The 128,362-nt window shown below is 35.6% G+C and overlaps 3 protein-coding genes across 4 annotated transcripts; 2 read left to right on the plus strand and 1 right to left on the minus strand.

Moving 5' to 3' along the window:
- Positions 1-1,457: 1,457 nt before the first annotated feature.
- IFT74 (intraflagellar transport 74) lies at positions 1,458-74,188 on the minus strand. Its single transcript, XM_065879092.1, has 19 exons — positions 74,069-74,188; positions 70,780-70,915; positions 68,549-68,597; positions 66,912-67,010; positions 66,685-66,745; positions 64,260-64,319; positions 62,943-63,004; positions 45,812-45,950; positions 44,368-44,430; positions 39,150-39,293; positions 37,777-37,817; positions 35,029-35,108; positions 18,659-18,712; positions 17,240-17,337; positions 16,614-16,740; positions 7,520-7,683; positions 6,484-6,609; positions 2,932-2,992; positions 1,458-1,576 (listed from the first exon to the last, which is right to left on the minus strand). The coding sequence occupies exons 1-19, from the start codon at positions 74,186-74,188 to the stop codon at positions 1,458-1,460; spliced, it is 1,803 nt and encodes a 600-aa protein (XP_065735164.1).
- Positions 54,162-57,693, plus strand: LRRC19 (leucine rich repeat containing 19). Its single transcript, XM_065879659.1, has 4 exons — positions 54,162-54,242; positions 55,478-55,991; positions 56,653-56,841; positions 57,365-57,693. Exons 1-4 carry the CDS (start codon positions 54,162-54,164, stop codon positions 57,691-57,693), a joined length of 1,113 nt encoding a protein of 370 aa, XP_065735731.1.
- A 7,331-nt stretch (positions 74,189-81,519) lies between the features above and the next one.
- PLAA (phospholipase A2 activating protein) lies at positions 81,520-118,620 on the plus strand. 2 transcript variants are annotated; one of them, XM_065878869.1, is made up of 14 exons: positions 81,520-81,758; positions 88,282-88,475; positions 97,059-97,159; positions 97,247-97,367; positions 99,599-99,766; positions 100,456-100,591; positions 102,668-102,837; positions 106,424-106,581; positions 107,268-107,487; positions 109,564-109,635; positions 112,491-112,559; positions 115,052-115,153; positions 116,683-116,847; positions 117,881-118,620. In XM_065878869.1, the coding sequence occupies exons 1-14, from the start codon at positions 81,610-81,612 to the stop codon at positions 118,444-118,446; spliced, it is 2,391 nt and encodes a 796-aa protein (XP_065734941.1). In that variant the 5' UTR covers positions 81,520-81,609; the 3' UTR covers positions 118,447-118,620. The 2 variants fall into 2 exon arrangements, with proteins under 2 accessions (XP_065734941.1, XP_065734942.1); XM_065878870.1 differs by lacking the exon at positions 109,564-109,635 and having other exon boundaries at positions 81,610-81,758; positions 117,881-118,446.
- Positions 118,621-128,362: the final 9,742 nt, after the last annotated feature.

Genomic DNA, 128,362 nt, shown 5'->3' on the forward strand with positions numbered 1-128,362 from the left:
AAAATTTTGAGAACATATCAGGAAGTCCAACAAAGATGAAAAGACCCACAATCCCACTACTCAGAAAAAAAGACCCTAATATTAATAGTATATACTCTTCTTGAACTTATTGCACATTATCACATTAAGGGTTCTGAGCAGTCAAGAAGAAAGAAAACAATTTACCTTTGTTTCAAATAATGTTTCCCAAATTCCTTTGACTATGAATCCTTTGGTGGTATAACACCTATTAAAAATCTGAGGAGCTCAGGATCTGAAGAGCACACTTTATGAATGCCACCTAAATGAACTTATCACTGTGCAAGATCTACAGCCATACTAGTAATTCAGAATGAATCAAACTCAACAATGTTCACCCCTCTACCTAAATTCACACAGAACTAAAGTTGAATAATTTAATGATAAATATTTACTTCAAGAAAGCAACATGCATGGGTATTTTTTCGTATATAAATTGTATCTCAATAAAGCCTTTTAAAAAAGAAACTAATACGCTTGTGTTTCATGAATACTGAGAAGAAGAATAACTTGATGAACATGATATCAGAGCAAAGGAAGGATAGTTTTAAGGAATATTTTATGCTGGTGCATATGCAAGGTGACTCATTCCTGCCCAAAAGAGAGGATACATCTTTAGTTACCATAATGTCTCCCAGATTCCTATAACACAATTCTACTCCTTCCACCTTCTCCTTTCAAATGTTCTAGCAATGCTTATAAATTAATCTACTTAAGTCCTCCTATAATACTGAAGAGTGAATGTATACTCCAGGGTGGAAATGAACAGCAGTAGCCATAGTCCAGAAGAGCCGGCAATAAGTACATTTCTTTTAAATTTCATGTTTTTCCTAGCAAATATTTACATGTGAGAAAGTATTTTAAAAATGCAAAGATTAAAAGTCTTAATTCAAGATCTTTAGGAATAACTGATATATAAAATAAAAATATATATGTGAGTTTATATATCTTAAAACACATCAAATATACCCTATTTGAGAAGTAAAGCTCAAAACTAAATATCTCCCTTCTCTTCTCACTTTTTCTAGAAGCAAAAATTGGCAAGGTTGATAAGTGCTAAATCAGAATCATACTCCATACACCCCTCCTAGGCTTGACATATGAAAAGACGATCTCATGTGCTGCCATAGATGTACTATACCAACTAAATGAGTAACAATGGCCACTTTTAGTTTGTTTTTCTCCTGGTTCTTTGAGACATTTTATCACCCACACAAAACAAATACAAGTATAAAAGGAGACGATACTTTTTTATAAGTAAACTATTTATTAAACTATTATACTATTTAAAATTTCACACTTCAAAGAGGCCACAAAAATTGTAACATTCAAAAATTTTAGGTAAAACTCTTCAAGGGTAAGCTATTATTTTTCAGCCGGCATGTATGAAGTTTAGCAGCAAAAGGATATTTCTATAGAGACTTGTAGTTGGTTCAGACTCAGTTTCTGCTCATGCTATGTAGAGCATCCATGATGGTTTTATTATACTCTGCAATCTGCTTGGTCACATTCTTCATAATTGGCCGGTAATCACTCTCTTGACTCTTGGTTGCTATGACTAATTACATGAGTTAAGGGGAAACAGTATCAAAACAAATATTAATCTAATTTTGTGACTCAGAAAGGACCCAAACTGTACTCGTATTTTTCTTATTGAAAACTGAAGATGGCACAAAAAAGCGCAATTAGAATAGTTATTAAAAAAAACAGATTAAGCATCAATTGAAACCTAAAAGGCCAGGCAAAACTTGTTTCAAAAAAGTTCACCTATGGTTTAAAATCTTTTTTAGAGTTAACATTTTATTCATCTCAATCTTAATCTGGTCATAGAACAACTCAATGTTTAGAAGAACTATGTCCTTTAGAGTACTACACAGGATTTCAGGCAAGTCTCTAGACTTCACTCTGTTTCAAAATCACCTACTTTATGTTGCACAAAACCAGAATTCTGGACTCTATCATACTGTGAATGGGAATCTTCTGCTTTTAAAATAAGTTGCACAACCACTGGGAATAAAGTCCTTAGAGCATCTCATCTGGAGGTAAGCTGGGGTCCATGCTGCCCTGAGCTGATGTTCAGTAGTGTCCTAGAGGAGAACCTATGCAACCAGTGAGTCAGGATCTAGTTCTCTAAGCAGAGATGTCCGTAAATAGGTCAAAAGGGGACTAGGAAACAACCTTTGGGGAAATGTTTCTTACAACTCCACAATACTTGTCCTCAGCAGCTGCTTCCTTCTATGTCCATACAAAAAGACAAGCAAGAAGACTGAATATAAGAACTATCTTGACAGAAATAAGATGGGACATAAAGTACTGTCTTGGTAGATGAAGCTGAATTGGCTGAAACACAGATGAGCTTGAAGGTCTCAAATTTCTCATGACACTACTTGGTTTTATCTCTCCCTTTGCTGCCCAGATATCCAAGGTACAGCATTATAAATAACAACAATTGACTATACATACATGCATACATACATATACATATATATGGTTATATGTAATTCTCCCAACAAACTCTATGAGAAGGGAAGTATGAACTGTATTTGAGATGATAAAATTGAGGTTTAAACAATTAAGTAAACTGTCCCAAAGTCCATAACCTATAAGTAGTAGAGTCAATATTTAAAATTAGATCTCCTTACTCTAAAACCTGTACACTTAATCACTATGCTACACTATGGCTTTGTACAGTCTGCTTTCTATTAGTTTGGTGTACACACACACACACACACACACACACACACACAATCATAGAATGGAAACTAAGTCTTATTCATTTATTTCCCACACAGTTTAGCCAGTGTTTTGTACATATTAGGTATTTGATGTTGAACTGAATTTCATTTCAGTCTTTAAAGAAATTCCTAAAAAAAACCACTCAGTCAAGCTCATTCGCAGTTTTTTAAAGGATACATTCTTTCATCACAAAATTATTTTGCTCATGGTGTTGCCACTTCCTCTCCAAATTTGTAAGCTAAAAACACAAAAGAAAAATGTTAACCAGTGCCCATATTCAAAACAATTATACACCCCTTTGAGATGATAAGAAAAAAAACACCCCCAATTTTAAATCTTTTCAACTCCCTGCATTTTATTGAGATAAAGCCATGATAGACAAAAAAGAAATTAAAAAAAATTAAATAACAGTAATACAATAATAAATACAATGCTGAACTTGACAACAGGTTTACTCTGTTTACTTTAATTGGAAATTATTTATTATACCAATGAACATACCAACTGAAAGACAATTTATGATTTTTCCCTTTCCTAAAAGAACTTAAAACAGAAGAATGGGACATGATAGGAATCTCTCCTTGAAACCTGAAGGTCTAATGCCACAAAAGTACTATACATTCTAATACTGCAAAGGTTCAGCTATATAGGAGAAACTTCCTTATTTCCAGGGCTAAATTTCCTGTCTAATTCCACAGGCTGTGATAAGAGCCGAGCTGCAGTGTGAAGATTATAAGAGGGCTGGTAAAAAGCTGGCACTGTTACAATAATTTCTGCATCAACAGGAAGCTAATGTGGATATTATATTGATGGTTGCTTCCTCCAAAGACAATTTTACTGTTATAGAATTAAATTGTTTTTCTGATTTAATTAACCTTGTAACTCTGGGTTATGGTCTTTCTTTTTTAAGATGCACATAGTTTTTTTCCTAAACAAAGGACAGTCTGAAAAATGAAACATTAAAATAATGTTCTGCCTGGACATTTCCAAGAAGTAATAATCATTTTTAAAAATCTGATAATTGAAACAGCATTATTAATATTTCTTTCTAATCTCATGTTAAAATTATTTTCAGGGCATAAGTTCAGTCTTAATGTAGCATCCATCCCATTGTTTCCTCCAAAGAGATAAATCTAGATATTAGGATGAATCATAACTAATTAATTATATGAACTGTATGTGCTGTGACTTAATGCTACTAAATCAGATCTAGCTTCCCCTGATAGAACCTTGAAGTTAAGATGGACTTAAGGAAGCAGTCAGCATTTTTTGACAATAAATCTCTAATAACCTTTTGCAAAGTCAAGTACCAAATTTTTCCTCTTTGTTTCATACAAAGGGGTGGCCTTATAATGCAGCAGACCCCTTAAGTGCTACATGAATAATGATATAAAAGCAACACTGTGTCAGATGGTCAAATTCCTTCTATATTATACATCTATTTCAGTTACTTGCCTTTAAAGCTCCAAGGATGTTATGAAGCACACATCTGTCTTTTTCTCCCTACAACTTATTTTACAAGTCTGTTATGAGTTCTTTATATGTTTTGGATATTAACCCCTTATGAGACATATAACTTGCAAATATTTACTCCCATCCTGCTTTTTCATTTTGTTGTTTCATTTGCTGTGTAGAAACTTTTTAGTTTGATGTGGACCCACTTATTTATTTCTGCCTCTGTCGTTTGTGCTTTTCGCGTTATAATAAAAAACTTGTTGCCAAGACTAATGTTAAGGAGCTTTTCCCCTATGATTTCTAGGAGTTTTACTGTTTGTTCCAATATAAATGTGTTTAAATGATTTCAAATCAATAACCACTCAAAAAAAAAAAAGGTCTATTGTATAAATTACCGATCTCAAAAGCCAGTTTTTGAGTAAATAACTGCAAAAGATAGGGCGACCAGGATGTGATTCAAACAGCTGAGATTCACAAAAGGCAACAAATAATACAGAGAAGCATTGTAAGTTGTGGTTTATGTTACAAATTCCTGTACGTGGGGTTACAAATAAGATTAGTACTTAATGTGGGAATAAATGAGGTAGCCACTGACTGGCTCTAAGAAATTGTGTTTGTCAAATGTTTTCCTCTTTAAATCATCCATTCAGTGGAAGAGGAGGGCCAAAAATCCATATGAAATATCAGTATTTTTTCCTATGAGCCATAAGACAATGGCCTCATAAACTTTTTCTTATGTTTCTTCTCCAGTATCCATTCCCACTCTAAACAGACTAGGATAATTTTGCTATTCACAAGTCTATATCCAGGCCTGTATATTACAAAGTAGAGACAGAGTAACTGACGAATAAATTTGAAATATGTAAATTAGTGACTTCTAAGTTTTTAGTAGTTGTGGCAAACTCTGATGAGAGTCCACCCCTTTCAAGAAGAATATAAGGTTTGTCTTTTTTTTAAATGGTACATCCACACAATGAAATAGCTGATGCCATAAAAATATCATCAAAAAAAGCGCTTGAAAACACTTAAGAAAACAATTGCTTAAAGAGCATATGCATAGAATGATTTCATTATTTGTAAAAAAACAATATAATTAAGGGTGTATAACTGCAAAGGAAAAAAAATTTACAAGGATATTATACCAAAATGTTAATGATGGTTGTCTATCATCATCATCATATTACTACACGAAGGAAGAAAAAATTCAATGCATTTAGCATTAATAAATCATAGTTGCAAATTGCTAATGTAGATAATTAGATGTGAGAATGACCAACCTTTATCAGACCACAATTACTGATTTTATCTATGACACGCATGCTTCATTTAATCCTCCAACAAATACTTATTGAACACCTATTATGTGCCAACCACTAGCACAGTGCTGGGAAGAAAGTGAGGGAAAGAGACATCATTTCTGCCCTTAGAAAGAGCTCTCAATATAGAAGACCTTAGACCTTGATCAGGTAATTATCAACAGGATGAGTGATATGAAAAGGGGGCTTGTCTATGCATCCTATGTAATAATCAGAGATGTAAATAAAGAAATTCAAGAACATTACTGCTCTTTATAGCATTATTTGAATAGTTTGAAAACAAGAAATAACCTAAATGTCCAACAATTTGGAATTGACTCAGTAAATTATGCTATATCCATATAGTCAAATATTATATAGAATCATATTTTTACAAAATCTACTGACAAGGGAAAGTATTTATGATGTATAGTTAATAATGAAATACAAGTTTCCAAAGAATAGGTACAATATGGTACCATTTCTATAAATATACAGAAATAAATGTGTACATATGTACATGTATAAACTAAGTGTACACATGACATAGAAATATAGACTAGAAATATCTGTCTTCATATACACAGAATCATCTCCTGGGTGGTGGGATATTAGTCATTACGGCTCATTTTTGTTATCTGCAGCATTTATGTATTAGCAAAGTTTCTGCATTAAAAACACTTTACTTTTGAAATTTTTAAAAGCCATTACTATAATGGCTGTGCCCAGAACAGTGCCTAGCATAGAGTTGGCCTTCGATATAAGTTTACCTAAGTCAGGAAAGCAGGAGTAAATTCATTCTGAGTGGAGACTATACAGAATCTAGTTATCTTCAAAGCCAGAAAATCTGGAAGGTAAATAAAGCAGTTGAAAAAAAAAAAAGGAATGGATTGCTTTGGGAGTGAAAATATAGATCAAGAGAACAGGCCAGATAGCCTAAAAACAGAAATGAATTTCAGTCTTTTATTTTTCTTTTTACCTGAGAATGTGTCTCGTTTTCTTGCAGTTGTGTTTTTAGTGTCTCATATTCTGTGTTTAGTTTCTGAATTAGTTTTTTAAAGGCATTTCTGCGGGTTAATAATACTGTCCTCTCCTGATGCAATTTCTAGATAGATCCAAACAGAAGTAAATAACAGGCTTTAGCAGATACCTAGTAAACCAATATAAACAGCATTTGACTTAAACAATTTCAATAATATTCTGATAAAATTCTACCAAGGCTATAATTACTCTAAAACCTATTCGTAAAAATATCCTTTTAATTATAATAAGCTAAATTAATATTAACTATATTAATAATAACATATTAGGGCTGTCATATGTGTTTGTACTCCACCAGATTTACTTTATTTTTAAAATTTTTTGTAAATTTATTTATTTATTTATTTTTGGCTGCATTGGGTCTTCCTTGTTGCGCGCGGGCTTTCTCTAGTTGCAGAGAGCGGGGGCTACTCTTTGTTGCAGTGCACGGGCTTCTCATTGCGGTGGCTTCTCTTGTTGCAGAGCACGGGCTCTAGGCGCGCGGGCTTCAGTAGTGGTGGCTTGCGGGCTCCAGAGCACAGGTTCAGTAGTTGTGGCGCACGGGCTTAGCTGCTCTGCGGCATGTGGGATCTTCACTGATCAGGGCTCAAACCTGTGTCCCCTGTATTGGCAGGCGGATTCTTAACCACTGCACCACCAGGGAAGCCCCAGATTTACTTTAAATTAATGTAAATGGCAATGAAAAGCCACTGAGAAGTCTTAAGTACAGAAATATCGTAATCAAATTTGCATTTAACAAAGTTTATATTTGAAGTGCACTTACTTGCTTTTCAATGTTTGTCTTTTATTTTGAAACTTAAATCACTCTAAATTCCTTCTATATATGTAAACTTCTTTATTTTTTCTTAGATTATATATCAAATAGTCAATTGAAAATAATAAATTTTATAAATTTTAAAAAATACATATATTATTAAATTTAATCAAGAAAAAACCAACTTGAATTACAATTTCATAGAACTGTTACCATTTACCTTTTTCTTTTCTTCACCTGATGATTTTAAAGCTGGCAAATCATTATATGTTTCCAGATCAGTTATCATTTGCTTAATTTTGCTTTTTAGAGACTGTTGTTCCTCAGTCATTTTACTTTCCAGTAGCTCCATTTTTTGTAGATCCAACTGTAGACGCTGACTATCTGAAACGCAGGAAGATTCAAGGCCATAATTAGTCGAAATTTTATTCCTTACACAAAAGGAAATGCAATCATTAAAACTCATGCATTTTTTACAAGAGTATCTGCACAAGAAACATGCATTCACTGCAACTAGTGAGACAATACAAAGATACATTTTTTAAAAAATTACCCCCCAGGTAACCAACATAAACCGATGTATATTAATCACATTTGTCTCCATTCTCATACAAACATGTAAGAACACACATAGTTCTTTTTCTTACTTAATAATATATGAGATAAAGATTCATCATTTTAAATATGTGCATGACATATACACACAGTTATGTGGAGAAAAAAGCAAGTTATGAAACGTTATGAGCAAAATTTTATAAGTACATATATAGCCAGTTCTCATTATTTGTGGTAGTTATATTCCGAAAAGTCATTGTAAACACTGAGTTAGCAAATACTGAACTCCTATGGGAAATACAGGATTAGGTTTCTGTGAGTCTCTGGTCACGATACTTTTATCAACTTTGATGATACTTTTATCATCAAACTAATACATAACCTTGTTTTATGTATGTTTCTCTTTAAATATGTTATTTAATATATATTATTGATTTGTTAACATTGAACTCAAGGCCAACTTATGCCTCAGTGAAGCTTATCTAACTGACATATTTTCTCTGTAAGGCACATCACAGCCTTGCACTTAGGAACACTAGCCACCACCTCAGCACTATACTTGGGAGCCATTTTAAATAGCAAAAGCACTAGCAAAAACACACAAAAGTGTGGTTAAAAAAAAAAGTGACATTAAATAATACACCATGAAAAGGATACTTGTTTATAGTATGAGAACTAATGCAGGAAGGCATAGTGCTGCCTTAATCAACCTCCACTGGGAACTCGAGCATTCAAATTTTTCAAATTTGAATTCCAATTTTTCACCTCTGCGTGTGTTCACAAATGACCATGAAAGTGCTGCAAATATGAATTTGGGGTTACAAATTAATTTCAGTGAGAGAGCAAGTATACAAATACAAACTCCATAAATAATGAAAATTGCCCGTGTGTGTATGTGTGTGCGCGATTCTTTCTTTCAAAAGTATTGAGCATCTACTATGTGCCAGGTGCTGAGGATATAATGGAAATCAACAGAGACATCATTGTTTTCACTCGAGGAGCTATATTCTAGAGGTTAAATTAGGAAATTAAATAAGCACTTACAGTAAACTGGATAACTACTATGAAAAGAGTAATACAGGGTACCACAGAACATGTGGCATTGGTCAAAAGAATTCTCTGAAGACATGCCTTTTAACTAAGGCATTAAGGATTAGGAATCAACCACACAAAGGAAAAAGTGAGTGTTCCAGAGAAAATAATCAACATGTGCAAAAATATCTAGAGGTAAGAAAGCACGAGGTAAAGTCTAAAAGTCTAGAGGTAAGAAAGCATGGTACCTTTGCGCAAATAAGAGAAGTATGACTAGAACCCAAGGTTCAAAGTGGATGGTGGTATGAGAGAAAACTGAAAAATTGAAGGATTTCAGTTCATGAAGGGCTTAAGTCAAGACAGGGAGTTGGGACTTTATGCTAAGGGCTATGGCAAGTCATCAATGAGTTTCAAATCAGAGAGTAACATAATTAAATTTTAGAAAGTTCTCTCTAGTTGCCATGTGGACAATTAATCAAAATAGCATAACTATGTGCAGGAAGACCAGTTAAGTGTTGATTCAGTGATCTAGGCAAGAAATCTTAGACTGGTGGGGATTTTTTTTTCATTAAACAATTTTAGGGACTTCCCTGGCAGTCCGGTGGTTAAGACTTCACCTTCCAGTGCAGGGGGTGCGGGTTAGATCCCTGGTAATGGAGCTAAGATCCCACATGCATCACGGCCAAAAAACCAAAACATAAAACAGAAGCAATATTGTAACAAATTCAATAAAGACTTTAAAAATGGTCCACATCAAAAAAAATCTTTAAAAAAACCCAGTATTTATTAAATAAATGCTTTCTATGTGCCAGGCAAGTAGAAAGGCATGGGGAATATAGCAACGAACAAAGAACTTATATTCCAGTGGAAAAAGACTATATATATAAAATATACAGTTATGTCAGATAAAAATAAATGAAGAAACAGTGCAGGAGAGATCTGGAGGGACTCAAAACAGATTAGGCATTTGGGATTAACAAAACAGGCAATCGACCGGATACAGTAGTTGAGTGAGAGAAAATGCGGAATCCCGTTTCCAACTTGAATAAATGAGTGTATGGGAGGGTAGGCAGAGGGACGTATAAATTTTTGTCTGTTGGAGGGATTTATGATACACTGAAGTCGATTTAGGATTTGTTGAGTTTGAGATACCTCAGAAACATCCAAACAGAGATAAGTAAAGATGTCCATATATGGAAATATGGGTCTAAAATCCAGAGGGAAAAATGTGAGCTCTGAAGATACAGATTCTGAAACCACCAGCATAGAGATGGCGCCTGAAGCAATGGGAGTTGTTCAAATCATCAACAGAAAAGGATTCATGACTGCACCTATAAGAATACCAAATTTTTAAAGAATAAATTAACATGAAGGATCCATATAGAATAAGAAATGACCAAAGAAATAAGAGAAAAATCAGAAGTCATGGGGAAAAGATATTTCAAGAATAAAGAAGTGGTTTGTAGTACAGAATATTACTTAGAGATTAAAAGAAAAAGATGGCAAAATATGTGTTGAATTTACTGACCAGGAGAACCTGGATGTATCTTCTGAGAACAGATTTCACAGAAAGAAATGGAATCAAGAGTGAGAGGAAGGGTTTAAGAAATTTGACTGTGAAACCTTTGAAAGAGAGGGATAATAGCTGGGCAGAGAATACTCGGAAAAGGCTTTTTATTTTTTTCCAAGATGTGATAAAATACGGAAAAACGACTAAAAAGATACCAAAATTTTAACAGTAATAAACTTTTGATAGTGGGATTGTATTTTTAGTTTTTATTTATGCTTGCTTATATCTCCTAAATCCTCTATAATGAATATGAATTCCATTTATAATCAGAAAACAGTATTTTTAAAAATATTCCATTCTGGTAGGATTATATAATACCTACCTTCTCTATTTCAGAGACTTCTTAACTTTGTGATGCTGGCTTTAAAGGTCTCTTTTTTAAAGAGAAAGAAAGGTTTAAGAGGAAACCAACATTACTAAGAACCTGGAATGTGCCTGGCTTTATATATTATCTGATTTACTTTTCGTAATAGCCCTGGGCGAGGGTAAATTTTATTATATGAGGAAACTAAAGCTTAGAAAAGTAATTACTGCCCAAGGTCAACAGCCAGTCAAGCTTTGGTGCTGAGTGATATTGTTATCACCTTTATGAAAGGTTCATATTTTACAATAGCAAATGTTACTTTATGATCCAAAGATGCCTCAATGAGCAACAGTGAGTTGTGGGAAGAGGAACAGTAACACTTGGTCAATTTTGCTACTTCAGGCTTCTCTCCCCAGGCCCCATCCTTTGTTCTGCTTTCCTTATAGATACCAAAATAAAATCTGATTTCAGCTAACTCAAAAACAGATACTAAAATGGAATTGAAATATATATCCTGTATATTTAGATGAAGAAATCTGGATTCAAACGTGCCTTGGCCAGTTTCTTCTCTTCTGTGTTCCCAGGGATAGGCATGGGAATAACCCAATACATCCTGTAGCTACTTATTTGTAGAGGCATACAGTGATGCACTGTTATCTTACAACGTTTTACCTTCACTTTTCCTCTAGTTTAAAGTAGGAATATGAATACCCTCAAAAAAATAGTGGTATTTCAGAGTGTCAAAAGCCAAATATGAACATCTTCCTTAAATTACTTAGATTTAGGGGTAGAAGATTTTTATATTAAAGTAACGTATTTCAGAGTAAAATACAAAATTCACAATGATTTTTATGATAAAATTTAATCTCATAGTGGGATATATTGTACCCTGTGTATACATAGTATTTTTCTCTGGCTCCTTTTATTGTTTTCTCTTTATTGCTGCATTTCAGCAGTCTGATGATGATGTGCTTAGGTAAGGAATTTTTACATTAACCCTGTTTGGGGTTCAAAGAGCTTCTTAGATCTGTACAATTAAGTTTTTCATCAAATTTTCAGAAAATTTTCAGCCATTATTTCAACTATCTTTTCTCCCCCATTCCCTGTCCCTCCTCTCCTTCTGGGACTCCAATTACATGCAAATTAGACTGCTTGAAACTGTCCCACAGGTCATTTAGGCTCTGTTCATTCTTTTTTCTTCTTCAGATTAGATAATTTCTATTTATTTATCTTTAAGTTCACTGATTCTTTTTTTCTGCTGTGTTCAATCTTCTATTCAGGTCAGTGAATTTTTCATTTTAGTTATATTTTCAACTCTAGAATTTTCACCTGGTTCTTTTTTGTAATTTCCATTTCTTTGTGGGATTCTCCAATCTGTTCATTTTTTATGGTTTTATTTTCCCTCAAGCCCTTAAATATGTTTATAAACTTTTAAAGTCCTTTTTCTTTTCATTTCAACGTCTGGATTATCTCAGGTTCAGTGTGTAGTGACTGCCTTTCCCCTTGACTCACATTTTCTTCTTTCTTCATTTTTACTAAATGTAAATTTAGTAAATTTACTAAATATAAATTTAGTAAATTTACTAAATGTAAATTTTTATGGTATAATGGACATTTTAAATGACATGTTGTAGAGACTTTCCATTCTGCTCCTTTGAAAAGTGCTGATATATATTATAAATAAGCAATTAACTTTGCTAAACTAAATAAATCTCTAAACTTTTCTCCTTTGGAGTGGGTAGCATCTTAAACCTCTGTACTCAGTTCTTTCAACTTCTAGCTGCTGCTTTTTCCTAGGTCCCATAAAGCCTACTCAATGCATACACATTTCAGTAGTCAGATTAGGATTTGGTTAGAGTTTATACATAGAATTTTGGCACTCCTTCTTACCAGGATGTGTCTCTTATACAGGGCAGGCAATGAGTAAGTTGGTTTCTTCATGTAAGATTTAGCAAAATTTACTTGGACTTAATAAATTTAAGTTTTATTACCTATAAAGATTCTCTAATGGAAAAATCAATACAAAACTGCTAATTATTAAACCTTCCTCTTCTACCTATGAAATCAGAAAGATTAAAATATACCTGGAAGGTGACATTGTAATAAAAATGTCATGTTCAAGAATCGAGCAACTCTCTACTTATGAATATAACAAAAATCACATAGAGTATAAAATACCAAATAGTAAAAAAAAAAAAAAGCTTCAAAAGACACTGATTTAAGAAAGGAGGTTGTTACCAACCAAATTTGTCCTAAGTTAGTATAATTAAATGTGAACATTTCCTTCTGTCTCTTTAAAGAGTCTTAAGACTCAACCACATTGACTCTATGTTATTTTAAAAGATATATCAATATATGGACTGAAATGTTGAGAGGGTTTTGTTTTATTGGATTAATATTTCTACTAGGGGTGGAAATAGTTAAGTTGAGAATCAAAGTGCTGAATCAAAGTCACTGAAGCTTATGGTGTTTCAATGCTCTAAATAGGAAATGTACTTACTTTGTATATTTTGGCTGTTTGGTGAAAAGTTATATAAATCTAACTACAAGTTTAATTTAAAGATATATTAGGGAAATACATTTTTAAACTATATATACTGCTTTTTCTAGAGAAAAGGAGAAAATGGTTGGTTGGTACAGGGTAAAGTTTATCTTCCTTTAACCGCAGGACCCCATGAAAAGCTAAAAGCTTCTCCAAGAGAAGAGACAGGAAGAGGATGCAGACTAGTTCCTTCTGATATGCTATGAAGTTGCAAAGTTTACCAAGTAGTGTGTACATAGTAGCAAAATCTCAGAAGGAACCACTTTGACCTGGGGAAATGTTCCTGAAATATTCTGCCATCAGCGCATTTGTTTATTCCCTGGAGTTTCCTTTCCAAAAATATAAATAAAAACTATTGCTGACAGGTTCCTTGTCTCTTTACTCATGCAGTTTATCAGTGTATCTTAACCTTCTTTTTTTTCATTACTGTCCCCCTAAGGAGCCTTTTGTAGACTATTGTTTTCCCAGTCACCTCCCATGAATTTTTTATATTACAGATGTATATCTGTTTATGTACAGTGACCTTTTGGAGGGCCACTTTATAGTTAGTATCTAAAATTTTTTTTACCCTCCCCCCAAGAAGTAATTTTGCCCCCTTGGGAGTGATATTGCTCCATTAAGAAGCACAGAGTACACTAAGAAAATCAGGTGAGTTCCAATTTTAACTTCAAGGGTCAAATGGAGGCAGTTCACAAAAGGGGAATGTAAAATTCATTATCTCTGAAAGATGAACCAGAATATTATAAACCTCTTATGGTGATTTCCAGATAGAAAAAGTTTCTTGTTGGGGGTGGTATTAAGAGAGGAAAAACAATTTATATGCTTGGCTTAAATTAACACTTAAAAATAACTGACTAAATGAAATTAATTGTAGGGGGTCAGATAATTCAAACTTTAAAAGGGAAACTTTCAGTAAAATCCTTATCATAGTAACAAACCAGATTTTTATCTCCATTGAAGCCAGTTCTCATTCTTTTTTAATTCTACATCTCTGGAGAAGACTAGGTTTTTAAAAGAAATGTAAACACAAAGTATAAAAGTATGAAAGGAATACAAAGTCCTGATTATTGAATTCATTTCCTGGTATTGATATTTACCCTTTTAAAAAATGTATGTTTCTCGACAGCCATTATACAAAGGTAGCTTAAAGGAGGCAAAAACTTGTTGAATTAATATTGACCTTAGAAAATGAAAAATTTTAAACTATGGTCTAAAACACAAAACAGAAGTTTCTTAGATGAAATAATTAAACATAAAATTCTTCAGCTTATAGAAAAAAGAAAATAAAGATGTAAAAACACTCATAGTTGTATACATCCAAAATAATTGAAAATGGGATCTTGAAGAGATATTTGCACACTTATGTTCACTGCAGCAGGATTTCACAATAGCCTAGAGGTGGAAATAACCTAAATGTCCACCAACAAATGAACGAATAATGAAAATGTGGTGTGTACATACTACAGAATATTATTCAGCCTTAAAAATAAATCCTGTCACGTGTCACAACACAGATGAACCTTGAGGACATTATGATATGAACTAAACTGGTCACAAAAAAGCAAATATTGCCTGATCCCACTTATATGAGGTATCTAAAATAGTCAAACTTTTAGAAATACAAAGTAGAGTGTGGTTAGCAGGAGCTCAAGAGGAGGAAATGGGGAGCTGCTGGTTCAATGGTATAAGTTTCAATTTTGCAAGATGAATATGTTCTAGAGATCTGTTGCATTAACAATGTGTAGATAGTTAACACTACTATACTGTACACTTACAGATAGTTAGGATGGTAAATTTCGTGTGTTTTTTATCGCAATTAAAAAAATACTCATAGTTAAACCAACAGTAGGTATAAATCAAATTTAGAATGCTCCACTTACGTGGAATATAATTCAGATATACAAATAAAACTATGACAAACAAACTTTAAGCAAATCTGGGCAGGTAAAATAAATGTACAGAATGACAATTTTCCACCTATATCATCAATTTAAATTCAACTGCATATTAATAGCGTTCAATATGCATTTATGGATTCACAATCCTTTATATAAAACTCCTAGGCAGTTGTGTTTTAGAATGTAGAATTCTTTGAATTTTAGAAAAGTAATATAGTGTATATACTGATTATTATACAACTCCCATGACAGGGTCTGAGGCAGCACCCGACATCAAGTAGATCAATATACTCCTGCAGCAAAAAGTATGAACAGTCACACTAGGTAGGATAATTAAAAAGCCTCATGTCAGTTCAGGTCAGGTTAGGTTTGCTGTAAAGAGCTTTTTTAGATTTGGGGATTCCAGATAAAGGGATATTACGGAAACTATTCCATTTTGGGAATCTTTGAACATTTTTAAGTTAGCAAATAGCGTCTTCCTTCTCCATGATCTCACAAACTGCCAGAGTAATTTCCAGTAGATAAATATACATAGCTAATTCAAAGTCACCATACACCATCATAGTTAGAATCCACCACTTCAAAAAACCAAAGACACTATACAAATTTTGACTTGACTTTATCCTAGGCTCTTTAAGCTCAATTATATTTGTTTCTAATCCCTACCTGCACTATCCAAATGGCAGCCACTAGCCACATATGACTTTTGAGCACTGGAATGTGTCCAGTCCAAATTGAGATGGGCTGTAACTGTAAAATCTCATTGATCATTTTATATTGACTACATGTTGAAATGATAATATTTTGAATACACTGGGTTAAATATAATATATTATTAAAATTCACCTGTCTCTTTTTATTTTTTTAATGTGGCTACTAGGCAATTCAAAATATATATGTGGCTGGCATTACATTTCTTTTGGACAATGCTACTCTAGTCTCATGTTAGTCATAATGGCTGAAACTATAATTAAAACATTACCACCTCTAGGATACCTCTCTCCTAACTACCCAAGACCACAGTGGATATGAGCCCTGTGCACGTCCATTGCTCCTTATCCTTCTATCTTAACACTGTTTCATTACACTTCAATTGTTTGTCATTCCACCAGATTGCAAGTTTCTTGAGGAAACAGACTGGATTTTTTTTTTTTAATCCCTGTATACTCAAGTTACAGCAAAGGCATAAAGCAAATAATAAATGTTAAATGAGTGAGAATATCCCAATGAATTATTATTAAGTTGATATGAAAAGTCACAAAAAATTCTGAGCCTATGAATGACTGCAGCAATAGGCAGTCATAAATTATATCCTCAGTCTCTCAAAAAAAATCAAAGAGAATAACATTAGATTTTAAAAGTTCCAGTTTGTTACAGAAAAAAAGGATATTAAAATCTAGGTTGTTTCCTCACCTGAAGTCAGATTCCTAGCCGTACTTTGTGATTTCTGCATTTCAGTAGATTTAAAATTGAGATCATCCTGCATCATCTTCAGCTCTTGATTGGTGATAGAGGATATCTGTTTCATACGATTTATATTCTGTATTTGCAGAGACATAAAAGTGGAAAAAATTCCACTGATTTAACTTTCCAATAAAACTCTTGAAAATGCTGCTAAAGGACTGGATGTTTTGAAGGGGTATTCTTTTTTGAAATACATCATTCATTATATATATATTTTATAAAAGAATACAGTGAGATTCAAAGTGGTTTTCTCAATAAGGAGAGGTTAAATTAAAATTCAGAATTGTTTCTTTTACATTTGCTTTATTTTACTGTAGCAAAAATTCAACTATTCTATTTTAGGAACTGACTGGATTTTTAAAACACTTAGAATATTGAAAAGAGACCATGCATTTTTCCTCCTATGGTACCACACAATAGTAGCTGCTCAATAAATGTTTTTTGAGGAATCAAGATACTAATTAGGTATCCTGTACTCTTACATAATAGTGAACCACTGCAGTTTTTGAGTTGTATTTAGAAAGGTAATCACAGTAAAAATAATGAAGACACTAAGACAGGTACATGGTACTTACTCGACTACAGTGCTCTAAGAGTGCAACAATGTTGACTTCTATCTGTGCCTTCCTTTCCAGTTCCTGGTTCTTAGTTTCCTCAAAAGTCTCAATAAAGGCTGCCAATTGAAAAATATGATGAGATGCTACTGTTGATATAGCTAAACACTACATAAGCTCTGACTTGTAGGTGTGAAAAGTACTTTTTAGAAATTCAAGGCAAATTTTAAACTATCACTGTTTAATTTTTTATTAACCCAAGGGTAATTAAACTACTCAATAAGAACATTTCTACATACTTTCAGGCTTTTAAAGTTTGCTATGACCTTAATATAAATAAACTAAAAATTTATAAATTCAGGCTCAGAAGTAACAGTTGATAAAATGGAGATGAGAATAAATCCTATGTTTTTACACTAGGATCTCACTGATACACCTACAATTAACATCTATAATTAGCCACTAACTTTACTTTGGAAAATATTACTAACTACCTTTTTTACCTGCAAACTGAGTATTTTATAATGCCAAATTAGTCTCAACTAAGTAAGTTTAGTAATTTATTGTTACAAATAAATATTCTAAGAAATCCTCCCTTTTCTTCTCTAACATAGAACTAGTACATAATTTGCTCTTACTTACATTCTTAAAATATTTCTATGGATCTTCCAAAAATTAACTTAAAATAATTTTACTATTAGCATGAAACAACAAATTAATTCTGAGATAATTTTTGGTACTTGCTGAGATTTAAAAGAAATCTTGGGATATCGTTAAGTCAGAGTTGGTAATTACTGCTTTATAACATGTTTCTATGAAGGTAACAATTGGCCTCAGACCTATAAAAATGTCAGATTTTTAAAAAATAATAATTTAAAAAGGAAACCAGTAATCGTTAATATAGTCAATTTTGATAAACTTATGAATGTACAACATAAGTTTAAGTGAAGATCTATTTACAAAGTCAAATTCAGATTTTTAAAAAAAGTGAATAAGGAGGTACAATAGAAGGCTACTAAAGCTTCAGTTAGTAATAGAACCAAGAAACAAAATCAGAGGTGAGGGCTAATAAATAATGAGATAAGTACTATGAAAAGCTTAAAAAAAGGTGAAAGATATTAAAGGTGAAGCATGTGAAAGAGAACATTCAACAATCAATGAGTGGTCTATAGACTATACAGACTATAAATGTACATATTAGCTTTAGAATCTATCCCTAACATACAGTCATACACATACATACACATGTACAAAATCTTTCTAGAATTCTCTACCCATCTAAACTATGCTAGATATTTAGTAATACTTCAAGGCAAATGCTTTGAATGTCCACACTTCTGCACTATTATTAGTCATTATATCTTCTCAAAATGAGATCTCTGATTCAGTATAAATGAACAACTGAGAATATATTTTCACATCTATAAGATTATCACTTACTGTCCATATTTTCCTCCCTTTTTTTTAGCTCCTTGTACTTCTGATTCATTTCACCTATAAGAGATAAAAAATTTAACATTAGTTTCAAGAACTTAAGATATAGTACTCTAAATCAGAAATATCTCTTAGGTTCTCTATATGCCATTAGTCATTAAATATTCAGTATTTTCAATTAGGTGAAATTCATTTACATTGACTTACACGGTCTTTCAAAACAGCTATATATATATGCATGTTTGACTATTTGGAAAGAACAATCCCCTGACTGGAAAGGACTGAAAGACTCTCCAATGGTTCTCTATTTCACTTCCAACTTGGAGCTATTCAACCTACACATGCACACACTGGTGACGGGAAACATAAGCTCCCATGAAATTTCATTTCATCTCTGAATAGCTCATAACAGCAAACAAGATGGCAGGGTTACTTCCCTCAGAGAGCTTAAAGTCTAGAGATTTAACAATTAAAATGTACTAAGTGCTATCATATGAAAGTAAAGGGTGCTACAGCAGCACACAGTAAGGACAATTAATCTAGTTCAGGAATCCAGGAAATTTTCCTCTAAAGAATAATATTTAAGCTGCATTATAAGGAATGGATGAATAGGAGTTACTTGGTCAAAATATAGAAGGAGTTGAAAGTCAAAGCATTATAAGTACAGAAATATGAAAGTGAGGATGAATATGGTAGCACAGAAAACCGAAAGAGTTCTGAGGCAGAGAATGTGAAGTGAAAAAGTGGCACAAAGATGAGGCAGGTTATGAGAGACCTTATAAGACACATGTTATAAAAGTCTGGATTCTCTCCTAAGGGCAAAGATTACTGAAGAATTTTAAGCAGAGGAATAAAATTATCAACTTGCATTTCTGATCTGGAAAATAAAAGAGAAGTAAGAGTGGAGGCAATAAGACCAGTCAGGAGGTTTTCAAAGTAATCCAAATGAAAGAGGAAGACTGCCTGGTGGCAATTAGGATGTAAGGTAGAGGATTTTCATTTGAGACATTTAAGAGCCAGAGTGAGGTGAGGATTTTGGTGAGGGTCAGAGAGGGAGAAGTCAAGTATGACTCCCAGGTTTCTGGCTTGGGTAATCGAGGACATTGTGGTACTGAAAAATAAATTAAAAAAAAGAAAATTGAGGAAGAAACTGCCATGTTGCACTTAATATATGTAAAAGACATGATTAAAAGGGCAAAAATCCATGGCCCGTACAGATGGATGAAATTGGACACTTTAGCTGCATAAAGGGACCATTAGTAGAGGTGGATCATGATTATTTTAGAAAAACAGGATTTTCAGTGTAACAGAAATTGAGATTTGGAGGCCCAGGGCTATTTTCCTGAACTAGTGAGATGGCTGCAGTCCTGTGCTCCCAGGGCCCCAGGTAGAGAAAGCAGAATAAATTTGTGCTTGATCCAATCTGTACAGTTTCTTCATTAAAGTCAGTTAGATCTTAGCATTCTAGAGAAACAAAGGAAGCTTACTAAGACAATGCCCAGCAAAGATGGAGAGAATAAGAGATTCCTAAGGGTGTTCCTGGTAAGAAGCTGGCATTTAGAAGGACTTTAGGAAGAAGAGTTCTAAGAAAATGGGGGAGCCAATAGTTAGAGTCCAGAGGCTAAAACCCATTGGTCAGCCTGTGTTCTATATATCCTCCTATAAGCTCTACGGTTTTGCCAAGTACCGGCTAGAGCAGCAATAACATTAGGGAGTGGAGGTAGATAGTCAGAATACAGCCCCTAATTACATGGAGGCTATGGACTTCCACTTGTATACTTGCTTGGGTGGGAAGTGAGTTACAAGTACACAAAGGTGATGGCAAAGTCAGAGAACCAGGTCAGCAGACAGCTTTTCTGCTTTCTGGTCTGAAAACATTTTTCCCAAATTCACTGAGGACAATCCCTATACAGAGAAAACCTTGTCAAGGTCCCCACCACCAGTACTCATAGTAAAAAGCTGAACGCTACTGTACAAGGATAGTAAATACCCAGAGGTCATGAATTCCCAGCCAGTGAACACTCAGAACAAATGGGAAACATTTGGTTCACTCTAAGACTTTGGATGCATTAACAACCTTACTGATCAGTTCAGATGATCAACAATGGTCTCAGAGCATACTGATGCAGCATGATTAGTTGTAAGGGGAAGGGGAGAGATCTTTTTGTTTCACTAATAACAAAGTTTGTATATGATTAAGTTTTTTTGAAAAATACATTATAGACAGATTAAGATTAGCCCTATAATGATGTTACCATTCAGTAATTTATGGCAATAGTTTTTTGGATGGGAAGCAAAGGGAAAGAATATGAGCTTGCAGCATACATGATCTGGAATATCCTCACAGGAGGCTTACATGCTCGTAAATATTATATAACATATGTGAAGTATCAGAAAAGCTAGTATCTGCTGAATCTGCCATGGCCTAGGTTTCTAAAAAAGTCCTAGTTCCTTGTGTGGCTGTCTGAGAAGTTGTCCTCTTGGGAGATTGACCAGGCATTAAGGGATTAAGAAGAAGGCCTGCATCCTAGGCTTTACAGGCATTTAACTACCATCTTATCTTTCCTCTTCTAAACTTAAGAGAATTTCCTACACATGCTGTTTCCAGCTCCTCATCTTGCTATTAGACCTTACGACACTGCAATGAGGCTTCTCCTCCTGACATTCCAATGAAATTGTTCACAGTAAGATTATATGACTCCTTAATTATCAAATCCAAGGGGCAGTTTCAAGTTATCTTACTCTGTAATATTTGACACTATTGATACAACCCCTCTTCTTCCAATTTTTTTTCCGCTTATGTTTTTTGTTGCCTGGGGGTTGGGTTTTTCTGGTTTTTCTTACTCTCAGATCATTCCTTCTTTGTCTTCTCTTCGTAACTTTCCCTTTCTTCATTTAAATTCTGGATTCTGCTCTTCATTGACTTCTAATGCTACATTATATCCAAGGAAATCCCACTCATTCTTGTGGTTTAAAAACTCTTAAATTTGACCTTTTTCCTAATTTTCAGATTGTTTTATCCAATTGTTTACTACATATATTCATGTGGGCACGTTTCATGACATCCTAATACACAGCCTATCCATAATTAAATGCATCAGTCTTCCCCCTCAAAGTCTGTACCTCTCTGTATTGCCTATTATGTTTGAAAGCCCTTCACCATACACTTACCATCCAAGTCAGAAACCTGGGAGATTCCTCCCTCCTTCTCCCCTCAAATCCATGCTCCAAGTTGCCATTAGATTGAGCTGGAAGACATATCTGGTCAATGTCTCCCAGCTATACAGCTGGCCAGCTGGATTAGTTAGGACAGAGCTCCCATATATCTTAGCAAATTCCCAAGCTTCATAAAACCTCCTCCCATATCACTGTTGCTAAAAAGAGAAGAGATCAGGGCCCTAGTGAACTCCTCTATTTTGTGATTTCTCAGTTGGTGGATTAATATGAGCTTCTCATGAGAGGCAATGTACAGATGTGGGCAGTCCTAAAGTAGGGTAAAATATAGGGCTTGTTACCAAATCTATCCTTAGATTTAATATTATAGGAGAGGACAAGATCATAGACAGGGGAAGCTGATCAGTTATCATACTGGAGGTGCAAAGCAGGCCATAAAAAGGGTCTAATCATTTTAGAAAGATCAACAATGAAGAGACCAAAGGAAAGGGAAAAGGACACGTTCATAAAATGAGGGTTATTTTAGAGCTATCCTCAAACTCTGAGTATTTGATGTGATCATAGTTCTACATAATTTATTTCTTCCAAGTTTAGTGAGTACCTATTATGTGCCAGATACTATAATAGGTGCTGGGGATATCAAAATGAACAAGACAGTTGCCACTCTATCCTAGAAGGGTGTACAATCTGTTAGGTGAACAAAAGCAAAAAGTTACAATGCAACATAAGTACTGCAACTAGGCTATATATGAAGTACTATGATAACTAGATGGGTGAAAAGAGTTCAGGAGGCTTTTACATAGAAAGTATCACATCAGCAAGGCACTTTAACAGGTAACGGAGGAATTATAGAGATGAATAAGATATTTTCCTTCAAGAAATTTATGCTCTAGTAAGACAAGTACCCAAAAATTTCCACTATAAATTCAGGCCTCTTTCCCCTTACAAGAGGGAAAGAAGAAATGAGTACGGACTGTTACAAAAGACTTGGGATATTGTAGAAAGGACACTATTGCTTTTTGATACTCTCAGCTATAGCCAGCCAGTGGAGTAAGGGAACTAGGCTCTTCTTCCAGCACTAAAGGGCTGAGTACCACCATAAGCACCTTTCTCCTCACTTGTCAGTAAGGTCATCTGACTCTTTTACCTCTCTATCATAAAATGTTCTCTTGAATCAAGGCTTAACAGAGCAATCTTGGCTTTTATACTCTGAGAAGCAGTTCTGACCCTGGAGAAGGGTCCAATCACCATTTTCCAGAACAGGTAGCTACCCTAATCTTCTCATGATCAGTGTACAACAAGGCACAAGCTAGTGACTCCTCTGGCTGCAAGGCTCCCAAGTCAGCAGACCTACTGATTTTAGAGGTGAAAAAGTAGCAGATAGCAAATAAAATTAGAGAGGAGGGGCAAAAATAAACACCAAGGTACTTTTGCTGGAAGGTAGGATTCTTTCCTTTCTAGCACTTGGGGTCCTTCTGAGGCAAGCTAAATATCCCGGTACCTTCGAGCGTTCAGTACCTTCAAGTGTTCCTTATGTGGCATAGTTTCAGTCTTGTTATCATTCTGTTCATTCTACTCTTACTCCAGTTCTTCTTCATTCCTTTTAAAGTATGATGCCAAGAAACAGGATTCCAAGCAGACTATCACTTCTCATAGTCCATATATTCATCTTTTGTTAATGCAATCTAGGATTCCAGCTGTTCTGGAGGCTGTATCACATGAATTCACATTGAGCAGCTATCTAAACCCCCTCTAACATTTTCACATATTTTAGTAAGATACAGCACTTTCTCCTCCCCCATTCCTGCTTCAATTTTAATTAGTTTTGGAGTCCTACTAAACTTCATCTTTTTACATTCAGTCTCTCTCTCACCTACTTTTTGCACATCACTATAGCAGTAAGTGATAAACTAATATATCAAATATTGCTAAACTGGTATGCTAAAATGAGTACATATAAGTTTAATGTTTTAAACTAACTTTTAGCTTCAAGCTTCACCCAATTTATCAATTTTCATTCAACAAAATGTTTTAAATTTTGGCAGGAAAGTTTCTTTACAGCTATGCAGACAAGGTCTGATTATTCTATCTACGAGAGGCATTTAAAATATATACAATAAAAATTCTCTAAATATGTAAAAGTTAAATTATTGCCTAAAGCCTCACCATTTCTAAAGAAAATAAAAAGGACTATGAAGAAGTTTGTTTCAACAGAGTAATGTCCATAAAATCAGATGGTATAATGAGTAATCCTTGGCCTGTACACTAAACACAATGTAAGTTCTTAATTATTTCCTAAAGCAGTGGTTATCAAACTTTAGCATGCATCGGAATCATCAGGAGGGTTTGTTGAAACACAGTTTGCTAAGCCCTATTCCCAAGGTTTCATGTTTAGTAGGTCTGGGGTAGAGTCCAAGAAGTTTTATTTCTAACAAGTTTCAGATGGTGCTGAAGTGCCTGGTCTGAAGATAATACCACCATACAAATAAATAGTTTAACCAATCCCCAAATTGAACAATAAACAATGATTCATTCTTCTTCATTGTATGTATATTGAGAAGCTACAAAACAGCAATGTAAAGATGCCATTTGAAACTCAGATACCAGCTGATAAACTAAATATATTATCTTGTACATCCTGGGGAAAATACTTTCCAAATATGTTTTGGGAAAATCTCCAGGAAAGTTATTAAAGTTTCAGTTTATAAATTAATAGCATTACATATGGTCACCTTATCTTTGATAAAGGAGGCAAGAATATACAATGGAGAAAAGAAAGCCTCTTCAATAAGTGGTACTGGGCAAACTGGACAGTTATATGTAAAAGAATAAAATTAAGAACACTCCTTAACACCATACACAAAAATAAACTCAAAATGGATTAAAGACCTAAATATAAGGCCAGACACTATAAAACTCTTAGAGGAAAACATAGGCAGAACACTCTATGATATAGATCACAGCAAGATCCTTTCTGACTCACCTCCTAGAGAAATGGAAATAAAAACAAAAATATTTGCAAATGAAGCAACCGACAAAGGATTAAGCTCCAAAATTTAAGCAGCTTATGCAGCTCAATATCAAAAAAACAAACAACCCAATCCAAAAATGGGCAGAAGACCTAAATAGACATTTCTCCAAAGAAGATATACAGAATGCCAACAAACACATGAAAGAATGCTCAACATCATTAATCATTAGAGAAATGCAAATCAAAACTACAATGAGATATCATCTCACACCTGTCAGAATGGCCATCATCAAAAAATCTACAAACAATAAATGCTGGAGAGGGTGTGGAGAAAAGGGAACCCTCATACACTATTGGTGGGAATGTAAATTGATACAGCCACTATGGAGAACAGTATGGAGGTTCCTTAAAAAACTAAAAATAGAACTACCATATGACCCAGCAATCCCACTACTGGGCACATATACCCCGAGAAAACCATAATTCAAAAAGAGTCATGTACCAAAATGTTCATTGCAGCTCTATTTACAATAGCCAGGACATGGAAGCAACCTAAGTGTCCATCGACAGATGAATGGATGAAGAAGATGTGGCACATATATACAATGGAATATTACTCAGCCATAAAAAGAAACAAAATTGAGTTATTTGTAGTGAGGTGGATGGACCTAGAGTCTGTCATACAGAGTGAAGTAAGTCAGAAAGAGAAAAACAAATACCGTATGCTAATACATATATGGAATCTAAAAAATAAATAAATAAATCGTCACAAAGAACCTAGGGGCAAGATGGGAATAAAGATGCAGACCTACTAGAGAATGGACTTGAGGACACGGGGAGGGGGAAGGGTAAGCTGGGACAAAGTGAGAGAGTGGTAGTGTATGTATGGACATATATACACTACCAAATGTAAAATAGATAGCTAGTGGGAAGCAGTTGCATAACACAGGGAGATCAGCTCGATGCTTTGCGACCAGCTAGAAGGGTGAGATAGGGAGGGTGGGAGGGAGGGAGACGCAAGAGGGAAGAGATATGGGGATAAATGTATATGTATGAGTGATTCACTTTGTTATAAAGCAGAAACTAACACACCATTGTAAAGCAATTATACTCCAATAAAAATGTTAAAAAAAAGATTTCTAATCAGAAACAATATAAGTGAGAAGACAGTGGATCAACATCTCTAAAGTACTGAAAGATAAAATCTGTCAACCTTGACTATACCCAGCAAAAATATCCTTTGAAAATGAAGGCAAATAGGCATTCTCAGACATACAAAAGCTGAAAGCATTCATCACCAGCAGACCATAACTACAAGAAATGTTTAAAGTCCTTCAAGCAGAAAGAGAAAGATCTCAGATGGAAATCTGGAATCTACATTAAGGACTGAAGAACAGCAGAAATGGTAACTACATGGGTAAATAGTAAGATTTTGCTCCTTATTAGTAATCTTTTAAAAATATAATTGACTGTCAAAAATAATAGCTATGCAAAATGGATATCTCAGAAATAACTAAATTTCCTTGTCAATTGCATTATTATGAACTTTCATCAAATCTTTAACCGTGGTCATTTTTAAGTCTTTTGTCATTTACAGACAGTTCTGGGTGTACTCTGATGCTTTTGCAAAAATGTTCCTATAAAAGGGTTTCATCTTCAAGGAATTCATGGAAAAGACTCTGAGAAGTGCAGGTTTCTGGTAACTGACTGTACTGCTGAACTGAATGAATAAGCATTTTCAGAACCCTAATGGAAAACTGATGAATTCATAAAAGTGCTAACAAAAGATCAAGATGAAAAAAAAATTAATTACATGGGACTGATTGAACTGATGAGAATGATTATAATTTTCTGACTTTCTGTTTGAATTAAAAAAAAAATCCCACAAGGACTCAGAGGCAAAAAATATACAAACCAATTTTCACTGCAAAGTAAAGGAGCTGTTACAGTGGAGGATTACTGGACTGAATGTCAATATTATGACATAGTATGAGTGTGTTTTGTGTTCGGTAATTGCAATCATTGTTGCTTTTGTTGTGGTCATCCATATACAATGCTTGCTGTCAGTTTATTTATCTCTTGTAAAAATAAAATACAGTGTATGTGTGTGAAAAAAATAGCTATGTAGTTATTACCTTATAAAATATGTAAAAGGAAAATGTGTGATGACAATACCACAAAGACCAGGAAGGGAGAAGTAGAAGCATGTCATTGCTAAGGTTCTTATACTATACATAATGAGGTATAATATAACATGAAGGTAGACTGTGGTAAGTTAAAGATATACACAATATCCTAAAGCAACCACTAAAATAACAAAACAAAGAATTATAACTGAAAGACCAATAAAGAAGATAAAATGGAATCATTAAAAATAATTAATCCAAGTCAGACAAAGAAGAATGAATAAATAAACTGTGGTTTATCTTCACAGTGGAATACTACTCAGCAATGAACAGGAGCTAACTGGTGACATGTGAAAATATATGGATAAATCTTAAAATAATTATGCTGAGTGAAGGACCAGAGAAAAATGTGTACATAGTTATGATTCTGTTTATATAAAATTCTAGAAAATGTAAATTAATCAACAGTGACAGAAACAAGATCATTGGTTACTTGAGGATGGGAGAGTGAAGCAGGTAGGAGTGGGAGGGAGAGGCTGCAAAAGGGTATTAGGAGATTTGGGGGATCGCTGGGTATGTTTACTCTCTTGATTGTGGTAATGGTTTCACAGGTGGATGCATATGTCAAAACTTATCAAATTATGTACTTTAAATATGTTTACTGTATTGTATGTCAATTAAACCTTTGTAAAGCTGTTCTAAAAAAACTAAAAAAAATTAATAGCATTGATAATAACAGCTAATAACATTTATGTGCAATTTTTAAATTGCATGCTATTCTGAGTCATACACACACACACACACACATACACACACGCTCCATTCATCTAACCTTCACAGTAACCCTAAAAGGAAGGTAGGTACTGTTATTATCTCCACTTTAAAGATGAGGAAACTAAGGTACAGCAAGGTCAAGTAGCACGTCTGAGATCAGCCAGTAAAACAGCACAGCTCAGATTTGAATCCTGGCATTCGGGTTGCAGAACCCGTGCCCTAAAACAAAACTATTCTGTCTTTATAAATTCTATTTTACCTGACATAATCAGAGAATAAAAACTTCTAACCTGGGCCTTGGAACTATGAGTAGGAAGAAGTATCCTACAGACAAACCAAAGAAAAGGGTTGTATTTTATGTTTTTACTACTCTTGAAAGCAGCATATAAATTATAGAGTAAATTGCAATTAATTCATTTGAAGTTTAGGACAGTAATCCAATGATACTGTAGCATTTTATGCATACTTCTATTATGATACATATTTATCACATTGTAGCTGTTAGATATTTAGATGTCTGTGATATGCTGTATTGATAAGCACATGATATTCCGTTTTACCAATCTTTGGGAAGATACTGTACTCTAAAATTGAAGGAATAATTTGTAGTGAGCAATAATGCCCAAAAATCCTTCCTGGGGAGAAATGTGACTGTACTTTGTAAACTGTGTTCCTTAAGCCTTGTCTGAGCATGCAGATGTCCAGAAAATTAGCTCCACCTCGTGGATCATGGTAGTACTACAAATTCAGGCCTTTGAGAACAGTGAAGTGTCAGAGAAGTAATTAGCACTTGTGAGGAAGCACTTTCACATACTGCTGCTGGATGTATAAACTGGTACAACCATTTCTGGAAAGAAATTTTCAAAAATAATCAAAATTGTATACATAAGTAACTTTCTATTCAAAATTTCACTTCTAGGAATTTAGCCTATAGAAATATACAAATTAACAAACATATACTTATCAAGGTTATTTACTGCAGCATTGTTCTTGGTAGTGAAAAATTAGAAACAACCTAATGTCAATGTGGATACAGCTAATACTATTTAACAAGAATATCAACATGACTACAGCTAATAGTTTTTGTAAGTACTTAAATATGTGCCAGGGACCATTCTTAGTCTGACATTGGCTACTATGCTATACTTCTTAGAATGAAGTATATACATCCTCATATGGAAGAATGTTCATTATATACAGTTAAATGAAAAGACTCAAGCTCAGAAGAACTGTATCACTCAATTAAATGCATATACATTAAATATATATATATATATGCCGTGTATAGAAAAAAGTCTAAAAGGCTACACATATCAAACTGTAAATAATGATTACCTCTGCAGAATGGGATGCGTATGAGGAGAAAGGAGATGATTTTTACTTTATACACGTTTGTATTGCTTGAATTTACCACATTAAGTACACACCAGGTTGTACATAAAAAGTACACAATTAAAATAAGTTAATTGGAGTCTTTAAAATAACTTTAACTACGTTAAGGAAAATTTTTAAAAAGTAGGAAGGGGTAACCTCCTAGATGCTGACTGATAATTTGCACAGTTAATGACAATACATGAGAATGGTCATTTGAGGCAACACACACATACACATACACACACACACACACACACACCCATAAAATGAAGTGCATTCAAGGTGATTAAAACGCTTCAGAAATTCTGGGTAAGTTTATAACTGGTAATTTTTTGACAAAGATGGTAGGTTGAACATGCACATCTAACCCTAACCTGCCCCACCCCCCAAACTCCACTAAAATTATAGTAAAAAGAATTTTTAAAGGTCAAACTCCCAGCAATGAGGAAAATAGGAGATGAAACAATAGTAATAAAATTTTGGAAGCTGGAAGTAGATGGACAAATGGTAACTAATTTAGCAGACCTGAGAAAGTCTAAACCTAAGCTGTACTGGGTAAAGCTGAGAATTAACCAGATTTCAAAACGCTCAGGAGTTCTGCATAGACAATCACTTATTTTGTATTCCTACACCATGAAAGGTTTTGTCGTGTCTTAAAATAGTAACACTGCTCTTTTTAGAATTTAACAGAATATAGTGAAGAGTACAGTAGAGGCCTGAGTTAAGTGGACCAATAAACACCATTTACTTTGAGGGACCTTCAATATGAAATATACAAAAATTAATTTGTGGTGAGAATAAATTTTCTTAGTCAACAATTACCTTATCAAAAACTAATTACTCAACTATATGTTAGAAGTAAATCTTTAGGTAAAACAATAATAAAAATAATATAGGCTACTATTATCTTGTTGCCTTCACCTAGAGCTACAACGCCTTTTCCATTACTTTCCCTTTCTCATACAGAAGGAGCATTTTAAAAAGCAACAATTAAGTAAATATTTAATGGTTGGCACTTCAGCTTGAGAAAGGAGAAATCAGGATGGATTCCAGGAGAAATCAAGCTTTTCTGAAAAGTAGCATGGCATCTGCCAATAGTGCTCTGCTTTAATAATGATGCAGATTGTAGCCGAGTTCTGACCATATAACAACTTTCAATAGAGCTATTTCTCACTGCTTCTAGTTAGCAAAAATAGTAACAATTCCTTTCCTGCTAAAATATAGGATAGCACACATATTTAAACCTAAGTATTTTTAGAACCCATATAACAAAGTTACCTGATCCAGCAATAAAGTAAAACGACTGTAGGGGTGAAGTCTAACAAATACTTAACATAATAGGATTAAATCCTCTAGCAGTTTAAAAAAGTGATGACATCTTATTATAACGAAAATTCTCTGTTACGAGATTATTTCACCATTAAAAATTACTTACAAAGACTAAATAAAGATTTGAGAGCAAAGAAGCCCGTCTAGAATTGGTCAAAAGTGTAAGCGTATTATGAGGATTTTTTCTGCATTATCCAGATTGTCACAGAAACTGATAACTCAGCATCTAGGAATAATGAAGATTTTTGTAGAATAGCCAAAAAACTGTTAATTGATTTTATTTAGTTAACTTTGAGACAATGTAACTTTTAGCAAATTATAACTTTAAGGACTTAAAAAGTGCAAAAATATGATGAACTTGAAGAAGCTGTTGGATTACAGGACCACCATTAATATCTAGCAGAGAACATAACTGTACCTAAACCAGTATCAAAGGATGCCTTTAAATTTAGAATGAATTATGCAAACCTTTTAAAAGTTTATTTGAAAACTGAAGGGTTGGAGCAAGTACTAACAAAGTCAGACATGTACAAACACATTTACAGTTTAAGTGTTATGTTAACCAGAACCCCTACAAGGCAAAAGGTGGCCTAGCTGGGTTACACACAGGTGCCATAAATGGAAGAAACCAGGTAACATCTAAGAAATTAATAAAATGGGCCAGAAGGAATAAAGCTGGGGGTAGAGATAAGTATGGACCAGAAAGTCAAAATGACTTGATAATCCTCCACATCTTAAGGAGCAGATTATCCACAATCTTGAGTCAAGGGACTGCTGAGAATGCAGATGTAGATAAGAATCCACCTCTTTACTGGAAATCATAAATCGAAGGTAGGGATCCTCTAAAAAGTAATAAAACTGTTGCTAACTAATCCAGCTCTCTCTGTAGATAAGAGTGCATTTGTATATCTTAAGAACTAGAGGGCCCAAAGAAGTGACTAGAGGCCAACTCTCACCTTTAATTCATTCTACAAATCTTTCCCTTCTAAAATACAGGACTGGGAATTCCCTGGCTGTCCAGCTGTTAGGACTCCATGCTCTCACTGCTGAGGGCCTGGGTTCAGTCCCTGGATGGGGAACTAAAAATCCCACAAGCTGCATGGTGCAGCCAAAAAAAAATAATTATTTAAAAATATATAAATAAAATACAGGACTGTTTAATTCATTCCACAAAGACTTATTGAATGTTTATTTTTCCAGGCATTGTGTTGATGAAAGAGGTTACCAAAGTGAACAAGACACAGTCCCTATCCCGGAGGATGTATAGCTTAAGGGAAAAGACAAACACCTAAGTAGAAAGTGGTAAAGTAATGTGGTCAATACATTTATGCCGTGTGTTCTGATAACGGAGGGGATCACTCACTTAGCCCAGCCCAGAAATAGGTCAGGGAGAGAAATTACGGTTACTATGTTGGATATGAAAGGATACCTGAGCTAGATCTTAAAAAATGAGAAGTTAGTAAAGTAAGTAACAGAGAAAAGAACATTCAAGAAAAGGGAACAAATAATAGGAGCAAAGGATTGAGCATGAAACAATCCTTTGATGTATGATAAGAGGGTGAGGTATGAGGTACCACTGGTAGATTATTATTATTATTCTTAGAATGTAAGGATAGAGATGCTGAGGGGTAGGAGAGGAGACTGACAATGTACAGGTCAGATTATGGAGGGACTAGAATGCCACACAAAGATTCTTAAACTTTATCTTGTAGGTCATGGGGAACCACTGTTAAGTGGAGAATGATACAGAATCACATTTCACATAAGTCACTCTGGCAACACTGTGGTGGATGAATCTGAGAGGGAGCAAGATTGGAGGTCGGGGACCAGTTAGTAGACTACTGAAATAGTTCAGGAAAGAAATAATGAGGTCCTGAACTAACAAGTGACCTTCTAATAAAAACCCCAATAATCCAGGATGATCAAAGTGTAGTAGAAGAACAAAAAACTAATGCATTGATATATATGTGAACATACAATACATAATATTTATATATCACATATATTTTTATATGTACATATATATATGCTTTTTTGCTACTATTACATTACATTATAGATTGTGCCTTTCTACATTAATCAAAAAGGACAGGTAATTCCGTGGTGGTCCAGTGGTTAGGGCTCCTCACTTCCACTGCAGGAGGAACCGATTCGATCCCTGGTTGGGGAACTGAGAGCCCGCAAGCTGTGGTGCGGCCAGGAAAAAAAAAAAAAAAAAGGACAAAGAATTTACGAAAACAAAAAGGAAAAGGGAAGCTACAATTCAAAGCATTCTATTTATCGTAGAACTAGCAATTAATAATAAATTGTTTAAAGACACAGACCTACTAGAGAATGGACTTGAGGATATGGGGAGACGGAAGGGTAAGCTGTGACAAAGCGAGAGAGAGGCATGGACATATATACACTACCAAACGTGAAATAGATAGCTAGTGGGAAGCAGCTGCATAGCACAGGGAGATCAGCTTGGTGCTTTGTGACCACCTAGGGGGGTGGGATAGGGAGGGTGGGAGGGAGGGAGACGCAAGAGGGAAGAGATATGGCAACATATGTATATGTATTACTGATTCACTTTGTTATAAAGCAGAAACTAACACACCATTGTAAAGCAATTATACTCCAATAAAGATGTAAAAATGAAATAAAATAAAATAGTTACCCCCAAATGAGTTATTTTACTGGAAAAATAAATAGAATTCTGCTAGAAATTTAAATTTAGAAGGAGGAATATTATTTAAAATGTATCCCATAAAGCATCTGAAATCAAGAACATTATCAGATTTCTCAGAATAATTTATTAACAAAGAAAATCTATATACTAGATCTACATAAATTAAAAGCAATAATATAATTTAATAAAGAAAACAACATGACCTTAGTAACAATTTATTGTGAACCTACCTTGCCATGTGTACCATTTACTATTCATAAATCTTAGTGAGGTAGGACCACTATATTCACTTTGCAGATGAGAAAATGAAAGCTCAGATAAGTTTACTTACCTAATAACCAGGACTTAAAGTTTGTCTGATTTTAGATGTCTGGTTTACATGTAGCCACATGTAAATAAGACTGTAAGCATTTCACAAGAATATTTTTATTTCACAAATACAGCACTTCATATCAGAAAGCCAAGATTAGGTTTGGGCAATAGAGCTAACACTGGGGTCAAAGAGAACTTGGTTTATATCTAGACTTTACCCCTTACTAGCTGTGAGAATCTGAGTTAACTTCTCTGAGTTTCAACAAGCATAAAAGAGGTTAGAAGCCTTCAAAGTGTTCCTGCAAAGATCACAAAGTAACCAGTCCAGGTAAGTAATCAATTAATAGTAGCTAATGCTATTATTCATAAATCAATAAAATGTATAAATAAAACTAATACACTGCATTAAAATTGAAATAAAAAATTAATTTAGGAAAAGAACACCCTTTTCCCCTGCTATGAATGTTTCTTTAGCTGTAATAGGCATATTATTTACAATAGAATACCTAACTCATAAGAATATATAGTCAACTCTTGATAATCCAATAGCATATTAACTGGTTTGCAGTTAATCTGTGATTAAAGTGCCATAGTAACCCAGCTTTTCCTCCCTTGTTAGAGACAAGTTGGTTAGGAACCTGTGATGCCCAAACTCTTCCCTCAACCACACATACACTGTAGCTCCCAAATCCCCACCACAGCATTTCCACCCCAAGTGCTCTGGTCCCTGCCTTGGCACTTCAAATCCCACTGCTCGGGAAAGCTGAGAGAGGACTGGAATAATCAGTACTTGCCACCACATTAGTGGGTCCCCTAGCGAATAATTCTTCCTACATTTTTTGTGATATTTGTGACGTGATCCTCACTCCCCTGTAACTCTACCACTTACGCCAGTTAATAGCTGACAATATTGAAGAAGTATAACTTAGAAATCTGTGAGCAACTTTAAACCATTTTACTTGATTAAAAAAAAAAAATTTCTTGGGCTTCCCTGGTGGCGCAGTGGTTGAGAGTCCGCCTGCCTATGCAGGGGACACGGGTTCGTGCCCCGGTCCGGGAGGATCCCACATGCCACAGAGCAGCTGGGCCCGTGAGCCGTGGCCGCTGAGCCTGCGCATCCGGAGCCTGTGCTCAGCAACGGGAGAGGCTGCAACAGTGAGAGGCCCGTGTACCGCAAAAAAAAAAAAAAAAAAAAAAATTTCTTGCTGTATAGCACAGGGAATTCTACTTCACTTCACTGTACAGTAGAAACTAACACAACATTGTAAAACAACTATATCCCAATTAACAAAAAAATTTGTTTGCAAAACAAAATAAATTCTTGCCATTATATAACCATTTTAAGTTATATGTTTTTAGTTGGCTTAAATAGTTCAATACTAACTATAATATTTAGTTACTATTAAAATTCAATACTAACTATAATATTTAAAATATTACTTAAATGATTCAATACTAACTATAATATTTAGTTACTACTACTAAATATTTTAATAGTTTAGTATTTTAATAGTTAAACTTAGTGATATCACAAAGAATTAAATAATAAACCCCAGGTAAACAGTCCCTGAGGCCCAAGTTAACACTGTATAAATACTGCTATGTATCTATATATTATACTTCATAAAAATATTTCAAAAATTACCTTGGTGTTCTTCTAAATCCATGTCAAGTTGTCTAATTTCTTCATTAAGCTGATTTATTTTTTCTTTTATATCTGTTAACCTGTTGAAAATATTATTTAATGAATTTATGGCAGACAATTTAGATATTCAGTAAAAACATTTGGTGATGATGTTATGAAATCTTACATCTTTTTGAATCTGCAGAAACAATATCAATAAATAATATGCTTTATTCTGAGGACAATACTATAAATTTGAGAGAAAAATCTTTTTTCATGATTCGCATTTAGAGTACAAGTGTGTTCTGAGAATGCTGGCTTGCCTGACTTCAACAGTAGACCCTTCCCCCACAGCCATCTTTTGAGCTTTACTTGTGATATTAAGAAAATAAAAAATCTTTAGCAACCTTCTTTTTGTAGGTTTATATAAACTAAACTAAGTTAGCAAGTTTGTCTTAAAAGTTAGAAAATAAGAGAAAATTTACCATTGAGAGAAGATTATATGGGTTAAAATTTTAACAAAAGCAGTTGTACTTATTACAAAGCTATAGTAATCAAGACAGTATGATACTGGGATAGACAATGGAATAGTATTGTGAGCCTAGGAATAAGACCCTGTATCTATATACAATTGATTTTTGACAAAGGTGCCAAAACAATTAAACAGAGAAAGAACATTAAATAATATTTCTTGAAAGAATATTTCAACAAATGGTGCTGGGATAACTGGATATACACAAGCAAAAGAATAAAACTGGACTCCTACCTCATACCATACACAAAAGTTAACTAAAAGTGGGTCATAGATCTAAACATAAGAACTAAACTATAAAACACTTAAATAAAAAAAACATAAGCATAAATCTTCAAGAAATTGAACTAGGCATTGGTTTCTTACATATGACACCAAAAGCACAGACGACAAAAGAAAAAAATAAACCAGATATAATCAAAATTTAAAACTACTGGGACTTCCCTGGTGGCACAGTGGTTAAGAATCTGCCTGCTAATGCAGAGGATACAGGTTCGACCCCTGGTCTGGGAAGATCCCACATGCCCCAGAACAAATAAGCCTATGCACCACAACTACTGAGCATGCACTCTAGAGCCTGTGAGCCACAACTACTGAAGCCTGCACACCTAGAGCCCATGCTCCGCAACAAGAGAAGTCACTGCAATGAGGAGCCCGGGCACCGCAACAAAGAGTAGCCCCCACTCGCTGCAACTACAGAAAGCCCGTGCACAGCAATGAAGACTTAATGCAGCCAAAAATAAATAAATAAAATAAATAACTTTATTAAAAAAATAAAGTCTTAAAAAAAAATTTTTAACTTTTGTGCTTCAAAGGACACCATAAAGAAAGTGAAAAGAAAACCCAAATAATGGAAGAAAAATTTTGCAAATCATTTATCTGATAAGAGACTTTATTTAGAATATATAAAGAGCTCTTACAATTCAACAATAATAAATAACCCAATTTAAAAATGGGCAAAAGCACAGGGAGAAAGCTTTGCGATGACCTACAGGGGTGGGATAGGGAGGATGGGAGAGAGGCTCAAGAGGGAAGGGATATGGGGACACATGTATGCATATGGCTGATATGGCTGATTCGCTTTGTTGTACAACAGAAACTAACACAGTATTGTGAAGCAATTATACTCCAATAATGATCTATAAAAAATAAATAAATAAATAAATTTTTAAAATGGGCAGAGAATGTGAATAGACATTTCTCCAAAGAATATATATATATGACCAATAAGTACAGGAAAAAAAGTGTAACATCATTCATTAATCATCAGGAAAATGCAAATCAATGATACCACTTCACACCTACTATGATGGCTACACAGTAATCAAAAATGACAGATAATAACAAGTGTTGGTGAGGTCATGGAGAAACTGGAACACTTATACACTGCTGGTGAAAATGTAAAATGGTGCAGCTGCATTGGAAAATAGTCTGGCACCTCCTCAAAAAGTTAAATATAGAGTTACCGTATGAACCAGCACTCCTAGGTAAATTCCACTCCTAGGTAAATACCCAAGAGAAGTGAAAATATATGTCCACACACAAAAACATGTACACGATTGTTCATACCAGCATGATCCATCACAGCCAAAAAATAGAAACAATCCAAATGTCCATCAATTAATGAATGGATAAATAAATATGGTATAGCCACACAAATGGGATATTATTTGGCAATAAAAAGAAATGAAATACTGATACATGCTACAACACAGATGAACCCTGAAAACATTATGCTAAGTGTAAGAATCCAGCCACATAGGACCATATGTTGTATGCTTTCATTTATATGAAATGTCCAGAACAGGCCAATCTACACAGACATAAGGTACAGTGGTTGCTTAGGGCTGGGAACGGGGGATGAGGGGTATGATGGTTAAGGGGTATGGGTTTCTATTGGGGTGACTGAACTGTTCTGAAATTGACTGAGGTGGTGGTTGCACAACTCTGTGAATATAATAAAAAACTCTGAATTGTACACTTTAAATATGTGAATTGTACGGTATGTATTATATCACAATAAAGCTGTTTTTAAAAAGCAATTATACTATGTAATGGCTCTTAACTAAACATTCAAAGAATTATTTAAAGCTATAAATAAAACTGAAAGCTGCATCAATATTGTCAGTGTGAATCACAGAAAAAATGACTGCAACAATATGCACCTCTTACACATTTAGAATGCAATTTAAAGGATGAGAAATGAATGTAAAATGTCCTAGTGTAAAAGTACTTACTGTCGCTCCATGCTGGCTATTTCCTGATTATCTTCTTTAACCTATAAAGGCATGAAGAGAAAACAGAATTTAAAGAATTACTCATTGTTAGGCTATCTTAAAGAGATTTCCCTTCTAGGGTGTGTACTAAAATATCACATCTAGTCGCTTTAAACTTATTTCTTGAAATTCAGCCTTTGAAGTTAAAAGGAACATCATTAGGGAACTATTCACAGATTTTTCTTTCCTTCTCAAAGGAAGAGTGGTGACTGATAAATATCCATACCTATCCACGTGGCACCAAGAAGTTAACACATCTTCAGGCCTGGATCAACTTACATAAATATCTAAGACTTTTGAGCCTGTCTCCCCCGCCCTGCTCCCCCTGCTCCCCACCCCCAACCCACGCACACGGTAGGGCTGCCAGATTTAGCAATCCCCGTTACATTTGAATTTCAGAAAAACAATGAATAACTTTTGTGGTATGTATTTGGAATATACTTATTGTCCTTACGTGTATATTTATTCTAAAAGATTATTCACTGCTTATCTGAAATTCAAATTTAACTAGTCATTCTGTATTCTATCTAGAAATTCTATACCAAGATCACACTCTTCGTCCCCTGCCTTCAATGATCTCTTTCCAAGGAACTTCAGAGATTCTAGATTTTGATACCTTTCTAGAATGATTCTAACACTTAAATAGCTCCTGAGTTGATCCCTAAGGTTCCTACAAACCCACTGGATTCAATCTAAGACCACAAAGGAGTCCCATTTGTAGGTTCCTGACTAGAGGTGCTCCCAAATATATAGGCTCCTAAGGGCTGTATATTTAGGGTGTCTCAGGATAAACAATAGGCTAAACTAAAGCGAGCCTTGGGACAGTAAGAAAGCTACTGAACACATGTGACATAACATGGTGACATACTGTGATTTCACAGGACATTTTAATTCCATTCACTTCATGGTGGCACTGATAGAAATAACCACACAAAGTCGTCAGCCTTGGGGCACTTCATTTTCTAAATATGAGGCCCAAAACAAATAATGGAATACATCTTCAATAAGATTAATTATTTACTGACCAATAAGAAGAGTTTCAAGTTTTTCTTATAAGGATCCAAAACATGAAAAAATGACCAAAATATGCATGAAGACCATATAAAATTAGGATTTAAGCAAAAAAAAACAAAAAAACCAGTTTATTTGAGAAATGACTTTTACCTAGATCTTCTTAGTCAAGCAGTTCATATTAATTTAGATGGAGTTCACTTTTCACTGTTTTTTAAGAAAAACGTATTAGTTTTCTGTTCAATTCATATGCCTTAAATAAAACAGACTGATACATTTACCAAATCCTGACATATTAAAATACATATGTTTGTTTTTCCTACCTGCTTAAGTAATCTCTCTCTCTCTTCCATTGGGGATCCCATGCTTTTGTCTTCCGCAATCATTTGATCTCGATGGGACTCCAACTCATAAAGTTTTTCATGCAACAATACAGCCTCCTGTTTTACCTGGGAGTGTGCTATTTCCTGAAGAGAATTAAAATAATTTTAGTATTTTATCAAAAACTATTCAAATAGTTTTCAGTTTATAAGACTAAGGACAAATTTAAACTACCAGCATCTTTAAATAGAGATATCAAGAACCTAGAGTACTCAATAATGCTACAAAGTACGTTTCTAAACACTGAAGAATAAAAATAAATCCCTATATACTTTCATAAGCAATTTTCAGTCTAAGGTTCACAAGAAGGTGGTAGCTTTAGTTTATTTTCTAAATATAAGACCTAAACAAAGATAAAGACATCTCTACCAATGGGAAGATAATAAAGAAAATGTAACGATGTATGTATAACTTTAACCACAAAACCCAATCCAAAATCCAAGGAACTGATCTCTAGAGGGAAGATATTTTCCCCTGAATAGATCATATATATGCTTTCCTACAAGTTTATGGGTTGAACTATATCCCCCCAAAATGTATGCTGAAGTCCTAATCTCCAGCACCTGTGAACATGACCTAATTTGAAATGGAGTCTGTGCAGATTTAATCAAGTTAAGATTATCTTGAGGTCATTAAAGTGGACCTTAATCCAGTATTAACTGCTCTTTATTAGAAGAGAGGAGATAAAAAACAGAGACACCCGAGGAGAATGCCATTTGATGATACAGGTAAAGAATGGAGTGACGTAGCTACAAGTCAAGGAACAAATGCCAAGGATTGACAGCCAGCACCAGAAGCTAGGAAGAGGCAAGGAAGGATTCTACCTAGTGTCCCAGAAGAAGCAAGTCTTTGATTTTACACTTTTAGCCTCCAGGACTACAAGAAATTTCTGTTGTTTTATGTCACCCAGTTTGTGATACTTTATTACAGCAGCACTAGGAAACTAATAGACATGAGTAGTAAAATTATCATGTATTCACCACTGTTCTACTGTTCACAAAGAGAAAATAAGGGATGTGATAATTTTAAAAGATAACCAAAAGAGCTAGTGTTGGTGGTAGTGGTGATGATGATGATGAAAATGACATTTGAAGCTGTTATTTATTGAGCACGTATTCTGTGCCAGGCACTATACTTCATATTTTTTATATACTATCTCTAACACTCAAAGCAACTCTGTAAGATAGTACTATCATCTCTGTTTTACAGATGAGAAAACTGATGATCTGATATCTAAATAATTTTTCTAAGTTAACAAAAATAACATTTAATCATGAAAAACAAAAGTTAATGATATCTGAAACCAGGCTCACAGTATGAACAATATTTTTAACAGGGGAGACCTCCTCCCTTTTGAAAGCAAAAGAGAAGGAATCTTAAAAAAAGGAAAAAGTGAACAAGAGGAAATGTTTGAAAGTCCATAGGCAAAGGGCTATATACACAGCTTAAGTAATGTATTAGCTTCAGGTGAAAAGGCATGATAATAAAATACCGATAGAAAAAATGCAGACATTTTGATGTATCCCTTTTCATAGTACCTCCCCCGTCCCTTTTGCTTAACCACCTATAGACATGTTCATCATTGCATCTTGATAAAACCACTCCTGAAGACTCAAGCTCATGTTGATCTTTCACCTGATTTTTTTCACACTCCTATGCTGAATCAGCAATACTTAGCACAGTAGGGAGCATACAGCAGATATGCAATAAACACTACTTGATTGATATTTGACAAAATGTTATCTTGAAGAACAAATCTTCCCCCCCCCCCACCAAAAAGACCCACAAAGGAATCCAGCTAAAGTTAAACAGAATTAGGATCTACATTTTCATTTGAGAATACTGTAAATTTTTTAAAATTCATGTAATTTTAGGCATACATGTACTAATGCCAAAGTAGAGTGGCATCAATAGAAACACTAACTCCAAGGTTATACCCTACACCTCTTCCTGTGGAAACTAAATCTGCCAATGAAATAAGACCTAACTCTCTCCCACACACCCTAAAAAAAGATAGTGAGGAATTCTGAAAGCTGGCTGTATTAATACTATATAAATGCAGTCCTTATTCCTTGAAGCATATTTTTATTACCATAGAGATCAAAGAAAATAAAAATTCTGTGTACCCACATGCAGACATATGGATATAGAAAATCATCTTAATATTTTTAAGCAAACTAGTTTTTTCAATAGCAAATTTCCAAAAGAATGATTACAAAATACTCATGGTTTATTTCTTTTGCAAGCTAGGTGAAAGCAGTCATGTCAATTTACAATTGTTACTAATCCTATCATTGTTATAGCTACCTGAGTACATAGGAAATCAAGAAAGGCAGGCAAGATTTGATGTACAGACAGTGGGAAGGTAGTTTGCAGAAAAAGAATACATTGGCCAACAAATATATAAAGAGATACTCAACTTTTTGTATAAATAAATGAAAATTAAAACAAGATACTAATTTTAAACTATTAAACTAGTAAAAATGGAAAAGATGGATGGATAATGCAGCTGTTAATGAGTACGGGGGAAATAGGCACTCTCATACATTGAGATTAGGAGTAGAAAATGGAACTTTTTTGGAAGGCAATTTGGCAATGTTACACGTTTTAGAAGTTTGTACCTTCTGACCCAATGCAAAAAATTTATCTTAAGATACACTCTTAGTAACTTTGCATAAAATGTGTTTTCACTACAGCATTGTTTTATAATCTCAAAAAACTATCAATATAAACAACCTAGTCATCTACAAGGCTGTGCTATATATAGTCATACAATGTAATACAATGCAGTAATTTCAAAAAATGAGAAAGATATCTTAAGAGCTGACATGAATAGACATTCAAGAGAGAATGTTACGTTAAAAAAAAAAACCCTGCAGACAGCATATCCAGTGTACATCGCACTTAAGGCTTTTCTCAACAGTAAAATGAAGGTAGGATTATAGGATTGCTATGAAGATAAAATGACAATGCTGGTGACATATGTAAAGAGCTCAAAAAAAGCACATAGTAATCATGCAATAAATGTGAGAGCAGTTCTGTCTGGAAAGAGGGAAAAGAAATAGGCATTTTTACTTTCATCATATTCAATTTTTTAATAAAAAACATGTTTTGTGAATTAAAAAACGCTTTAAATAAACAAATAATAAAACAAATGCAAGCTTTTACATCTTTAAAGTAATGAACTGACTTCTCCGTCTTCACTTGTCTTTAGTCTCTTGCTTGTATGTTTTCTTTTTTTAACATCTTTATTGGAGTATAATTGCTTTACAATGTTGCGTTAGTTTCTGCTATATAGCAAAGTGAATAAGCTATATGTATATATATATATCCCCATATCCCCTCCCTCTTGCATCTCCCTCCCACTCTCCCTATCCCACCCGTCTAGGTGGTCGCAAAGCACCGAGCTGATCTCCCTGTGCTATGTGGCTGCTTCCCACTAGCTATCTATTTTACATTTGGTAGTGTATGTATGTCAGTGTTACTCTCTCACTTCGTCCCAGCTTACCCTTCCCCCTCCTTGTGTCCTCAAGTCCATTCTCTAGTCTGCGTCTTTATTCCTGTCCTGCCCCTAGGTTCATCAGAACCTTTTTTTTTTTTTTTTTTTTTTAGATTCCATATATATGTGTTAGTGTACGGTATTTGTTTTTCTCTTTCTGACTTACTTCACTCTGTATGACAGGCTCTAGGTCCATCCACCTCACTACAAATAACTCAATTTCATTTCTTTTTATGGCTGAGCAATATTCTATTGTATATATGTGCCACATCTTCTTTATCCATTTGTCTGTCAATGGACACTTAGGTTGCTTCCATGACCTGGCTATTGTAAATAGTGCTACAACGAATATTGTGGTACATGTCTCTTTTTGAATTATGGTTTTCTCAGGGTATATGCCCAGTGGTGGGATTGCTGGGTCATATGGTAGTTCTATTTTTTGCTTTTTAAGGAACCTCCATACTGTTCTCCATAGTGGCTGTATCAATTTACATTCCCACCAACAGTGCAAGAGGGTGTCTTTTTCTCCACACCCTCTCGAGCCTTTACTGTTTGTATGTTTTTTGATGATGGCCATTCTGACTGGTGTGAGGTGATACCTCATTGCAGTTTTCATTTGCATTTCTCTAATGATTAGTGATGTTGAGCATCCTTTCATGTGTTTGTCGGCAATCTGTATATCTTCTTTGGAGAAATGTCTATTTAGGTCTTCTGCCCATTTTGAGCTGCATGAGCTGCTTGTATAGTTTGGAGATTAATCCTTTGTCAGTTGCTTCGTTTGCAAATATTTTCTCCCATTCTGAGGGTTGTCTTTTCTTCTTGTTTATGGTTTCCTTTGCTGTGCAAAAGCTTTTAAGTTGCATTAGGTCCCACTTGTTTATTTTTGGGTTTTTTTTCCATTCTCTAGGAGGTGGGTCAAAAAGGATTTTACTGCGATTTATGTCACAGAGTGCTCTGCCTATGTTTTCCTCTAAGAGTTTTATAGTGTCTGGCCTTACATTTAGGTCTTTAATCCATTTTGAGTTTATCTTTGTGTATGGTGTTAGGAAGTGTTCTAACTTCATTCTTTTACATGTAGCTGTCCAGTTTTCCCAGCAGCACTTATTGAAGAGGATGTCTTTTCTCCATTGTATATTCTTGCCTCCTTTATCAAAAATAAGGTGACCATACGCGCGTGGATTTACCTCTGACGCTTTCTATCCTGTTCCATTGATCTATATTTCTGCTTTTGTGCCAGTACCATACTGTCTTGATTACTGTAGCTTTGTAGTATAGTCTGAAGTCAGGGAACCTGATTCCTCCAGCTCCGTTTTTCTTTCTCAAGATTGCTTTGGCTATTCGGGGTCTTTTGTGTTTCCATACATTGTGAAATTTTTTGTTCTAGTTCTGTGAAAACTGCCATTGGTAGTTTTAAATTACCATTAGATTTTGTGTGCCTCAGCAAGGCAGAATGATTTTTGTACAGGGTAGGTACTCAGTAACTGAATCTGCTTTCTTACTAAACTAAGATATTCGCAGTCCTGAATAGGAAAAAAAATTATTAAATTTCTATTAGTAAACTACTAAATAAATATGTACCTGAATGAGTTCCATTAATATATTTAACTGAATTTTCTTTTGTAGCTGAGTAATATGAAAACTTTTACTTGATTTTTACTTACAGATTCCAAGCTCTCTTTTTTCATGTTCAGTGAATCTAGTTGTTGCTGAAGTGTATCTAATTCCTAAGAAGAAGGAAAAAAAGCAAATATATAGGCAAATTACATTAAGAATAATTTCTTTCTCAACATTTCAAATACAGATGTGACAAAGTAAATTTTGTAAATGTTTTCAACCCATATCTTAAAATCTGACTAGAATTTATTAACATTCATTATTTCTATTTTTGCCAACTTCTTTCATTATTACTAAAAACCTTGCCAAGATCTACCTTTTAAAATACTTATGAGCTTTTTAAAGGGAGCCAGAACTTTTCACAGTGAATCATCACTGTATTCTGAGAATATCAAATATCAGAAGACTTCAAATTAATGATGGTACTGTTTAAAGTTATAATTTTTATTTGTCTTTTTAACCATGTTTCCATATCTTTTGCCTATTTTCTTTTAAGGCCAAGACCTGTAGCCATTTATATGGCTCACTCTTAGGGATAAGACCCTTGAACTGTTTATAGTTGACCCCTGAATAAGACAAGTTTGAGCTGCATGGGTCCAATGACATGTGGATTTTTTTCAAGAAATACGTACTACAGTACTACTCAATCCATGGATGGTGGAACCTTCAATACTGAGGGTCAACTATAAATTATACACAGACTTAAACTGCACAGGGGTCAGTGTGCCTAACACCCAAGTTGTTCAAGGGCCAACCAGACCCATTCAAACACCGTGTGTGATATTAGCTATATTTTGATAATATTTTGGCATTTTTATAATATTCTTTCATCAATGTTTCATTATATGTTATAAATTCTGTCTCAAATAAAAAGTTATATTAAACTTTCAATAAAGGATTATCTGAGAAACTAGAACTACATTCATTATTAGCATTTGCAGGGACTAATTCTCTGTTAACTGGTTAAGGGATATCTGGACATGAAAGGGCACTACCTTGTAAATCTGAGTCACCACCATGACTGAATGTTGAGAGGATTCTCAATAATCCCTCAGTAGGCATCCAAATTTCTTATTTAAACACCATAATTAGGGGACAAAAGCTGTTCAAATTAAGGACATAGCAAGTAAACGACTTGCTGTTTATTAGGAAGGAAGAAAAGGAAAGAAAGTAAATATCCATATGGCTCTGGTGTATGAGGACTTTTAATGTTTTCATTAAAAGTTCATTAAAAAACAATTGTTTCATGTATCTTTATGACCTGCAAAAATGACTGATGCATAGAACTGAATAACAGAGTAAAAGCTAGGTCATTATGCAACATAAGAAAACGAAATTTTCTAGGTCCATATGAATCATCTTGTTAAAATGAAGACTCTGATTAGTAGGTTTAGTCAAGCTCTCAGGGGATGCCAATGCTGCCCACCTTCAGATCACCTTTTCAGTAGTAAGACTGCTATATGCCCAGCACACAGTAGTAATTAGTATTACCTGCAACAATTTCTCATTCATGGTTTTCATTTCTATATACTTGACTTGTTTTTCTGGAGGCATATTTTTGATAATGCCCTCTGCTGCTTGTTTTTCCTGTTCAGTTTCTTCTTCTACACTTCTAATTTGTTTTTCCTTCCTGAAATCAAAAGTATACAATATTCCTCTTAGAATACTGAGGGGAAAAATCAATTAACTTTACTCAGTCTCAATTAAATAGGATCCTTAAAAGTTATTTAACCATAGTCTGTGATCTAAAAGTCCTTATAGATGTACACAAAAATTTTATTTGACCTGTACAAAATTTGGCCCCATCAACACAGACTTATTGGGACTTCCCTGGTGGTGAAGGGGTTAGGAATCCGCCTGCCAATGCAGGGTACACGGGTTCAATCTCTGGTCCAGGAAGATCCCACATGCTGCAGAGCAACTAAGCCCGTGAGCCACAACTACTGAGCCTGCACTCTAGAGCCCGCGAGAAACAACTACTGAGCCGGTGTGCCACAAATACTGAAGTCCGCATGCCTAGAGTCCATGCTCCGCAACGAGAAGCCACCGCAATGAGAAGCCTGCTCACCGCAACAAAGAGGAGTCCCAGCTCACCGCAACCAGAGAAAGCCCATGCGCAGCAACGAAGACCCAATGCAGCCAAAAACAAATAAATTTATAACAAAACAAAACACAGACTTATTTTACATCTTTCTCTTCTCAATCCCCAAATCCTTGTACTTCCTTATTCTCCACTTTACTTTCTTATAAAAAACCACAAAGATTATCACAGAAAATCCTTAAAGTCTTATACATATGAGAATGTATTTGCACTTTTCGTTATCATACCCTCAAGACAAACAAGAGAGTTAAATTTTAGAAGAGTGGTTTTCAAGTATCTTTTAGCTATAGAATTCTTTGACCAAATGAAATCTTGCATGGAAGTTTACCACATAAATCATCTCAAGTAACACAGCTCTGACTGCACTGGGGAGTAGTAAGACCAACAGTACAATTTGATTAAAAAATTCATAGTTTTAGATTAATATATTTTGCTTAAATTCCCTTTTATCTACTGCTTTAATTAAAACTGGTATTGATATTTCAGAAATTATCAACTGTACTTTAGCACTGCAAAATAATAAGCTAATTTCCTCGAAAATATAACAGGAACATTATAAGTTTAATCATGTAAGTAGTAGTAATGAAATTAATTACAAACAATAACCATCTTTATCATATAATCACAAGAAATACCAGTGATGTGCCACTTATTACCTATGCAAGATCAATTATAAATAGGGTAAAGAAAAATTCTGAAAAAAACAGAGGTAAGATGCTAGTTATCACATAAATACTTCAAGATTTACATATAAAAAGCTTGCTTGAAGATAAATTCTCAGTCTCAATATCATAAATTTCTACTTTGAGTTTCAAAATATAATTATTCCATTCAATCTCTTTCAAATGTAGATATTGTTAACAGCTTTCACAATCACTAACTGAGCCTCATAGATCCACATATCTATCCTCCACACACTTTATGCATTCATACCCTAGTACCAGAATAAGATAATCTAAACTCAGAAATTTTCCTACAGAGAGCATCTCATAATAACCAAATAAAAGATGAACATGGGCTTCCCTGGTGGCGCAGTGGTTGAGAGTCCGCCTGCCAATGCAGGGGACACGGGTTCGTGCCCCGGTGCGGGAAGATCCCACATGCCGCGGAGCGGCTGGGCCCGTGAGCCATGGCCGCTGAGCCTGCGCGTCCGGAGCCTGTGCTCCGCAACGGGAGAGGCCACAACAGTGAGAGGCTCGCATACCGCAAAAAAAAAAAAAAAAAAAAAAAAGAACATAATGAAACAGACAACCTGGAATTTCTATTTATTTTTGTCTCATTATTGAACAGGAAGTGACGTCTTCACTTTGAGCCTCAATCACTATAGCATAAAAAAGTGTGTCTGCTGCTGCTACAATTTACACGGGTATATGCGTGCGCTTATAGAAATTTCAAACAGAAAAGATCATCTATTTCAATCTCTTTGTTTCACAGATTAAGGATACTGAAGCCCAGAGAAGTTTGTTAGATCTAACTCATTCTGAACTCCATGATTATTTACTACCAACAATGAATCTTAACCATGTTTTTGCCTGATATATCTACTACAGTTAGATGGGAACTAATGTTGTAAAGTATTCCATTTTACAGAGGGCAAGTTACACAAGGAAGCACAAGGAAGGTAACTGATTTTTTGAAGGTCACGTAATGGCCAAGGGTTGGGTATTTTGATGCTTTGAGCAGTCTGCTCCTGTTATAACTTGGCAGTAAAACTACCAATGATGGTGTCATAAAAATGAGTAAACAACAAAGTTGAAACTCAGTGGAATACAAAACTTGGTGGAATCTTTTCAACTTGAATCTTTCAAAATACAAAATACCTTTAGGATCAACACTTAAATCACTTTAGCAATGTATCTTTCACATTATGCATTCTCAATATTATATACTTTAACTCACAAAGTAAATTTGTTAATATTTAAATTTTTTAAGAGTAATTAAGAATCACAAAGGTTAAGCAAGTCACCTTAGTTTTTACACTAAAAAAGTCAAAGATGACTTTAAGAAATTATTCTTCTAGTCAATCTTTTGCTAAGGAAGTCTAGTTTCTTTCTGTTTTGTTTTTTTCCACCTGTTCACAGTACAAAGGTTAAAACAAAGTGAAATAAAATCATATGACATTCTTTTTTTTTTTTTAATGGTGTGGAAGAAAGAGAGTACATTCCTTACACACCAGTCTCAGAGACAAAAGAAAAAAGGAAAGGTAAGATCCTATATATTTATAGGTTCAGTGATTACTGTTGAATTTTTTTAAATCATATTTAAACTTGTTAAGTCTATACAAAAATCTCTGTCTCTAATTAGTGATGAAAGAGAAGAAAATATGATTGTATTTTTCACAAGATCTACCTTAGAAATATAAACCTGGGACATGGCCAAAAAATCTTTCCCAAATAAATTGATAACATAATAAAAATTAATTATTTTTCTTTTGGAAAAAAAAAGGTTTCATCTAACCAATCAAATTTATAAGATCTTTTTATTTTGAAATATGTTAATCACAGAGCATTTTGAAGTGATATTAACTTAAAAACAAATTTGTAAGATGAAAAAAGACTGACTACCAGGCGATAATTGGTGAAACTGTGCAATGACTATCCTACTTAGAGGTTTTTTCTTGATAGTTTCCATTATAAAAGTTTTTATATTTGAAAAAAAAAGTTCTATAAAATTACAAGAGATAAGTTAATTGTGAATTATTAAGACCTTACTCCAAATACACTGAATTCTGGTATAAATATCTAAAATATTTAATGACAAAACTATTACAGTATATACATTTTATTTAACAAAACCAAAATAATTGCAGTATTTTTTTATTTCATGGTATAAAATAGTCATATAAAGTACACGACCAAAAACTTCTCAGAAACTTGTACTTGAAACTGCACTAAGAAGAACATTGTTTCTTTTTTAATATCTACCATTTCCTTTTGTGAAAATCTTTTTTCTGTAATATAGGTTATAGGCTATATAAAAGGGCACTTAATTTTGTAAGATAGTTTTTTAAAAAACTGATATTCCATTTATTCTCTATTTTTTAATCACTAAATTCAAGCCCACATATCATTTCAAAATAAATATCAAATTGAGAAAAAAATCCAAAGGGAGAAAAAGGCAATAATAGCTGTTTCCTTTTAAATCAACTTTTTAAATAGGGTAAACTGACTCAAGAACAATTTCTGCATAAACTATCGGCTAGTTATTCTGCCAATCTGATGTCTTCAAGATAGCCAATAAAGCTAGCAAATGTTGCTGTCTAAGGATTTGTCTATTTAGTGTTGTGATGGTCAACATCCACCTACCCCATCTTTCAATCTTTCCCCTCTCAAAACATGTACAAATATATGAAAAGCCCCATGGACCTTGTGGCTCAATCAATGCATTTCATAGCTTTAGACCTAATAATGGTTTAGATCTATTGACTGCTTTCTTGTACAGAATCTACCTTAAGCTCTAAGTATATATAGTTTCTAACTCTAAAATTTATCAAATAGAAGGAAAAAAAAAGATTCCTTTTCTAACCCTTACGATTTTATTCACTTTAGCATACTGGAGAAGACAATTATTAGTATAACACAGATGATAAAGATAATAAATACAAGACAATCCTCTGTCTCCATTTTCACAAGTCTCACAGTCCCACCTGACCTCCATTACTTTCTCCGGCTGCTTCTATTCCACATAAACTCTTTAGTTTAGTTAATTTTCTTTGTAGCCTATCTGCTTCCTTTATTCATCCTTATCCTATTTATTTCTTGGGGAAAAAAAAGAAGCTCTTTTCCTTTATCACTGCCCTACCCACATGGGCATCCTACAAAAACATCAGGAAGAATTTCACTACACCATTGAGAAATACTGAAACAAGCCACTGGAGAGGTTGCATACTTATTCCTAGAAATCACTAAATACAGGTAAACTACCTTTTATTTATGATTTAGGGATCTCCTTTTGTAGGCAGTGGTCTGGAATAAGTGATAGCTTGAATTCATTTCTGACTCTAAAAGGGATTCTATTATGATCTACATTCAAATTGTAAAATCTAGGAGAACAGTGGCTTTTTCTTCAAACTTTGATTTAGCCATGTAAAGAAAGAAAGTGGAAAAGGAATAAACATAAACAGATCATCAGATGGAAGGCAATGAGGAAGTTAACTAGAACAGACCAATACTCGCATAACAATAAATTCCTCATTGCTAATGCAGCAACAGACTTTAGTAACTTGAAATGAATCTTGCTCACCGAGTAGTTTCTTACCTCCTGCTCTCGTGGAATAAATTTTCCTAAAAAATCATAAGCAACTAATTGTAACAAGTGCAATAAGAAGGCTCAAAAGACTAAATTTTAACCACTAAGGATGATAGTAACAGGACATATTCATATCATTTCAAACAGATCATTTGTTTGCAGCAGTTTCTTATTTATTTATTATTTATTTATTTTTGATGTGGACCATTTTTTAAAGTCTTTATTGAATTTGTTACAATATTGCTGCTGTTTTCTGTTTTGGTATTTTGGCTGCAAGGCATGTGGAATCTTAGCACCCTGACCAGGGATTGAACCTGCACTCCCCTGCATTGGAAGGCCAAGTCTTAACCACAGGACCGCCAGGGAAGTCCCTATTTATTTATTTTTTAATAGATCTTTTTAAAATTAATTTTTATTGGAGAATAGTTGCTTTATGCAGCAGTTTCTAATGTTGATTTTAACAAAACAGAAATAAGAAATATCAAGGTCATGAATAAAATGACTAAATGGAAAGTACTTATAGTAAGAAGAATTACTGAAATAAATGGCAATTTCCAGTTAAACATGGCATGTTGAATGTACCCACTAACTTTGACTCCTGTCCAAAACCCTACTAAAATGAAAATAAAAGGTAATTTGAAGTATATAAACTCATAAAGACAAAAAGAATGGAAGAGGAAACAACAGCAATAAAATCTAGAAACTAGAAAGCTAAAAGTTAAGGGCAAACTGACTGGGAAAGCAAAATTCTCCCAAGCCAGCAGTGGGGAAAGCTTAGAAGCCACTTGATTTACACTGCAGAATCCCTAGACGGCACAGAGATTGGCAGTACCAAATATTCTAGAAGTAGAAAAGGAGGGGCTGAAACATAGTTGAAAGTCTTTCTCCCTGACACTGCCCAGCCAGGTAAAGGCCCTCTCCTACCTAAGCAGAAAAATAAGGCTTCTGTTTTTTTGCTCTGGGGAAAATAAAACAAACAGAATCTGGGCACTAGGCACAAGTGACTGCAGGGACGTTATGCCAAAAGCAGGGAGAGTAAGTTAAAGTTTACATACTAATTACTGAGGTAAACTCAACTTTTCCACCACTGAGCTCTCAGAATGCTGGCTACTTGGCCTCACCTTTTCAGGCAGATTAAAAATGTCATTTTGGGGAATCCAAGCAGCCCAAGAGAAACAATCTAAAGATAATGACATTTAGGTATTCCCCCAAAAAACAGTCCATTAAGGTCACTCTACAGTAAGATCTAAAGTTAATAAGAACTGGGAATTCCCTGGTGGTCCAGTGGTTAGGACTCCACGCTTCCACTGCAGGCGGCACGGGTTCAATCCCTGGTCAGGGAACTAAGACCCCAAAGGCCATGCGGTGTGGCCAAAAAATAATAGCGAAGTTAATAAGAACCACACAAATGCACAGTTTCCCATCAGCTTTTTCGTTTCCCACTCTTATATGTAAGTCCTAAACCAAATATTAACAGATACACAAAGTTCAAAAGAAAACCTCTAACATAAAGGATACTTATAAAAATAAACTGGAAAAGCACAACTTGAGGGTACAAAGGCTATTCAAGGAAAAAGAAAACAAGAGATACAAGAAAAAACAAGGAAAAAATATATTCATACCACAGTATACTACAAAAGAAATTTTCAGAGAACAAAAAGAGCTTAGAATTAAGAAGATGACAGGAAAAAGAAAACGTTAATAGAAGAGTTTGACAATAAAGTTCCAGAAAGCAGAGCAAAAACACACAGAGATGAAATGTGGAAGAGTAAACATAAAAAATTAGAAAATCATACCAGGAGATCCAACACCTAATTAAAGGGGTTCTAGAAACAGAAGTGAGGTTTTTCTTTTTTAATGAGGAAGAAAATTATCAATACCATCAGTCAAATAATTCAGAAAATTTCCCACTGTTTCCAGATTGAAAGTGCCCACCAACTGCCCAGTTTCATGAATGAAAACAGACTCTCAAAAGGATCATGAAATTTCAGAATATCCATATTAAGCCTATATTGTACAACTCAGAGAATATAGCCAATGTTTTATAATAACTATAAATGGAGTATAACCTTTAAAAATTGTGAATCACTATACTGTACACCTCTAACTATACAATACTTTAGAGCAAAGAAAAAGCTTTGGGGTTAAGAAACGGCAAGTTACATAAAAGGATAAAGAATTAGAACGGCATAGCATCACAGTTCTTAACAGTAATACAGTCATGGTTGGTTGAATCCACAGATGTAAAACCCATGGATACGAAAGGTCCACTGTATTCATTATATTGCACCATTTTATGTAAGGGACTTGAACATCTACAGATTTGGTATCTGTAGGGACTCCTGAAAGCAATCCCCTGCTGATACTGAGGGACTAGAAACCCAAAGACAATGGGGCAATGCCATCAACCTTTTGAGGGAAGATTATTTCCTACTTAGAGTTCTACTTCTAGCCAAAATATCTTTCACGGTCTAAAAAAATTCTCTTCTATGGACCTTCTCAGGAAGCTCCTGCAGGAAGCTCCATGGAAAAAAGGCAGTAATCCAAGACAGGCCATTCTAGAAAACAGGAATCCAGTAACAAGGGCAAAAGGGAGTCTCTACAATGAGGGTGGAAGGAGAGTGGAAGTCAACGGCTGTGTAGAGGGCCTAGTGATCAGCTCATCTAGATCAGAGCATGGCAGCAGGCTCTAGGAGAGACTTCTTCAAGCAACTGAAACAAATTAAACTATCTAATATACATAAACTATTGATAGATTTGCTAGGGAGAGTTTGGGTATAAATTAATGAGGAAAAAAAAAAACCCTAAGCACATGAAAAGAAAACCAGGACAATTAATTAGAGGAAAAACAGTGTGCAGGAACAGAATAATAATCCTGTTAACAGGGCTCAGTCATTGACAGCTTTATACATTCCTGATAGTATAAACACTGAGTACCCATCTAACCAAAATTACAAGTGACTATGCTCGGAGAGTAAAGAGACAGTAAGTATATATTTGATGCATTGAAGATGAAGGTAGGGAGTGTTTGAAAGAAAGCTGAGGACTCTCATCTCCCGAAGTGTTAAGTCAAAGGATAATATCAATAGATAATGCCTAAAACTGAAAAATCAAGAAGTAGCAATATAAGCATATACTTAAACGTGTATATATACATAAATATATATCCTTCTGGACTTGCTTTTGTGCACATATATTAAAATTTTAAAATGTACAACCACTTCAATTGTTTTAAAGTTCCTTTCACTAGATCTAGGAACTAAAGAGACACCCTGAAAATTACTGTCTTTCATTCTCCCCAGGAGCTTTCCAGTTTTTTAAGATTAGAGTGCAGGGAGGGTGAAGGGATATTTACTTGTTTCATATTTTATATATTTTAAGAAAAAATAGATTTAAAAGGAGAAAAATAGAAATCAAAATGTCCTAAAAAATCTCTAATGTTCTAGTCTCCTAATGAGATATAAATACTCTCTTTTCTGTCAGGCTTGCAATATGAAAATCACAAGCATCACAATCTTGTTTTGGCCACTCTCCATGCTATTGTTATCAGACGAAAGCCAGACGTCTAAAATCGTAAGTTTTTACAATCAAGCTAGTGAAAATATTCTCAAAGGTACACTTTGTGTAGATTTAGTAAAATACTGAAGGCAATAAAAGAAGAAAAAAATTAAGCTATCAAAACAAACTCTTTAGTTAGCTGTGTATATTCAAAACATGTGATCTCTGAGCCAGATTCTAATTTGACAAAAGCAGTCTTCATTTTTTAAAAAACTGAGTTCTTTAAAAGCTGACTAAAGGAGAAATACGTAAAATTTCACTACAAAACCGTAGATTAGTTAAGACATAAAAAACACACTTTAAAATGTAGGAAACGTTTAAAAAAAACCACATATTTATGAGGGAAATTGCTGTTGTTACATTATTATTATTATTGGGGGACATTTCAACTACAAAAACAGTCAAAACAAGAACTATTTCTTTGGATTTATATCCACATAAGGAAAGCACTTCTTCCTGTTGCCTGACTCTTTAAACTCAACACATGGCTCAATTTCTGTTACAAGATATTTTCTTTTAAAACACCAAATTTTGAGCTGTTAACCCTATAGAGGTATATATTGAATATTGTTTCTTAATTATTTAATAGTCCTAGATGTAGTGCTGGTAGCTCTGATTTTTAAAAATTACATTTTTACATTATTTTCTCATTATAAATGTCAATTTTGCACACTGAAATACTAAATAACAGAATTATTATTTACCATTTATTTCCACATATATAAATGGCAATATACCAATATTTTCTTTCTGTAATGATTATTTAATAACAGTTGGAAGATACTTGTATGACAAACTACAATCTCCTTCCTCAATTATATATATCAGAATTCCTTAATCTTCAACATTCCATCCCAATTAAAAAAAAAGTATTTGCTTTACCTTTTTCATATTTTAATATAAAAAGATTAGATAGTAGGGCTTCCCTGGTGGCGCAGTGGTTGGGAGTCTGCCTGCCGATGCGGGGGCCCCGGGTTCGTGCCCCGGTCCAGGAGGATCCCGCGTGCCGCGGAGCGGCTGCGCCCGTGGGCCATGGCCACTGGGCCTGCGCGTCGGGAGCCTGTGCTCTGCGACGGGAGAGGCCGCGACAGTGAGAGGCCCACGTGCCGCAAAAAAAAAAAAAAAAAAGATTAGATAGTAGATTTTTTTCTAAAAGTATTTCCTTCTAATGTCTAATTGCCTGCATATGAAAATTTGGGAAATTCTACTAGCATTTTTCCTTATTAATGCATTTCTAATTTTCTTTTTAGGAAGTCAAATGTAATTTCACTGCAAAGAATTATGCTTTGATTCCAGCAAATATCAATAAAAATGTTACTATACTTGACCTCAGTTATAACCAAATTACTCTGAATGTTACAGATACAAGAGTTCTACAGACATATTTTTTACTCACCGAGCTCTATTTGATTGAGAACAATGTCGTTATCCTACATAATAATAGTTTTGGTAAACTCTCCAATCTAGAAATTTTAAATATCTGTAGAAACTCCATCCACATAATTCAACAGGGTGCCTTTACAGGCTTAGATAAACTAAAACAGTTATATCTCTGCCAAAACAAAATAGTTCAACTGAATCATGATATATTTGTGCCTCTAAAAAGCCTGATACTATTGAATCTGCAAGGCAATTTGATAAGCTATCTTGATGTACCACAACTGTTTCATCTGGAATTCATAATTTTATATGGAAATCCGTGGAACTGTTCTTGTAGTCTACTGAATTTGCAAAACTGGTTGAACACATCGAATGTGACACTAGGTAAGCAATCATAATTTAAATTAGTCAAAACCAAAATGTGATTGATTTTGGATTGTTCTACCCCAGAAAAGTCTCTTGTTTCATGTCTAAAAGAAAAGGAAACCTCCTGTTTAAGGGAAACAAGAAGAAACACTGAAAAGCAATTGCTGAGTACAAGCTCTCCCTCTGCCTCTCCAGAAAAAAAGAAAAAGAAGAAAAGAAAATTAAATGTTCTATATATATGAGATGAAATTGTCACTTTGTATACTAAGTTTGCAGTTTCAATATATAAGACTAATTTTTAAAAGCACTTCCTTTTCTTAGGAGAGCTTGTCAGAGAGTAGGTGAAAACAGGTGCCCCACTTTCTAAACTACATGCCATGTTCCAGATGTTCACCATAATCTAAATCATAACATTTTTACATTACTAACACAGACAAACTAAACACTAAACAGATACTGCACTTAAGCTACATTTATAACATAAACAGAAATGGGCATTTAGCTTGTTGTGTTGCTAGGCAAATACAACAGTTTCTTTTTTATAATATCTTTAATGATGACAGATAAATATGTCAAAAAATTCTAGATAAAAAATTATAAAATGCTGTTAACCATAATAATTTATTAACCATAATAATATTATTTTCCATAATAAATCTTATTCTTTCTAATTTCCTAGAAAATGAGAACATCACCATGTGCAGCTATCCGGATACACTGAAGTGCTACAATATCAAAACAGTACCTTACAAGGCTGAATGCTACTCAAAATTTCCTTCATCTATAACTGAAGATCTTTACATTCATTTTCAGTCCATTAGCAATTCAACATTTAATAGTTTTTTGAACAACTTAACAAAAAATTCAGGTAATGTACTGGTTTTGAATAATAATATTGCTGAGGATAGCATACCAAATAAACCGAGATAGTTCTCATTATTTTTTTGTATTTTAAATTTCTAGAAACTATGTAAAAGAACAATTCCTCCACCCAAGAAAAGACCGACAAAACACTGGGTTTCTAAAGTAGGCTCTGCTAGCTATCAGTCAAATGCCGTTATGCAAATTATTGATATTTAACGTCTCTGAGCCTTGGTATTAACTAGTTAAGTCACAATTCTTAACAGGTATAAATCAATAATGTTCCTAGGTGAATGGATAAACAATACCTGCAAAGACAGGTAGATATTTTGAAAAAAGGTATTCTTTCACCACACTATGAAATATCTTTATTTTTGGCAGTTTTAGTAACTTTTGCTTAAAGAAGATTATGTACATTTATTTCTAATACCAATATTGGGGAGTTATTAGGACATGTAATTATGATTATTTTATTTTTGTCAATTTAACAAAACTACCCCCACCCTCTCTTTCTCGGTATTCCATTTAAGAACGTGAATCTCAAGGAAAAAGCTGGACTTTTCTTGTCAGTGTTGTAGTCACTGTACTGATGACTTCACTCCTCATTTCAATTGCTATCAAATGTCCAGTATGGTATAATTTTCTGCTTAGTTACAATCATCATCGCCTGGAAGAGCATGAAGCAGAAACCTATGAAGATAGTTTTACCAGAAATCCAAGTCCTCCTCCACAGATATCAGACACAAGCTCTGAAGAAACTATAGTAATATTTGAACAACTACATCAATTTGTGGTAGATGATGATGGGTTTATTGAAGACAAATACATAGATACTCATGAATTACGTGAAGAAAATTAATTTCTTTCAATGTTTGATTCTTTAAAAAATGTTAACAGCTCACTCACAGTTTAGACATGGAGATTTTGATACATGACATACTGAACTATAGCTAGTAGACCATCATATTAATTGCAACACACATATATATCATAAAATTATGCTCTTCTCATTGGCATTGTGCAAGTAGGTCCAAATACAGTAACTGCCACTCCTTGTTAGCTAACAGTTAAAATACTAGCATTACTATTCTCAGCAGTATTCAGGGGACCATACATAACAGTAGGAAAAGGCCTAAAGTATTCATTAATTAAAATGAACAGATTTTCATATTAGTCAGATATGTGATGTAATACATATTAAAGTTTTACTGATTGGAATCAGTAAAGAAATAAAGATTTTGGAATTTTATCACAAGTCAAAGTGAAGAACAGAGATAGTTTAAACTGACAACATGCTAAGGTTGATTTTATGCCCATAGAATGAATTCATGGAATTGGAAGATGCTTTTTAAATTTTTTTAAATGTTTCCTGAATTGGCACAACAAATTTCTGAAAATTTAGTAGCGATTTAAAGCACAGGTTCAATGTCCAGGCACAATCTCTTGATTTTCGTTACAAAGAAAGACTGTCATCAAAATGTATGACTGTCACAATTGAATAATATGGTGGCTTCCAAAGTGGGAATCATCTATGAATCTTGTTTTTTAAAATACCTATTTCTGCCTCTCTTTAGATTTTTATTCAAATGCTTCTGTGCTGTGGCTGAGGAATCTTCAGTTGGTCCGTGGTCAGTTCTTTGGGATGCTGTAGATAGAGCAATGTTTCCCAAATTGTCTTCTAGAACATTAATTTCCAGAGAGACATTCAGAAGTATTTACAGGATGGGGGATTAAAAGGTACATGGAAAAACTACTATAGAATTACTAGGAAATACTGGGTTTAAACAAAGTCAAACAAGTTTCTTTACTATAGGACCTACCCAAGGCTTTACTAAACTGCTCTCTGCTCTTCAAGAGCGAAATATTAAGAATTTGCCAAACTTCCTTGACAACAAAATCTTTTCTTTGATGTATGGCTGCTAATACCTCATAGGACAATAATGGTCCAAAGAATATTGGCCTTGAGACTATTATAGGAAGAGTCTAAAGTGAATTATTTGCCAATTCCTTATAATCCATTGGCTACAATCATAATTTTAACAACTTAATGCAAATAGTGGCATTAAAAACTGTAACAAAATCTATCATTTTTACCTTCTATATGTGAGGAAATTTAGTATACAGTATTCATATCTTTTAGAGAAAGGAATATCTCTAAAACACTGAAATATATTTATGGATTAAATAATATGGGGTTTTAAATTTTCTTCATCACTATACAGGGAAGGGAACAGTGTCTAGTGGTCTGGATGGAGCAGGGTTGGATAAAAGCTGATGGAGATGGGTGCATAGGAGTATAATACACTATTTAATTTTTGGGTATGTTCAAATTTCTCTATAACATAAAGTTTTTAACACATGTACATACCTGATAATTTCTTAGAAAAAAGAGACTAAAAATAATGTAGGTGTACATTATATCCTAAAAATAGTCATTTTTAAGGTTATATCAATAGTAAATTCAGTTCAAATGTCTACTGAGGAAAATAAAAACTGTTTTGGATGATATACCCTGTGAAATAAAAGAACTGACTCATTTGTAATGCGTATTTGTATTTATAGGAACATGTTTTCAATAAAATATATAAATGTTTTAAGTGTAATATTTCCTAACAGATAATGTAAATTATACGTTATCGTTTTCAATCTCAATTATAAGAGTGAGATAACTTTAAAAATATAAGGCATCTTTTTCTAAATAATCTATCATTTTACCAAAATATCATTTCTTAATTTGAGGCAAATATTCATATTTGAGAAATGTAGTAAAATGAAATATAATTATGAATGAGCAAAAACTACCTTTCATCTCTTACATTCAAAAGCCTCTTATAATTAAATATTGGGTATTCAATAGATATCTGACTAAACAAAGAAAAATAAATGGGTTTAAAATTATAATTTCATATATTTTTAAAGGATAAATGATTTTAGCTAACACCAAACTAGAAAACTGTAGACATTAGAATTGGAAGAGAATCATTAGCTCAAGCAGGCACATGAAACTGAATTAAAGCCACAGGTGTCATAGTAACATATTGAGGCTATATACTATAACCAATTTATTAAAAATAGGTGTTACATAATAAACTAGATGGTCTCATACCACAGTAAATGGTGGTACTAAAAGCGAAGAGAATAAAAACAAGATTTTTATACCTGCTTTCTCAAGGTATGACATTTCCTGCTCCCTTTGAATGTTCAGAGTCAAGGTAAAGTCTTGTGTTATTAAGATGTTGGCTATCTGATTAACACATGAAATAAATCTATCCTCCTGTGATATATAAAAATAAACTTTATAAAAATAACTTGTTATTAATTTAAATTTCCTCTTAAAGGGTCAGTAGAACCTATTTCACTCAGCCTTAGTTACAAACTACAGATATTAAGTTTTGAAACTGCTGACATTTTCAGGACAAAGTACCTTATTTTAAGAACATTTTCCTTAATCAAATGAACCAAATAGACAAATAAACCTATGCAATTCTTAAATTTATAATCTGGGAGTTATTTTTTTGGATAAAATATCTATAAAACATGTACATATAATATTTATAAATCTGACCTGGGTATCGTAACTTTTCAGATAAATGATGAAATAAATGAGGACCTAAATGTTCTAAACTATATAAGGTCCTCAACAGGGTATAGCTTATTATTTCTTATTCTTTAGGTACCTAGGAAAGTATTTTATATGTAGTAAATGATAAATATTTGCTAAATGGTCTAAAACCAGAACAACAACAAAAGGAAGTTTTCAAGTAAGTGCTTGGTCACCACGAATATGGAATTTTCTTTGTAAAAGGGAAGAGACTTCCAGTATATTTGTAATTTTTAAGATAGCACTTTAGGGACTTCCCTGGTGGTCCAGTGTTTAAGACTCCGTGCTACCAATGTAGGGGGCCTGAGTTCAATCCCTGGTCAGGGAACTAGATCCCGCATGCCACAACTAATACCCAGTGTAGCCAAAAAAAAAAAAAAAGACAGCACTTTACAGAAGCATCAAATGATAGATGGGGAAAATGAGATTCCTTTGTTTTTCATCAATAGAAAATTACATTTATCCTTCAAATAGTTCATCCTTATATTTAAAATCCTATTCTTCATCAAATATTTACTGTACATGCAGAGGTAATATGACAGTATGTTTGATGTTACATAATTTTGGTTAATTATTATCCTTTTTCTCAAGGAAATTGATATTGATAAGTTTATGGAACAAAATGTGTGCAGTATTAGTATGTACAAAATAGCTCATCTTCTGTTTGCACTGCTTTAGACAGTAATTAAGATCAAAAAGTCAATAAAGAATAATTATGTTAACTAATGCTGTTGTCTGAATATTTGTGTCCCTCCAAAATTCATATGTTGAAATACTAACCACCAAAGGTAATGGTATTAGCAGGTTGGGGCCTTTGGGAGGTGATTAGGTCATAAGGGTGGAGTCCTCACGAATGGGATTAGGGCCCTTATAAAAGAGATCCCACAGGGCTTCCCTGGTGGCGCAGTGGTTGAGAGTCCGCCTGCCAATGCAGGGGACACGGGTTCGTGCCCCGGTCTGGGAAGATCCCACATGCCGTGGAGCGAATGGACCCGTGAGCCATGGCCGCTGAGCCTGCGCGTCCGGAGCCTGTGCTCCGCAACGGGAGAGGCCACAACCGTGAGAGGCCCGCGTACTGAAAAAAAAAGAAAAAAAAAAAAAAAGATCCCACAAACCTCCATAGCCCCTTCCACTATGTGATGATACCTTGATAAGGTGCTAGGTATGAACCAGTAAGAGGGCCTTCACCAGAATAGGACTATACTGGTGCCTTGATCTTGGACTTCCCAGCCTCCAGAACTGTGAGCAATAAATTCCTGTTGTTTATAAGTAACCAAGTCTATGGTACTTTGTTATAGCGGCCCAAATGGGCTAAGATAACTACACTACATCCATTTATTATCTTTGTAGTCATTACTGTCACTGCCACATTTACCTTATAACGAAACTCAAAGTTACTTGGTATTTGGTCTTTAACCAGGTTATATATAAAGATGCACAAATAATCTACATCTATGATTAGATTACTAATATAACAACTAATTATCAATTAATAATTGAATAATGAAATAACATAAATAGCCCACTGAATAATAATGTGCATTTCATTAGACTGGGGCTTAAATCTCATAATTCGAATTAGTTAAAAAGCTCAGGTTAGGGACTTCCCTGGTGGTCCGGTGGTAAAGAATCCATCTTATAATGCAGGGGGGGAGGATTAGATCCCTGGTCGGGGGAACTAAGATCCCACATGCCGCGGGGCAACTAAGCCTGCATGCCACAACTAGTGAGCTCACGTGCCTCAACTAAAGCCCATGTGCTGCAAACTAGAGAGCCCACGTGCTCTGGAACCTGCATGCCACAACTAGAGAGAAGCCTGTGCGCCACAATGAAGAGCCTGCATGCCGCAATAAAAGATCCTGCATGCCTCAACAAAGATCCCGTGTGCCGCAACTAAGACCCGACGCGTTAAGCTGGGACGAAGTGAGAGAGTGGCATGGACTTATATACACTAACAAATGTAAAATAAATAGCTAGTGCGAAGCAGCCACATAGCACAGGGAGATCAGCTCGGTGCTTTGTGACCACCTAGAGGGGTGGGATAGGGAGTGTGGGAGGGAGACGCAAGAGGGAGGAGATATCGGGATATATGTATATGTATAGCTGATTCACTTTGTTATAAAGCAGAAACTAACACACCATCGTAAAGCAATTATACTCCAATAAAGATGTTCAAAAAAAAAGACCCAATGCAGCCAAAAATAAATAAATAATAAACAAATCTTTTTAAAAAAAGAGCTCAAGTTAAAATTGCAAATGGTAGAGATGAAGATGTTCTTATCCATCTTAGATTTTAAACTCCAAGACGTAGAAATTTTATTTCTCTGAATGAAGATAAGATACATAAACAATACAATTTGTATTGCAAATATTCAACTTTTTAAAATAAAGAATATATCAGGAAAAACCAATTAACAAAATTGTAAAGAATTAAATGGCTCAGAAGTTAAACTACCTTATACAAGTTACTTATAAATCTGTTTGATTTCTAAATGGAGTGTACTCACGCTTGTCTTTCAGTAAATATAATATCCATACTTTGTGTTTCTCGATCATTTTGAGCTTTAAGCTGAATAAAGAGTTAACACAAAAGTTATTGATAAAAATTACCATTAGGCCAAACTATCTCTTTAAAGGTTGTTCTGATTATGAACCAATTAGAGATTATTATAACAATCATAATGCCACAGGCAGTTTTAAAAAATACAGTATGCTTCATTTAACAAACCACTACAAACACCAAATACAAATAAATGGTCTTTTTCACAGGCATTGTAATCTCACACCAAAAATATTCATTGTTTACTGATCTGTCAAGTAATCTAATGTAAACTTCATTAATGTAAACAGAATTTCAAGATTTTTTTAAGTGTTCAATAGTTGATTAGTAATATGTTAAATTTACACCCAATGCAAGTTGTATTCTTAAATCATTTAGGATTTTACCTGAGTACTCCTAGTTGACTCTACCTGAGCATATTCAGCCTAGAATTTGGACCCATCTCAAAAAACTAAGAAAACACAAAGATTTTACTTTTTTACATTTGGCGTTAAAAATACAGTTTTTAAATTAGGAATTCTCCTGTGTTTTAAAGCTAAGAATAATTTCACTACATTATCATTGCTTTTATTAACAGAATCCCAACTTAGAAAAGTCATTCTATAAATCCTATGCTTTTATAAAATAGGCTTTGATTGTATAAATAAATTATAAACTATGCTATAAGTTGTATGTTATTTTCTTCCAAATGTTTATAATCAATTAAGCTAGCAATTATCATTTTACTGTTTTCTACCAAATAATCCAAGACCACTGAACATAAATTCTCATTTACTAATCAAAAGTAGTATTATGTCTGGCATCATATGGTAACTATTCATTTTCTCCCTTTCTAATAAAACTCTTCATTGAGTACTCAGCTCCATTTCCACAAACATTAAACCAGAAGTATTGCAAACTAATTCATATACAATTAATATATATATACTAATTTATATAGAAACTAGTTTATATACATAATACATATTATGTATATTATATACATAATATATATGTAGACGGGACTCCCTAACTAATGCTTAGTGAGAGACCAGTTTAAACACAGCCTTGCAGAAAGACACTGAAGCATCCACTTGGGAGAGCCAACCAACAGGAAGAAATTTTAAAAGAGCAACTAAAGGAACTCAACTATAACAGTAGTATTTAGGATCAGAGTAATACCTATCTCCAAGGTACATAAGGTTTTATCAAATTATTTCTAGATATAAATGCTTTGTTTTGGAGGCAATGTAGATCTATCGCTTATACTTATAAATTTTCTTACCATGTTGTAATCATTCATTACTTCTTCCATTTCCGTATTGGTATTAAGTTTATCTACCAACTAAAAAGAAAAGTACAAAAAAACCATATTATATTAGTCTTCATAAATTTTCTCTGTAATCCATAATATAGGTATTCAATCTTACAACTAATGAGTAGTCATTTAAGTATTAATACTTCCAAGTACTTTACATTCTAAGACAAAAACAAATATTGAGCTAAGTAAGCATACACTATGAATTACAGCAATCAATAAACTACATCTTTAGGGTGGAAAAGTAGGCAGTAATGAACTACTCTTCCTGCTGATCGTACCTCAAAGAGCTTTGTCTGCTCTGAAAAGATGTCTGAGCTTATAAAGAAGGATGCTGAGAAGACAAAATCTGGGGGAAGATCTCTCACTCTCTCTGTTTTTTTTTTTTCTTTTCAGGGGGGAGGAATGTTAACGGATTTACAAATTTACACCAGTGTAAATGTAAAATGATTTTCTTGGTCTTCTAAAAATTAAAAAAAAATTTTTTAAAAAGCAGGGCAAGGCACAAACAGAACACTAGTTAGTGTACTTCAAAGAGTTAGGCAATGACAGGAATAGCAAACATATTTATCTATTTACCTTGTACCAAACCCTGTTCTGAACTTATTAGATGTATTATTTCACTTAATTTTCACAATTACTCTATGAAGTAGATATTTCGTCCACATTTTGCAGATACAGAAATTTAGCAAGTTGTAGAGCCAGAATCTGAACAGGAGGCTACTAAAAGCAAACTATTTGGATGTAATTGATTTTAAAAGACTAAGCTTTCCTAATGTAATATAAATTACTATATATCACGTTTTCACTTGTGATATGAATAGTAAGTGCTAATGAGCTCTAATATTTATTGAGACCTTACTATATGTTAGATATCTGGCTAACTAACTGCTTTCTCTGTATCAGAGAAAAACCTACAAATAGCATATTTCACATGTTATTAATATTTTTATATTAAGTAACTTACCTAATGCATTCTAGTACAACTAAAAATCCCTTTCATCTAATGTCTTTTTGTATTTTATAAAAAACTATTTTTTGGGCTTCCCTGGTGGCGCAGTGGTTGAGAGTCCGCCTGCCGATGCAGGGGACGTGGGTTCGTGCCCCGTTCCGGCAAGATCCCACGTGCTGCGGAGCGGCTGGACCTGTGAGCCATGGCCGCTGAGCCTGCGCGTCCGGAGCCTGTGCTCTGCAATGGGAGAGGCCACAACAGTGAGAGGCCCGTGTACCGCAAAAACAAAAACAAACAAACAAAAAAACTATTTTTCTCATATTTAGAACAGAACATCATTTACAGAATATTATGGATTATAAAGTCCAACAAATATGAAAATTACAATATACTATAATCAGATAAATTTTGTTTATGAGTACAATGTAACAATATCAAGTAGGTATATCATAATTTACCTAACCATTATGGTGGCATGTTTCTTATTTTGTATAACACTATTTTTTTTTTTTTTTTTGTGGTACGCGGGCCTCTCACTGTTGTGGCCTCTCCCATTGCGGAGCACAGGCTCCGGACGCGCAGGCTCAGCGGCCATGGCTCACGGGCCTCGCCGCTCCGTGGCATGTGGGATCTTCCCAGAACGGGTCACGAACCCGTGTCCCCTGCATCGGCAGGCGGACTCTCAACCACTGCACCACCAGGGAAGCCCTGTAACACTATTTTTTAGTTGGAGAAGTGAGATAAAAGTTTTCAATAAGTCCAGAGACCACTGCTGCCTAAAGTACCTACAGACTAGGAAGGAAGAAAATTTTGCCACTAGAAATTTTCATGGGACCAAGATTACCCCAAAGATTGAGGCAGTAATCAACACTGCCAACGGGATCATTTCTTTTGTAAATCCACATTAGGAAGCATCTTCTGGAAGTCCACATTAGGAAGCAAAACTATGTTTATGTTAGATACTCTATTTTGACAGAAGGCAAACACTGTATTTTGAATGAAACATACTGATGAAGGTAATTTGTGGACTAAGTAATTAAATTTTTAAAATTTCATGATGACAACACTCCATAGAAAGACAAAAACATTTTTAAAGTAATGACATTGCTAGTACCCAATAAATTTTATCTACTTTAAAAATTATTATTTTAACATTGTTAGGGAAAAAATGTGTGCATGTTTCTGTATTTTTAAGTATTGATAAATTCTTTTTTTTTTTTAAAGGCTTGAAGAATACTTATAAATCTGTTAAGCCAAATTATTTCTGGGGAGGGAAAGGAGGGAGAAAGCAAAGCGAAACTTTAATATCTACACTTTCTATGGTTTCAATCTTTCTCACTACATATGTATTCATGTATTATTTGGTATTTAAAATAACATTTTTTAAACTGGTAAAAAACAATGAAAATATTCAAAAGAAATTCAGAAAAGAACAAATACCATGTTGTAGTCTGCTAGTTGTCCTTGAAACTCTTTGATTTCAACAGCTAAAGTCTCAGCTCTGGAAACATAAAATAAAAACACTCATAAATACAGAAATAGGCAGATGAACATTATGAATATTATGTATAACTACAAATTCAGTATTAAACTCCTGATACATACTACATTAAATGTTACTCAGAATAAAAACATATCTTGCATACTTTAACTGCAAAATTACTCACCTCTTTTCATATGACAAATATACTGAATTCTCTTGATTGTACATTTCTATTTCTTTCTGAAGTTTATTGATTTCTGTTGTAAGTTCACTTATTTTACTTCTAAGTGAAAAGAAATTAAAAAGTCAGTAATACTTCCAATCCAGAAAACAGTCTCTCTAGTTAAACAAAACAAACTTTTCATAAATGTGTAACAATAATATAAATGGTTTTGTGAAATTTCACTAAAAAAAGAAAAACAATTTAAGTGGCTTATTTGATTAAGGAGGTATATCCCAACTGATAAACTGATACAGGTTCTCTATTCATTAAGAAAGATGAAACACTACTGGTATGGAAACCTGGGCAAACTGGTACAATCTAAGACAGAAGTAGATACCTAATTGTCACCCTTACAGCTCTTGCTACCCTCTAGGACAGGGTTTCTCAAGAGCAGCACTATTGACATTTTAGGTCTTTGGATAATACTTTGGTAGGTGGGTGGTATTCTGTGCACTGTAGGATGTTTATCAGCATCTCTGGTCTGGATGCCAGTGGCACACCCACCAAACCTAATTATGACAACTAAAAATGTGTCTAAAAATTGCCAAATGTTCCTTGGGGGGCAAAATCACTGCCAACTGAGAACCACTGCTCTACAGTCAACTACACAAATAGGTAAAAGTATTTTTTAATACAGAAGCACAAATCCTGAAGAAGAGAGGCAATGCAATGATGAGAAACAGCTCTATCACCTTCCCTTCTTTTGATTAAAAAGTGGCTGGATATCAAAAGATGCTATTCAACTGATGGCCTCACTATCTTTCTTACTGATGTCAACTTTGAGGACAGATGGAGAAAACCTACCCTTCTCCTATTGCCTTCTGCAGTTTGAGAATCAAAAGGATTCAGGTAATTGAACAACAAAAGAATTAAGAAGGACTAAGAAAGAAAACAGAGCTTTCAGGACACGATACAAGGATGCATTAAATGGAATGCAATTCAGAGAGAAAGAAGATATAGAGGATGAGCCAACAAGAAAACAAAGTGTAATGGAAAAATGGAGATAAGAAAGTAGGACACCTGAGCAGAGAAAAAGGTAGGTATAGAAAGAGAAAAGAGTTCTTAATTTAGAGCTGCATACTTAGAGATATATAACAAAGCTTATGAATTAATTAAAATTAGGCCACATTTATAGCAACTGACCAAATACATACCTACTTAAAACTCTGTACTAAATATATTATAAATAAGCATATATATTTTACCATTAATACATATACATATTAATACATATATCATTAATACATAATATTCATATATGTTTGAATAATATATTTCAGAATAACTAGTGAAAGAAGCATAAAAGATTATTATTATTAAATGAAAAACAGTGAACTTGAAATATATAGTTCACATACATTCAAATACATAAAATTTAAAACCTCAGCCTAACTGTATCACATTTTGTGATGACATCTATTTACAGCCAAATTAACCAAAAATGATGTTAGAATGCAAAATTCTTAGGAATTAACAGACACCTAATTATCTTTTTTTTCATCTTTATTGGAGTATAATTGCTTTACAACCTAATTATCTTAATAAGTACCGTAGTTAAAACTTCATGATCATGCATAGAAAAAAAGTATTTAACATACCGAAGAAGCCCAAGATAATAAGATTTGTCTAAAATTTGCCTCTGGGGACCTAAAAAACATTTTTTTAAGTATTAGTGTTCAGTTTGAAAATGCCATCAAAATAGCAAATCCAAAGCACAACCAGAATTACACTCAACAGCTCTCTAATAGTACTCACAAATGCCCCAGTAAATCTGAAAATGAGGAAGAAGCACTGAAATAGAAAAGAGAACTAATATCTTAGCATCATGACATAATGGAAGCTTGAATTAAGACCACAAAGAGTGTCAGGACAATGGACTCAAAAAAACAAAAACAAAAACAGTGGATTCTACAGGTCAGGTTGGCTGAATGGAAACTGGGTCTAAGGGGGTCTAGAACAGGGCTAACCAAAAGAACTTTCTGCAACAATGGAAATATTCTATAGCAGCACTGTCCAATAAAGTAGCTACATGGGAATACTGACCACTTGAAATATGGCTGGTGCTACTGGGAAGTGAATTTTTATTTTACCTAATTTTAATTAATTTAAATTTAAATAGCCACATATAGCTATTGGCTATCATAATGGACAGCGCAGATTTAGACTACAAATTTCTCAATGTAGGCAAGATATTATGATTTTACATAAATTTTTCACAGACTTTTTAGAAAGAAACATAATCTTACATTTCAGTAGGACTAAAAAAGTATTCCTAGGTTAAATGTCCCAAACCTTGAGAGAGGTAAAGTGCCCTGCAAGGCATGAGAGAAACGGCTAGGGAGTACTGACTGAGGTCTATGCTGAGAAGAGGGAGAGAATGTCTCACTAGAATGGGAAATGAGAAACTGGAACAGGTAAGAGCAAAAGTCACAGCAGATAGTGGTGCATGACGGTAACAATCAGAACTCTTTCGCACAAGGCTTTGAAGTAGAAAATTACTATCTTAAATGATACTGGTCCTGTTCTAAAGGAGAAATTAACACAGTAATAAAATTTGATGAATTCTCTATAGAATTGTAGTATGTTTCTTACCCTTGTTTTTAAATAACATTAAACATAAACACTTCTATGAAGACATTTTTAAAGACTAAACAACTACAAAATTTTGACTCATTTTCCTTCACAGTATTGATAATTATTAAGCAAGCATTTCTAAATAATCAATTGTTTTTTTTTTCTCATCTTTTGGCCACGCCACACAGCTTGTAGGATCTTACTCCTCAACCAGGGATTGAACCCACACCCCATGCATCGTAAGCATGGAGTCTTAACCACTGGACCACCAGGGAAGTCCAGTAATCAATTGGTTTTTAATATTTAGTGAGCTAAGGGTATTATAATACAAGTAAGAAAATTTAAGTCTCCTGAAAGGCATGATATACTGCATTACAGAATGTAGTATGACATCTTATAATTAATTTTGTACCAGTAGAGTATCTTCATCCCTGATAAGTCATTTGCACAAATACAGAAAATAAAAAGCTCATTATAAAACAGTTCACCATGCTTCGAATTATATATATATTATAGACCAACTTTCTGAATCATAACATATAATATTATTATGCCTTTCTAAACACAGAGAGGCATAATGAGAGATGTAGTATATAAATCTATGCGTTAGCCTCACTTCCTTACTTAAGCATTATAATGGAATATTATTACCAAAAGTAACAATTCTTGATTCACTACTCATAAATACACAAATACCTTACCAGTGTCATTTTGGTATAGAAACCAAAAAAAAAAAGTATTTCAGAATATTTCTATATAGTACTAGAAATCTAATTTTTATTCCTGAGCTTTTCTTTTCTTCAAATTATTTCAAATTTCTTCAAGTTATAGCAAAGTTTACCAACAAGAACCTACTGTATAGCACAAGAAACTATACTTAATATTTTGTAAAAACCTATAAGGGAAAAGAATCTGAAAAGGAGTATATATATACACATATATGTATATATAACTGAATCACTATGCTGTACACCTGAAATTAACATGACATTGTAAATCAACTATACTTCAATTTAGGAAAAGTTATAGCAAACTTTTATGTTAAGAAAAATGAAGATTAAAATAGCTAATATATGTATATAACTCCCTAGTTCACAATGAATTTTCACATTCATTCTTTTATTTAACCCTTACAATTTTGTGAATCAAGGAATAAGAATTGAGTAAAATAGCCTCTTTCAGTCTACAATTCTGATTTAGTAATATGATACTGTAATACTTGTACAAAATATACTCATCTTCTTAAAATAGATACCTTTCATCCCAGTTTTCATTCCACTCAAACCTTGTTGTGTCACAGGACGATCAGCAACTCTGATTTGAGAGGACAGAACTCCTACTGTCCCTATGGGACCACCACGAGAGCCCAGTCTTGCTGTTCCAGGTGGCATCTAAATGACAAACAAGATTCAGCTTTAATAAACAAGAAAAAGACTGTGCCTCTAATATTGTTAAGACTGCAAAGAGAATATTAAAAAAAACTAAGATTCTATATAATTTGTAAAATTTTCCTTACATTTTAAATGTCTGAAATATTAAATAAAATTAACCTCTAAAATTCTATGATAATTAAATAATACATTTCTTTAAAATTTAAAATTCTATGTGTAGATGTATTTATAGTACTCCCAAACTGGAAAGGAGCAAAATGTCCACCTATTTGTTCTTATTTAATCATAGGAAATGGTTATAATTCCATTTCTGTAAAATAAAGTCTGGAGGATTACATTAAAAAATAGTAACAAAGTTTATCCCTATATAATGATATAATAGTTCATTTTTATTTTATATAATTTCATATTTTCAACATTATTACAGTAAGTATATATTACCATTAAAATCAGAAAAAAATAAAGAAATTTTCATCTTGACAAGAAAAGATATAATTACATCACAAGATAGCCATATAAGTATTAAAGAGTTTCCATCATTCAGCAAGCATTCATAATTATTACTCTACATGATTCTCTACTTCAGGTCTGCAGAATCTAATGTAATATTATACACCCTGAGGAAAGGTCAAAAGACTCCCTTCTTGTCAGTTCATATAGTATGTACAGGCATGGGAAGGTATAAAGGACAGCCTGAAACTGTTCCAAGATATCCTTCTTTTGTTTATCTTCCTTTCCCTCTTTTCTTTTTTCTCACTCTCTGTCAAAGAATAAAGTAGTAGATTTAAATATGTAGTAGAAATTTTAGATAGAGGTTAGATACAACCATTCTGGTTGATTTTGATTGTTTTTAATTCTTTTAGCTGGTAGCCTCAAATTCTATCAGCTAACATAGTTCTCAAGTGACTCTGAGAAGTACTTGGTAATTAATGTGAGTATGGGGGCCAGGAACAGTAACACATTCCAAAGAATACATTGTATACAGGAATACTGTCAACTACAAATTCAAATGAAATGAGTTCAGGATTATCCTGAGTGATCTTTGGGAAAGAATGCTAAATCTCTCCTTGGATAAACCTTCTGAATAATTTCCTCTTTGGCTCTATGCAAGCATAATTATGACAGCTACTCAAATAACTATATCACATAAAAAAATTTACCAGATGAAAGTATAGAGAAGAAAGCATAAATTAAAACTGCACAGGGCTTCCCCTGGTGGCGCAGTGGTTGACAGTCCGCCCGCCGATGCAGGGAACACGGGTTTGTGCCCCGGTCCGGGAGGATCCCACATGCCACAGAGCAGCTGGGCCTGTGAGCCATGGCCACTGAGCCTGTGCGTCCGGAGCCTGTGCTCCGCAACGGGAGAGGCCACAGCAGTGAGAGGCCCGCGTACCACAAAAAAAAACTGCACACATTAAAAAGAATGGAGTAGGTATTCATGTGTTCACACAGAAATATATTTACAATACCTTATTGAAAGAAAAGGACAAGAGAAATAAGAATGTATACATATAGCACTGTCCTCATTCTGGAAAATACTAAAACCATACAATTATATATGGATGTGTGTTAGTGTTTGTAAATGGATAGAAAAAGGTCTAGAAGGATATACATCACACCTTAGACAATGGGTATACCTGGGGTAGAAGGAGGGAACTCTGACACTTTTCCTTTGCATGTTTTACAACAAGCATTACTATTTTAGTAACTGCAAAAATTAGTTAAAGCACCTGGCAAACAGTAGGTGGCCAATATATTTCAGATTCCTTTTATAAATATTTAACAAGCATAAATTCTTACTATTAGAATAATAGAAAAAGATACCCTCGCTCAGTACCATATATATGAAGACTTTAGAAAAATCATTTCAGTATAAGTTGATGATGTTGATAATATTACCTAAAACTCTAGAAAAATCTTAAAACTTAAAGAAAACCTAACTTTAACAAAATTATTCCCTCCAAAAATTGCTGCTCTTCTTATTATTTAAACACAGGACCCAACATTATCTCTAGTTTGCAATTAGTCTACTGTCCGAGCTTGAGTACCTGAAAATGTAATAAATTATCCTTACAGGGTATTATTCTGCTTAGAATTATCAGCTTATAAAGTTTACCAATTATTTCTAATGTGGTGTGTTTCTCTTACTGATTCACTGATTTATGACACTCTCTATCTTACATTAAGCTCTTAACATTTACTAGTTTGTTTCTAGGCTGCTGTAGCAACCAGAACACTGTTTTACTTCTTATATTTTTATATTAGAGTATTGTACTTTTTCTTATTTTTGCCTTTGTACCGTTCTAAGTGAATGCTAGAATAGTTTTACAATGATATTCCTTCCCCTACCCCAAGAGAAATCTCAAGGAATTTTGATTGGACATAGGATTTATAGCTTTAATACAGAAAGAGCTTTTACAAATGAGTAAACTTTCCTTTTTCATTTTAAGAGTCTGAATTCTATGTATGACATATATGTTGCAAATACTTTTTTTTTAACCAGTTTGTGGTTTTTCTTTTAACCTTTTTATGATGTTTTCAATTTTTTTAAATTCAAATATATAAATATAAAAATACTTTCCTTTTCAGTACTCGATGTTTCCTGTTATTTTTACAAAGGCCTAGCCTACGCCAAGTTTATACAAAATACTTACCCATATTTTCCTCTAATACATTTATGGTTTCATTTTTTAAATATAAAATTTCTAAAATATCTAGAATTCTGTGTGAGGGAGGGATTTGGTTTTTTAAAACAAATGGTTTACCAGTTATTTGAGTGCACTACTGAATACTCCATGTTTTTCCAACTAATTTGAAATGTCACCTTAATCATTAATTAAATTCTTACACGCCCGATTCCATTTCTGGTCTTTTCCATTTCACTTGGTTTTGGCACCAATACACTATACCACTTAAATTACTGTAGCTTTAAAATAAATTTGAATATCAGCATGAGCAGGCCTCTTTCTCATAACAGTGTCTTTCAAACATTCTCCCACATTTATACTTCTAGATGTTTTCCAGAAAACATACTTATATAATAGTATGTTTTCTTTATAAAGAAAAACAAAGAAGAATCTCTTATTATAGACAAGCTTTCCAAATTCTACCAGGATATACGCATAAAACTTCAATTATTTGTTTTAAACTTACTCCAGTTGCCACTCGAATATTTCCTGATGGGGGCCGTGTTCCAGAAGGAGGCCTTCCTGTCAATCCAATCCCACCTCGAGAAACAGGCCGAGCTGCTGAAGGTTTGTGATTACTGGCCATTGCTTGCTCACTTTAACCACTGTTTGGAAACAAGGAATAGGTCTCCTTTGGTATCTTCTGTAGCAAGATAGTAGTGACCTGCATACCCTTCCTTCAAACATTTAATCCATGATGACTTTTCTTGCAAATTGCCATTCCAGGTATCACTACGTACAAGGTTGAGCTTGCTTTAATTCTGTTCAGATTTGACATTAATGTTCGATTTAGAACCATGAAGTCATTTATTACAATATGCTCTCCTCATTTCCCTGTTATCTTATCAAAATGCAAGCCCCTCTAGATATCTTTCTCTCTTGGACTCTCACCCCATACTCTAGTAAGCTTCCTCTCTCCCGGCAAAACCAGTATCTTTCTTCTCTGCCGATATTTTCTCTGTGATTTCTGGTCTATAATAAACTCCTTTATATTCTCAATCCTATTATAAATAGTTCCTTTTACACTTTGCCTTAACAGGTTCCCGTCTTCTCCTGAAAATGCTTTTGGTAGTGAAAGCTGTTTTAGCTTCCTGTCCCACAATTCCAAAGCAAAGGAGTACACCGCACTCTCCTTGCTCCACTATGTCACTGTCAAAACATTATTCTTCCAAGTTTTTAAAAAAATAAACAGGATTCTCTTCCTTTGAGGACCAAATAATGCAACTATATTGCCTTGCATCTTTCTTGGTTGCTTTTATCTAGGGACCTCCTAATCTCTCCCCCATGTTTACTAGTCTTTTGTTCACAGTCCTCTATTCCAGTACCACCAACATCCTGGATGACTTCCATATGGATACTGGATTCAATATGTAACATTCTAGCTTCACAGTTCCCTGACCTAAATTTCAGTAATCATTTCAACTCTATTTTAGTCATTCATAGCCATGGCCAGAGCTGGAGCTTGTCATCATCTGGAATTGCTTCATCTCAAATATCTTAATTGAAACACTTTATTCTCTGGCCTTAATTTCCTCTCCTTCTACCTTTTTCTCACCTTTATTCTCACTACACCTCCCCTTAAACTATTTCCTTTATTCACTCATTCTCTCCCAGTTTACCAGCCCCCTCCTTTACTCATCAGAATATATTATTATTTAAAGTTTGGGCTAATAATTTAAAATAGCATTTTAAAATTATGGGTCACAACCTATTATATTAGTAGCTTATGAAAACAATTTAGCAGGTTATGACCAATATGGTTTAAATATGAAATAAAATAGAAAATACAAGGGAGTTCACTGCACATAGGAAGAGTACTGTTCCATTAAATTCTTTTTCAGTTATATTTATATAAATTTACACATATGTGTATACTGGTCTATAATGTAAAATATATGTCCTATTATAGGTCATGTTTAAAAGAGCTTTAAAGATACTGAACTAGAGAGATAATATGGAGAAAAAGAGTGCCCAAGACTCTGGTCTCAGGAATGTCAATACCTAGAGATTGCACAGAAGAGGAGAAACTAGTATGAGACTGAAAACGAAGACTCAGAAAGCAAACAAAAAACCAGGAGTGTGTGTCAGAGATGCCAAGAAAAGGCAGGAATGGTCAATGCCATTTTCTGCTGGGAATTCAAGTAAGATGAATACTGAAATGTCCATTGGAATCCCCATCCAAGAAACCATTAGTGACCTTGAGGAGGTCAGTTTCAAGGACTCCTTTCCTTCTCAATATTAAATTACTGTCTCAGGAGCACCATCAACAAATTTGCAGCCTTGAACTCTTCTTCAACCCTTCTGGCAAAATCAGAAACCATTCTCTACATTCAACCTGGACTGCTGAACACTGTTGATGGAAATCCCAAGACTATACAGGCTGGAGAACTGCAAAGCCATAGTAACCAAATTTAGATGGACCCTCATCTCAGAAATTATTTTATTAATCCTTTATAAGCTACTCCGTCCTTGATGATTCCAATTCTTAACCACTTTTCTAATTAAGTCTGTTCCTGCCACTCTCAGCAGAGACTCAATTTCATAATTGAGAAAATTAAGACATGAAATCTATCACATTTGGAGCACATAAACTTTCCTATATCCACCCTGACCTCCAATCTCAATAGCCATCCTTTCTTTCATTCAAGATCAGTCTCTATTCTGATTTATCCTCTTGATCCCATACCTCTGGGACATTAGTTCCCTCTCCTTACCAACCTCCTTCTCCCTCACCCCTGCCCCAATTTCCTTTGGGGCATTATCCAGCTCTTACATATGTCTTTAAACTTTCTCCTTTCTTTCAGTCTGTTATCATGTTCCATTCTTTCCTAACCTTAAAAACTAATTTCTTGATCCTGAAACCACCTTTAATACAGTTTTATATGTCCTTTCTCTACACAGGCAAACTCTAAAAAATAGCTTATATCCATTATTCTCTACTTTTTCCACTTCCTCTATCTCCTGGATTCCTACTATTCCATTCAAATGGTTCCTGCCAATGCAGCTAGGAATGTAAATGTCATCTCTCTGTTACTGGTGTCCACTCCTACATGAAACCATCTCCGTGACACTCCCCTCCTGTTTCTCCTTTTTCAGTCTCCATCTTATTCTACGTGCCTTTATTAGCAGCATTTCTCAAGATATCATCCACAGTCTATTTTTCTTTTTCCTCTTTAAGTTCTCATTGTGCCACCTCATCTACACTCAGGGTTTTAACAATAAGCTAATGACTCACAACACCGTATCTCCAGTCCTGACTTCTCACAGTCTAAGGTGTTTATATCCAAATAATTACTTGACATTTCCACTTCAATATATCATCAGTATTTCAAAATAAATATATCTAAATGTAAACTCATTGTCATCTCCCCCAGATTTGCTCTTCCTCTTGGTACTAACTCCTAGCCACGCAAGTCAGAAACGTAGTCCTTGATTTCTCCCTCTCCCTCATTTCCCATAGCTAATGAAATAATACTACTGATTTTATGCCTAAATGTTTAAAATCTAACTTCCTCCCCATTCCTATAGTACTGCTCATGGCCTCATGGACTCAAGTGGATTATTATACTGGCCTCCTGAGGGGTCCCCTTGCATAACACACATCTTGCCTGTTATCCTCCCTAGGAATCCTTCAACGACCAGACCATAACCACCCTCACCTTCTTCAATTTGAATTTACAGGGCTGACCTAAATGCTACGATGGATCCATACACATCTCTATCCCAGGACCTATCACACCAATTGAAATAATCTGCTTAAGTATTTCTCTACCTTGAAGGCAAGAGCTGGATCTTATTTATCTTTATATCCCCAGCATATATCTCAGGGCCAGGCAAAAACTTTCTGTTCTTTTGTACCATCTGAATTTCCTCCCACATGAAGGCATTGCCAGTTACAAAAATTTACTAAATTATTAAAAAGGAAACAAATCATTTCTCGAACTAAAATGGTTTCTCAGTTTCTACAGCCCATGCCCAGTACTTCTTCCCTGGCTTTCCTTAGCATCATTCATGATCAGTCCTTGGATTACTTCTCGTCTCTCCATAATATTTCATCCTTTTCTTATAACTTGAACTAGGCCGATTACTCATAAATCAGTATCTCCTGTTCTGTCCTTTAAACTGGACACCAATTCTAAGTTTTCAACTGTTTATTGGGAATTTCTATTCAGATATCCCATTATCACTTTATATTTAATATGTTCACGCCAAACTTACAACCTTCGCATTCCAACTAGCTCAGTGATTCTATTTTCTTGCCATTTTGAACTCTTCGGACAAAGTAGTAAAATTACTACTATTATTATTGCAAATAGAAAAGTGAGTTTCATGAAACAACTTTTTGAAAGGCAGACAAGGTCTGTGGCTAATACAATAAACCTGTTTCCAACAGAATTAGTCAGTGTTAATCCAGCTTTCCTGAGGAACTTTAAGAAAATGTACGATATAAAGAATTTCCACCTGATTTTCTTTGCCACTGCTTTACTATCGTGGAAGAAGTTTAGTTAGCATTAGATCAGTTCCACCGGGTAAAATAAAAGGGAGAGGCACTAGTAACAAATATGCCACTAACTCCGGGGTTAGTCATTCAAATGTTCACACAATCGCTGGGGTTATTCACACAACCAAAGAGGTTCCAGAAAGTTTAGGGATGCTAACGGAGCTCCGTCAGTTACCAGCCATATTATCCTCTCTGGACGTGTTTCCTTATCTGCAGTGTGGAAGCGAGCTCTGGCTTGCACAGCCGTTGTGACGATTCCAGATACTTCACATGAAACATCTGGCTCCTAATTATTACAATCATTATCCTCCCCGAATCAACCATTTTAACATATAGGAAGAAGTGGAAAGTTGCTAAGTCCCTTCCGCTCTGACCAACAGACAGAAATCTATTATTACTTCGAGTAAAATCTCTCAGCCCACAGTGAACTTTATCTTTGAGGCGCTCGAATCGTTCCCTCTGGTCTCGCCTTCGCAGGTCTCCACAAGGGACTGTTTGAGGTCTCTCCTCACGCTCTGCCGGACTATAAATGGAACTTCCTTGGCGGAGGAGAACACCTAAGAGCTGAATTTATTTTGTTTGAAGCGCATCAGCATCTCCAAGGGTAAAATAATCGGCAAGGGAGGCAAAGAGGGACCGGGATTTCTCACCTCCGCCAGCGCTGAGGGCGCGGAAGGAGGGAGGTCGCTCCGCGGCGGGGCGCGGAAAGAGCGAAGTCGCACGACTCAAGGGCACTCGCACTTCTTTCCGAGCCCTCCACCACCGCGTAGCCCTCTAGTCGGGCCCGCGAACCCGTTAGCTCACCCGAGACGCCCCGCTCACCTGCGCGCAGCTTTCCTGGGCCCTCAAGGCCTAACCCCTAGTGGCCGCTTGCCTTCGCGTCTCCCGGCAACGGGGGCTGGTCGCGGTGAGGCCCCCTCCTCCTGATTGGCCAATCCTCGGCCTTCGCTCAGTGAAGCGAGAGTGAAATGCTCTCGCGAGGTTTGAGGACTAACTTCTGTTACCTCGATACCTCTGGAAGACAGGGAAAACGGCGAGTTGGCTAAGGAAGAATATTTTATTTAAAAACCTTGGTTTTCTTTGTAATCAGAGTAACCTCTCTTGATTGTGTGCATGACCTGAACTCACTCCAGCGAGTTTTATCATATCGCTGTGTAACATCATTTGTAATACATCAGACTTTTTAATAAGAATTATTTGAAGTTATTCCGTGGTAGGCAGCATTCATTGTACAGTCTTTTTGTTTCTCATAAGTAGTAGTTTCCTTCCTGTTAGAAGGAAGGAATACAACATAGACGATACAGCATTAAGTATTGAAGCGATTCTGGTACCATGTTTCATTTCATTGAAAGTTTTACACCTTTAGGCTTCCTTTCAGAGTTATTTTGTGAGGGCTGAATTAAAAGCAAAGTTGTTTTAAAATAATGTTTTTTAAACATGTTTTTTTAAAAAATGAGAATTACGTCGTCTCAAATCCTATTTCTCTAATAAAAGTAACTTGCAGTTTGTTTTTTTTCCAGTCTTCCTATAGACAGCTTAAATATGATGGGAGTTCAAAAAAAAAAATGTGATGGGATCTCTAAACATACATACATATTGGACTTTTAACATTTTCACATTATTCCCATCTTGCATACTTTTTTTTTTTTTTTTTGCGGTACGCGGGCCTCTCACTGTTGTGGCCTCTCCCGTTGCAGAGCACAGGCTCCAGACGCGAAGGCTCAGCGGCCATGGCTCACGGGCCCAGCCGCTCCGCGGCATGTGGGATCTTCCCGGACCGGGGCACGAACCCGTGTCCCCTGCATCGGCAGGCAGACTGTCAACCACTGCGCCACCAGGGAAGCCCTTATATACATTTTTTATGCCCAGATTTATTCTCTTGTATACCTGCCTTCAAGTGGGTTAAAACCAGTGCAATACAAAATGAAATAATGTCATGTGATTGAGTTCTCAAAGTTTGTAAAACATTTTCATGTAACTATTCCATTTGAGACCAACATATTTGTAATGGTCATTTGTTATACTTATGGTCGTTGCAGTGAAGGGTGGTAGAATTTGCCATCCCAAAATATGCCACTTTGGTATTATAAGGATTATTTGGAGGGGAAGGCAATTGAAAAGCAGGTACAGGAAAAGTTCTCTACTATTCTGCTATTTGCTTAAAAGCAGAATATAAATTTTCAAAAGTGCCCCTCCTTGCTTCTTAACCAGGAAGGACAAAAGTTAATCATTGGAGACAACTTTAGACCTTTACCATCCTGGAGACTGCACCAGAAGGATCTACATAAAAACTTTACTAATTAGCCTTTAACTACTGCTAGTTTCCCATATAGTCGGCTTCCCATAATTTGCTGTCTCTAAAGATTTAAAAGTTCTTTTCTTTTATCGCTTGTGTAAAAACTTATTGTTCCTTTGTTAAGATGCCATATAAGCCCAAGCTCTCGTCACCTCTCTGAGTTATTCATCTCTGAATTTCTCCCTTGTATATATGACATACACGTTAAAACACCTGTTTTTCTCTTGTTACTGTCTTTTGCTACAGAGCCCCAGCAGAAAACTTTTCTGCTAGAAGAGTATAAAGAAAAAAAGATATTTCCTCTCCTACAACCTCTAACTGTCCAACTATTCCGTATGTTGTCTCACAAAGAAGCTACTGACATTTCTCCCTTAGGGTTTTCAGACGTTAAGGACCCAGCATTTGCCATTTGTATACCGATGTGACAGTTTGAGAGAAAATTTTAAATCTTTAACACGTAAAATAAAACTTTTTTTAAAGTACCAAAAACCCGGCCTAGTATTCCCAGAATTCAAGGAAAGTGACTTGTTTCCAACTTGACCCCAAGCTCTCTCGTTTTAATTTAAAAAAGTTTAGATTTAAAAAAAAAAAAAATCTCGGGGAACTACTCAGAGAAGGTTTGAGGAAATCGGCGGCGTAAACCTGCCCCCAACTCTACACGCGACGCAAACTCACTCAGCCACAAAACGGCCCTCAGCACAGCGGACTAAGATTTAAAATATCCGGATTGGCGCGCCTACGACTCACGCCCCGCTGGCGCGTGGCATTGTGGGATTTGTAGTCCGGCCCACATCCGGCATCACAATAAAAAGCTCAGCCGGGGCTCGGTGAGGACGCGGGCTCGGGAAAGTCCGGGATACGGGCGCCCACTCCGAGGGACCGGACGGTGGTATCTCTTTCTCCGCTGGCGGTCCAGCGCGCATGAGGGAATCGAGCCTCAGTTCCTCAACGGCCTCAGCAGTCGGGACGCACACACTCTGCGTCATGGCGGGCTAAGGCCGATGACGAATTCCGGTGTGCATGTCAGGGTTGCTGTGTCACTCGGCTCGCTGGGCGCGCCCCTTCCCGGCCGCCCTTCCGCACCGGCCTTCGGGCTCTTCCGGTCCCGACGCTTCTCACCTTCAAGGCCCTCTGCCGCTGCACGCCCGGCCTCCCAGACGGACTGATCTTGCGCGGTGCCCGGGCACCGGGCGCCGGACCTCCTAGGGCCATGGCGAGTGGCGCCGCCAGGTACCGGCTGAGCTGCTCGCTCCCGGGCCACGAGTTGGACGTGCGGGGCCTGGTATGCTGCCTCTATCCACCGGGGGCTTTTGTGTCCGTGTCCCGAGACCGCACCACCCGCCTCTGGGTCCCAGACAGGTGAGCGCTGCGAGTCCCGCTGTTACCCGGCTGTGCTGCAAGCTTCCTTCTCTGGGAAGAGAGTGACCCTTCCCTGCCCTATCCTGCCCTCTTCCTCTTTTCCCGGCCTTTCCGACGGTCCACGCTCCCTCCCAGTTCTTAGAGCACTGGCAGTCTGGGCACGCAGTGTAAGAAACTAGTGAGGTTTACGTGGAAAGAGGACCGGGTTGGGGGAACAGAGACCTACTTTCTTGTCCTAACTTGACCACTAAACGACTGAGTGACCTTGGACGAACTTCTTATTTTTTGTGGCTTCAGTTTGTGGACGATGATTTCCTGTGTTTCTTTTCGATTTGGAAAACTTTTGACGCCAGGTGCACCCTCCTTAATGAGGCCGTGTGAAAGCATCTGGCATGTGTAATTTAAGGAAGTCTACTTCTTTCCCTGGAATTTGTTCTGTAGTCTTCCCTCAAATTGGAGAATTAAGGTTCTCAAAAATTGCATTGCAAAAAGTTGTCTTGGCCCCTCTCCACGTTGTCCAACTCAGACTTTCTTAGTCTGGGGTATGTGATGGACTTGGGCGGAGGGGATGAAACCCCTCAAATGTCTTCTGGATGTGGCGGAGTGTGTTTTTTTGATGTGGCGGAGTGTGTTTTCTTGGGGAGAGAAAGCCCATTGCCTTCAAAAGATTTTCAGAGAGATTAATCAAAAAAATATTAGGAAACAGAAGGTTAAGCTCCAGTCCAAATCAAGTTCAAGGGTTTAGCCCTGATTTAGTTGTTGTAACAGGAAATTTAAGACCTGGAAGACAGATTTCAGTTCAGATAGGGAAAAATTGAGGTAAGTTACTTCAGGTAGTAACTCTCCCATCAGAGGTTTCACTCATTGAAACCATACGTTTTCCTCCATAAATTCAGATGACAACTGTTTATTGAGTGGCTCCTATTTGTTTGTGATCCGGAAGAAGAAGAAAAGGACAGACAAGTTTCCTGTGTTTATAGATCCTGCCTACAGTCTGGGAGGGAAGATGGATGAAAAAACAACCAAGTAAATAATTACACATTGGCATGTGTACTATGAAGAAAACAAATATAGGTATAACATACAGAATTGAGTGGAGGGTGATGTTAAAGAAAGAAGCCTCTCTGAGGAAGGTGTTTTTGGTATTTGTTTTTTTTTTCTTAAATGATACTGAGTTTGAGCTGGTCTAGGGAGTGAGGAACAAGAAGGGTTGAATTGGAAGAGCACTGTAGACCGTAGGAGGAGCAAACACAGTGGCCCTGGATTGAGAAGGAGGAAATTCCCAATGTGCAGGAGGGAATGAACTGTGAGGTGAGGGCAGGTCTTAGAGGCTGGCGGGAGCCAGATCATGCCCTGGGAAGAAGGCTTAGGAAAGAAGTTAGTGGGTGGAAGCCTTCAGTTTCAAGCAGAGGACAACATTATTTGATTTACCTGTGGAGAAGTTTCTGCTAGCTTCAGGTGGAGAATGAGTCACAAAGGGATAAATGTGGAAGGAGACCTGTTTAGAGGCTTTTGCAGTAGTGCAGCCAAAATACGACAGACTAAACTAGGGATATTGCAGAGGAAACTCCTATATTGAATTAGATAAGGTCTTCTCTAATGCTTAAGATTCTGTGATATTCCAAACTACTTGGTAACACTGATACATAACTTCTGTGTATTTGAGTACAAATTACTGATTAAGCTTGTACATTTAAAATTTTGTTTAGTAGAAGCACATGCGCAGTAAGATATGAACATTGCAGCAAAGAGTAGCTAAAGGATGCTTGTTGTAATAGTTGAATTCTGTTGAACAGCTAAATCCTCAAACTTTTACATTGTAGGACTGTGGTAGGTTGACAGGAGCTTAAATCACTGGATCACAGGAACTTGACAAACTTTGAGCTGCAATGACCCTCTCTTTGAAAACTGGTTCTTTTCACTTAGTTCATGTTGTCTTTTGGTTTTGTTTTTTAGAATTCATGTGGTATTCAATTAACACTGATTGAGAGCCTGCATTGTACCAGGCACAGGGCTCCATAGTGAGGGATTGGTGAGATAAGGTTGTTTTCCTCTCATTTCCAAGTGCTGTGGTAGAGCATCTCATAGTCACTCTTAGGCGTCCTAACAGGTGTCTCAGCCGTATCTTTAGTGTGATAAAAAGTGTCCTCAAGGCTGACATCCTGACAATTTCTATTTATTTCATGGTATATTAATAAAATTAATGAAGTGCAGGAAAATGTTTGGAGCCAAGTAGTAAACATTTTTATTTTCTCATGTACATTGTTGATAGGGCTCTGAATTGGGGTGGATAATGTAGGGGTGGACTGGTAATGATGGGGGATTTAATTTAGTTTCAAGGAGGCAAAATAGTTCTATTCTAGGGTGGACTAAACCAGATATTTCATCTTTCACAAGAGCCCACTGAAAACCCAGAAAGCCTCCGGGTCTTCTGAAGGCACTTCAGAATGGAGATGCCATTTTTTGGTTGTACATTGAACTGAACCAGTCAATATGCCATTGTTGCAGACTGCTTCAAGCCTCTAGAAGCCCACCTCAGAGTAAACTGGATTTCCCAAGTCTGTCACCAACGATTGCTTTGCCTTTTGAAAACTACCTGTATTTGAAAGACGCCAACTTCAGATTCAGCATCGTGTGTTAAATTTTCCCTGACCATGCCAAGGCTGGAGTGACTTCTCCCTCGTGTAAACACTCAGCACCTTGGGTCCTTAGTCAAGTAGTTATACAGAGTTTAAGAAATTAGAGCCATTCCCTTCCTACCCTCCGACCCACTATTCCCTTTTCTTGGAGGCAAAATTTTCATGTCTTTTAATGGCTTATTTTTGAATTTTGCTTTCGTATCTGTATATAAAGTGCTATACTACTATTTCTTTTCATTTAAAATTTCTTTTAGTTTTCTGTTTTAACATTTTCTGTTAGTTCTTATTATGGAATATGAAAATTTAGCTGTCATTTCTACCCTCTACCAACCCCCATCACATATGCATCCTTTCTATGTCCTGATCCTTATAACATAGTTTTTAATGTAGACTAAATCAGTGTTTTGTGACTGTACAGAGTCTATCTACACCTGAGCTGTGGAATAAACTATAATAACTTTTCCTCAACAATTTTATGATCTCCCTACAGCTAATAATTGTCTTATTTTTGGTTTTCATTTGTTTAATTTTCTATGTATTTATCATTAATTCAACTTCATATTGTTTGCTAGTTGTCTAACTCTCCTCTCAAGACCTCTAGACACATTGAATATATAACAGTTTCATTTTCCTGATGATGAAAACTTTCTGACCTGGTCTGTCTGCCTCTGGTGCACAGCTGATCCTGGGATCTCCCTTCACTGTCTTCTCAAGAATCCCTTTTTGGACCTCTTGTCTTAGATTTCTATTATCAATATCCTTTAACTTTCTTGGTTTTCTTCCTTGATACCTTATTGGAGCACATCCTCCAGGAGCTTCCTGAAATACAGTGCAGTGATAATAAATGTATTAAGACCTTGCAATTGGAACATGATTTTAGCCTGCCTAGCTACCTGAAGAATAATTTAAATGTTTGTAGCATTGTAGTTTCCAAATTTTCTTCAGAATTTTGAAGTCATTGCTCCACTGTATTCACTGTGTTACAGTTGAGAAGTCTGAAGCCATTCTTATTCTTGACCTGTTACTTTTTCTCTCTGGGAGGTGATCTATATTCATTCATTTTTCACATTCATTAAGTGTGGTCCCTTTTAATGTCCATAAGTCATATCCATAAGTTCTGGGACATTTTCTTAAATTCTTTGGTTTCGTCTTATTTTCTCTGTCCTCTTTTCTGGAACTTTTTATTCATATATTGAATTTGTTTCTAAATTGCTTTTTATTTCTCTCTATAAATTTCTTTCTCTCTCTACTATACTTCCTCAGAAGTTGCCTTAACTTTTTGTGAAATTATGTTTTTGTTTCATGGTTGCAATATCTTATACCTAAGAATGGCAATGCTGATTTTTTTAAAGTTATCTTCTCCTTAGTGGTCTGTTTCCTCCAAATTGGTTATTTCCCCTCCCTGTTTGTTTTGGTCACTATTTTACCCCAAATGTCTGGTAATTCTTTTTTTTTTTTTTTTTTGTGGTACGCGGGCCTCTCACTGTTGTGGCCTCTCCCGTTGCGGAGCACAGGCTCCGGATGCGCAGGCTCAGCGGCCATGGCTCACGGGCTCACGGGCTCACGGGCTCACGGGCTCAGCTGCTCTGTGGCATGTGGGATCTTCCCGGACCGGGGCACGAACCCGTGTCCCCTGCATCGGCAGGCGGACTCTCAACCACTAGCGCCACCAGGGAAGCCCCTCTGGTAATTCTTATTCTGTGCTTTCCATTAAGGGTGGAGAACTAAAAAACTTGAAAGATCTGTGTATCCGTGGAGCTTCATGGCTATGAGCTTCACTGTAGGGTTATCTGGCTGGACTGTTTAATAGGGCTGATCTCCTGCCTAGAGGATGATTGCCTGGCTTCTAGATTTTGTCTTTGGTGGTCTTGGCCTCTATGGTGAATGTACATGTTTCTCATACCCCAAGGATTAACTGTGCCTTGTGTCTACCCCCAGCCAAAGACTTTCACCTTTTCTAAAGAAAAAACTTCAGACTTTGCTGGGTACAAGAGGGGCAGTTGTCTGGCTGGAGTGTCTTTTTTTTTTTTTTTTTTAACTTGACACTTAAAGCATTTTTTCACTGATTCATGAAGTACTTAATGATTACCATGTACAACATTGTGCTACAAACTTGGGCAGAACCAGCTCTGGATTCTGCCATTAAGAGCTTCACAGATCACTACGGTAGTTACACACAAGCATCCATCTGTACTGAGGAGTGCTAAGGGACACATTTAGGTAGATTTAGTGGTTTATATAATATAGATTTTTAAACATGTCCTATCTTTTACATTTCTTTGGACTTATTGATGAAATAGTTTCTAGGGCTTCCCTGGTGGCACAGTGGTTAAGAATCCGCCTGCCAATGCAGGGGACATGGGTTCGAGCCCTGGTCTGGGAAGATCCCACATGCCACGGAGCAACTAAGCCCGTGTGCCACAACTACTGAGCCTGCACTCTAGAGCCTGCGAGCCGCAACTACTGAAGCCCGCACGCCTAGAGCCCGTGCTCTGCAACAAGAGAAGCCATCGCAATGAGAAGACTGCATACCGCCACGAAGAGTAGCCCCCGCTCTCCGCAACTAGAGAAAGCCCGTGCCCAGCAACAAAGACCCAACTCAACCAAAAAAAAAAAAAAAGTTTCTAAAATGACACTTAAAAAAAAGCAACACCAAAATAAAGTAAACAAGTTAAAACTAGCTACTACCAAATACCTTCCTTTGAAGATTTTTTGATATGATTCTGTGTCTGATTCCAAAGACTTTCAACTAGTCTTCCTAATTCTAGTTTTTTGTTCCCATTTCCTAGAGATACATAGTGCTGCTAATTCTTGAGCCTTCTGCAGATTCGTTGGTAAATTGGGCCTCTTACTTTCCCTCATGCCTGCTTAGAACTCATTTTTTTCAAGTATCCTAAGGCCTTTACTACTTTTCTGTCAGCTTTCAGTATTCAGTTATATTTCTGTTCTTTTTTTTCTTATTCTCTCTGGCCTTGTGGGTTTATGCCTTTCTTAAAATATACATAGATGGATAGATATAAAATATACATTATACATATTGTTGTAGTGGTGTTTGAGAAAGGAGTGAATATAGATGAGCATGTGTGCAGTCTTTATCTGGGAGTCTTCCCTTTTATGTACAGTTGTTTTATCTCCTTCAGCTAGATCACAAACTCCTTGATTTAGCTTGAATCAGGGATATAATTCTTTTATCCCCCTCTACAGCTAACTTACTGCCTTCCACATATAGTGTATCATAATCTGTTGTTTGACCTGTTATGTAAGGGAGTGGTGCTAAGTGAAGGATGTGTATAACAAATTGGTAATCATTCTAATTCCCAGGCAGTTATTAATACGCTGTGTTCCTAGAGCAGTCATTTGTATGTCCCTGTATTAGTTCCTTTAGTTTGTATATTGAAAGTGATTGATAGTCTAGCTATTTAGATACACATGCTATACTAATGAGTACTGAGTTAATGTTTCAGAGTGTGCAAATGTCCTCAATGTGTTTACGGCTTATTGATAGTAGATTCCATTATCCTAATTGCATGAATGTTTCACTTCACCAGGGATTTCTTAAGGTAACAATCACTGATAAGTAGAAATGCAGGTGGAGGAAAAAAAAAAAACACTTATGATATTTGTCTCCTTTCCTTCCTTGTTCTTTCTGTTAATTAACATACTCTTAACAGTGAAACACTAATTAAGCTTCTCCTAATCTGATTAAGCCTCTGTAGTAGCTAAGACAAATTAGGTATTTAATATTTAATTTAAAACAATAGATTCTTAAAGTGGTATATAAAGTTCAACCTAGATACTAAAAGAAAATGAGTAGTTTGACAACGTCTATCCTATGCTAAGTCAGAGGACAAATGTATATCTTATTAATTATCATGTCTTTCCAGTCCTAACAGGGGCTTTACAGAAATGCACTGTATGAGCGGCCACTCCAATTTTGTCTCTTGTGTATGCATCATACCTTCAAGTGACATGTACCCTCATGGACTAATCGCCACTGGAGGAAATGACCACAATATTTGCATTTTCTCACTGGAGAGTCCAGCACCACTTTATGTACTAAAAGGTCACAAAAATACTGGTGAGTATAATGCTTTGGTATTTTTCTGTTTGAATAAGTTTTATCCTTTTGAAGATAAAATTCTTATATCTGCTTTCCCTAGTTTTTTTTTTTTTTTTTTTTTTGCGGTACGCAGGCCTCTCACTGTTGTGGCCTCTCCTGTTGCAGAACACAGGCTCCAGACACGCAGGCTCAGCAGCCATGGCTCACGGGCCTAGCCGCTCCACGGCATGTGGGATCCTCCCAGACCGGGGCACGAACCCGTGTCCCCTGCATCGGCAGGCGGACTCTCAACCACTGAGCCACCAGGGAAGCCCCCTAGTTTTTATTATTATTATTTTTTACCTATAGCTATGGCTTAATAGTGAAAACCTTTTGGATCATCATTGTTCTGCAAATTCTCTGTTACAGACTTAATTGTCATCAGTAATGGTTGACATGATTACATTTGTAAAAAGAAAAAGATTATGACTTTATATACTTTGTAATTTTGGTTTTTCAGCTATCTTGTGCAAGAAATTCATTTACTCAGGAAAACTGAGAGCACTTCTTTATCTTTGGGCTGTTATGTCTGTATTTATGCAGCAAATTAAAGCCCCAGAAGGAATGTATTTAGGGTTCTGGTATCATTATTTGAGAGTATTTAATACTTTTGAACAGCATTTTCTGTGATTTGTATTTCTGATTCTTTTATATTCCTGGATTTGTGTTTGCTTAACAGCTCTTTGTTATAAAATGATATGCTTAATCAATGCAATATGTGTATTACTGTTTTTTTATGTATCTGGAATAGTTTGGGACATCTGTAAGCAAATAGTATGGCCCATAAGCACTCTAAACTTAATTTCTTTAAGGAGTTTGTAAAATGTTTTGTGTGTAGGTATGGGAAATCTTCAATACAGGGTGATACAGATTTTTTTAAACTTTTTGAAGGAAATCTTCAAATGTATACAAAAGTAGAGACATAGTATTTTATAATAAGTTATATATAAACAAACATAAAAGAGAATAGTGTAATGATCTTTTCTACTCATGTATTTACATAGCTTCAAGGATTATCAACACAAGGCCTATCTTGCTTCATCTTCTGCTTCTTCCAAAATATTATTTTAAAGGAAATTTCCAATATACTCTCTCATTTGTAAATACTTCAATATATAGCACTACAGTAGGGTTTGGCAAACTTTCTGTAAAGGGCCAGGTAGTAAATATTTTAGGCTATGCAGGCCATACAGTCACTTTCACAACTGCTCAGCTCTGCCATTGTGTGCAAAAGCAGCCACTGACAATAAATGAGTGAACATGTCTGTGTTTCAATAAACCTTTATTTATGGACACTGAAATTTGAATGTCAAAATTTTCACATGTCAGGAAGTACCTTTTTTTTTTCTCTCAACCACTTGAAAATATAAAAACCATTCTTAGTTTGTGCACTGTACAAAAACAGATGGCCTACAGGCCACAGTTTGCTGACCCCTCAAAAAGATAAGGATTCTCTTTTTTTTTAACTAATTAATTTTTGGCTGCGTTGGGTCTTCATTGCTGTGTGCGGGCTGTTTCTAGTTGCGGCAAGCGGGAGCTACTCTTTGTTGGGGTGCGCGGGCTTCTCATTGTGGTGGCTTCTCTTGTTGCAGACAACAGGCTCTAGGCGCATGGGCTTCAGTAGTTGTGGCACGTGGGCTCAGTAGTTGTGGCTCGCGGGCTCTAGAACGCAGGCTCCGTAGTTGTTGCACACAGGCTTAGTTGCTCCACGGCACGTGGGATCTTCACAGACCAGGGCTCGAACCCATGTTCCCTCCACTGGCAGGCGGCTTCTTAATCACTGCGCCACCAGGGAAATCCCTCTCTCTTTTTTAAAAACAATATCATTATCACACCTAAAACAAAACAAAACCTAATTTCTCGTTACCAAATATCCAGTGAATGTTCAAATTTACCCAGTTGTCTCAAATGTTTCTTTTTACAGTTTGTTTGAATTGTAACCCAAAGGTCCACTTGTCTTTTGATCTACTGGTTTCTTTCTTTTTTTAAATCCCCTCTCTATTTGAAACCAGCTTATTTTACCTGTAGAATTTCCTGTAATCTGAATTCCGCTGGTTAAAGCCTCATTTCTCTAGCCTCATGTTCCTCAGTCCCGTAGCCTTGTAAGCTATTAGATCTAGAAGCTTGATCAGATTCAGATTCAAGTTTTGAGCAAGAATTTTATACTTTCTGTTGTAGCACAACAGGAGGCATGTAATATTTCTTTTCATGATGTTAAGATTCATCCATTCTTTTTTTTTTTTTTTTTTTTTTTTTTTTTGCGGTACGCGGGCCCCTCACTGTTGTGGCCTCTCCCGTTGCGGAGCACAGGCACCGGACACGCAGGCTCAGTGGCCATGGCTCACGGGCCCAGCCGCTCAGGGGCATGTGGGATCTTCCCGGACTGGGGCACGAACCCATGTCCCCTGCATTGGCTGGCAGACTCTCAACCACTGCACCACCAGGGAAGCCCAGATTCATCCATTCTTTATAAAATTCCCATCAGCCTTTGAAAATAAGTCTTTAACATCTACTGGTGATCATTGCATAGATCCAGTATTTCATTAAAATTTGCAAATTATACTCTAATTCTACCATTGTTTTTGGATTTAATAGCTAGCATTTTTCTGTAAAGAACTTTCCACATCAACTCTTTGGTTACCGTGTGAGACACACAGAGAAGACAGGATAAGCACTTTTCTTGCCCCTTCTCTCACCTCTTTTACTGGGTTTCAAAATGAGTTGATTCCCTAACATCTTTTTTTTTTTCCTTTTTTGATTCTCAAATTGTCCCATATTTGATTGGAAACCTCTTTTAAAAATTGTTTCCTGTGGCCTCTTGATAAGACCTTCAGAAGTCTTCCTTGCTTTTGGTAGTACAAAGTGTTCTAGACCTGAAGTCAGCCATTTTGCCAAGAAGCCTTATGTTTTTCTTTTAGTGGGAGATAGTATTTAGAAACCTCAATTTGAGTTGTAGTGGTGCTCACCAGGGTTTTTTTTTTAACTTAATTTTGTTTTGTAATTATATAAAACATACATAGTTGCAAAGAAAAAACTATTCAACATGGTGCATTCAGAGAAATCTGGATTCTGTCTGTATTGCCTTCTCCCACCATCCTTATAAGTAACTAATTGTTTATTAACTTTGTTCTTTCTCAAAAAAAAATTAGCAAATATGTATGTATATTTATGTTGCCTCTTTCTTAGATAGAAGGTATCTTACTGCAGTTTTCTGCCCTGGCTACTTTTGCTTGATAATACTGTTCTACGGATTACTTCATTGCAGTATATAGAAATCGTCATTCATTTTTACTATGGCATTGTATTTCATTGTGTAGCTGTACTATAGCTATTTTAACCTATTTAGCCAGTCCCCAATTGATGGATATCTAAGTTTCCAGATTTTTGCTAGTGCAAGTGTCTTTGTGCATATGTCATTTTGTTCTTTTGTGAGTGTAACTTAGGTATGATATCTAGTTCTGGATCAAGGGGTAAATGCATATTTAACTTTGTTATTGCCAAATCCCCACATTAGGTGTTAAAACTTTTTTTGCATTTCCAGCAGCAGTAGTATACGTCCGTATTTCCCTTATCAACAAAGTATGTTGTCAGACTTTCAGATTGTTGCCAAAATAAGTGAAAAATGATATTTTAGTATGGGCCAATTTTCATCTCTCATTATGGAGGGATCATTTTTTCATATACAGAAGGGCTGTTGGCATTTTTTTCCTGAGAACTATATTCTTGTCCATATAATGTGGGGTTTGGCCATTTTAAAAGTCCTTTATAAGTTAGAGTTTTTAATCCTTTGATACAAGTTACAAATATTTTTTCATTTCATTATCTTTTTTTAACTTTATATATGTTCTTGTTTTTTTTTTGTAATGCAAAAGTTTATGTAATCATATTTATCTTGATTTTTTTTTTTTTTTTTTTTTTTTTTTTTTTTGTGGTACGCGGGCCTCTCACCATTGTGGCCTCTCCCGTGGCGGAGCACAGGCTCCGGACACGCAGGCTCAGCGGCCATGGCTCACGGGCCCAGCCGCTCCACGGCATGTGGGATCTTCCCAGACCGGGGCACGAACCCGTGTCCCCCGCATCGGCAGGCGGACTCTCAACCACTGCGCCACCAGGGAAGCCCTATCTTGATTTTTTTTAAGGTGTTTCTCATAGAAACCTGTGCAGTAAAAATACTGCTTCACATTTTAGAGTATTTTTTCTGCCTGGTTTGTTTCTACTTTATCATAAGGTCATCTTTTGTTATTTTGTTAAGTTACTTGATGGTTTGAGGCCAAATGTCATTTCTTCCTTCCTTCCTCCCTCCCTCCCTCCCTTCCTCCCTTCTTTCCTTTCTTTCTTTCTTTTTTAAATTTAAAACATACCACGTTAGTGAGTAGGAGATAAAGAAATTAATGATTGACATCCTTATGTCATGTCATTTTTCTGTTAGCTTTCTAGCCCAAATTTTATTTTCTAAATGGTAGAGTGGTACTGTTTTTTAGTCAGTATATATGTATAACACTTTCCAGTTACATTACAAGTTGCGGTTTTAGGTAATGGAGGAGGAAAGTGCCATCCCACACTTTGGGGCAAGTGCCAGGGCCCAAAAAGAGAGCTACCACAGTTTGCCTCTGGTCACTAGTTATTCAGCTTGCTGTCTCTTCTGCAGGCAAAATATACCCACTTCTCTCTCAATGTCAGACAAGCCAAAAGTCCCATCCAGTTGCAGCATCAAGTTCAAAATTAAGAATTTCTGGATGATACATAGTATTCTAAATATCAGGGAAATGATGCTCAGGTGTTTCTACATCAGGTCCAGACATAGTTCCTCTTAAATTTGGAGATCTGTGGACCAAAAAACACAAGTTATCTGTCACCCATTCACTCAGTACACAACTGTGGAATATTGAGGGTAGTCAGAGGAAGCACTCCCACTCAGAAAAGGGTGCAATGCAAGACAGCAGTTTCTAATCTGTAGTCATCTGAAATTCGGATGGGTGGCTGTTTCAAGGACCCCCTACTCTGAGAGTGATAGGTTTTTGTGATCAGTTCCCTCTGGTCTCCAAAAGGGGTTTCCCAATCCATTGTTCTTCATGGCTCTCCTTTAACCCTCTGGGATTCTTTTCTGTTATTCTCCTTGGTCACATTGACCCTCCTTGGGGACTACCAACTTTTTCAACTTGCTTTCTGCTTGTGGGAGCTAGGTGCACAAGGGTCCTGTTAAGTCTTGAACAGTCACGGACATTTTTAGTTATTGGCAGCATAACTCTCTGAAAAACTTATGTTTTTTACCTGTCTGATTTCCAGTCAGATCTCTTTGTCAGCAGTCATACCTCAGCTGTAGTCTAGATTTGCTGTATTACTCCCCATCTCTCCTTCTTTCTTTCCCTGTGTGCCTCTTCAGATTTAGCTACTGAAACCTTGTGCCTTTCAGACGTTAGTTGGAAAGCTGAACCTTTAGGTTCTTTTCCCTGAGCTGTTTTCCCAGGTGAAAGCATTTATTTTCAGGGCAACAACCTTAATTTTCTTTGCTTTGAAAATGCTTTAAATCCATTTGGAAGTTTTGGCACTGTGCAGGATGGATGGCCATGTTTTTGATTTTTTCCTGTTGCATGGCTGGGTTTCAGTTGTCCTTTGCTGCTGAAAGGACTTCTCAGGTTTACATTTTTCATTTGGGCTTGAGAAGCAATTGGCTCTTCCACCTCTGCAAATCCCTAAGTTTGGACTCTTCGTTTCTGGCTGGGAACCAGCCAGTTCTTGATCTCATTCCATTCTTTTAGTACCTAGCCAAATGTGACCAATAGTAAGCAACACCCATTACTGAAGTCCTGTTTTCCAACCTCTTTCTTTAGACTACAAGTTTGTCATGTCCTGAGTTATTGCCGGTAACAGCTTTATCAAATGTTCCTTACTACATGATAAGGAGCACCAGCCTTCTATTCTGTGGTAATAGTCTCCTCATTACCTGCCTGTTAAGCCACTACCATATATTTCAGCTTTTTGCTTCAGCAGTGCCTCACTTTTGCTACTAATTCTGAATCGGTCCGGTAGGCTAGGTGACGTTGTGGTAACAGACAACTCCAGAATCACAGTGGCTTAATGCAATAAGTTTGCTTTGCTTCTTATAGATCCAGTGCAGCAGGGGGCTCTACTCCTTGTGGGATCCGGATGACAGAAGCTTCACTGCAGCATGTGCTTTCACAGAGATTGGAGTAGTGGGGAGGGAGCATGGCTTCATTGTGCACCTATCCTTAAAGCTTCCACCTGAAAGTAACATTATTTCTGCTCATTTTTAAATGCCAGAACAAGTCATGTAGCATACCTAAAGCCAAAGGAACTGGGGAGTTCAGTCTTACCATTTGCTTAGAGGGTGAAGAGCAGAAAATATTTGATGAATATAACTAATGGCTACCCCACACGTTAAAATATTTATATGTTCCATGTATTTCCTGGAAACTTCCTCTTGTAACCTTCTAGCCTTTTGTTGGATTGGTACTACCTGGGCTAATGTCATCCTGGATTTCCCTATTTCCTAGATCCCGTGTTTTGTCATTCTTAACTTACTCTTTCATTTTAGTGTAATACAGCTGTTGCAGCTTCCTAAGAAAGCTGTGACATGGGGGTTAAATATATTGTATTTGCATATTGGAAAATAGCTTTATTCTAGTCTTATTGAATATTTGATTTTTTGGCTGGACGTAGAATCCTGTGTTAAAACCATTTAACCTCAGAATTTTGAAGGCATTGCTCCATTGCTTTTAATGTATAACGTTATTTAGAAGTTTGTCCCATAGAAAAGATGGGGAATCAAAATAGCATCACTTTTCTGGTCCCCTCCCAAACTTTTGGAGTCTTCTCTATTTCTAATGTTATAAAATTTCACAATGCATGTCTATCTCTGTTTCTCAAAGTGCCTTTCATTGGGCACTTTTGTGGGTTCATTCAATCTAGATATCATGACCTTCATTTTTAGGAATCTTTCTTGTACTATTTCTGTGTTCTTTGCCTCATCTTTCTCCTCCCCCTCCGCAATTATCTCTTTCTGGAATCCCTGTTAGATGTTGGACATTTTGAAATTACTTTCTAACTTTCTTAATTATCCTTTCCTATTTTTCATGTATTTGCCTTTTGGGTCTAATTCTCAGGAGACTTTTCTCCCCCTAGTTTTTTTTATTATTTTTTCAGTTTGGTTCTTCTATTTTTAGCATTTAGTTTTCTTGTTCTCTCATTAGTTCTTTTTTTATATAATATCTGTTTGCAAATAATACTGTATTGAAGATTTTTCTTCTGCTTCCTGAAATTGAATTTGTTTCTTATGGGTCCCCCAAACCCCTTCCCCCTTATTTTTCTGTTTCTTTGTTTTGGTTTTTCTCTTTCGTGTAGGTGGAGCTTGATGATTGGTGGGCTTCGTTAGAAGGTGATCTGATGGTCTGACTTTTTAGATGGAAACCCTCTCGAATGTCTGCATCTGGAGTTCTTTAACATTATTCAGTCCTCTAGAAAAGAGTCCTCCTGCCTCTTACTTAGGTGGAGTGGGATGTATGCCTGGCTGCGGATATTGTGGGAGCAGGGGGACTGTAGGTACCACATTTCAGGATGGAGACTTTCTACTTATTCCCCTTGTGTTTCTTAGGGTTCCTTATTCCAGCCCTTTATTATGCCTGGTGACCAGAGTCTAGAAACTCTGCTTCAGTTCCTCCAGAGAATAAACCTCCAGTCTCCTTCCTGCAGTGGATAAGGATGTACTTTCCTGACACTGTAGGCTGAGAGGAGAGGTCTAGTGTTTCACTCTGTTGTGTGCAGCCTTTGAATCACTGTTCTCATTTTTCAGGTCCTCTGCTTAGCCCCATCCTCTATGGAACCTAGTGGCTGGATACTTAGTCTCAGTTTTGTGGGGCCAGTTACTCTGCTTCTAATCGCTTTCTGTGTAACCTCCTCCATTTTGCTAAGTCAGTTATGTTGTTTTCTGTTTTCTTTGTCCTTGTAGATTAATACCATTTATAGCATTACTGTGGATAATCTGCCATTTTTAATCAGAACTGTCTTTTTTGTTTCCATGTTTTTAGATAATTTTTCATACTTATAATTTTTAGCTTGTACAGTGTTACATCAAGATCATAAGGCATTTAATTAACCATTTCACTACTGTTGAGTAATGAAATGAGTCAGCTTGGCTCTAGTTTTTTCTGTCATGTTAACTAAAGTGACCCTAAATAACTATGTAAATAGCGTTTGAAAATCATTTGCATTATTTTCCTGTGTAGTTTCTTAGAACTGGAAGGGACTGCGCAGCCCACTTAATCCTGCTCCCTCATTTTACAGTCTAGGAATCTGATGTTAAGTAATATCCCTGAGGTCAGACAGCTCCTAAGTGGTATAGCTAGGACTTGGACCCACTCAGTCTGGCACCAGAGTCTGTGCTCTTGACCGCTACACTCTTCTGCATTTCCATTGAGTTGAGCCTTAATTAGCTAATACTGTCACTTCATAAAGTGTTTTTAAAATTGTAGTGTTTTAATAACTAGCAAGGTTGAGCATTTTTCTCTATGAAAATGTGTTAATTAATGCCTTTTTCCCCTTTAGTTTGTAGTCTTTCATCTGGAAAATTTGGGACATTACTTAGTGGCTCATGGGACACTACTGCTAAAGTCTGGCTGAATGACAAATGCATGATGACCTTACAGGTACAGTAGTTCTATGTGAATATTCGAGAAAATAATTAAAGATGATGATTCTGTGGCAATTTAACTTAATACCCATTTTTCTCACAGGGTCATACAGCTGCAGTATGGGCAGTAAAGATATTACCTGAGCAGGGCTTAATGTTAACTGGATCAGCAGACAAGACTATTAAACTTTGGAAGGCTGGAAGATGCGAGAGGACTTTTTCTGGTAAGATCAGAGTAGACAGCTTTTGTAATCTTTTTGCTTCCTATTTGCACAGGTGATTTTTTTCAAAAATTTAGAAGTTTTAAAGTGGTATTTGAAAAACATCAGCGTATTTGAGCCGTTTAACTTGGGTGAATGTAAATTTTCTGACAGTTAATATATAATATCTTTTTTTTTGAATTATTTATTTATTTTTGGCTGTGTTGGGTCTTCGTTGCAGTGCACAGGCTTCTATTTGAGGTGGCTTCTCTTGTCGCGGAGCACAGGCTCTAGGTGCGCGGGCTTCAGTAGTTGTGGCTCACGGGCTCTAGAGCGCAGGCTCAGTAGTTGTTCCGCGGCATGTGGAATCTTCCCGGACCAGGGCTCGAACCCGTGTCCCCTGCATTGGCAGGCGGATTCTTAACCACTGCGCCACCAGGGAAGCCCGGTAATATCTTTTTAAAATATGTACTGAGACCTCTCATAAAACAACCAGATATGGACTAATAAATAGCTACAATATGGGTATGTGCTTCTGTGTATTTTATATATGTAATTTTTGGTACTCAGTTATGTTTTGGTTGTCATTTGAACAAGTTCAGCCTGAAACTTCCAAGCATAAGTCTTACTGAGGGTGGGTCAGTAGTGTTATCTTCATATATGAGGAAAACATCAGTCGTGCTTTTATTAATATTGAAGTACATTGTTTAATAATAACAACTTTCAGGCTTTGTTTATGTTGTAGTTTCAGGTGGGTAGTCTTTTAAAACCTCAGCTATTAAATAACTCCTAAAACGAGGCATCTGCTGTCTAATATTAGAACTGATAATTTATTTGTGGGGCACTTAACATTTTTGGTATGATTTTGTTTGTTTGTTTTTCCTTGCTTTTATTTATTCCTTAAAAGTTGATCAGCATCCTGGATAATACTTCAAGAAGTCCCTTTGTGCAGATAAAACTATCTGTAGGTAGAAAGTAGACAATGAGTTGTAACTAAACATCCCTTTGTTTTTGCTTCCATACATACAACATATGTGTTAAGTTTTTATTACTCTGTTATAGATAATCTGAATCAGCATAGGAAATACTGAGCATGGGAAAGGTTTTGACTTCTGGTCTCCTTTATTAGATCACAAACTTCTGAGAATGTTTTGTCTTTTAAAAAAAATTGTAGTGGCATCTACAATGCCTCAATTAATATTGAAAAAAATGGAATCTTATCAAGTTTTTAAAAACATTTAATATCCTTTGATGAGAGGAATAAATACACACACATGTATATATATATATATATACAATCAACATAACACAAGAAGTTTTCATTCCATAAATTCTTGCCCTTTTAAAAAATCAATAGTCATTAATTTTTATTTTATTTTAATGCCTGCATTTATATAAATTATGAAATATTTCCCTTGGTAAAGCAACAATGTTTGGCTTTATATTTATGTTTTGGTTGAATCGAAAGAGGCAGGAACAGGAGGCAGGAAACTTGAATTCTTGCTTTAGCTCTGCCACTGATTGTGTGGTTTTAGATAAATTAATCTCTCTCAACCTATTTCACATTTTAATAAAGTTTACTTTTCTATGATATTTTATTTCAAACTCTTAAATAATTGAAATCTTTTTTGTAATCTTAGTTTTTCTTTTCTTGGTGCTTTATAAATATTAATCTCAGTATTATGTGGTGAGAAATTTAGGGGATATTTACTCTTTGTTATATATCTGTTTATATTTTAATATTGTATATGTTATAAATTACTCTTGTTATTGGGGAGGAAAAGTTGAAATGAATTATCAAGTAAAAACTGGAGGACTTCGCTGGTGGTCCGGTGGTTAAGACTCCGAGCTTCCACTTCAGGGGGCACGTGTTTGATCCCTGGTCGGGAACTAAGATCCCGCATGCCGTGAAGCCAATCAATCAGTCGATAAATAAAGGATTTCCTTTAAAACAATTGTGGGGATCAGAAACTTATTTCTGGAGGAGTTTAAGAAATTTTTAAGAAATAATTTAGAGAAGATATGGTAAATATAGAACTTCCCAAGACTGATGATAAAAAATACTGCCAAGCCTACAATACAAATTTTGGCTATCAGGTTTTTCTACTGGTAAAAAAAAAAGTATTTCTCTAACTTGAAAATCAGTTTTTAATATTCACTGGTATGTGTTTTATAATGTTAATAAAATACATAGAGCCATCAACCAAATGATCCATTTTTATTGATTTATTGTGTTCTTTTTTTTTTTAATACAGGGCATGAAGACTGTGTAAGAGGCTTGGCAATTTTGAGTGAAACAGAATTTCTCTCCTGTGCAAATGATGCTAGTATTAGAAGGTGGCAAATCACTGGCGAGTGTCTTGAAGTATTTTATGGTCATACAAATTATATTTATAGCATATCTGTCTTTCCAAATTGTAAAGGTAAGACTGTCTTATACTACATATTTTAAATTTTGTATTGAGCATTGTTCTATTCCATCTTGAGGTGGGGGGCGGAGGGCTAATGATTTAAATCAATTTACTAACTGTAACTTGAGTAATTTAGTAACTTTATTTCATAAGTATCTTTTTCCTAAAGGAGGAAACTGTATGATCATCTTTATATTAATTCAGACTTGATGGTGTGTTGTAAAAAGTTCTTGGGCGGGTTCCCTGGTGGCGCAGTGGTTGAGAGTCCGCCTGCCGATGCAGGGGACACGGGTTCATGCCCTGGTCCGGGAAGATCCCACATGCCACAGAGCGGCTTGGCCCGTGAGCCATGGCCGCTGAGCCTGCGCGTCCGGAGCCTGTGCTCCGCAACGGGAGAGGCCACAGCAGTGAGAGGCCCACGTACCGCAAAAAAAAAAAAAAAAAAAAAGTTCTTGGGCATCTGAGGAAAGACTTCTTATAATTTATTGGTATAAAGTATAGTGTGTAAGATGTTAAATATATAAAAATGTGATTCTTTGAAGTTGTATATTGTATAAGTGACAAATACATAAAATTTAAAGCTATGATTTATAAATACTTTGGGGTTTAAAAATCAGTATGCCTATTTAGAAAGGTGGTATATATAAATGTACTTAATTTTATATATTCAAACTAATTTTTCCTGTATTCATTAATTTTAGATTTTGTGACAACAGCAGAAGACAGATCTCTGAGAATCTGGAAACATGGGGAATGTGCTCAAACAATCCGACTTCCAGCTCAGTCTATATGGTGCTGCTGTGTGCTAGACAATGGTGACATTGTGGTTGGTGCGAGGTACTCATGTTCTAGTCAATCAATCAGTAATATGTGTCTAGGACTTAGGTAGGTGTTAGAGTGCACAGAGATAAGCCATAGGAATTTCAGGTGAATTGGGGAGACCACAGGCACATTTGTGTTACTAAACAAAACAGTAGTAGGTATAACAGCTTTTGCACTAATGATACATGATATATTACAATAGTATTGCACTGTAAGTTCTGCAGTTGAAACATGAAATTAGAGAAGTTAGAGATTGGTGTGGGCAAACTTTCTGGAGAAGAAGAAATTTGAATTGGGTTTTGAAAGATAATGAAGGAAAATGGTGGAGGAACAATGCTGGGGAACAGTGGATGACAGGGGAAGATGATAGCGTGGGGCTTTATTATGGAGAACCTGGAATGTCCAGCATTTGTTAGATTCAGTGCTTGGGGTTAAAGGGTTGTAGCTCTTGAGCAAGAAGTGCTGTGATTAAAGCAGAACTTATGAATTATTAAATACGTAGGTTAGATTTAACTAGTGGTGACAATGGGCAGGAAACCAAGTTGGTAAGCAATTGCAGTAGTAGGTGTAAAGTTATGAAATATTCACCCTGCAGTGCTAATGGATAAAAGACCGGAAAATGAGATAATGCAGAGGGAAAATGATCAGAAGGGGGCGTGTCAGAAAAGGATAGAGTTTCAAACTTTGGATGATTAGAAGTCCACATTAATAAAAATGGACAAGAGTGGGAATTGGTTTGGTGAAGAAGGTGATAACTTCCTGGGATCCAAGTGGTGATAAGCCACACTCATGCAGATTGGTCATGGGCATTTGGACTGGGTCCTAGTGTAGCAACTGAGACTGAAGATCAAGATTGGCACAGAACTTCCAGAGTCAAGCAATAGGGCATCTTTCTCTGAGGGAAGCAACATAGAAGGGGAGGAGCAGAACTAAAGACTGAACTTGTGATACACTGTGGGTAGAAAAAGAGAAGCCAGTAGCCTAAACAAAAAGCAATCCAGATGTTGAAATTCAGAGACGGAAAAGAGATTTTGGAGGGAGATTGTGATCAGTGTCAATAAGTACATGAGGGGTTAAGGAATGGAAAGTTAGGAAAGCTTTTGGATTTGCTTTGAAAGATGTTAGCAGTGACTTTTTTGACATCACATTTTCATAGAAAATGATAGAAAAAGGTAAATGAGAGGAGACAGATAAAGAGATTTTTGAAGAAATGGATGAGGGAAAGGATTGTAGACTACTGTGGCACTGAAGGCAAGAGGAAAAAGGGCGACAGCCATAAGGGATACAGTGTCGAATAAAGCAGATGTATTTTACTCCTTGGCTGGGCCAGAGGTTGATTTGTTGGTTTAGTTATTTTCACCCTAAAGTCATTTAAAGTTGAAGAAAAATAAACAAAGGGGTAACACTGCTGTTAGTAGAAGGTTAAGTAAGAAAGTTTTTCTGCAGAGTTGAGTAGGATTAGTACGGTTGAAAGTGGCTAACTTGTCTCCCCTACCCCAAAATTTCACAAAGAGAAATTATGGAAATGAAGTCATTTTTCTGAAAATAGAGGCTGTGACTGTCATCTAGTCCAGAGGTGAAGCTGTTTTTTTCTTGATTCGGGTTACATTGCTAGTTAATGGCATAGTAAGGACAGACTCCATGCGTTTCTAATGAACGGATATCAAGCATCTAGTATTTTCTAAGCCCTATCCTGGGTATTTGAGCCCTTTATAAGTTAAACAGTTTACTACCCTTCTTTATACCATAATACTTATGTGTGTAATACTCATTTTAAAAGTGTATGCTATGTCTGTAGATTTTTATGATGGTAACTATTTAATTTGGAATTGAAAATTGTGTTAAATATATATTTCTTTGTTCTTTGCCAGTAACTTTTTCCTTAAATAGTCTTTTTCCACCCTTTCCATTGCTTTAGAAAGTAATAGAGGGTAGTGTGCTGAAATCGGCATAGTTCTACACTCAGCAATAAATACATAGTAACATTTCTCGTATTCACAAATACAGATTATTTTTGCTTTGGATCATTGAAATGTGATAATGTTAACCTACTGTGGCAGTGACTTAAAACCACTTTCTGTTTCCTTATAGTGATGGTATTATTAGAGTGTTTACAGAATCAGAGGATCGGACAGCAAGTGCTGAAGAAATCAAGGCTTTTGAAAGAGAACTCTCTCAGGCAACCATTGATTCCAAAACTGGTGATTTAGGGGACATTAATGCTGAGCAGCTTCCTGGGAGGGAACATCTGAATGAACCTGGTAAATATTTCAATGTATCTAGTAGTAAAAAATGCTGCCTTGTTTGCCTTTTGGAATAATGAGTGACAAGAAAAAAAGATTGTTTTGTTAAGTCATTCAGTATTATTCTCATTGCCAGGTACTGATCTTTGAGACTTTTTATTATGCATAACCACAGTGAAAAATCATGTTCTTTTTGCCTCTGCCTCACAGTTTTAAAGACTTGGAGCTAAGTTCCCATAAACAGGACTCTTTTTCTTTAAATAAATCACCTAATACTTAGCTCATATATAGTAGGTGTTCGGAAATCACTCATTTAATACCTTTTGGTTGATTGGATTCTCTGAGAGGTTGTACAGACTAAAAATAAAAATGAGTTTAAATAAAGCAATGTCTGCTTAATGCGTTAGGGATCATTTGATTTTAAAATCAGAGGACAGTAGTTGTCTCAAATGAAATCTTAGGTTGGATATGTCCATGATCCCTTGGTCCGTGGATCCCTGGGGATTCTGAGATCCTTTCAGGATATCCATGTGGTCAAAGCTAGTTTTATAATACTAAGATGTTATTTGCCTTTTACACTGTGTTATCATCTACATTTATGGTATAAAAGCGGTGGTGGGTAAAACTGCTGGCTCCTTAGTACGTAGATGGAGGCAGTGGCACCAAACTATTCAGGTAGTCATGGTGTTCTTCACTGGTATGCAGTCGTCATTAAAAAAGAAAAAAATGCCATCTGCCCTTAGGAGTGTCCCTGATGAAGCATTAAAAATTAGTTTTGTTACATTTTGGCCCTTTAGTACGTGTCCTTTTTAACATTCTGGATGACAAAATGTAAAGTACACATACAGTTTACCGAAGTACCATGTGCCTCAGGGGTAAGTACTTCTGCAGTCATTTGAGTTGCAGGCTGAACTCCCTTTTTTCAGGGAATTCCATTTTTATTTCAAAGAACAACTACGGTTATTCAGGCTTAGGTATTCGGCAGATATTTTTTTTGAAAATGAACAAAGCGAGAATGTCACTTTAAGGAAAACAACTGACAGCATTTGTTGCCAAAGATAAAATTCAGACTTCCAAATGAAAATTGAAATTTTGGAAAACTTGTGACATTAGTGGTAATATTAACAAATGCGATTTTTTTATATTGAATAATAAAATGTGTAATCATATGGAAGATCTGCATAGCTCAGTGAATCAGTATTTTCCAAATGACCAGTTCATGGTCTTACAAAATCATACATGGGTAAAAGAACTGTTCAAAGTATAAGATCAATAGATTTTAGTATAATAGAGCATGAAAAATTCATTGATACAGTTTCAGATTCTAAATTTGTAACCTTTAGGATCTACTACTTGTAGAATACCCACATTTTTCTGAAAAGGCTGTTAAGCTAGTCCTCTGTTTCTCAACTGTATTATCCGTGTGATGCTGGATTTTCTTTGTATACATCAACCAAGCAACAGATTGCAGCAGGTTAAATGCAGGGGCAGGTGTGATAATCCAGCTGTCTTCTATTAAGAGAGACAGTAAAGAGATTTACAAAAATGTACAACAATGCCAGACTTCTCACTAAATTTTTAAAACTGTACTTATTTTTCATTGAACTATTACTTATTCAATATGTAATGGATCTATTACTGTTTTCCATGAAGTAAATATACTTTTTGCTCTTCTCATTTTTAATTTCAAATTCAGTAAATCAACTGATATAACCTACATAAAAAAAAGCTGTTTGGGCTTCTGAATAACATTTCTGACTGTAAAGAAATACTGAAACCAAAAGTTTGAACACCACTGTATTATTTCATGTTTTTAATATTCTTACAGTTCTTTGCAAAAATGTAATCTTTTTGTCTATATGTACACAGTCAATAAATATTTACTAGGTACCTACTGTCTGCTCTGCATTGGTCTAAGCTCTGGGGAATACAGATAACAAAAGGGACAGAAATCTCTGTTCTCACAAATTTATGTTGTACAGGAGGAGACAGATAATTTAAAAGTTAATAAGTAAATATACAAGTATGTCAGATAAGTACTATGGGAAAAGTAAAGCAGGCATTGAGTTTTAATAAAAAATAAAACAGGAGTTTGAAATTCAGTAGTCAGGAAATGTATAATACTTAGGATAGCACTGGTTGCTGTAACAGATAATTCCTAAAATGTCAGTGGGTTAACACAAGAGAAGGTTATTTGTTGCACATTTAAAGTTCAGTTGACAGCAGGGTATGCTGGAACATGTTAGTAGAATAATTGTACTCCTCTAGGTCATTGAGGGACCCATGCTGAAATCATCATCTTCATCATGTGCTTGCAGGGTCTCCCTGAATTATAGATATTCAGCCACCAGACACCATAAGAGGGGAGGGTAGAAGATGATGAACTAGGCCTAGAACTGGCATTTATCACACCCACCCAGATTCCACTGACCATTACTCAGTGTGTAATCTAGGGACTACAAAATGTAAGGGGGCGGAATAAGGTAGTCTTCGACTAGACAGCTACAGCTCTACCCATTGGAATAGGAGCAGGAATCTCTGGAGGACAGCTAGCAGTCTCTGCCACTGAAGGCCTTGCTGAGAATGTGGCTTTCAGGTAAAGTCCTTAAGGAGACAAGGGGGCAAATCTTGCTAACATGTATGTGGAGAATGTCATAGGCAGAATAAACAGCCAGTGTTATAGACTCTACGGGGCTCCAGGGCCTATAGTAGGAGGCCATTGAATCAGTGCAACGGAGAAATAATGGTGGCTTGTACCAACGGGTAGCAATGGAGATGGTGAGAAGAGGTAGTCTTTCAGCTATATTTTAAAGATAGAGTTGATGGAATTTGCTGAAGGATTAGAATTGAGAGAAAGGAATCACACTCTTCTATTCTTTTTGGCCTGATCAGCTAGAAGAATGGAGAATCATTTACTGAAATGAAGTATTGTCAGAAGATACTTGTTAATAAAATTTGTTTTATTTTCGATCAGCCAGCTACTTTTTAGTAGAATCACATGTTTTTAACCATCCTTTACTTAATAGAGTTTTTTTAAATTTATTTATTTATTTATTTATTTTTGGCTGCATCGGGTCTTCATTGCTGCGCACGGGCTTTCTCTAGTTGCGGCGAGAGGGGGCTACTCTTCATTGCAGTGCGTGGGCTTCTCACTTCTCATTGTGGTGGCTTCTCTTGTTGCGGAGCACGGGCTCTAGCCGTGTGGGCTTCAGTAGTTGTGGCACGTGGGCTCAGTAGTTGTGGCTCATGGGCTTTAGAGTGCAGGCTCAGTAGTTGTGGCACACGGGCTTAGTTGCTCCGCAGCATGTGGGATCTTCCTGGACCAGGGCTCGAACCCGTGTCCCCCGCATCGGCAGGCGGGCGGATTCTTAACCACTGTGCCACCAGGGAAGTCGCAGTAGAGTTTCTTTTAAACCATTATTTTCTTTTTGGCCAGTTTCCAGTAGAATTACATTTTAAAATATTTTGTTTCATAAAATTTTCTATTAAACCAAAATACATATTTTCTTTTATATATAAACTTTAATGTTAAAACTTTTCTATCTAATGTTTGTAAAATTTACTCTGCCATTCTCTCTTTGATTCTTAAAATTTTTATTTTAAGGTACTAGAGAAGGACAGACTCGCCTAATCAGAGATGGGGAGAAAGTCGAAGCCTATCAGTGGAGTGTTAGTGAAGGGAGGTGGATAAAAATTGGTGATGTTGTTGGCTCATCTGGTGCTAATCAGCAAACATCTGGAAAAGTTTTATATGAAGGGAAAGTATGTCGACTTCTTTCTAATTGCTATTATCTTAAAGCATTAGACAAATTAAAAGTTTTCGTTTCCCTTTCCCCATGCTAATAAAATTTTCTTTGGTGTTTTGACATTTAAAAATAGATTTCAATGGGGAGATTCTTAGTCTTGAAGTAGATTTTTTTTTTTTTTTTTTTAAATATCTTTGCATGTAGAGAGAGCTGCATTTGTGATGGACACTGCCATTATTTGCCTTTTGGTAGTTACATAGATAAGCTGTTCCCAACCATTTTGGATTAGGCGCTTCTGTGTCACCTTTCATCTAATGCTTTGTGCCTAGTTATATTTAACTTGACAGGCCATGAGGGACCCTGCAGGGCTGTGCTTATAATGCCAGCATGTTTTCATGAGTAGGGTAAGGTAACAGCTAATACTTTTGGCCTTGAGATCAACTAATTGGAAACCATCCTTTGGTCTTACAATTAATATGTAGTAATAATCCATCCCCCACATCTACCTGCCAGTGAACTACTATTCTTGCACCACATGCATATGGTTGCTATTAAACATTATTTGCCAAGTGGAAGATTTTAAAATTGTGCTTTGGAGAAAGTTTAGGACTATAATTATTAACATAAATCCTTGTTATGTATGTCATTAATTTATGTGAACAGATAGTAATCACTTATCTCCTTTTTATATTCCTATTAAAGGAGTTTGATTATGTTTTCTCAATTGATGTCAACGAAGGTGGACCATCATATAAACTGCCATATAACATCACTGACGATCCCTGGTTAACTGCATACAACTTCTTGCAGAAGAATGATTTGAATCCTATGTTTTTGGATCAGGTGGCTAAATTTATTATTGATAACACAAAAGGTCAAATGTTGGGACTTGGGAATCCCAGTTTTTCAGATCCGTTTACAGGTAAGTTAGGGTTTGTATTAAGTCTTATATACTTCCACCAATGTTGATTATTTTTTTTATTTGTTGTGTTTAAACACCTATTATGATTAGCTGTTTAAATAAAAACCAAGATCTACAGCAGGATTTTGCCGCAGATATATATTTTTGAGGCTCAAATTATATAGTAATTTTGTATTTATGGAAACAATTGTAAGTCATTCTCTTTCAAAAATACAGCCACACTGTAAACTAAATAAAATTAAACTGAAACTAATTCAGTCATTTGAAATGAAAAGAAACCTGTAAGTTCCTTCATGTTATTGCTTCTTTTTAAAATATATATTTTGGTGAAATTTAGTAAATAGAAATTCTGTTTTCACATGAGGCTAAACTAGTTAGTTATGCATCAAATCTAGAACTAAACTATGGGTAGTTTTAGTTTACATGTTATTTGTATTCCACATGTTCATTTTTTTTTTTTTTTTTTTTGCGGTACGCGGGCCTCCAGCTGTTGTGGCCTCTCCCGTTGCGGAGCACAGGCTCCGGACGCGCAGGCTCAGCGGCCATGGCTCACGGGCCCAGCCGCTCCGTGGCATGTGGGATCCTCCTGGACTGGGGCACGAACCCGCGTCCCCTGCATCGGCAGGCGGACTCTCAACCACTGCGCCACCAGGGAAGCCCTCCTCATGTTCATTTTAAGTCAGTTGTTTATAACATAGTATACAGCATCTAAAATGTTATTAATGGGATTAGGTTCTCATGCGAGTAGTATTATAATCCCAGTAGTATTAGTTTGAGTCTGGGATCCTTGGAAATAGAGTTTAATTCTAGAAGTATTAGCCTGAGCTCTGGGCCCTGGGAACTGAGGCCATGATATGGGATAGATATAGAGTGGCCCTATATCTGTCTTTTCTTAGATATAGGGCTAGCTCTAAATAAAAATTTGAAACTGACACTTTATTGTTAATGGGTTCCTATTATTTCTGACTCTATCTTTCATGTGCTAGTGCTCTTTCTCGTATTGCAAGGATCCCATATCCTCTTCCTGTCTCAGGTCTTTTTTTTTTCTTCTTCCCTCACAGATGCTTCATGCTCCTAAATTATCTCCTCTCCTTCTAGTTCAAAATTCCATTGTTTGTTCACATAATAAAGTTAATCTCACCTGCATGTTGACTTAAACAGATTATCAGACTGATTCACTATGAACTATAAATGATAGGACCCTCCCAGCAGATGCACTTGACAGAACAAGAAAAAAAAAATGTTTATTACCTGTATATTTCTGTTGGTTGGAATATCAGTCTACAGTACAAAAGAGTACTGTATTTTATAAGCTATCTTGTGGGATGGAGGACCGATATTAAAGCAGCTGGCTCTGTCTGGAAATCTAACAACAATTTGGCTTTTTCGCTCCTCTGAAACTCTGTCAGCATCCTTAGATATATCTTTTTGTAGACGCCTCTGATTATTTCCTTAGAGATACTAACAAAACGTACTCACACACACCACACATTTGTAATTGTATAAATGGGAAGTCTGTTTCCTTTGAACCATTCATCCCCTTTGTAATTTTCTCCAGTAGGTTGTAAGCTTCAGTGGATACAAGCAATCTTGTTCCCTGCTAGATCTCAGCACTGAATGCACTGTTTGACACATGAATTAATGAACCCAGGGGTTCTCTAAAAGATTCACAGTTGGTGCCTGTGGTTTGATAGCAACAACAGCAGCAGGAATTCTAGTGAATTCGTATAGGAACAGGAACTGATTGTATGTGTATATTATTTAGGTCAGAGACCAACTGCAATTTATCTTTTTATATTTGAATTCCTAGTTATTTTAATATTTAAGTGCAGAAGCTAAGATATAATAAAGGATTAAAGTTAACAAAAATAAAACTTGGAGAATCACTGAAATTCTAGTTTCTTACTAACCTTTCCAACTATAAGACTTCTGACTGTAACTCCTCTTATTCTGTCATGGGACAGCCTTGCTCTTTTATTTCTCCCCAAATTTAGAATCTTCTGATGTAAGCAATGTGCCATTTATGAAATGCAGGATTCTGGCATACTTGAGACTTTTCTTTGTTTGCATGCACAGGTGGTGGTCGGTATGTTCCAGGCTCTTCATCAGGATCTTCTAACACACTGCCTGCAGCAGATCCTTTTACAGGTGGGAAGCAGTTTTGATCAATATGTCTTTCTTCACTAAATGTATAACATTTTGTATTATATAGCTTTACATTTTGAAGATATTATCCAGTAACTGATTATTCCCTTATTATCTGTGTTTCCAATCTTGATGGATCTCCTTTTCTTTAACTTCTAATTTTTTCTTTTTCCTCGAGTACTTTTATAGCTTTCCTCATGACTTTTAATAACATATTATTAAAATTCATCATTTTCTCCAGTGGTCCTTCCTGGAAGGAGAGCAGAGTCATTAAGTTCATAGATTTTAGAGTCAGACAGACCTTGGTTCAAAATCTGGCTCTACCACTTACTTGCTATGAGAAGTTGGCAAGTTACTTAACCTGTCTGAGCCTATTTTTTTTATCTGTGAAATTAGATAATAGGGGAATCCACCAACCAAGACACAGCATGAGTGCTATCACTGGCGAGATGCTACTGATCACGAGCAGAGAAGGAGCCATGTGAGTCCCTGAGATTGGATGGAGCAGTGCAGTCAAGAAGTTTGCCCAGGCATAATTTGCCTTTAGCATGGAAGGAGACAATCCACCCAGCTACCCAGGATTAGTCTTCCTAATCTAAGTTATTAATGGCCTTCATGAAGCCCTGGAGGTGTTGGTGTCTCTTCAAAGTGACTTTATTTACCAAAGGTATGCATGCCTCAGCATCAACACTACTGGAAAAAAATTGGACTTTAATACAACTGAAGAAATCTCTGTTTTCAGAATAGCATTTGATGTATTTTATGATGCTGTTGTTGGATCTTCAGCCAGAGTTCCTGGACAATATACCAAATTTGGGAAGAAATTCGTAGTATTTATGGTATCTATTGGCCTTGCAGACTTAGTACTGTGAGCTCTAAAAGTGACCGTATAGTCCTTTCTAAACCATAGATGGGACCAACACACAACCTCGGGTCAGTATCACGAAGTTGTGAACTGCTCTCAGTGAGCTTCCCTTCTCCTGAGAATGCATTGGTGGCCCAGATGCAAATAAATAGCTGTACCCTGTGCAGTGTACCAGTGTACTACAGAAACCAACTATCAAGCTAAATGTTGTAATAGCATGATGGCTATTAAGGAAGTCTTTGGTGACCCTGAAAAGGCAGTAAGGATCTGAAGAGTAGATAAGATGATAACTTTCTCTATCAGCATATTCAGGCACAGTGATGCTCTGAAACTTAGAACAACAGAGTTCCTGAATCTCATTAGCAGCTTTTTTTTGGAACAGAAAGAATATACCAAGCTTCAAACAGTACCAGCAAAATCAAGAGAACAACTGGGGCCATCGTAACTGTTGCACAGTGTCAGTAACTCAGAAGACGCACTGATTGTGGAGATATGCAAGATAGCATACTAAAAGTCCAAGAGAATTATGGAATTAATAGGTTAACCGAACCACACTGTTATAAAAGATAGGTAAAAACGTTTGCCGTATTGAGATATTATAAAAATTAAGTGGTATAGTACATATAAAGTGTTTAGCAAAATGCCTGGAATATATTTAAGCCCTCAATATATGTTAGCTATTACTATTGTTGATGTTGTTCCTCCAGTTTTACCAACAGCACTGGGTCCAAAACATTACCCATCTTGCTTCTCACTTAAGGTCAATCTTAATTCTTTTTCCTTTTCCTCATTTATATGATTCTCAAACATTTAATGTCAGTTAGAATCATATGGGATGCTTGTTTAAGTTAGTTATTGCAAGGTCCCACCCAGAGATTCTGATACACTAGATTAGTGAGGAGGTTAAAAATACTCAGAGTCGGATCCCTTCCCCAGGAATTCTGATTATATGGTCTTGGATGTGGTTTGCTGTTTAGGTAGTTTTAAAGGCTCCCTATTGGTTTCTAAAGTGAAGCTAATTTGGAGAACTACTAGGCTTTTATGGGCAGGCCCTGGGAGTCTGCATACTGAACCAGTGACTCTCATTCAGGTGGTCAGAGAACCACATTTGGAACAGTGTAGGACTACTTTCTGCCTCATAATAATGCCTTGGGCAAATTATTCAGCCTTCCTCTTCTGAAATATTATATAATAATGATCTCTAATTAATATTTAAATGATTCATGCATATAAGATGCTTAGCATGCTAGCCAGCATATGGTAAAAACTCAGCAAATCCACTTATTCTGTGTTCTTCATTATTTTAATGAATCCTGTTCACATCTGCAGTTTTGTTTTTTAGTTTTGTTTGCTTTTTCTGTATCTGTTGCACTGGTTATACCAACTCCTGAATATTAAGCTTAGAGGGGCTAGAACAATAGCTCATCTTTCTTCTTCCCACAAAGGCTGATCCAGGACTCCGAACATCTCCAAATCCTGCTGATTCTCTCTCTGCACTTGTTTTTCCTGTTTCTTTCTTTCTTTCCATTTTCAATAAAGCAGCTACAAGTATTCTCAAATTTGAGACTGGGCTATTATCATAGCATCCCTAACTCTTACCTAGTTTCTTTTCTATTTGTCTTATGTGCCAACTAATCCCGTCTCCATTTCAATAAAATAGTGTTCACATTTCATTATGGAAACTTTTGACTTTCTTTCTCTCCAATCTATTAATGCTTTTATAATTCATTAAACTTCTATAATTATAGTATATAAGGCATGTAATATTTATTTTATAACTTGAGAATTACTTTTCTGGCTAATTTTATTGAGATCTAACTGCATGCCAGATACTGTTCTAAGCATTTTGCTGTATTAAATTTACAGCTGTTTTATTAAGATGTCATTCTGAAGTGTGACTAATGAAAATAAGTCATTCTGTGTAAAGAAGGAGCAGTTTGAACTTTATCATTTGCTGTTACCTATGCTTACTAGGAGTATTATTGCATTTTAGGTGGTGGTCGGTATGTACCCGGGTCTGCAAGTATGGGAACTACTATGGCTGGAGTTGATCCATTTACAGGTACACATTTTTCATTTCCTCTTTTTTTTTATGTAATGAAAGGTTAGGGAAATTGGCATCTTCTTCTTGCTGGAAAACTTTTTATACAGTAAATCAAGACCAAACTTTTGACCTGGCTTTTAGAGTGTTCTCAGAATTGTGTCATTACTGCACATTAGAATCATCTGGGGAGCTTAGAAAAACTACTTCAACCTAATCCCCAGCGATGCTCACTTGATCTGATGTTGCTCTGGGTTGGGATCTTAGCAAGAGTAGTTTTATAATTTTCTCATGTGCAGCCAGGATTGAAAACTGCTGTTCTACTGTGTTAAGGCTGGTTTCCTCACTATCCTTACAAAATCTGAGTTATTCCCATCTCTTCCACTTCATTCTTACATACTTAATGTGTTTAGAATACATTTACACATTGAGAGGACTCAGGAAAGAATTTGCTTTTACGATTTAGGTCTGGAATATTTGGCTTTCCCCTGAGCAACTAACTTCTTAGTATCCAGCCTAAACCCTGACACATCTTACTTGTTTAGCATTGTTGAATATATGCAGGCATACTTTTTTACTCTGTATAGGCTGCCATAAAACGCAGAACTGAACTTGTGGTTCACCTCTTGTAAGCTTGACAGATCTCTTGGCATATATATTTCCCTATTATTTTATACAAGAGAATATGTGTGACATATATGTTATTGAGCATAATAAAATATTAATAAACCCACCACTCTACTTGAGAACTAAGTTGGTATATGATTTTTTAAGCTATTTTTTCATTGTGAAAGTAACATTGGTTGGCAGTATTGAAGTTTAATGTAGTAAATAATTAAGATTAAGGACTCTGGAGTGAGAATGCTTAGACTCAAATCTCAGTTCCACTACTTTTTATGTGTTTTACCTTGAGCAAGTCATTCTGTTTCTGTGCCTCTCTTTTTCTCATTTGTACAGTTATATCTACTTCCTAGAAATAAGAGTTTAAAATTACGAAATATATGTAAATCATTTTATACAGAATAAATTCTTAGTAATGTTATACCTGTTGTATTACAAAAGAGTCTTAAAGTTAACAGTGCTTCCTCTCATTTTTAAGAAATTAAAGTTTTTAACAGTTTGTGTATGTAATGGACCTTTGTATACCTTATCTAAGCCACTGTCATCTCTCACCTAGACCAATGAAATAATGGCCTCCAAATTGGTCTCTCAGTCGTCCTCTGTTTATGCCCCTCCCTTGATTAAAACCCTGTAATAGCTTCCCATTGACTGTTTTCTCTTGCCTTGTATCACATTCCTCTCTGCCTTTTTTCTTCCATACTGGCCTGCATCAGTGTCTTGAGCATGGCATGCAGTTTTCTACCTCAGGAGTTTGGTACTGCTGTTCTCTTTGGGAATACTTGTGCCCTCTACTTTGCTATTTTGACCAGTAATTATTGTTTGGCTTCTTCCCTCCTTTTTCTTTAATTTTGCAGTATAGTATTTATTAAATGAATTCAGTGAAACTTCCTGGATATGCACATATACCTCTTGCTAGATCCTCTAGTCTATCATAAGCTCTCAATGCATCCTATACGTTTCCTTCAGAGAACTTTTCATTGTATTTAATTGTTTGGATGATAATTTGATTTGATTTGATAATTCTCCTTACCACAACTAGACTCTAACAACCAGGAGTACAGGCAGTGTCTTTGATCATGTCAATAAATATTTTATGCTTTGTAAGCAATTAGAATTAATTTTGTGCACTTACCTCATTCTTCATTTATCTACCTTCCCCCTTTCTATTCCTAATACACGCAGAAGATTAAAATGTTTTATTCATATTTTTGCAAAATACCTTCATTTTACGTCAGAACAAAAATGTTGTATAAATTAAGATTTGAAATGAATGTAAGGCATAAATGAGATTTAAATTATGCTTTAGTTGAAGTAGCTGTATACACTGAGTATTGTTGAATTTTCATCTTGTGGCAGTTTTTTGTTCATCACCAGATACTGAGTTAGTGTTACTATAATGGGGACTCAAGAAGTTAATACATATGCCCTTCAGGAGCTTACAACTTGGGAGGGATTTATAAAAATGATGTAGAAAATGATTGGAGAAAATGACAGTGCCTACTACATGACTTGGAATGAGAAAAGAGAGATTAGTATGCCTGGAGAAGAAGGAAATGGAAAGTTTCATAATTGTTTTGTGTTCTTTGATCTTTTAAAAACTTTCAGTTTAGATTGAATCTTAAAAATATGAGAGATGTAGAAAATATGAAATGGAAAGGCTTTGTTTTACAATGAAGCTCCCATTCCAAAAACTAAAATTTATTATATTAACAAATATATACAGTATATAAAATCTTACGGATTTATTTTCTTTTTTTCTGAAGTTGGTTGTTATTTTATTGCATGCACTGAATAGTTATGTATCTCAGTAATTTTGAAAACAAAAATCAGTCAGAAAAATCTTGCTCTTGACCACTCTGAATGATTTTCACTTTCTTCTATCCTGTAAATAGGGAACAGTGCCTACCAATCAGCTGCATCTAAGACAGTGAATATTTATTTTCCTAAAAAAGAGGCTGTCACTTTTGATCAAGCAAACCCTACACAAATATTAGGTAAGTGTATTTTAATTAAGTAGTTTTCTCACATGTCCACAGACTCCTTGAGTTGCTCTCAGGCTGTTTCTGTCCTAAGCATGTGCTGGGAACCAGGTGCTTACATGACAGAGACTTGTATTTCGGTATTACACAACTGAGTCAACTAAAAATACACGATCTGATAATGGACATTAATACTTTATAAGAAACCTTACACAAATATAAGTAAATGCTTTTTGATGACTTTAATGAGAAAAAAAAATTAAAGGGGAAAAATATCAGTCACATTCCCTAAGCTCTTAACTGATTTCAGAAAAAAAATAATGAAAACGAATGAGTAAAGCATTTAAAAAACAAAGATCTTGTCTGTAAAAATGAAACTGCTCAGTTGGCTTTCATTGCTTTTTCTGTTAATGTTTTCCTCAAAACAAAATGACTAGGTTTTGTTTTGTTTTTTGTTTGTTTATTTTTGACTGAGAGTATTACTAGCTCTGTTTTCCTCAAAGATTATGGTGAGAGTCTATTGAGATAAGATTACATACATACCTGAATATATGACAGGGGTCTTATTGTTTTGGGGAGGTTTGTTTTGTTTCTCATCATCCTTCATACTATCTTTATAAAAATCATTCATAGGTCTTTTCTTAATTGCTTTATTTTTGAACAATAAAGAAGTGTATACACACTTTTAGACAACTTGACATTTTTAAACTCTTGTACAAATATAAAAGATCTCTTTTTGCATTCCCTTAATAAACTGTTTTAATATTCTGGTAGTGTTAAGCAATTTTTAATGCCAAAGAATAATGAAATAGATCCAAGTTTCCAGTTATGATAGATAAAAATTTGTAAATTTGGACATTGTATCTTCTTAAACCTTTTGTGATGGAAATTTGGCCTTTTTTATTCTTTGAGATGAAAATTTTTGAGGAAATAGTGTTAGATGACTCAAAGTAACATTAATGATGACAAAGATGCTGATATTGAAGATGCATGTGAAGAGTTTGAAAGAAATAGTTTCATGAAATGTCAATATTATGGGAAGCAAATTAAATGTTTTTTTTAAAATGTGATGTCAAATGTACAGATGAAACTAAGTCAATAAATTAAATATAAATACGCTTTTTGAGTATTTCATTGGCAGTCATAGAAGTTGCCATAAGTTGGCTAAAAGTTGTTATAAATTTTCTCTCTGAGAAAGTAGGGGATTGACTTATATATGACATAATACTACTTTGAAAAGCATTCAAAATGATAACAAATATGGTATACTTAAAAACTTATTCAAAGCAAAAAGCTTTAGAAGATCTTAGAAGACAACAGGTAAAATAAAAATCATCACAGTAATCTTTCTTTTTCTATACTGTACTCAGCTTAAAATTACTCCCAGGCCTTATTCTTGTTTTATGGTCTTTGATAATTGCTGTGAAAAGTCTTACCTCCCCATGGTGTGTGGTAGAGTACTCTTATTGAAAATGTTGGCATTTATGTGATATATCTGCCTAATTACAGTTAGAGAAAATTGAAGGTTTGGATTTGGGTTCTAGGTAAACTGAAGGAACTTAATGGAACTGCATCGGAGGAGAAGAAGTTAACTGAGGATGACTTGGTACTTCTTGAAAAGATACTGTCTCTAATATGTAATAATTCTTCAGAAAAACCCACAGCCCAACAACTTCAGATTTTATGGAAAGCTGTTAACTGGCCTGAAGGTACAGAAACACTCTTTAAAATGTAACTAGAAAGCAGAAAGTATATCTTTTAATTTCATACTACTGATGTTTCTAGATTAAATAAAAGTTGACATGTTAGTTGAAATTCGCATTGGGAAAAACTTCACAAAAAGGATTCACTATACCACTGTAACTCATAGTCTTGCTTTGGTCACATACCTTAAGAGAATCTGAAGGTAATGTAATGATCCCATACATGGACCATTTTGTATACTCTTTCAGAGCGTTTGTGGGTTCCCTGCAAGCCATCCACGAAACTATCTGACCTGTTAAACATAGGCTACAAACATTTGCTATAAGTATGTTTTCTTTTATTTAGTTAATTAACTCTTTTTTATTCTAAAAGTGTCCTCTTCCCCATTATTTTTTCATGTAATTGATTTATTGGAGAAAAAAATCATTTTTCCTGCAAAATGTCCTATATTTTGAATTTGGCTGATCACTTAATGTGTTCCTCTATCTCTGTTTTTCCTGCTAGACATAATAAGATTCTGGTTCAGTAGTTTTTTTCAGGTGAATATCCTTTATAAATGATGTTGCATACTACCTTTATATCACAGGGCCCATAATTTCTGCTTTCCTCACTTTTAACGATGTTAAGATTGTTTAGCGCCTTCATTTACATGGTGTCTACCCAGTCCCTTAAATATAAATCCTTCCACCAATGTGTATAATAAGCATCCTATTGGCATTTGTGAACTGGAATTCTCCTATAAAGAACTTTCCCTCAATTCTTTGGTCTTGTTTTAGAATTTTTTAAAAGCAAGGTCCCAATCCTATTCTTTGCACAAAGATTTATTGAATACTCACTGTATGTCAAGCTATTTTAATAACCCAGGAGAGTTACCGTATTTTTAAAGTAATGTGATCTTGTAGCAGTAAATACAGTTTCTATAAATATGAAAAATCAGTTAACACAAGTTTCAGAAGTACACACATTTTGTAAAGCAGGCGTATGATTTTTAATGTTTAAAATGTTTTTTTAACATTAATGAATTTTTCTTTTCAATAGATATTGTCTTTCCTGCACTTGATATTCTTCGGTTATCAATTAAACATCCCAGTGTGAATGAGAACTTCTGCAATGAAAAAGAAGGAGCTCGGTTCAGCAGCCATCTCATCAGTCTTCTGAACCCTAAAGGAAAGCCAGCAAACCAGCTGCTTGCTCTCAGGACTTTTTGCAATTGTTTTGTTGGCCAGGCAGGACAAAAGCTCATGATGTCCCAGAGGGAATCACTACTGTCCCATGCAATAGAACTGAAATCAGGGAGCAATAAGAACATTCACATTGCTCTGGCTACATTAACCCTGAACTATTCTGTTTGTTTTCATAAAGACCATAACATTGAAGGGAAAGCTCAGTGCTTGTCAGTAATTAGCACAGTCTTGGAAGTTGTACAAGACCTGGAAGCCACTTTTAGACTTCTTGTGGCTCTTGGGACACTTATCAGTGATGATTCAAACGCTGTACAATTAGCCAAATCTTTAGGCGTTGATTCTCAAATAAAAAAGTATGCCTCGGTATCAGAACCAGCTAAAGTAAGTGAATGCTGTAGACTTATCCTAAATTTACTGTAACAGTGGGCTTGGGGACTGAGATTTTAAATTGATAAGTTTTTTTTTTTTTTCTCACATTTCACACGTCTGATTACAGATGATGAAAAGAATGCTGTGGATTAAGTAAAATCTTGTAAAGTGGGGACGGGGGAGGGGAAACAAAGGAGAAATAAAATTTTTGCACTGGTGAACTGTGAAATTTTCCTGGGTAATGGGGATAGGTTTTTTAATAGTTCAGATATAAATTAAGAATGAGCTATGACTAACAGCAACACAACTACAGTGGTGTAGTTCCCTTACCTTAGCCAACTAGGAGAAGACAAGGGCTTTTATTTATGTAATCTGCTTTACTACTTATATACCCCAGACTGTTACTTGTTGGTGGTTGTCTTTTATTTAATTTCTGCTCTACTCATTTTCATTGCTGGATTCTTTCAACAGCACTGATTGATTTCAAGGTTTTGTTTTAGGACAGCTACTTTAGAATTTTTAAAATTAAGTTTGTTATAAATTATTCCATATATTGAAAAGATATAAAATAATTTCTTCATTTAAGTCCTTTGTATATAGAAAGTTTGTTTGATGGCTTATTTTTAGTTGGAGTAAAAGCAAATTACTAAGCTGTGTTATGTGTATCAGTTCAGACAGATGAAGCCCCAAATTGACTACAGGCTTATGGTCCAGTTTCTTTTCCCCTTCACTATTTGACGTAACTTCATTATTCATTCCAATTTCGATATCTGATTGTCTATTTTTGGTCATTTCCATTATATCAAAGGGAATTTGGAATGTGTTGAATATTATCAGGCAATTGAGCAAGCAAGAATACGTCAAACTGTTATTTGCAAGTCCAGAGACTGTCATGGGAAATTAGTGTTTTTGAGCCTCTAACATGGTCCCGGTATAGTGCTAAACACTTGGATATTTAATTCCCAAATCCTGTTAAATGTAGGGTGATGTTATATTATCTCTATTTTCAGAAGTAAAGATAGTGGGATGAATCATGATGGAAAAAAGGAAAAGTACAAACCATGCCATACTTCCTAGAGAGGGAGGGATCACAAATTTGTCTATGAACATCCTAGCAACTAACACCAAGAAGGAACCAACCCATTAATTATATAATTTGTTGTGTCTAAGAGAACCTTAATTTCTTAAGAGAAGTGTAACTATTCTTAATCTAAAATAGTGAGCATCATTCCCAACATTTATGATATTTAGAACCATGAATTTCCTGGCTTAATGCCAAATTGCAGTCTAAGAAGAACAGTCCCTCCCCAATAAGAGAGGAATGGTTTGATTGTCTAGATTAGTCCAAGGAAAAACTCTCGGAATATCAAAAGAGAATGGGTAAAATGTAAATTGAGGGGATATGTATTTTGCTAAGTATTAAATTGCAATTTTCTGGTGTGTACCCAGACGTTAAATATTGTTTGCTGGTTCCATTAGTTACCCGTGCTTTGCTTTTTGTTGAATTGGGATTTAGGGGGTTAAGTCAAAGTTAAATGACTGCATTAAGAGTGTAACTGGGTCAGCCTGGTTCAGTGCTTACAATACAGTGCTTTCTTTTTAACATGTCATGTTTAGCATGCAATTGTAAGTACAATTTGTCTGCAATATTTTGAAATACTAGGTACCTTTGAATAATGGTAGGATGTAAAGTCTTCGTTAAGAATAGGAGTTTACTCTTCAAAACGTAAGGGGTGGCAAATGGTAAACACTGTTTGCTTCCCATTAGTGTGCAAGTGTTTTTATAACCACTTTTATTATACTGTTATGTTTATTAAAGAAGAATTACAAAATACAGTTTAGCAAAAAGGAAAAAAATCCCACTTGAAAGATAAGTGATAAGTGGTGATCTAATTGTTTTAAAGATTTTTTTAAGTTACTTTTTTCCATGATTCCCTTATTATTTTTTTCTGAATAGAAAAATGCACATTCATTGAATAAAACACACACACATTAAATTAAAATTGCCTATAATTCCACTACCCAGAGAGAATCATTCTTGACATCTTGTGCCATATCAATTGGTATGTTTTATTTTTTAAAAAAAGGATTGTAGGGCTTCCCTGGTGGCGCAGTGGTTGAGAGTCCGCCTGCCGATGCAGGGGACACGGGTTCGTGCCCCGGTCTGGGAGGATCCCACGTGCCGCGGAGCGGCTGGGCCCGTGAGCCGTGGCCGCTGGGCCTGCGCGTCCGGAGCCTGTCCTCCGCAACGGGAGAGGCCACAGCAGTGAGAGGCCCGCGTAACGCATAAAAAAAAAAAAAAAGGATTGTATGATACACATTGTTCAATAACCTGATTTTTAAACTTGACATATAGTACACATATTTCCACCTTAATAAATATGTTACATCGATGTGCCCATTTCCTATTATCTGACATTGTTTCCTATTTCAGCTATCAAGCAATGCTATGGCAAATCTCACAAGTTTCTTACTAATTCCTTCGGATACATTTTATACTTGGAATTGGTGGGTCAAGTTAATGCACATTTTTAAACTTTGATAAATGTTGCCAAATCACCTCCAGTGGTAAAAGTCTTGGAGTTAATGTCCTTCATATTGCATTAGAAACAGTTGCCTGCAAAAGAGCTAAGTTATCATTGTCTCTCATTCATTAACTATTGTAGTCCCCCTCTGGCATTACATTTTTTAAAATGAGCATTTTAGGGAATTCCCTGGCTGTCCAGTGGTTAGCATTCCATGCTTCCACTGCAGGGGGGCAGGGTTCAATCCCTGGTTGGAGAACTAAGATCCCCCATGCCACACGGTGTGGCCAGTAAATAAATAAAATGAGCATTTTATGATTTTTTTTCATGACTAGCTGAATTTACAACTAAATAACAATGTGACAAATTTTTTTTATCTACCTCATAATCTTCTTAAAATAATGGAAGAAGCATAGCTAAAAACTTTCACAAAGATAATCCTGGGGATAAGACTGGGTTATGGCTTCCTTAGCAGTTATCACTGTATATTATGGTTATTTTGTGAAAAAATAATAAAATGTATAGAGGATCATTAGTGATTGTATCATCCTTCCTAGAGGTCTTGAGATATAAATTACCCACCTGAGAATAGGGAATGTTATTCAATCATTAAAAAAAAAATTTATAATTACTCTAAATTCTAGTGCATTTTTCTGTAGAAAATTATACACAGTATCTCAGTCTGTTTTGGCTGCTACAACAAAAATACCATAGATTTGGTGGCTTAAACAACAAACATTTACTTCTCACAGTTCCAGAGACTGGAACGTCCAAGATAAAGGTGCTGGCATATTTGGTGTTTGGTAAGGGCCCACTTTCTGGCTCTTAGATGCTGTCTTCCTGTGTCCTAGCATGGCAGAAGGGAGGGGGAGCTCTCTGGGGACCCCTCAATCCTGAGGGCTCCACTCTCATGATCTAATCACCTCCCAAAGGCTCCACCTCCAAATACCATTATGTAGGAGATTAGGTTTCAACATATTTTGAGGAGGCACATTCAGTCTGTAGCACAGTGTAGTTGTCATTATAAATACAATTTTGAAGGCTCATTTAACATTTTTCCATGTGTTTCAATTTTTTAATGAAAATGTTCATACATACAATGAACACCCATGGACGTGCCAACTAGGTTCTGCAGTTGTTAACATTTTGCCATATTTGCTTTATCTCTTGTTAATACTTCCATTTGAAATTATTTTAAAATAAGTTACAAATAACACACTTATCAACTAAATAATTCATTATGCATCTTTTAAGAAAAAAACATTTTAAAGAATATTCTTATTAATAACCACATACTAAAAGAATTAGTAATTTCATAACATCTAATATCCAGTGTATATTCAAATTTCCTCATTGTCCTAAGAATGTTTTTTATAACTTTTGTTCTAAAGGATCTAATCTAAAAAATCAAGGTCTATGTATTGAATTTAGTTATTTGGTTATATGGCTGTTTGGTCTCTTAATCTACAACAGTTCCTCCATCTCTTTTTTTTTTTATCATTGACTTTGAAGTGTGTTGGCCAAACCAGAATGTTAACTACTCCCGTTTTGTATTTGTAAAAAACATTCTTATAACCCTACTGTATTATCTACTGTTGCTTAATAAATTACCTCAATACTTAGGGACTTAAAATAACACACATTTATTATCTCAAATTTTCTGTGAGTGAGGAATCCTGCCACAACTTAGCTGGTTCCTCTGCTTCTTTGTTTCACATGAGGCTGCAATCCGGGTGCCCACCAAGGCTGGGGTCTCATCTGAAGGCTGGACTGGGGAAGGATGCATTTTTTTTAAGCTCACTTACGTAGTTAGTGTTCAGTTCTTTTTGATTGCTGAGTTAAGGACCTCAGTTCCTAGCTGGCTGTTGGCCGAGGCTGCCATCAGTTTTGCCTGGTGGGCCTCCCTGACATGGCCAGTTGCTTCATCAAAGCCAGGAAGAGAGAGTCTGCTAGCAGGACCAACAAGAATCTTTATAATTTAATCACAAACATGACATCCCATCAACATCAAGATACTCTATTGCTTGGAAGTAAATTACTCAAGAAAAGTGGATTACACAAGGTTATGAATACCAGGGAGAGGGATCTTTGGTGGCCTGCTTAGAATTTGCCTGCCACACCTATTTCCTATAAACAGAAAGCTAAATCCAAAGGCTTGATTAGATTGAGAGGCTATTGTGGCCAGAATATTCACAGGTGATTAGTACTTGTTTTTTGTTTGATTTTTTTTTTTTTTACTTGATTGCATCATATCTGAGCTTCATTAATGATGTTTTCCTTCCCTTAACTAAAGGAGGTTAGGAGAATAAAAATGGTGTCATTGGCATTCTAGTTACCATCTCAACAAAGATGGAGGAACATTTTTTTGGGGGGGGGAACATGTTTTTGAAGTTTTCTTGTTCTTAAATATTTTTCCACCTGTCTGCTTCCTAAAGTGGTTATCAGGTTTTATTTGTTTAATATTTGAAATTAGGATGCTTGTTTTCCAGGGATACTAAGAAAGGCAGGATCTTGACTTTGAGGGCAAAAGTAAACCACTCGTGCCTGTCATGGAGGAAAACAGCCTTCAGAATAAGGTGGGTAATGGAAGTTTTAGAGGAGAAAGTTGACCAACATACTTCTGTAAAGTAGGTAAGCTGATATTGATGCTAGGCCTAAGATGAATTCCTGGGACTTAAAACTTGACCCTGGGTTTCCTGGACACTTTATAATCACAAAAGTATAATGTCCAAGTGGCAATGATATTTTCATTAGATATGATGTGATAGAGATACCATCACTCTACATTTAAGGCATATGATATAGCAATGTTTACTCAATGGTTTGCAACTGTATTTAAAACCAACCAGTTGAGCAGCATTGCAAAGAACAGATGAATTTAAGTAAACTAAATAGCATGCATTAAGTAAGTACATTATGCTATTTCCTGTGTTTACCATTATTTCCATGGGGCAAGTACTGCTAGTAATCTTACTTTTACAGGTGAAGAAACTGAAAGAGGTCAAGTAAATTTTTTTGACAAGTCAGTAGTAACAAAACAAAATTATATTTAAAAAATTATGTTGGCAAAACTGGACATCCATATGGAGAAAAATCTTGATTTATAGTAGCCACTTCACTTTATCATAATAGCAACTATGATGGTTGGTAGTGGCATGTAAGGTTGATACATAGAGCAGAAAAAAGTGGCCTGAAACAAGTCCTCAAACCACATTTCTTTCATTCTTGTGTCCTCAAAGGAACTAATAAATTCAAGAAATGTTTGCTTACGTCTACATCATTTAAAAGTTCAATAGTAAGAGCAACCAGAGATGCAGTGTAATATAGCAAAAGAGTACTGGCTTTGGAGTTAAAAAGCCATATATAGTTCAGTGATATTTCCACCACTTACTAATGAGTTAAGGCAAGTTGCTTAACCTCAGTCCCAGTTTACATATCTCTACATTGAGATTTCATAAAATAGAAGAATAAGATATTTGTGTAAAAGCCTAGCAAAATACGGGCTTCCCTGGTGGTGCAGTGGTTAAGAATCCACCTGCCAATGCAGGGGACACAGGTTCGAGCCCTGGTCCGCGAAGATCCCACATGCCGCGGAGCAACTAAGCCCGTGCGTCACAACTACTGAGCCTGCGCTCTAGAGCCTTTGAGCCCAACTACTGAAGCCTGTGCGCCTAGAGCCGGTGCTCTGCAACAAGAGAAGCCACAACGAGAAGCCCGCGCACCGCAAGGAAGAGCAGCCCCCGCTCGCCGCATCTAGAGAAAGCCCGCGCATAGCAATGAAGACCCAACGCAGCCAAAAAAAAAAAAAGGCTAGCAAAATATCTGCCACATGTGTGTTTACCAAGCATTACTTTCAAAGATAACCAAGTCTAACATCTTCTTTAACGATGAAAGTGACTGCTGTGTACAAAGAATATTTAAAAGGAAAAGAAAAATACTAGATTTTATTGCTACAGGGGGAAAAAGTGCCCATGTAGGTGGTAGGGGGGGGTGGTGTTCTGATGCTTTTTTAATAAAAGCAGTTGGTTGGAACTCTAAACACAAATATCCTTACACTTCTTTATAATGCCACAGAACCTCACCATGAAATATAAAGGCATTTCTGTTAGAATATAAGAATCACATCTACCCATCCTACAGCTGTAGCATTGAACAGTGACTCATTTGATATCAAACAGCATTGAAGGTCCTTCTCATAACTAGCAGAGAAATACAAGGAAAGAGGGGGCAGGGGGAGTCTAGAAAGTATGCATTTAAGTTAACTATAGCCACAGTAATACTGCACAGAAAACAATAACAAAAACGATAGCATTTATTTAGCTCAGGAGTTAACACGTTTGGGGTTTGGCTGATCCTGGCTAGGCTCATTTGTGACTCTGCTCTACTCTGGACTTGACTGGATAGCTTAGCTGGGGCAGCTGAGCCCTATCTGTCTCCTCTTTCTCCTGGGACCAATGGGCTAGTCTGAGTATATAATTTTTATGGTGATGGTGGAAGCACAAGAGTGGACCATCTTAACTGCACAAGCTTTTATTGAGACTGCTTGCTGCATATCTGCTAATATCCCCTTGGCTTCATTAAGTCATATGGTTGACTCCACTTTGCAGGAATTATGTCTCTAGTCAGTGGAAGAAGGACATTATCAAATTACATGGCAAAGGGCACGAATACAGAGAGGTGAAGACCGGGAGCCATTAATGCCATTTACCACAGTGACAACATCGAAAGAAGCTCCGTGTGGATCTGCAACTTCTCAGTACAGAGTTTAACAAGCATTGAGTTTCTAGCATGTGCCAGATACTGTATTATATGTTGAGACTACAAAGATATGTAATACACGGCCTCTGTTCATGAGAACTAACAGTATTTTGAAGAAGATATTAGCAAGTGCCTGCAGTAGAGAGTTTTGGTTGCTCTGTAGGGAGAACAGTAGGTTACAAAGGAAAAAGCGGCTAATCTTAGCAGGGTTCAGAATGCAAGTGATTTGGAAGGGTTTTTAATAAGTGATACTTGAAGTGAAATCTTAGATGTAGTTAAGGTGAATGGAGGTGGGGTTTTTGAATAGTCTCGGAGGGTATATTTCTAGGAAAGCTATGGGGCAGCAGAAAAAAATGCTGTTCCTGGAACATCTTACATGTCGTAAGTTGTATTAATTAGGACTCTAGGCTGCAAGTGACAGAAAGTAACAAATCAGCTTAAAAAAAAAAAGAATTATTGGCTCACTGATGAAAAATGACACCATTAGGACTTTCTGTGTCTTGTTTCAGCAAGTGTCTCTTGTTGGTCTCATTCTCTTAGCATCCTTCCCAGGACAGGGAACACAACAACTAGCAGCTATGAGGTAACTTCCTTATAGTTCATCATTTAAGATGAAAGAGCAAAATTCTCATCTAATGTCTCTTTATAAAATTCCAGAGAAGTACTGATTGACCCAAGCATTAATACATCCTGTCCCTAGCCAATCACTGTGATTAATGCTCACTGGGTTAACTCACTGAAGAGTAGTTATGAAAATGGCATATAAATCCCAATCTCTGTCCATCCTCCCGTATATCTGTTCCAGGGCAGAAAAGCAGTCCTGCATCTGCTTGCAGAGCTTTTAAGTTCATAACAATATTTAGTGCTGGGCCTCTTAAGCTCTATAATATTGGGTTGAACCATATGAAACTGTCACCATTCAACCAGTTTTGACTTAGAAAAAAGGCAATTTCGTATGGTTCAACCTAAATAGACAATGGCATCTCACTGACTCTATGACAACCTGGATGTCATATTCACACCATGAGTCAGAGCCTTTTCCCTGTCCTCATGACCTCATTTAAGCTTAATTACTTCCTTAAACTCCCTACCCCAATATAGTTATATTGGGTTAGTTAGGGTTTCTACATATAAATTTTGGAGGAACATAATTCAGTTCATAACAAGGTCACAACAATTACATGTTATTGATTTTATGTATTTATTCTGTCTGTGAATATACTGTAATAGTCCCATTCCTTTCAGGCATGAGACTCAATGAGGCCAATATGGAACTCCTGAGGGCACAGTGGGCTTGGCCTCAGCATTGACTTTAGAAGGCAAATATAAGGGTGGAATGGGGAGTGGAGACAGCTATTTTCCCAGACCTGGGATTGCCCCTGCAACCCGGTTTGTTTTAGGCACTTACTAAATAGTTGCTGAGTGACTGAGACAGGTAGGGAATGTGGTCAAAGGGAGGTTTCTTTTTTCAACTGCTTTCTGTCACCTCAATGAAAGTTAGAAAATTACTACCACCCAACTAGTGTTGCCCTATCCTTACCTTTTTCCTTCTGCGGCTAAAGGCCTCAGCTGAGACCACCGAAGCCAAAAGGTGACACATTTTTTTATGTGTTCTTGATCTCTGATTTTAAAACCTGGTTTGTGTTTAGATCCAAAAATCCCACACAGCAGCCCACAAAAGCTAACATTCATAAAACTATGACCCATAATCTATTTTCAAAAACTCACTCGTCTTTTTCTTGTCCCTCATGCACTCTATGCAGGAAATACATAATCTCCGGAAGTACTCCCTAAATTCTCTTCTATTCTTTTCCATTGCTGCCTTCACACACTGCTCCTTTTCTTTTGCATTTCTTGCCTCAAATCCCTTTTAAAAATGGTCTGGGATCTCCTTATTGGTCACCTCCACTCCTAAACTCTTCTTGTTTTCCTCTCCTTCAAAAAACCATGAACTAGTGTGAAACGGCAGTTTATGAGGAAAGAAGGAAGAGAGAAAAGGTAGCAACACTAATATGCCAAGAGTATTTTTTTCCTGCTCCCCTTTCCCCAACATAAAGAATTAATTTACATTTAGCAGTTCGCTATACTTATTCTGGTAGATAAATGGTTAAACAATACCGGACTACTTGATGATGAGGAAACAGTGTTCCAATCAGTGGAAAAGTATTCAACACTGTAAGTCAAGAATCCAAGTTAAAACTACTATTATCATGTGTTAGAACAAATTCTTACAAAGATTTCAGTGTATGCATGACATTCTAAGTTGGTTCAGCCCTTCTTTTTCAAAAGAACTCGATTAAATAGAAGAAAAATAAGATGCTTATATCCTTTGGTCAATTTCTTTTTTTTGAGTACAAAATAATGTAAATTTTTTCTTAAGTTATATATAGCAGCATTTTTCTGACAATGTGCCAAGCTGTCAACAACCTAAGCGCCAGTATTTGAATATTAAATAAATTGAGAAAGAATAAATACAAGGTCAAGGGCCTTTAGAGTGAAAAGGCATCATACCCAGAGAGCAGTGTTAATGGGGAAAAACAAAGAAGCAGAAGAACCTACTCTTGTACAACTCCCTATAATACATTAAAAAAAAAAATCTATCCACGTGATGATGATAATGAGATTTCCCTTAAATTTTCTTTATTGTTGTCATTGTCAACCAAAAACTGAAAGACAAATGACAC

This window comes from Phocoena phocoena, chromosome 6, assembly GCF_963924675.1.
Source record: "Phocoena phocoena chromosome 6, mPhoPho1.1, whole genome shotgun sequence".
Classification (NCBI taxonomy): Eukaryota; Metazoa; Chordata; class Mammalia; order Artiodactyla; family Phocoenidae; genus Phocoena; species Phocoena phocoena.

Bases quoted from the DNA above. Each gene is read 5' to 3' on its own strand.
- LRRC19 (XM_065879659.1), top strand. From the start codon at position 54,162: ATGAAAATCACAAGCATCACAATCTTGTTTTGGCCACTCTCCATGCTA. The intron at 54,243-55,477 runs GTAAGTTTTTAC...TTTTCTTTTTAG, and splicing joins AAAGCCAGACGTCTAAAATC to GAAGTCAAATGTAATTTCAC. The intron at 55,992-56,652 runs GTAAGCAATCAT...CTAATTTCCTAG, and splicing joins CACATCGAATGTGACACTAG to AAAATGAGAACATCACCATG.
- IFT74 (XM_065879092.1), bottom strand. From the start codon at position 74,188: ATGGCCAGTAATCACAAACCTTCAGCAGCTCGGCCTGTTTCTCGAGGT. The intron at 66,746-66,911 runs GTGAGTAATTTT...TTATGTTTCCAG, and splicing joins TATTTGTCATATGAAAAGAG to AGCTGAGACTTTAGCTGTTG. The intron at 35,109-37,776 runs GTAAGTACTTTT...TATTTTCAACAG, and splicing joins ATAGCCAGCATGGAGCGACA to GTTAACAGATATAAAAGAAA.
- PLAA (XM_065878869.1), top strand. From the start codon at position 81,610: ATGGCGAGTGGCGCCGCCAGGTACCGGCTGAGCTGCTCGCTCCCGGGC. The intron at 97,160-97,246 runs GTACAGTAGTTC...TTTTTCTCACAG, and splicing joins AATGCATGATGACCTTACAG to GGTCATACAGCTGCAGTATG. The intron at 102,838-106,423 runs GTAAATATTTCA...TTTTATTTTAAG, and splicing joins GGAACATCTGAATGAACCTG to GTACTAGAGAAGGACAGACT.